The sequence below is a fragment of the Quercus suber genome, unplaced genomic scaffold (assembly GCF_002906115.3).
Source record: "Quercus suber isolate HL8 unplaced genomic scaffold, Cork oak 2.0 scaffold_503, whole genome shotgun sequence".
Taxonomy (NCBI): domain Eukaryota; kingdom Viridiplantae; phylum Streptophyta; class Magnoliopsida; order Fagales; family Fagaceae; genus Quercus; species Quercus suber.
This window is the reverse complement of record NW_027069952.1, coordinates 153,353-287,040: the sequence shown is the minus strand read 5'-3', so window position 1 is coordinate 287,040 and position 133,688 is coordinate 153,353. Positions and strand designations below refer to the sequence as shown.

The following is a 133,688-nucleotide window of genomic DNA, read 5'->3' as shown; positions in this document are numbered from 1 at the left end:
GATAAGGCCCAAAGTCTCAAAATCATGACAATGGTTGAAATATATAAATAATATGTTTAGCATAATAGTTTTGATTAAATGGTGAGTTGATACGTTATTATTATGTTTATTAAGTGATGTCCAATATTAGAAAGTGGTTAGTTAAGTGTCATATATTTGATAATGGGATGAGTCCAATAGTCCAAATCTAGTTGTGGTTCATGGTTCATGTTCAACATAATAAGGTATGTCCAGCAATGGTCCATGTCCAAATAATATATGTCCAATGGTAGTTCATTTCCAAAAAATATGTGTTCAGTGGTGGTTCATGTCCAAATAATATATGTGCAACGGTGGTAGATCGATCTATTAATATGTATGTTTATAAATGAATTATTAGTGAGATCATGTTTATTAAATAGTGAGATAATATTAAAGTAACTTGCATCCAATGGTACAATAACAATGAATTAACATGTACTTAATAATGTAATCTTGAAGATAGAGAGATTTTGACTTATATTGTATGTTTCTAACTCTAGCCGTACAGCATCACTTTGTTCTTTATATGATTTGTGGCTCCAGCTATATAGCGTTAGTGAATTGATAACATTCCAGCAGCAGAATAATATAAGTACAACAGTACAATGATAATAAATTAAAATATACCTAATAGTATAATTTTGGAGATAAAAATATAATGACTTATCTTCAATGTTTGTAGCTCCAGCCGTATAATAGCAGTGAACATAATATTTCAACATCATGATGAAGTGAGTCTAGCGGTGCGGTATGATATTATGAGTCCTTTCATGGTGACTTTCATGATTGAAAGGGAAAAATTGGTGCAACTGGAGGGAGAGAGAACATGTCAAGCCGTGTGCATCAGTTGGTTAAATTTGTCCCCTTAATCATGCACTTAAATAATTTTCCCCGTGTAATGCTCTTTTAGTTTTTAGTCAAGTGTCTTCCATAAGAAGCACTTTTAATTTTTTAAGTTTGTGCCTTTCATAAGAATAGCTTTAAGTATTAGAAATGTATGTCTTCAATGAGAATGACTTTAATATGAAGTCTTTGTGCCTTTTAAGAGAAAGGCCTTAATATTGATGTTCATATGTCTTTTATGAGAAGGGCTTTTGTAATATGTTCTTGGAAGAGTGTTTGACATCTTTTAAGATGTATGGAGATAGTAAGAAATATATATTTATATATATATATATATGTTTTGTGAGATATGGTGTTTGTAAGATAGATTAGAAATATATGTGAGAAATATGTATAGATAGTTTGTGAGGAATGTATTAGTGAAATATATGGAAGTATGAGATAGATAATATAAAGGTTAAATAAAGTAAATACATGAACTTATAGTTACTGCTGGAGTGGTTTTTGTGTTATGTCACGAGTTATGTTGCTTTTTAAGAAGAGAGATATTGTAAGAGAAATAGAGAAAGAGATGGAGATGTGTTTTTATTCAGCAAAATGATGAAGTTTCAGAATATTAAAGTGTGAGAGAGATGGGTAGTAGTGTGTGTAATAGGTGTTATCTAAGAAGATGGGTTTTGTAAGAGAGATGAAAAAAGATATTGAAATGTTTAGAGATATGATAGCAAAGTGAATGAAGTTTTAGAATAAGGGGATGAGAAAGGGATGGATAGTGGTTGAATTAGCGTGTAGCTTGGTCCTCTTTATATAAAGCCAAGTATGTAACTAGATTAGAATTAGTTGAAGGGAATTTTAGTAAATAAGGAAAAGTCTTTGACAAAGTAAGTGGTTTTATTAGTGGGTTTTTTGTTTTTTAGCCAGAAGAAGAAAGTTTGAGACTTTATTTCTGCTGGGGCTGCTGTTACAGTTGTTAGTCATAGTTGTCAGCTCTACAGTAGTAACTGCTGGATGATGTCATCTGAATGACATCTTCTGCTGAAGGAAAATATTTGGCATTAAATTTATGGTTTGGCTGAAAATGGTGAGATAACCTTTATGGGACCTTCCTATTTCTGGTATTGTAGCTGTAGGTTAAGGATCTTAGCTTAAAATGGTATGATTTCTTTTATAAGTCTCTTACTTCTTTGGGTACGACAACAAGCTGCTGGGATTGGGCATTAATAGGCAAGTGATGTTATTTTAGGACATGTGTCAACTACCTAAGTTGCTGCTGGAGCTATTGCAGTTGCTGCTGCAGCTGCTGTAGCTTTTGCAGCTTCTGCTGGAGTTGTTGCTAGTATTTTTGGCTAAGTTTCCTCTTTTGGAAAATTATATGTTTAATCCATATATAATTTTGGTAAGTAATAAACTAGTTGGTTGATATTTGATGAAGTTTTAGAGATGTAATTATGGTCTCTTTATATTTTAACCAAATCTTGAAGAGTAAGGAGAGCATTTAATGCTAGATATGAGATATTAATATATATTTAGCCATGTGCTTGGGATTGATTTAAATGAAAATAATAATTATGAAATGATATAATTACACTTTTAAACTTATATTATATGATGAACGTTAATTTTATGTAAAGAGCATGGGGAGTTTTATTATTTTAAGTGTTATATGATATAAGATACTTACCAAATGTTACCTATTGCACACTGACCCGTCAGAGTTCAGGGAATTAAGGAAAACATGTCAAGCAACATGTTTTTCTTTATCAACCTTGAACCACTGGAGCTTTACTGAACATACTTCTTGGCCCTCCAAATCACGACTCCCAAAATTCTTCCAATGAGACTTATAAGCTTGGATCATGAGCAAAAAAAGAGATGATGTGCTATGAGCTTGAACCATGGGCTTTGATGCATTTTTGTGTAAATATGGGCCCTTTTGGGCTTTAAAAGAGGTTTTCCCAAAATCCAAGATAATATTGATGTGGTACGGGTTGCCAATGAAATGAAGTCATGTGGTGTGAAAAATTTGTCCTCAACAGTTTGTATGCAGTACACCATTGTTATAGTATGATAACATCATCACATGCCTTGTCAAGGCTACTAATTTTCCTTTCTCGGCTACACACATGACAACATTTTTTTTTTTTTTTCTGGGCAAGTTTGATTCTATACTTCAAGTGGTTTTTAATTTGATCAGCTGATTCAATTTCTATAGCCGAACTAAAAAAATGAAATAAAAGCGATGAAAAAAAAGAGAGAACTATATTGAGTAATTAACAATAATTATTTCCAATAAATACAAGATTCAAGGTAGAAAAGATTTTATATTATTGATTAACTTTATTTTAATGGCATTTTCTATGTGAAAATTAAGAATCTCATGGACCAAAGCCTTTGATATGTATTAAAGTATAGACAAACTGGCATGAAGCTGAAAACCCCTTTTGAACCAATAAAGGCCAACTATTTTTTTCCTAGCCTTATGAGTTAGATGACTCATCATCCAAAAATTTATATAGGAAAAATGTCATTCAGTAAACTTAGGGATGGCAATTTAAATCCGACCTGCGGATACTTGGCCCGGCCCGACCTTAATGGGTCGGATTTTACCCGGCTCGATAAAGAATAGGTCATAGGTTTTAAAAAAAAAACCCGAAGCGGGTTTGAGTCGGGTTCGGATTTTATCGAAACTCGACCCGGTTAAGACCCAATTGCCCTGAAATTACAAAAAACACCCCCCATATATATATATATATATAGTTGTAAACCCTAATTTCCTAACCTATCCACCTCTCATAATCTGATCTCATTTCAATCTCTTTGTCACTCATGCCTCAGCCCCTCACCCTAACCCTCAATCTCTCTATCACTTATGCAGCCACGCATAAGAGCATGCAACCACTTACTCAGCCATGCACAAGAGCATGTTTAGGTAAGGATCGATGGGTTTCGTCTCTCACCGTTTGGTCATTGGATTAGTTTCTCATTTTTTGAGGTATGTTAATTTCTTCTTTGGCTGTTCTTCACTTATATGCTTGCTATCTAGGTCCCAAAATTTAGTTCTGTTTTTCTTTGTTTTTATTTCATTGTTTGGAATGATGAGTTCATTCAGTTAAGTGGATCGGTTTCTCAGTCTGCACTTTGCATCCGCTCACTTCAAACTTCATAAGAACAATCAAGTTGAAATATTTAGAAATATTTGGAGTAATTCGGTTGGTTCAAGTTGATGTGAATAGTTTATGGTCAAATTGATTGACTTTTTTTTTTTTTTTTTTTTTTCTAGCTTCATTTCCCATGAAATTAGCCCAATGTGTTATTTCTTAGGGCCTTGGGCTGTGATTAATTTTGAACCTCAACACACTTCTACTGATCCAAACAAGGGAAGAATTTCCCTTTCCAGTTTTCTCTCACCTTCTTTCCCTTCCACTTCTTTTCCCTTTAACCAAGCATATAGTGTATTTAATTTGTGGATGGTGAAAATGTCTTTGTCACACTTTGATCATGCAAATTTTCTCCATACGAAATAGAGAATAAGCTAGAAATGGATTTTATTTGCCCCATCTCATCTTGAGTATATACATATATAATGTATCTTTAAGTTATTTATACATAATTTAAATTTTGTTTACACATCCTTTTTATAATCTATCTTTTTGATATACATATTGTATTACCATTGCAAAACACTTGTCTATCCATCACTCAACACTCACAATTGCCCCTCCCAATTCTCTCTCATAATTATCTCGTTAATATTGGAGCCACCTTATTAAAGATGATTCCAAAGTCCAACCTCCTCCACCTTTGACCTAGTCCATTCTCACATGCAAATTTTTCTTATCTTAAATAAAAGATAGAACACCAATCATCCAACCTTGTCTCACCTGTTGTTATTAGGGATGGCAATTTAGATCCAACCCGCAGATACTTGGCCCGGCTTGACCCTAATGGGCCGGATTTTACCCGGCCTGATAAAAAATAGGGTCGGGTATGGGTTTTTAAAAAAATCCAAAGCGGGTTCGGGTTTTATAAAAAAAACTCGAAACCCGGCCCGGATAAAACCCGATTATGTTAGATTACTAAAACACCCCCCCTTATATATATATATATATCAATGTAATTTGTAAACCCTAAGTCACTACTCACTAACCCAGCTGCCTCTCATTCCCATTTCAATCTACGTCTCACCTTAGTCAGTGCCTCAGCACGCAGCCACGCCTTGGCCACGCCTCAGTGCCCCTCACGCCTTGGTCAGTTTTCTCTCTCAAAATTTCTCTTTTTTTTTTTTTTTGGTAATAGGAAATTTCTCTTTCTCAGTCTAATCTTGGCATTATTATGAAACATTTGAAACTTACTGTCCACTTGAAGTGTAGTAGCAAATCGTTAGTAATCTAACATAACCTTTTCTTTTGCGCAACAAGTTGAGCCAACTAGTTAGCTGATTGAGTAGAATGTCAAGTTCGAAGCTTAGATGAAGTTAAATAGAGCTATTCCTGTTTTAATTCTCTTTATGGCACAACATTTTCATGAGCCTAATGGAAGTCTAATTCAGCATTTAGTTTCCATATAAGAAACATTTTTACTAACAAAAGTAGTGACTAAAACATGATTTGCTTCATTGAGTAATCTAGAAAATACTGAAATTATCAAGTGCACTCTTACTACACCAAAGATCTCACATGAAGTTTATGTGACAAACACAGTATTTGGTGTCACTAATAATATGTTTTTTTAATAAAAGTTTTTGTTTAGGAAAAAAAAAAAAAAAAAAAAACTAATGATATCTTCCAAAGAATATGTTACTATAACAACTATGTGGTGCTAGAATAAAAACTGGTTTAAAGTAGTTTTGTGATTTGAACTTTGAACTTAGGCCTGTTTTTTACTTTTAACTCTAGGAGTGGTTGATGATCCAATTAGGCCAAAAAGAAAACACGTTTGACTGTTGAGTCTAAAATTTTGTAGAACATAGAAGTAGAAGTAGAACAGTAAATTTTAGTGGAGGATGAGCTTTATCGAAACTTCTTTACAATTGGTTTTTGTTACGTACTTGAATTTGTTGAGTGTTTGGTTGGATTTTGTTCTTATGTGAATTTGAGTTTTTGTGTGTGTGTGTGAGGACTATTTTGGTACTGTCTTTATGTTTTGTTAAATAATGGTTCCATTAGAGAAACCATATGCAGAGTATTGTTTATTGAAAAACTAAAAATTCAACCATTTTGTGCTAATGGAAGAAATTGTCTATTGTTTTTTGTGTTTGTTGGGAATGCAGAGCATAAAACGGAGATGGAAAACACAAACAAATCTGGTTCTTCCTCCCCAAGTGGCTCTCCCTTGAGAAATAAATCTAGTTCTTCCTCGCCAAGTGGCTCTCCCTTGAGAATCGGACGTTGTCCCTTGCCAGCTATTTGGTCTCCTTCGCCATTTTCACGATCACCCTCGCCATTGTCGCTTGGTAGCTCACCCTCAAGATCACCATCAACATTAAATAACGAGTAAGTGTTTGAATTTGTAGTTAATCATGTTTAATTATGATTTGGTTGATAAAATTTGTGAATCTGTGTAATTATGAATTTGTGCCTATTAATCAATGAGTATGTGTAATAATAAATTTGTGAATATTTGTTTTGATTCTATCTCTCAAACTTCTGAACCAGTTAGGAGTCCAAACTTCTGAACCAATTGTGAGTTATGTTATTGATGTGCATGAAATATATACAATAAAGTACTCACATATCTACATATTTAACTTTACTTTTATGTTATTTTGTTACTGATTATATAATATCTTTGTGTTGTAGGTAACAAGGGCTTTACATGCAAAGTTGGGTTAGGCCAATTAAATTCAAGTCCAATTGGAGCAAGAAATCAAAGGAAATTTGCACCAAATTCAAGTCCAATTCGGATTAGAATTCCAGCCTGCACACCAGTTAGTATTTTTGGCATAACTTTCGGCTCCAATACCCAATTGAGATGATTCAAGTTGGACTAGAAAATTAACTTAAAAGGCTACAACTTTTTAGTTTACCAAAAGTCCAAATTCTGAATTTAAATGGGCCAAAATCGTTGGTTAAATGAAATCTAAAAATCTGAGATTTTCTCCAAACGGGAATTCAACCTGTAATAGGATTCCTTGACCTATTTAAAGGCTCTTTAGAGTAAAAAGAAGAAGAGAGAAACCTGAGAGGAAAAGGAGGCGCTGCATAGAAGAATTTGCTTTTGGGAGTCTTTCCAAAGAGGAGTATCTGAGGAAAAAGGCGAGAGCTTTATGTTGATCCACCAATTCGGATAAAAAACATAAGTTTTATTTTTTTTCTTTTCAATTTTATTATGAACTAAATTTTATTTTCTAGAGCATTAATGTAGTATAGCAATGAACACACAATTTATTTTATGAGTTATTTTATTTTTAATATTTCCATGATTGAGTGTTTTATTCTTATTCTTAATGCTTACTATTTTTTACAAATTATAATATGATCAATTGAATTACAATGAGACCAAGAGGTGATTTGTTATTTTAGTTCTAGAATTAAACACCATTAGTTGAGCGAAAGTAGAGACGCTTTACCGCGACTAGTGTGATTTTTTAGAAAATTCAAAGTACGTAATGAGTTTCCAATTAATTAAATTCACATAGAGATATGGAATTGTTAGTTGAAGATATTTTTTATATTATTCGAGAGAAGATATTGAATACTTAAGGAATTTTTAATCATCAACGGGATATTATTAGAATTTAATAATTAGGAAGGATAAATTGTGTGAGATTTGTTAGGTGAAATCAATCGCTCTAGATCCATTCTTATCATATTTTTACACTGTTAGATTTTTACGCTTTGTTAATTCTTTTTATTCGTAGATTTATTTTTATTAAATAGTTTAATTTCATTCAGATAGTAGAACATTCCATTTATTTTCGATTTTTCCAAATAGTAATTAGTTTAGTGAATTTCGGTATTCAATAACAGTTATAATTATTCTTATTATTTTTCTAGGTTTGTTTATGTTCCTTCTCCACACACGAAAGATGTCATTGCTAAAGTTCTTGTTGATTGTTTTTTAGAGTGGAACATTGATAGGAAGTTGTCCACAATAACTGTTAATAATTGTAGTACTAATGATGTCATGATAAGACTTTTCTTGAATAAGCTTGATATTAGTTCTCTTATTTTGGGTGGGTCTATTTTGCATATGAGGTGTGCTGCACATATTTTGAATTTGATTGTTCAAGATAAATTGTCTCTTATTGGTGATGGTATTGAAATAATTCGAGATAGTGTGATTTATTGGACTGAATCACCAAAAATGAGGCAAAAATTTAAAGAAAATGCACGTCAATTGCGTGTTCAATGCACCGAAGAGTTAGTCTTAGATTGTAAAACTCGTTGGAATTTAACTTACTTAATGCTTTCTACTACATTGATTTATAAAGATGTTTTCCCGCGTTTGGCTAAACGTGAAACATCTTATACTTGTTTGCCATATGATTATGATTGGGAGTTAGCCAAAGATATTTGTGGGAGGTTAGAGTTGTTTTATAGTGTGACTGAGTTTTTCTCTGGTTGTAAGTACCCCACAACTAATATGTATTTTACTTTGGTGTGTGAGTTGAAAATTGCATTGAATGAATGAAATTTGTCTTTAAATGAGATGATAAGTACGATGGCAGAAAGTATGCTTGCTAAATTTAATTCTTATTGGGCTAATGTTAGTGTTGTTATGGTTGTTACTGCTATCTTAGATTCAAGATATAAGATGAAGTTGTTAGAGTTTTATTATCATAACATTTATGGTGATAATTCTGATTTAGAGATTGAAAAAATTAAGAATCTTTGTTATGATTTGCTTGATGAGTATGGAGATATAGATGAGTCCCCTATAGATAATGAAGGAAGTTCTCACATTCTTGCAAGTACTTCAAGCCTTATGGCACAAATGAAGTTTAGGTTGAGTGGGGCAATGTCATCTTTTGATTTGTCTGTGAACAATAATTGAAGTAGTTCAAAGAAATATGGGAGTGCTAGAATGGAATTTGATCATTTTATTGATGAGGGAGTTTTGAAGAGGAGTGAAGATTTTGATATTTTGGCATGGTGGAAAAGTAACGGTCTCAAGTATCCTACTTTACAAAGGATTGCAAGAGATATTTTAGTCATTCCTGTCACAACTGTTACTTCAGAATTTGCTTTTAGCACTAGTGGGAGACTTTTAAGTCCACACCGTAGTAGGCTACATCCCAAGACTATAGAGGCGATGATGTGTGCTCAAAATTGGTTATGGAGTGAAATCAACAATTAGCAATTGTCTAATTTCTATTTATAAAATCAAAATTATATTTTTATATTTGTTAGTTACAATTTGATGAAGTTTATTCCATTTTTTAATTCATTGTTGTTGTAGGTTCTTCAACTTTGTCTGGAGATTGTACACTTCAATCAATTCTTGATGATGGGGAGCCTAATGAAAAGGGTGGGAGTTGTGTCACAATTGTGGAAGATTAGATATTTTTTGTATTAATTTAGTAGCATTTTTAATTTCTTAGACTTGTTAGATTAATTTGTTGGTTTGTAATTATTCTAAGCCTTTTTAGCCTTTTGTAATTTCTTAGCCTTTTTAATTTCTTAGACTTGTGGGATTTATTTTGTAGCTTTCAAATTTCTTGAACTTGTTGGACTTGTGATACTTATTTCTTAGACTTGATGGATATATTTTATTTTTATGTTTAGCTAGTGATTTTAGTTATGATTTATTGATTTATAGATGTATAATTAACAGGTGATTTATTGATTTATCATTAATCTATGATTTGGATTGATTTATGATTAATCTATAATTTGGATTGATTTGGCTACCATATAATTAATGGGCTTCAAAAAATCTAGATTTGGGCTTGAATGGGCTTCAAAAAATCTAGGCAAAAAATCTTAATGGGCTGGAATCTAGGCAAAAAATTTTAATGGGCTTTTATAAAAAAATGGTTGGGCCAAATTTGGGCCCAAGCTGCTAAACAGGGCCCCTGGGCCCGGTGGGGCGAGTCTGGGCCCCATAAAAAAACCCAATTACTAATTGGGCCGGGTTCGGGTTGCGGGTCCTAGCCCACAGGTTGGATCCGAATATGCAAAAACCTGGCCCGAACCCAGCACGTTGCCATTCCTAATTGTTATCCCTAATCTAACTAATATGTAAATTCTCCATTTACTTAAAAATGCAAATGATATAATTTGTAGTAAATATCATAAATCATTAAAAATTGATGGCTAATCTTTTTGAAACGACATTTCATAAGAATCTTTTTATGGCAACAGTGTGAAGCTCATGACTCATAAGAATCTTTGGCTCTTCTTGCTAACGACTACTCATGCGGGCGGTCAAATTTGGATGAGTGGCGTGCCTTGTAGACTGTAGTTGTGGGATTCAAATTTCAAAATGTATTGTTGTCAAACTTTTCACAAATAAATAAATAATATGAGTTTTTTTTTTTTTTTGGGTTACCCATGATGACTCTGGCATCCCAAAATCTCGTGACATTTTATAACTTTTCAATCAATTTAAACATTAATATAAAATAAAAACATTGTTGTGACCCCTTAATCAAAAAGTAAAATATATCAACATTTTTTCTTTTATGTCATGTCACTTTTGTAAGTTGTGATTAGTAATGAAGGTTCATCACATATCTTTCATATCACGGTAACTACCACTCTTTAATATTAGGTTAAAACAAGATGCAACAGCGAAGACACTACTACAAACAAAAATTCCACATAAGACATTGTGCCTTGCCTAAGTTCATATGAAATAAAATTATTATCAACAATATCAATTACAATAAGCCTCAATTAACCAAAACTGATAACAAAATTAACGCACTCTCACAACAATACATGCCTGCGTTTTTCACAAATACTAACTAATTCAAATTACAATACCTTTTTTTTTTTTTTTTTTTTTGTGGATAAGTAATACCAATTTATGTTACTAGCAATAAATAAACTTTCACTCCTTTATAATAATATCCAAACCAAGTTAAATTAGGAAATTGAGGTAGTTTCTAATAAATCTCCACATTAATTCAAATTTTAAAGCCAGTTTTCATTGAACAAGTTGGTTATTATTTCTGCATCTAAAGCAGAGAATGCTAATATGAAACCAAATGCAAAAAGGTATCCAAAAAATAAAAATAAAAATAAAAAACTTTTCTCAAACCACAACAAGATGAACCTTGAACTTTCAAATTAGTTGTTGTGACCACGAAAACCTCAATGGCAGTGTATTGTATTTTGACTAGCAAATGCACATCAACACAAACACAATAATATACTCTTGTTTTTATTCATAAAAGACAAAAAATTACTGTAATTTGGCCTACCCTACATCCACAAGTTATGTCAATTTACTATTAATGAGGTGGAGTGACTGTTGTTCCCACTTTTGGGAGGAATGCTTAGGTGGAAATGGAATGGAATAAGCATTCCCCTGACCGGTTTAATTTGTTCTTATTGAACTCCCAAACAAGAAAATATATGAAATGTCTTTAAAAAATCAATTTCAATTTTATTTTCGCACTCCTATATGGATAGGCATAATCAAGTTAAGAATTATTAATACATTCATTAAAGTAAAAGTTGTTTAGAATTTAGAAAGTGATACACTTTTTTATTCTTACTAAAACTTTAATTCCCAAAGAGCGTTTGAAAAATCTTTAAACATGAATACTTTTGCATATAATTGGATTTTTTATTGTAAGAGCATTGGGCCTAGGAGCTTATTATTTATGTATATATTGGGCTTAAGGCCCAAGCCGAGGACTAGAGGTCGACCGAGGATGAGTAAACATTGTCAAGGGAGTCTATGTTAGTAGATATAGAAGTTAGTTTTGGTCATAATGGTCCAGGAGGGTGGGCCGAGGATGAATGCCTTCTCGACTAACCAAAGCCAAGGTTCGAATAGATGGTCTACCGTCTAGGGGGACGTTCTAGGAAGTTCTATTTGTACAGGTAAGCATTGCAGAAACATATGACAAGGGGGAGTCCCAAAATATCTAAGGAGAAATCTGCTACCATCGCATTAAATACTCTGCAGCTAACTCTCTAACTGCATTAATGTGGAGGTGATACCTGAACAATGGTTTTCAACTTTACAGCTATTATACAAAGATTTTAGGAATGTGCTGATGGAATAAATATCAATACTAACCATCTGGCTTACACGTGGAGGATAAAGAGGAAAGGGGGAAGAGAGTATAAGAGGGGGAGGAAGTAATGAGAGAAGGGGATTGAGAAAATAAGATAGAAATAATGTTGCATCAAGAACTGACTTTGTAATCCAACTTGAGAGAAATATATAAGAATTGATCTCCTTGGATTGTGCCGAGGACGATTTTCTTCAGCTTAAATTAGTTTATTCTCCTTTTCTTGTCACCTGAATTCACTATTCTTGTTGTTCAAATCGTTAAAATCCAGTTTTCCAACACACTCTCTACAAATTCATTGTTTTGGGTTTTTTGGACCTAAGTCTATCCATCTTTTAGGCTAGGGACTCAAATCGGGTCCTTACATCTATAATGAAAGGAAAATTGTTAAGAACTTTAGTCAAATTTGGTCTTTGATGATTCTTGTTTCTTGAAAAAGTGTAACCTACAATTTTTTACAACACTGCAAAAACCCTCAATTTTTTTCAAGTAATTACTTAGTACCACCATGCATGATAACTAATAAGAGATAGGTAAAAGGTATATCCAATTCTTCAATAATTTTGTTTGTATTAGCACATATTTATTAAGTTTAGTGGATATTTTTTTGTTATAGATCTTTTGGTTATGAAAAATCTTCATTTACATATTGAATTATCTTTATAAATTTATACTACCATGCATAACATAATATATAATTTGTTTATGATTTTCGTTGTTTTTTTTTTTTTTTAATCCGTAGTTCCGTTACTAATGATGAAATGCAAACTTAATTTTTTAGAACCTACAGATTTTTGGCTTGTAAGTCATGCCCTTAAATTAGTTAAGCTAGCTCATAATCTGATGGAATTTTTCGTATCTCCAGTAAATATGAGAGAGGCCGGGTTTTATTAACGCAAACTTGTAACATATGAATGGGGGCATTAAAGTGGTGGAACGTTGGATGGTTAGTTACTTTGTTTATTTTTAGTTGTAAAATGGTCAGCTTATTGTTAGTTGATAGTTGTTGTTAGCAGTAAATACGAGAGAGAGAGAGAGAGAGAGAGAGAGAGAGAGATTTCTGTAAGTTATAAATACATTTCACTAGAATAAAGTGATAAAAGCTATTAACTTCTAAATGGGATGGATATATAGAGTTACATGCATAGTGCGATATATATGTTTTATAACTCTTCTACTAGGGACAATCCTAGGAGAGGCTTTCTAGCTTTGAAATGTTTAATAACATTCCAAAAACATGATGGTCTTGCTTTCTAGCTTTCTTAAAGCTGCAAGTTTCTCGAAAAATCCACTTGCATGACAACTATAATTCCCCCATATATGTCGGAATTCTTCTATCTTCTTATAGTTAAAATTATGAAAGAAAATTGCCTAATTGAACTATCATCACACTTATATCATCTGTAGAGCCTCGTGTTACTGCTAAGTCGACAAGCTTTTTGCAAGCAAAAAATGGTTTTGGTTTCTCTATTCCGGTGCACAAAGGACGAACCATATCTGCTGCTTCTTGATTATTAACCTAAAAGAAGGAAGGGAAAAAAATATTTAATTATCAGCAAAATTCAGTGAGTGAAACGATTTTAATTTCATTATATGTATACTATGTTCCAAGTTAAGGGGTCACAGCAATGACTTTTGTTTTGAAGTTACCTTGTCCCAAAGACCATCAGAGGCTAGAATTACGAACTCGCAGTCATGCTCAATCTTTAAGACTTTGGTCTCCGGTTCTGCTATAATCCATTGTTTAAGATGTCGATCTCCGATTCCTCTTGATACAGCTAGGGACCCTTGTACTCTCCATACATTGTGATGAGAATCCACATAACCACCCTACAAAATAATGATTATTGCAAAATTGGTTAGAAAAATACTAACAACAAATTTGATAGTGTCACTTCAACTACATAAAAATATAAACTTATGAATTAATTTTTTTTTTTTTAAATAATTGGTGACACATCGATTCACAAGACTAATGTAATAAAATTTGTAGTATTCTTAATATCAGAGAGTTACATAGCTAACTTACCAGGGTTTCAATTCGTTGTTTTTCGTCTTCCCTGCAAGGCCGGTGATCAGATGTGAGGGCCTCAGCTATTCCTCCTCGGCTCATCACAGCACGACAATCACCAGCATTTGAGACCACAAGATTACCTTCTTGTATCAGTGCAGTCACACAGCAAGTACCACCTTCGACACCCTCCTTCAAAAATTCGGCATCTGTGGTCAAGTAACCATCTCTAACTGCTTCCACAATTTCATCTGCACATCTCTTCCTGGATTGGTCCATTATATGCCTATCCAAATGGTTGGCTGCAAATTCAGCAGCTTTTGCACCCCCATGCCCATCAAAAACACCAAAGAAAGCCTGCAATCATAGAATGATATCGTCAGGTTCTAAAAGGCAAAGACAAAAGCTGAGCACGTTAATTTTAAGCAAACTTTTATTTTTCCTTTTTCCCATCAAAACACAATGTTGTTGCTTGAGCCCCAAAAAAAAAAAAAATTGTATATTAATTGTCCTTTGAAGTTTCCAAATAAAAAGAGAGGTATTTTAGAATACCTCAATTAAGTTTCTATATCTCTATCTCACCAGTTCTCGAACCCATGGACCTGATACTTGGTATAAGTATCAAACCCAATGAGCTACTAAGAGAACCGGTGCCATGTTTTGCTTACTCAATTTTATTAGCTTTGGCCAACTCACCTTAAAGTGTGTCAAAGAGGATAATTTTAAGCACAACAATATAGTAATTAATTGTACATATCCATCATTATATTATGAAGCTACTAGCCAAATTCTCAAACTATCAATTTTTGCTGCCAATATCCTAATTCCAAAATAATTAACTGGCAGTGAGCAAATTACTGACTAAAATATTAATGTCTATGGATTTTGATATGATTCAAATTGCAAATTATAACATAATTATTACATTGGATGCAAGTGGATTTGTAAGCTCAAGTAGGGTGAATTGTCAAAGGGTCTTTCATTGTGAAGAGTGCATATATAATGCAGCAAGTGGAGGCTAGCAGTTTCAGTGCAAAAAAAAACTGATAAATATTAATGTTCTCATTTCTTCCTAAATAATTTAATTTTTAATTTTATGAAAGTGCAAACACATTCACTCAATTTTCTATATCACCAATTCAAATAGCATGCCATATTTTGAACTATCACACTAATATTTAATCTTTAGTTAATAGGAAATTAAAGGCTAATATTTATAACCACATTTCCCCCAACTGATCTGGCAATTCAAATTCTCCAATGTTAGGCTTTCTGCAAAAATTTCAATGCCTTACAAGATCTTAAAACCTCTATATTTATTAAGATTAAATAATTTGATCAATTTGCTAAAATTAAATGATTAAAAAAAAAAAAAAACCCGAGATTAAAAAAAAAAAAAGAGTCATCTAACACCATAATACTTAAATAAAAAAATCAATCTCTTCCAATACTTCTATCAAAACACTTAAGAAATATTTTCTTTTCCTCTATTTTCTTCACTGTATAACCGAAACACAAAACCTTAATTAACATAACATGTACATACCTGTGTAGAATCTCCATGAACATCAACGACAGCTGAGTACCGGTCCTCCATTGGGCCTCTCCTTCCTCTCTTACAATAAAGCGCATATCCATCCCCTTCAACCTCCACCACGTCCACTACTCTCTCCACAGCTTTAGGCGTATCAACCCCGAAACTCAGTGACATCACCGGAATATCAATCCTCGCCGGCCTCTTCCTCTTCAAAACCGTGCCATTAAGCGAACGCGAAACCTCCTCGATAGTACTTATCTGTTTGTTAAGTTTGTTAAACCTAACCGTTGATGGTGTCGATGGAGAAGGCGGCAGTGGCGATGATGACGAAGATGATGGTCGTGATGGGGTTGGTGGTAAGCCATGGAGAACTCTAGGAGAATTAGAAATAGAAGCTGAGGATTTACACAAGTTTGACGAAATTCTAGGAGAAAATATTGGAGAGTTTAAGATTGCCACAGACATGTTGTTTAACTTTGTTTGTTCTTGGTTGTGTGTCTGTTAATGTTTTTCTTTCTTTTCTTCTCTTTTGGAATGCAAAGCAATGGATGAGTTGTGAGAGGATACGAATGAATTAATATATATTGTCATGGAAGAATTGGTAAACGATGTCGTATAATTAAATTGACTGGTTATTGACTAAGTCTGAGTTTTGGAAATTTTCCGTTTCATTGATTCAAATTCAAAATTTTTTTTTTCTTTCTTTCTTTTTTGTGGTTCTAAATTCAGAAAATTTGAACGCTCTTTTTTAGGAGCGTGGAAGGTCAGCCCAGTTTACTTGGGTGCGTTGACTGGGCTAAAAGCTAAAATTGCCCTGACGGCCTTTACTTGTACTAGTAGTATATCAAACGCGCTCTAAATGTGAGTGTGTAATTAAAATTCAACGTACCAAAAAAGAGAGAGAAGAAAATAACAGTAGTGGCCCAGTGGGTGGTGTGTTTTTTATGACTAAAATGTTTCAACGGTCAAACACGTTATTCATCTTCCGGATTTTAGTTGTGAGACTGAGTCTATCTTCGTCCTTACCTAGCTTGGCTTTTTTATCTTGTTCTTATACATTATCTCTCTTTCTCTCTCTAATTGGATATTCTTCCCCTACTTTGGATACTATATTTTGTTTCTTTCATTGTACCCGGTTCAAATTGTTGCCCTGGACGGCTGGACATGAAGCAAATTGGGGTTGATCTAGCTAGGGTCGGTGGTTAGAGTTTATAAATTTGGATATAGTTTATCAAAAAAAAAAAAAAATTGGATATTCTACCCCTACTTTGGATACTATATTTTGTTTCTTTCATTGTACCCGGTTCAAATTGTTGCCCTGGACGGCTGGACATGAAGCAAATTGGGGTTGATCTAGCTAGGGTCGGTGGTTAGAGTTTATAAATTTGGATATAGTTTATCAAAAAAAAAAAAGGACATTCTGCCCCTACTTTGGATACTATATTTTGTTTCTTTCATTGTACCTGGTTCAAATTGTTGCCCTGGATGGCTGGACATGAAGCAAATTGGGGTTGATCTAGCTAGGGTCGGTGGTTAGAGTTTATAAATTTGGATATAGTTTATCAAAACAAAAAAAAAATGGATATTCTGCCCCTACTTTGGATACTATATTTTGTTTCATTCATTGTACCCGGTTCAAATTGTTGCCCTAGACGGCTGGACATGAAGCAAATTGGGGTTGATCTAGCTAGGGTTGGTGGTTAGAGTTTATAAATTTGGATAAAGTTTATCAAAAAAAAAAAAAAATTGAATATTCTGCCCCTACTTTGGATACTATATTTTGTTTCTTTCATTGTACCCGGTTCAAATTGTTGCCCTGGATGGCTGGACATGAAGCAAATTGGGGTTGATCTAGCTAGGGTCGGTGGTTAGAGTTTATAAATTTGGATATAGTTTATCAAAAAAAAAAAAAAATTGGATATTCTGCCCCTACTTTGGATACTATATTTTGTTTTTTTCATTATACCTGGTTCAAATTGTTGCCTTGGACATGAAGCAAATTGGGGTTGGTCTAGCTAGAGTCGGCGGTCAGAGTTTGTAAATTTGATTTGCCGGTTTCCAGTTACATGAATATTAGCCATTTGTTTGATAAGACTAGGTTAGGTGGCATGTGATATTGGGTGAGAAAAATTCATATACTCTCTCTCTTTTCTTATCTCATTAAACATAAAAGTCACTCCTTTTGTGTTATTTTAATGTGTATTTGGTAACCGAATTGCATGGAACAGGCCACTTGAAAAAAAAAAATTACAATAACATCACATGCAGATAATTCAACATTTCAATGCAGACTGTAATGACCGACCAAATTTGAGAAGTAAAGTTAGTAAACTACCTGAAAGAAGAGAAGTAATAGTTTGAATTGAAATCTTTTGATTTTTAACGATTAGAATTTAGAAGAAGAAGATATGATAAAGAGGAGAATAATATATAAATATGTTGTGTTAATGGGCACTGTAAATTGCTTGTTAACGACAACTTTTTTGACTTATTTTTTACAGCTTTTTGTTATTTTTTTTCAACTTTATAAGTACTTTTATGTATTTTCTTTTATTTGTTTTATTTTTTATTACGTAGGATTCAATCTTAACTAGCACTACACGATGCTTGTTAACATTTTTCTATATAAATTGTGCATTTCTTTATCCTTCGGAGCTAAAGTATAACTTTACAAATTGATTTAAGTGAAAGGTAAGAGCAAGCTGCACGCAATTGGTGTCGGTCACTGTCACATTTAACTTTTGCATGGCAGCTTCGAGAACAATTTGAAACAATCAGGCTTTGTATGAGTAAATGCTTCAATACCGATTCTTTGACTTAACCATAAATATGTATTCCACTGTTCCACACTTATTATTAATTAGCATCATGAAATGTCCACTACTACTCCATTTACAATTTCCTAGCTGTAGGCTGTTGCTTGTAGACCCCGCTACCTCCATGTCCCCACAAATATACAAATAAGGGAGAGGATTTGCTAAAAACGAGTATTATTGCGTATAAAATAAGGTGCATGGGTCAAACTTGTCATGAATATTGCACGTGATTCTTGGACACTTATTATTTCTTTTTGATTGTCAACTATATATGCAACAATTGCTGCAAACAAGAGTGCAACAAATTCTGTCCCTACAAATAATGCAATCACACGGAAGCATACAGAGATGGGTCTTTATTGTTGAATCAAGTTCCATAATATAAAATCTGTTTATATAGATGATTAGCAAAAAAATAAAATCTGTTAGAAAAATGGATTTATCATATTATAATAAATTCATTAATTTGTTTTCTTGGAAAAATGTTATCGTGAAGTTTTGATTACTTGCTTAACAATTTTTTTTGGCTCGGATATCCAATCAGAACATTTCAGACAGTGAAATTAAGCATCGACTAATGATTTTTGAGATAGCTAGCTAAAAGTGACTCTCCTATCTCCAACCGAAGAAAGACAAATGCATACGTGTCACAGAAACGGGGTTCTCCCCTACACGGTGTTGTCACAAAGGCATGACTCGTGCCATTTTATTTATTCCGTGTCCTGTGGTTTTTTTCCTCAATTTGCTGAATCACTACCCCACGTGTCTTACACTTGAACATGCTTTTCCCTCACAACTTGTCGAATAAATTCACTTATCCTAATCCCAAGCGTCGCATTGAAACCAGTACTATCAGTCTATCACAAAGATTTCATTGAATTTTATACTTTTATTGCACGTAATCAGCTTCACTTAGCAAAAAAGCAAAATAGAGATCGAGCAATATGTCTTCTCAGCAGAAAAGACAGGAACTTTACGCCAGGGCTAGGCATGGAGAGACTGTAGTCCCTGGTGGAACCGGCCGGTGGCAAAAGCCTTGAAGCCCAGGAACACCTCGCTGAAGGTTAATTAACTGGCAATTTAGCTCTTTATACGTGCATGTAGGCAATGTATGTGCCTATTTCATTGCTGGTTTGATATATAAGGAATTGGTGTTTCAAATTTTTAGTCAACTATTTAAGAGCATTCATATCCGGATCTTATATTTTATCTTATTTTATTGTCTTAAAAATCTACTTTATCAATTATACCATACCATTTACAATATACTCAACATCTTGAAATTTTATTTTTATTTTCTATTCATTAAAATAATATATTTACGTAATAAAATATATTTTTTGTTTTTTCTCAATTTTCTCCTCCACGGGCGTCCCTTCCAGAATCCTCAATTCCTTTACTTTTCACCTTCTTCCAGCCTCCTTCTCCAAATCCATCATCCATATCAACCCAACTCCTCCATCATCCATATCAACAACCCAGATCGGCGAAACAGAAAAGAAAAAAAAAAAAAAACCACCATTAACCAGCAAACCCAGAAATTTATATACCAGAAACAAGCCACGCCACAAACCCACAAACCGTTAACCACGCCACAAACCATTAACCACGCTACGCCACGCCACAAACCCACAAACCTAGAAATTTCTAAAACCCAGAAACCCAAAAAAATCATCCACTGATCTCCGCCACACCACAGCCACCACAACGCCGATCACATATACCAACAAACCCAAAAAAAAAAAAAAAAAACAAAAAAAAAAAAAAAAAACAAAAAAAACAAAAAAAAACGTTAACACCCACACCAGATCACAACGCCACAACCACCACAGCTCCACCGATCTCTGCCACGCCACAGCCACCACAACGCCGATCACATATACCAGCAAACCCAAAAAAAAAAAAAAAAAAAAAAAAAAAAAAAAACCATTAACACCCACACCAGATCACAACGCCACAGCCGCCACAGCTCCACCGATCTCGTCACCCACCGATCTCTGCCGTGCCAATCTTGCCAACCATCGATCTCCACCACGGGGTGTTGGGTCTGAAGAGAGAGATGAGAAAGAAAGAAGGAAGAGAGAGAAAGAAAGAGAAAAAATGAGAGAGGAGAGAGAAATTGGCAGGTTAAAAGGAGAGAGGATAGAGAAATGAGATTTTTTTTTTTTTTTTGTAATTCAGCTACAGTACCATCTTACATTTGAGATAGTACTGTAGCTATATCTCAAATTTTTTTAGCATTTTAGCATATGGTCTTCCAATTGCTGGCCTTTTTTTGGACTTGTATGCCAAATATGCCTTGCATTTGGCATATAGCAAGCCCAATGTGGATGCTCTAACTCTCTATTCATAAAATCCCCCAGAAATTCTATAATTCATAGTCTGGTTTATTGAACCCTAAAACTTCTTGGATGGTATTGTTTAGATAATTAATTTGGTAGGCTTGGTCAATATAATATTAATTTTGCTAATTTTGTTGGTTTTGCGTAACAGAAGGGAGGAGCCGAGGAGGGCAGACTAGGAGGAAGCAGCTGGGAACAGAAGGGCACCAGGAGATGGGTCGCAAGGGTGGTCTAAGGTCCGGAGAAGAACGTGCAAAGGAAGAGGGTATCCCCATTGACGAGTCCAAGTTCATCAGGACCAAGAGCTAGTGTGTCGTTTCCAAGCTTTTGTTATGTTGATGAAGTTAGATCTGATATGACTGTAGCCTTGTGGGATTAGACTTTTAGTTGAATGCTATAGTATTAGACCAGTAGTATTACTTATTACTTGTTAGTTTTGTCTCTGGTGTTTGTGGCGGACCGATGGGGCTTTGGTGCTTCTTGTGACTTTGTCTTATGTAGCTGGCATTTCGTTTTGCGTATGCGTAGAAGTTGGTGCTAGCTTCTCATGTATGGAGGTGGCATAATGTTTATGTAGTTGAAGGTATTGTGTTAATTTGCTAACACAATGGCATATGGAAGACTCAGCTTAAAAACTTTTTGTTCTTCCCTTTCTTTTTTCAGTGAACAATATTTTATAATTTTGAAAATGTTATATGGATGCCTTGGCTTAACTACTTCTTCTTCTCCCCCTCGTTTTTTTCGGTAGACAACAAGGACAGAGTCAGGACTTAAAGAGTTAAGAGGGTGGTTTTGTTGTTGGCTATGTACGGCAATTTTGGGCTCCAGCTCTGCTGCTTAACTAATTGCTAAGGGATTTTCTATTTTTTATTTTTATTTTTTGTGTTTTTGATGTGTGTTGTTGCTGGGTAAGGACAAAATTATTTTATTTAAAATTTTTTTAAAGGATTGGGTTGTTTGTTTTGAGCAAAATTTGTTGATTGAATTTAATTGTTTTTAGCTTTTACTATTGGTAATTTTTGTTGTTGGGCTAATTTATTTTGTGATTGTGCCTATAAAATTTTTTATGGCCTTTAGAAAGAGGAAAATACTAGAGTTACAATTTTTTTTACAAATTGTTGATGTGATGAGTGGTTATTATTAAATAAAAAAATGATGTAAGTGGTAGATCTAAATGTAAACCAATAAGAATTAACTAACTCAACAGCTTGTAAAAATGTTGTAGAAAAGTTTGTAACTATAGTATTACTTTTAAAAGAATCAATGATATTATTAAAGGAAATAAAGTGTAATTTTACAGGACAAAATTGCTAAAATGAGTAGCTATATATATACTTGATGAAGTGTGAATTCGTCAGCCAATGCGTGTAGACAGAAATGATCTTCGGCCTCCTGCAAGTATGTACCCTCGAATGTGGTCACCGGTGCGGTGCCTGCCATAACGTCTTCGATGCCAAAGTTAGTATTGGAAATTATTTAAGAAAGAGCAATGTAGTGTATCAGAAAATTTTTACAGTAACTATCTTAATGTGCACATACCTCTTTCTTAGCCATGTGGGGGGCTTTATATATGTTGTTGGAGTCTCTAGTCGTTGGGCAATTAAGGTGGTTCTTAACACCCCTCTGAGTAACGTTTTCTGGCCTCATCATGTTGCTTTTAATTTTATCCCAACGGTTTGTACAACTGGTTTTGTAACCGTCCAGGGCGTTTATTGGCGGCATTAAATGAGGTGCTTAATCCTCGTCAATGAACTGGTAACTCGTCAGTGTAAATCCGTCTCGTCGGACCAGTTTTCCTCGTCTATGCATGATTTCGTCAGTCCCATCAATACTAATATTTTTTATCAAAAAAAATGAAGGGGCCCAAGTCTACCTCCGTCCATGGTAGACAATATTTTATAAGTACAAATATAATAATCATGCTGCAGTCGGAAGAGTTGATGACAACACCAGCTGCGGATAATCCAATCTCCAAAGAACTCGAGCAAACTCCATCAACGAAATTACTGCTGTGGTATATGTGAGAAACAACAATAATTGGTATGGAGTTGTGCGAGTTATGGGGGGAATAGGGTTGTGGTTAAGGAGATAGTGTTAGAATCTGGATTTAATGTTGTGTAGGTGTAGCTAGGTTGGGTTTGATGGAGATCGGGTTGGGTTTGATTTCATTTCATTTTAAGTCTTGTTTGATTGCTTTCATGCGAGCTCCTATGTATCCTTTATGTTCATGCTTTATGCAATTAACGAAATGCTATGTTACTGTTTGTTTTAATTTCATCTTCCTTTTTATTTTTGCTATATGTTTGGATCATATATATATATCAACTGAGTTGGCTCGGTGAAAATGGTGACCGACTTGATAAGCATAGTATAATTTTGTTCCACTTTTTATTATTATTTCTTTTGTAATTTGTTCCACTTGTGTAATAAAGTTCTTTTTATCTTATTTAGTCAATATGGCATTTGGTCAAGTTGTTGGATCAATAGTATTGCAGGGGCGGTTGCACTTGTAATTCAGGGGTTCATTTGAACCCCTAACTTGGAAAAAAAATATATTTATATATATAAAATTGTGTGTGCCCAGAACGGCCTTAAATGGCCAACTCAGTCTTGGGCTCACAATATATTTGTAACGTGGGTTTTGAATTTCCTACTTTGGGTGATCCTAGCCAAGAGACCCAATGATGACTCTCGAGCTTTTGTATATCCCCTCCCCTTCTTGGTCACTCTCTTGCTCTTAATTATAAGCTGTTTACAGAACCTCTTCACCAACCCCTTTCCTTCCTTTGCTCCTCCTATTTATGGCCAAGCATGAGTGGAGGGATGGTGATTGCTTTCAAAATTAGTGCAACAAGAGGTCTAATGTCATTTTTACTGCTGTGGTATATGTGAGAAACAACAATAATTGGTATGGAGTTGTGCGAGTTATGGGGGGAATAGGGTTGTGGTTAAGGAGATAGTGTTAGAATCTGGATTTAATGTTGTGTAGGTGTAGCTAGGTTGGGTTTGATGGAGATCGGGTTGGGTTTGATTTCATTTCATTTTAAGTCTTGTTTGATTGCTTTCATGCGAGCTCCTATGTATCCTTTATGTTCATGCTTTATGCAATTAACGAAATGCTATGTTACTGTTTGTTTTAATTTCATCTTCCTTTTTATTTTTGCTATATGTTTGGATCATATATATATCAACTGAGTTGGCTCGGTGAAAATGGTGACCGACTTGATAAGCATAGTATAATTTTGTTCCACTTTTTATTATTATTTCTTTTGTAATTTGTTCCACTTGTGTAATAAAGTTCTTTTTATCTTATTTAGTCAATATGGCATTTGGTCAAGTTGTTGGATCAATAGTATTGCAGGGGCGGTTGCACTTGTAATTCAGGGGTTCATTTGAACCCCTAACTTGGAAAAAAAATATATTTATATATATATAATTGTGTGTGCCCAGAACGGCCTTAAAGGGCCAACTCAGTCTTGGGCTCACAATATATTTGTAACGTGGGTTTTGAATTTCCTACTTTGGGTGATCCTAGCCAAGAGACCCAATGATGACTCTCGAGCTTTTGTATATCCCCTCCCCTTCTTGGTCACTCTCTTGCTCTTAATTATAAGCTGTTTACAGAACCTCTTCACCAACCCCTTTCCTTCCTTTGCTCCTCCTATTTATGGCCAAGCATGAGTGGAGGGATGGTGATTGCTTTCAAAATTAGTGCAACAAGAGGTCTAATGTCATTAATCATAGGTGGGTGTTTAGGTGAGAGTGGCTTTGGAACTGGTTCCCACTTCAGTAGAATTACTCGACAATAGTACACTCTTAAACATTATTGGGTGGCCGGGAGACGACACCCGGGCAGTTGCCTCATTGCTCGGGGAGTGGTTCGCTGAGTGCGGTCCAGGTGACGTGGTGTAGCATGTGCTGATGAAAACTGCCTGCCCAATGGGCTTTAGAGTGGTTTAAAGCTCGGGCCAAGGGGTAAAATGGACAAAATGTTGGGTTGGCGCATAAGGCCCAAATGGGCCTAGACATTACGGAGGCTCAAGGCCCAAATAGGCCTCGGTATACTAGTGTCATACAAAAATATTTATTATTAATTTAATTACCCTTAAAAATATTTTTGCACAACTTAGTTTAAATCTTGCACACCCTGATCACAAATCAATTTAGCCCAAAATCAAACAATATAGATCAATTCATCTCAAAACTAATTAACAACACAAATCACTCTCCCTTACTCTCATAAATCTCACCTCATCTTTATTCTCTATCTGACTTTCTACGTATCTTCGACTTTAAGAGTAAAATGTGAGTGTTTATGAGTTCTGAATGTCCCTCTTTATTGTAAATTTATATTTGTGCGCGCCCGATACCAAAACCCGTAGGACTGGGCCTCAATTGGGCTCACAACTTACTTGTATAGTGGGTTTGGATTTCCCACACTGGGTCGTTCTTCTCGCTGAGACCTAAGGCCCTTTCTTTTCTTTCCTTGTGGGTCTAAGTCACCTTCTCTTTTTACTCACTCTATTCATACACTCTCCTTACTGCGCGCCAATTTTTTCCAACCCCCTTCTTCTCCAAACTTCCTGCATTTATAGGCCATAGTTTAGTGGAGAGGTCATAATTACTTGCCAACGAGTGCAACCGGCGGTTCACTATTATCGATCGTAAGTGGGTGGTCAGGTAGGAGTGGGAAATTGTGAGGGTGGCGTTGGAACTTGGTTCCTGCCTCCACGATAGTCTCGGGAGGGGTGGCTCTCCGGGGAGCGGCCGGGTAGGTACAGCGCAGGTCTTCCCGTGAGTCAAATATCTACTCCATGGAAAGGTGTTGCCGAGAAACGATGAAGAAGCAAGGCTCAAGATTGCAGTACGCGTGGCCCGGGGGTGGGCTGCCGGGTATAAAGGGATTGGCCTCATGGGCCATATACCCAGGCCAGGACCCAAGGCCCAATGTAGGATATGACGCGGGGGCCGTACAATAGCCCCCCCTTGATTCGCTCCCCATTCTCGGGGGTAAATCAAGGGTCGTAGGGGGTAGATACACGTCTGGGAAGTCGAAGGGTCTTTGCTCGGTCGTTGATGGGGACATTAATGCGTCTCAAAAGACGCGATTGGAGTCGACTGACGACCTGTCCGTCATTATTACCTGACGGTTCGTGTACCGAGGCGTTACGCGTGTGGCAGTTGAGGCGGCGGTCCGCGTGTTTTCCCGCCAAGGGATCATTTAATGCTTCCCATTTCACGCCCCATGCTTATAAATAGTCCCTCTAGTCTCTGGTTCTCACTTTTGCATTCCTCATTTTAGAATATTTCACTCTGCCGAGCATCCCTCCTTCGTGGTTCTTTCCCTGGCCCAGAACACACTTCCTCCTTAGAGCCCTCAGTAAGTTCCTCTCCTTCATCTCATTTTTCTGTTTAGCCTAGTTCAATCAATTCTTTGGTATTTATAGAATTTCTTTTCTCAATTTTCTTTGAAAAACACTTGTCTTGAAAAATGAGTTACTCTCACCTTCTTTTAACCGAGCATGCTTTGGCTAGATTTAGGGAGGCCTATAACGTTCCTAACGATGTAGACATTGCCTATTGCAATATGGGTGATATTGACATCCAGAGGTGCCGTGGTGAGAACACGGTGTTCTTTCCCTTGATGGCCATCTTAGAGGGTGGGGTTAGGTTCCCGGTCAACCCTCTGATTCTTAGTACCCTTAGATTTTACGGCCTTTGTCCCAACCAACTCCCTCCCAACTTTTACCGGGTGGTGAGTTGTGTAAGTAGGTTGAACCAGTTGTACGGGTTGCAACTAAACCACCACGACATTAATCAGATGTATAGCCTGTGCGGCAATGTCGAGTCTGACTATTACTTAAAGACTAGGGATGCGCGGGTACGGCTTATTTCATGCCTACCAGATTCGAACCGTAACTCGGCAAAAGATTTCGTTCGGGTGAGCAGCAATTGGTTTGTCGAGGAGATACCCTGCGCGTTTTCGCCGCGCAACGTTGGTCGGTGACTAACCTTTATTTTCTTTGATTTCTTCACTTCGGTCCGGTTATGTGAATGTTAACCCTTATTTTCTGTGCAGAGACCAAAAGATTCAAGCCGGACATCAGAGTAGTACATGTTCGGGATCTGAACTTCTTGCTCAGGTCAGAAATCTTCGTACATACAGACGGGCAACTCCGAGCGTCCCATCTCATCCTCGAAGTCAACCCCGTCTACTCAACTTGGCAGCCGTTCAACCAAGCCCTGCTAGTTGATAGTCCTCTCATCTCGTATATAGACGTCCGGCACGCAAACTTCCTCCCCCCAAGGCTAACTGTAGGCGAGGCGCGTGATCTCGGTCCCCGGTACATCTGCTCAGACGAGCGACAGCCAATTCGCGATGATTCAGCCGAGCGCGTATCCGCCGAGCGTAGGAGACGTGCCCACGAGCAGATCCAGCAAGAAACTCCTGCGCAGCCCGAGAGACCCGTAGAGCCCCAGGCATCTGTTCGGGAAGGGGAGCGTGCAGCCGCGGAACCGACTGACTCATCTGAAACAGGATCCGATCAAGGCTACGCCATGGTGGCCAGGAGGAAGATGACGCTAGACCGCTTTGTCCCCAGTGCCCGCCCAACCGTGCAGCAACAACAGACACCCGGCCATGATGCTTCGCCTCCCGCTGCCCTGCCGACCCGAGTTCGAAAAAGGCCGCGCACAACAGACCAAACTCAGACGGGCTCGGGCAACGTGCCCCCGCGACCTGCGGCCGGTATTGTCATCCGGGAACCGGTGGCGCAAACCGGGATCGACCTGGCGTCTACTTCCCGTGCTCCGGCGGCATGGCGGCCCACCTTCCAACTCGGCGGCGAGCCTCTTCCGTCTACAGCCAGCGCCCGAGTATGGGACAGAGGTAACGGTGGCCGCGTGGCGCAGAGCCTGGCGTGCGGCATCCTCTTGCCCGAGGACCTGCATGCTTTCACGGAATCGACGGACGAGTCCTTGTTGCATTTATAGGCCATAGTTTAGTGGAGAGGTCATAATTACTTGCCAACGAGTGCAACCGGCGGTCCACTATTATCGATCGTAAGTGGGTGGTCAGGTAGGAGTGGGAAATTGTGAGGGTGGCGTTGGAACTTGGTTCCTGCCTCCACGATAGTCTCGGGAGGGGTGGCTCTCCGGGGAGCGGCCGGGTAGGTACAGCGCAGGTCTTCCCTTGAGTCAAATATCTACTCCATGGAAAGGTGTTGCCGAGAAACGATGAAGAAGCAAGGCTCGAGATTGCAGTACGCGTGGCCCGGGGGTGGGCTGCCGGGTATAAGGGGATTGGCCTCATGGGCCATATACCCAGGCCAGGACCCAAGGCCCAATGTAGGATATGACGCGAGGGCCGTACAATATTATATATGATGAAGCATAAGTTCTTCAGTCAAAATGGGCAGATGGAACCAATCGCCAACCTGTATGAACGTATCTTCAAAATGGTCACCGGTGTGGTGCCTGCCACAACGTCTTCGATGCCAAAGTCAGTACAAGGTAACTCTTTGCAAAAAGAAAATAGAACTGTAGAAATAGCAATGAAATTATCTTAGTATTTTTTTTATACCTTGTGCTGTCACTGTGAGGGCCTTTTATATGTCTTCCCAGCTTCTTCTAGTCGTTGGGGCAGTTATGGTGGCCTTAATGTCCCTCTTGGTAATGTTTTGTGTCTTATAATAGGACTTCAATGCTCCAATGGCTCATACAGCTGGTTCTGTAACCGCTCCATGTTTAATTGGCTGCATTGAATAGCTTGATTGTCTTCGTGGGTATCTACTTGTCTTGCCTGAGGGTATCCTCGTCTACATTGATGGGATCGTCCATGTGAGATGGATTCATCGGTCCCGTCAGCTGGTTTACCAAAAGACAAAGGAAAAGAAGCTACTGTACAACTTAATTAACAATAGCCTGATGATCCTAGAAGTCATAAATTAACAACAATAACGTAAAAGATAAACCGTGACACATAATATGAATGATCAGATTTAAGAGTCTTATTGCATAACACTGAAAAAACGTGAGAAAAGAAACAGTATAGAGATACCAAAAACTAAACTGAACTGAAGAGATTGAGAGAGATTTTGGTAATAACCTTTGCCACCTCACTAATCACTATCTCCTAATTCAATTGGCGATGACTATCTATTTCTTGAACCTCACGTCATCAAAATTGTGAAGTAGGATACATGTTGATTTAGGAGACTTTCACAAGTTCATGTGGTTTAACGTTTAAACTTTAAAATACCACAATCCTTAGTATATGTGTTATAATTTTTTTTTTTTGGCATGTTTTAAAATAGAAAAATAATCTTAAATTTATTAAGAAACTACATCATTGCATAATTTGCTATTGAAAATTTGGACTTGGCTTTGAATTTAAGTTGGACTTGTTAGAGAGATAGAGTTTTACTACTTATTAATTTTGGATTAAACAAAAATAATTTTGTTTAAAAGTAATGTTCAGTTTGAGTTTAAGTTGGACTTGTTAGAGAGATAGAGTTTCACTCCTTGTTAGGTTTAGACTAAACAATAATATTTTTATTTAAATAAAATAATAATTTTATTTAAATATTGTGCTGATATGGAAAATCGTGAGAGTTTTAGAAGTTTCTGTTTTATATATATGTAGATAAATGTATCCTGCCGCACTTGTATCTTACTTTTTCAAAATTTTCCATGTCCCCGCACTCGAACCTAAATTCGCCCCCGTGCTTCCTAGCCATGGCTAGGAATAGGGCCGCTCAAATTCTTTTGCATGAGCAGGTTGTCATCGTCAAAGCCATTAACGAAATTGCTTCTGTGGTATACATGAGAAACAACAATAATTGGTATGGGGCTATACGAGTTATGGGGGGAATAGGATTGTGGTTAGGGAGATGGTGTTGGAAATTGGATTTAATGTTGTGTAGGTGTAGTTGGGTTGACTTTGATGAAGTTTAGGTTAGGTTTGATTTCATTTCATTTTAAGACTTGTTTGATGGTTTTCATGTGAGCTCCTATATATCCTTTATGTTCATGTTTTATGCAATTAATGAAATGCTTTGTTACTGTTTGTTTTAATTTCCTCTTTTTTTTTTTTTTTTTTTTCCAGCTGCGGATAATCCAATCTCCAAAGAACTCGAGCAAACTCCATCAACGAAATTACTGCTGTGGTATATGTGAGAAACAACAATAATTGGTATGGAGTTGTGCGAGTTATGGGGGGAATAGGGTTGTGGTTAAGGAGATAGTGTTAGAATCTGGATTTAATGTTGTGTAGGTGTAGCTAGGTTGGGTTTGATGGAGATCGGGTTGGGTTTGATTTCATTTCATTTTAAGTCTTGTTTGATTGCTTTCATGCGAGCTCCTATGTATCCTTTATGTTCATGCTTTATGCAATTAACGAAATGCTATGTTACTGTTTGTTTTAATTTCATCTTCCTTTTTATTTTTGCTATATGTTTGGATCATATATATATATCAACTGAGTTGGCTCGGTGAAAATGGTGACCGAGTTGATAAGCATAGTATAATTTTGTTCCACTTTTTATTATTATTTCTTTTGTAATTTGTTCCACTTGTGTAATAAAGTTCTTTTTATCTTATTTAGTCAATATGGCATTTGGTCAAGTTGTTGGATCAATAGTATTGCAGGGGCGGTTGCACTTGTAATTCAGGGGTTCATTTGAACCCCTAACTTGGAAAAAAAATATATTTATATATATAAAATTGTGTGTGCCCAGAACGGCCTTAAATGGCCAACTCAGTCTTGGGCTCACAATATATTTGTAACGTGGGTTTTGAATTTCCTACTTTGGGTGATCCTAGCCAAGAGACCCAATGATGACTCTCGAGCTTTTGTATATCCCCTCCCCTTCTTGGTCACTCTCTTGCTCTTAATTATAAGCTGTTTACAGAACCTCTTCACCAACCCCTTTCCTTCCTTTGCTCCTCCTATTTATGGCCAAGCATGAGTGGAGGGATGGTGATTGCTTTCAAAATTAGTGCAACAAGAGGTCTAATGTCATTGATCATAGGTGGGTGTTTAGGTGAGAGTGGCTTTGGAACTGGTTCCCACTTCAGTAGAATTACTCGACAATAGTACGCTCTTAAACATTATTGGGTGGCCGGGAGACGACACCCGGGCAGTTGCCTCATTGCTCGGGGAGTGGTTTGCTGAGTGCGGTCCAGGTGACGTGGTGTAGCATGTGCTGATGAAAACTGCTTGCCCAATGGGCTTTAGAGTGGTTTAAAGCTCGGGCCAAGGGGTAAAATGGACAAAATGTTGGGTTGGCGCATAAGGCCCAAATGGGCCTAGACATTACGGAGGCTCAAGGCCCAAATAGGCCTCGGTATACTAGTGTCATACAAAAATATTTATTATTAATTTAATTACCCTGAAAAATATTTTTGCACAACTTAGTTTAAATCTTGCACACCCTGATCACAAATCAATTTAGCCCAAAATCAAACAATATAGATCAATTCATCTCAAAACTAATTAACAACACAAATCACTCTCCCTTACTCTCATAAATCTCACCTCATCTTTATTCTCTATCTGACTTTCTATGTATCTTCGACTCTAAGAGTAAAATGTGAGTGTTTATGAGTTCTGAATGTCCCTCTTTATTGTAAATTTATATTATATATGATGAAGCATAATTTCTTCAATCAAAATGGGCAGATGGAACCAATCGCCAACCTGTATGAACGTATCTTCAAAATGGTCACCGGTGTGGTGCCTGCCACAACGTCTTCGATGCCAAAGTCAGTACAAGGTAACTCTTTGCAAAAAGAAAATAGAACTGTAGAAATAGCAATGAAATTATCTTAGTATTTTTTTTATACCTTGTGCTGTCACTGTGAGGGCCTTTTATATGTCTTCCCAGCTTCTTCTAGCCGTTGGGGCAGTTATGGTGGCCTTAATGTCCCTCTTGGTAATGTTTTGTGTCTTATAATAGGACTTCAATGCTCCAATGGTTCATACAGCTGGTTCTGTAACCGCTCCATGTTTAATTGGCTGCATTGAATAGCTTGATTGTCTTCGTGGGTATCTACTTGTCTTGCCTGAGGGTATCCTCGTCTACATTGATGGGATCGTCCATGTGAGATGGATTCATCGGTCCCGTCAGCTGGTTTACCAAAAGACAAAGGAAAAGAAGCTACTGTACAACTTAATTAACAATAGCCTGATGATCCTAGAAGTCATAAATTAACAACAATAACGTAAAAGATAAACCGTGACACATAATATGAATGATCAGATTTAAGAGTCTTATTGCATAACACTGAAAAAACGTGAGAAAAGAAACAGTATAGAGATACCAAAAACTAAACTGGACTGAAGAGATTGAGAGAGATTTTGGTAATAACCTTTGCCACCTCACTAATCACTATCTCCTAATTCAATTGGCGATGACTATCTATTTCTTGAACCTCACGTCATCAAAATTGTGAAGTAGGATACATGTTGATTTAGGAGACTTTCACAAGTTCATGTGGTTTAACGTTTAAACTTTAAAATACCACAATCCTTAGTATATGTGTTATAATTTTTTTTTTTGGGCATGTTTTAAAATAGAAAAATAATCTTAAATTTATTAAGAAACTACATCATTGCATAATTTGCTATTGAAAATTTGGACTTGGCTTTGAATTTAAGTTGGACTTGTTAGAGAGATAGAGTTTTACTACTTATTAATTTTGGATTAAACAAAAATAATTTTGTTTAAAAGTAATGTTCAGTTTGAGTTTAAGTTGGACTTGTTAGAGAGATAGAGTTTCACTCCTTGTTAGGTTTAGACTAAACAATAATATTTTTATTTAAATAAAATAATAATTTTATTTAAATATTGTGCTGATATGGAAAATCGTGAGAGTTTTAGAAGTTTCGGTTTTATATATATGTAGATAAATGTATCCTGCCGCACTTGTATCTTACTTTTTCAAAATTTTCCATGTCCCCGCACTCGAACCTGAATTCGCCCCCGTGCTTCCTAGCCACGGCTAGGAATAGGGCCGCTCAAATTCTTTTGCATGAGCAAGTTGTCATCGTCAAAGCCATTAACGAAATTGCTTCTGTGGTATACATGAGAAACAACAATAATTGGTATGGGGCTATACGAGTTATGGGGGGAATAGGATTGTGGTTAGGGAGATGGTGTTGGAAATTGGATTTAATGTTGTGTAGGTGTAGTTGGGTTGACTTTGATGAAGTTTAGGTTAGGTTTGATTTCATTTCATTTTAAGACTTGTTTGATGGTTTTCATGTGAGCTCCTATATATCCTTTATGTTCATGTTTTATGCAATTAATGAAATGCTTTGTTACTGTTTGTTTTAATTTCCTCTTTTTTTTTTTTTTTTTTGCTAGATATTTGGATCATATATGTGGGGCACAAGACTTCAAATAAGGTAATAGTGACATGTGTCATACTCATGGCTAAGGGGGCCATTATCGTGTCAAGGAGGCCACCCCCTCAGATAGTAAGGCCATGTCAATGACACGTTATCAGATGAGGTCATACTGTAGAGAATGAGTTTTGGAAAAGGGGTTAGCCCTGACATGACTGAAGGGATGGTGGCTGTCATCACATTTAGTGCATCCCACCAAATCTCCTGACTGCATTTATGTGGAGAAGACCCATGAACAATGCTGTCTTGGCTATCACAACTTACAAGGGGTTTGGGAAGGTGTCTGATGGAACAAACACTCAAGTGGTGGCCTGAATGATCAACAAATGGAGGGCCAAGATCATCTAAAGAGGGCTATATAATGTAAGAGACCATCCAAGGAGAGGGGATCAGAAATTCAATAGAGAAAACACTATAGTAACAAGAACTGAAATTGTATCCAATACTAAAAGAACTATATTCAAGAACCATTTTCCTTAGACTTTGCCGAGGAAGGATTTCCTTTTTTAGAACTTGTCTTTCTTTGCTTTCTTATTATCTTTAATCCAATGTGGGTGTCACTTGATCTATTGAAACCTAACTTTTAAGCCCATTATCTACAAATTCATTGTATTGTGCTCTTTGGACTTGAATCCTTCTACCCTTTGGGCTCAGGAACCAAAACACTGCCCTTACAATATATATATCAACCGAGTTGGCTCGATGAAAATGGTGACTGAGTTAACTCGGTGAATGGGTCTCTTTGTCTCTCTCTATATCTCTCTCTGTTTCTCTCTTGACTTTTAATTTGACATAAATGAAGTTTTCAGAGGCCATATTTGAATGAACTAAAAGATAAATTGATATAAAAAAAATGTCAATACTTAGGAAGCTTGGTGTGAAGTTGGATTTGGATTCGGGTGCGGGTGCAGGGCAGCGACATGACAATTTTTGAAAAAGTAGGATACAGGTGTGGCAGGATACGCTTATTAATTAATTATCAAATATATTTTTATTTATATATTCTATATATTACTAATCATTTTTTTCTTCTTCGTATAATAGTAAACATATTTCAATTTAAGAAAAGTAGTAAATAATAAAGTGAATACATGGATTACATGATGTTTAGAAATTAAAATACAAAAGAAAACCGTAGGAGTAAAAAAAAAAAAAAAAGAGACCATTTTAAATGTATAAAGAGATTTAACGTAATAAAAAAATATAAAATATAAAATTTATGGTTGTGGCTGGCAACTGTTGCAAACTTGCAGTGTCTCAAACCTTTGGGCATATATTGTTTGTTTATTTATTTTCCAAAGTCTGATATTCCTTTTTGTTTGTTTGTTTGTTTTTTATTTTTTATTTTTACATAATTTTAGTGGGTGCAAACTCATACCCCATTATCTCACTCGAAGACAAAATTGAGATATAAACCATAGCCATATCTCACATTATTTTTAACAATACCATCACTTTGTTATCATCGGAACCAAGTATTAACAAAAAAAGAAAAGAAAAAAGAAAAAAAAAGAGAGAGACAGCAGTGTATCAGGCAGTATTAGACCACATTAAAAATGGAGAGAGAACGGGAGATGGGATTGAATAATCTTATCATTGAGCTTGATGCGTTGAGTATTGTTATTCTTATGAATAATGAGGCTGAAAATGTCATGATGGAACCATTACTATCTGATTGCAGGAACCTCTTGAATCAAATTCCAAACAAGTGCATGATTCATTCCTACTGTGAAGCCAATCAATGTACAAATGCATTGGCCAAGCTAGGAGCGCAATCATTCACTCATTTTGTTGTCTTTTGTAAACCACCGCATGTGGTGGAGACTTTATTAGCTTTTGATAAAGCTAGTATGCATTGTAATAGACTTGTGAATTCGTGGTTTAATGTTATATCATGGTTTACCGAAAAAAAAAAAAAAAGGATGGAGAGAGAATAGTGTATCAGATTGCATCATAAAAATAAAAATAAAAATAAAACAAAATTTGTTTGGGATGCACATGCAGCCGCGTCTCATGTTCGACATGGGTACGACTACCAAAAATGGCGCACTTATGCTTCCTTCGTCAATACCACTGAAGTTGCATGCACAACCTTCTACATGCTAAACTCGATTTACAACTCTATCCTAATTCAGAATCCATTAATGTGAACAAATTACAATCTCCTCCGATGTTAACCCATTCCAAAATATAATTTGTTCAAGTGCCACAACATTCTTAATGAAGTACTTGGCAAGCTCATAATAAGTAATGTGGGCATTTGATAGGCTTCCTCCATTTTCTCTTACATGATCAGGAGTCTATTCATACTGAGTACTGACAAAAATGGTAGTTATTAACTTACTGGTAAGAATGAGATCCAATGCAAATAAAATTGACACATCATAGAGACACGTCAACAATCCGCGTAAGGCCACTTTCTCCAAATTTTTTTACTCTTTTCTCTTCACCAGTTCACCTTTCAGCTTCCCCAAATTAAAAAGAAAAAAGAAAAAAAAAGAGAAAATAATTAAATAATAGTAGCAACTACTACATACCACTATAGCATGTTTAAATTTTTATGATATAGCATGTATCTTGGTTGTTTGTTTTGCCTTTTTTTTTTTTTTTTTTTTTTTTGAGATAGATAGAATTTTACTATAATTTAATCTAAGTGCATATGTGTGTAAAACTCTTTCTAAAAACTTGAACCCCGATTTTTATCCTTCATATCTCATAAACACTTATATTTATGAGTGACTATCGTATCAAAGATATGCGATGACCTTGTATCTTGGCTATAGAGTTGGAAAAATAAAAATAGCTTTTCGTAGGTTTTACAACATTTATTAACGAATGCATGCAGCCAAATGGTGCACAACTTTAGGGTTTAATAGTTAAAAACTTTAAACCCATTATCCCAAACCCTCTACCCGGCTAATTCCACAAACACAAAAAAGAAAAAAGAAAAAAAAAAAAAGAAAAAAAAAAAAAAAAGAGCGGGAGAAAACTGTCCTCACTCTCACACAAACTTCCACTCCACTTTGCTCCATTTCTCTCACTCACTCTTTCTAGCTCCCACAATGTCCGTCGGGGTTCGCCGCCTCACAGTGCTCGGCGAGTTCAAGCCCTTCGGCTTGATCGCCGAAGCCCTGGACGGAAAGCCCGCCGATAATGTCACCGACAAGTACGATTACTTTCTCTTCGACCCCGAAGTCGCTCGGGAAAGAGACGAATCCGGCGAACAACACGCTTCGGGCTCCGCGTTTAGCGATCGGAGCGATCACGAGCTTTTCATCAGAGGAAGCCGGTAAATTCTGTGTAGTTTCACTGAGAAAACGAAGTTTAGATAATGATTTCTAGGGTTTTGAGTTTAAAACATTACTCAGAAATTTGAATTTTGTCTTTGCATTTTCTCGGTAACCAAATATTTTTTCAAATTGATTACTAGCTTTAGTTAATTTGTAATAATCACATTGTGCCACGAACAACTTAACAACTTAACAACTTGCTTATTTGATTTTTATTATTATTATTTTTAGAATTAAGTTTTGGATGTGGTATTTTATCTTAACGATTGAATTGTAATGTGTTCCACTTTTTTTGTAACAGGATAATATGGACAATAGGTTCAAGAGTATTTAAGAGATTCACCTTACCCTCCCCAATTATCAAGGTACTTATTTTCTACGGTGCACAGTATATAGATCCATGATATATATATATATATATATATAATACAGGGAAAAATTTAGGTACAGTCATTGCTGCATTGAATATAATTGTCTTAGGAATAGATAACGCTGTTTGTGATTCATTAGTTAATGCAACCATGTGTTCGTACTTAATCGGGGAACATTATGTATTGCATCTAACGGATTGTGCATAAGTTTTTCCCACATGTATACACACGAGTATATATCTTTTGTCGTAATGGTAAAGTTTTGTGGCAAGTCCTTCTCTAAAATGATATTCTTTACTTCGTTTTCTTGTAAACCATAGTATTAAGCTAAGTTAGATGCCTTGGAGTAGATGCCATGTGCATCGTTTTTCTTTAGACTCTGCAGAGATATTTTGTTGCTGTTATTTCAACATGGGTTTTCTTATGGTTGCTTATAGAATTATATTTTTTTTGGGCACATTTCTTCATGCACATTGTAAACCTGAGTCAATTTGTTTGTTTGTTTTTTCGTTAGTATCTATTTTGATTTGATCTTTCATCTATCTGTCCAGAATTGAGGTATATGTCATAGTGCAGGCTATTTAGACCTGCCTTCCCTTTTCGAATTCATTTTATGCTTTGCTTTCTTTATATTACTTTGCTTCTCTACTCCATAAATGGAAAACACTGCTTCAAAAATTCGGTACAGGGCATAAAATAATATGTACATTCTCATAGATTGGCTAGTGGCATTCAATATTCCCCTAGTGGCTTAAATATGATTGCTAGCATGTCTCCACGTGGATGCTAAATGTTATATTATAAGAAAATGAATGGAAATCCTTTGCCGTAAATAAATTGCTTGAGTTGTTTTGAGGCAGATGCCATTAGAGCTAATATATTCAGGCATTTATTTTTGTTTTTTATCCTATGATTTTTATATTTGCCTTTTACGTCGTTAAAGCAGTAATGCTATAGTTCTTTTGCCTATTTGTTCATTAGAGCTTCTTCTTAGTACTGGATAAAAACTAGACATACTTTGTTATATCTGTCATTTTGTTTATCTTTTAGATAGCATGGTATTCGTTTAATTTTGATTCACTTCACTGATTTTTAGTCTTGGCTATAATTTCATCAAAATTGTAGGTGTGCTGGTGTCGTCTGGGTAATATGGCTGAAGCTCTTCTCTGTGTCTTACAAATTGAGTCTTTAACAATCTACAACACATCAGGTGAGCAGGCAGGAACTGTTCAGTGGTAATTCAATTACTTGATAATATTCTCAGGACATTGCTCTTCTGCAGTAAAAAGAAAAAACTTTCTTATAAATATATTTTTTTGATAAGTAAAATAATTTATTAATGAAAAAGGTCATGACCAGGTCACAATGAGCAGCTCTCTGTAGCCTAAAAGAATTACAAAGTTTCTTATAAATATTACTAGCACTCTTTCTTAAAAAGAAAAAGAAAAAGAAAAATTACTAGCACTCTTGCCACTTCAGCATCAACAAGAAGATAGGAACTCAGTGATGTTCTACCAGATAGGCAAGAAAAAAATAGAGATGCATGGATGGACTATTTCATGAATCCTGTTTAATTGTCCCAGTGTGCTAAAAAAATCCACTATTTGTTGCTCTTTGAAATTCAAATCAGAATTTGAAATGATGAATGATGATTTTTGAGAAGAATAAATTAGACTGGATTTGTGAAATTTATTTAATCAGGCTCATGACTGGCTGGTTGGTGCTTTAGTTAAAACCCATCACATGGTGGGTCGCAGTTCATTCTTTTTCTTGATGATGTATCAGGACTAGAGTCAGTATGTGAAAGTTCTGAACTCCTTGCCAGGATCATTCTATCATACTAACAATTTGCCACAACAATGGGGAATGTTACTGATTTGTTTTATTTGTAAATCATAATGCGTGATTATTTAAAGCCTTTTTTTTTTTTTGGTATTTAATAATAAGAATAATTGTTAATAATATTAGTAAGCACCTTATTCATTTCATAGTATGTTGAAACTGAGTTCTTTTTTTGTTGGATAGGTGAGGTAGTATCTATTATGCTTCCTCGTACCATTGCATCGATATGGCCTCTTCCATTTGGTTTATTACTTCAGCAGGCAGCTGAAGTGCATTCACCAACACATATTCCTTTTTCATGTCCAAGTCCTTTATTAGGTGTACATGATGTACACCGTCGTCGGAGAGAGACCAGTCATAGCCCACAACCTAATCTCAATTTTCTGAGTGGATCTGATTATAATTGTAAGGGAGACACTGGTTCAATATCTTCACATCTAATTTTGAAAGATCCACTGGAGGAACCACAGGTATGCGATTTCTGTTTTACTCTTGTTACTCAGATATTCGCTTTGATAAGTCATATATATATATATATTATGTGCTAAGTCCCATGTTCATAACTTGTGCCCATGGTCCCTTGTTTTTGCTAATGTACACTTGGCTTTTCCAGTTCTATGTTTCTTATTGATTAATAAATTTTGTTATTGAAAATGTCAGTTGACTTTTATTGAAGAGAGAGGAAAGTTGAACATAATGAAGGAATTTGATGAAAGAACAATATGGACTAGTGATCAGATTCCTCTTATGGCATCATACAACAAAGGTTTCTTATGCCTCTCTTGTAGTCAAATTTTAAATTGGGAACTCCCTTTGTACAAAGAAAAACTTTTCATGGCGTCCCACATGCATCATTTCTGATATAGTCATGTTTATGCAGGAAAGATGCAACACTCGGTCTGGGTTGCAGAAGCAGTTAATTCGAACCTTGAATTGGCAAATAGTAGTTCAGCTGATGTAGTTCCTGCTGGTGTATTACCAAAACAATTCTCTTTCCGTAGAATATGGCAGGGGAAGGGTGCCCAGACAGCTGCTAGTAAGGTGTCAATGTACTTACTGATCTTTGTGTCTTTTGAATGAATATTTTATCAGGCAATCTCTTATTTATATTTAATTATTGTTTAGCTTCATCTTGTTTTCTAAGTTAATTATATACCTATAGAGCAGTGTAAAACTGGATGAAGGCTTAAAGAGAATTTTTCTCATTAAGCGATTGCACTAAATACTAAAAGGGAGAAGCTGAATTGGCATCTTTGACCTTGCAGTGGATTAGAGGCCAAACATGAAACTTGCTTCCAAATGGTTCAAGGTCCAATGAGGCAATGACTGTTTGGGTCTGTTGGATTAGATCAACATAAGTGTCGTTGCTGACATGGGTTTGGTGCTTAGCTTCTTCTTAAATAGAGTTAAGAATAGAGCCACTGCCACTAGTATCTTGACCTTTTTGATATTCATTATGGCTTTCATTTCATTGTAACATTAATTTACACGATTTATGGTAAGAGTAGTACGCAAAGTGGATTTCAAATTTGAAGAAATTTTTAAAGATTTCCATCGATTTGGATCAACTTAGCTGATAGGCTCTTGACATTTTTGGTGCATGCTGTTTCAATAACAATTACAAAATTTGCAGATTTTTGTGGCAGTACCTCACCTCAAACATCTTTTTACTATTGTTTTGATGTTTTCCTGTGTCCTAAGATCATAATTGCCCTTGCCAATCTGTTGCTTTATTTGTTGTTTTTCTCTTCCTTTCTTCAATTTTAATTTCTTTCATGATTCGTTGCTCATCAGGGGTTGGGAACACTCCTGTTTTGATAGATGGTAAATTATCTTATTAAAGAAGGCAAATGCAGATGAAGTTTACATGAAGCTTACAGTGTCAAATATAAGATGCTTGGGAATTCTAAGAAAGTACAAGAAGGAATATCTAAAACAGTAATCTGATCATACAAAAATCTTGGCATTCTTTGCTTGCCGATGAGGATTGTATTTTCAACACCATCAAAAGTTTTGACTTTTATGTCACCCCAAATTGTCCACAAAACATAGGGGTGCCACATTCCAAGCTTAGAACTTCAATGATGATGAAATCTCCCTTTCCAACAGCTTAGCGGCTGAGACATTGTCTTTGGCATTACTTAGGCAACTCCAAATAAAGTAAAGACAAATCACCAAATATCCAGTGGTACCATACAATGAAGTAAAGCTGATCAATTGATTTCTCACTACTCTTGAACTTACAACACCAATCAATGAGTATTAATTTATGATTCCCAAGATTATCTACTTTTCGATACCCACTTGGTGCATGTGTAAATGCAGCAATAGAAAAAAGGGATACTGGTTGAATTTAGTATTCCAACTGTGTTTTTCATTCAAAGAGAATGCAATTGATGCATTTTTATCAACTGCAATTCAATTTAGTTCCGGAAACGTTAATGTTTGTTGCACACAGCTGTACGCATAGTCTTGGAAAACACGATTTCAGTTATAATTTTGAAATTGTGTTTTGAAAACATGATTTCAATTGACATGGCTCACACACTCTGCACTCACCGGTGTGTAAGAATCAACGCTCTTCCAGAAATACATCATTTAAACAAGAGTCCCCATGCCACCAATTGTTCCATAAATAGATTAGAGTACCAGCCCCCCTTGAAAATTTTACATATTGCACAAACTAATCCCAACCTCTAAAAAGGGCCCCTTAGTTGTATGATTTGGCAACATGTTTTTGTGTTATGGTGAAAAAGAATACATTTGGTCAATTCTTATTGGTTTGTTGAGGGTTCATAGTTGACCTCAAAATTTTGGGACTAAGGCTTGGTTGTTGTTGTTGTTGTTTGGTTGCTTGTGATCTGTATTTAATTCATCTTGATATGCTGCCTTTCCTTTGAGCAATTGATGCTAATATTTTCATATTTATAAATTGTTCTTCCTTTTCTTTTGATTTTTACTGTTCTGTAATGTTTTCCAGGTTTTTCTGGCAACTGATAATGACGCAGCTCCTGTAATTTGTTTTCTTCACCAAGAGCAAAAGAAGTTGTTGTCTGTACGGCTACAGAGTGTTGAAATTAATAATGAGATTCTCTTTGATATAAAACCTGACATGAGCTGGAGCATACCTGCGGTTGCAGCTGAACCTGTGATTGTCACGCGCCCTAGGTAGAGTTGCATTTCTCTCTCTTTTTGGTTTTCATCTTGACCAATTGTTTTATAATCTTAGGGAAAATCTCCCCCCCCTCCCTCCTCTTTTTCCAGGGTTAAAGTGGGACAGCTACCGTATGCAGACATCTTTGTCTTGAATCCAGACAATGCCCTTCTTCTTTATGTAAGCTATATGCATATGATGATAACATGGCTTACATTGATTCTGTTAACCTTTTTTCTGTCTAATTGATTTTCTATTTGTGCATTTTGCATGCTATCTTTTTCGCTATCATTACTGAGAATACCATGTCTTTGACAGGAGCTGATTATGTCATTTTTAGAGTAAGTTTGTCTCTCAGTACTAATATTGTTCTTACATCTGCTTACACATGCTGAGTGTCAAGTATAAGCTCAGTTCTTCTACTGGTACATGGTGCTATTTGACTGTTTGCAAAGTCAGTTTGCCTTTCAGACTGATGGTATTCTAATTTACTTTACTGGAATTGTTTCTGTCTTAAACAGTAATTGTTTTGATATCATAGTTGCACTCAATGAGGTCTGACCTGCAGTAGGAAGTTTGACTACTTGCTTCCCTTGACTTTTCTAGATTTGTAATGCATATGCATGAATGCAATTGGATGTCCTAGATAAGAACTTGTAGCTGAAATGGGATTCACATGGCCAATCCCAAGTGATCGGCGTTAGCTTTTTTTTGAGTTGATTTGGTTTGCCATATGCAGTTTGTCTTATGTTTTGTCCAACCATAAAGAAAAGAGATTATTGTTCACAAAAATTGAAGGCCTATTCTGTAGAACATCTTTTATAATTTTATTATGCAAGAATTTTTTTATGAGACAGAAAGGGTTCCTTGCTTAATTTTTTATTTGTCTTTTTCTCAGTATGACTTTGTGATGTGTATAATTGATATATATGTTTCAATTGCAGTCAGGAAAGCAATGCCTGTGTAGGTATATGTTACCTTCATGTTTGAGTAAAAATCAAGCTTCGCTTAATTTGGATTTTCCGGACACATCATCTGTGTCCCATGACTTAAAGATTATCGGATTGGCTGATGCTGTTGAGGGACGTATCAATGTAATAGTAAATAATGGGCAGGTATGCTTGTTTACCAGACTATCATTGCATTTCCCTTTATACGTATATATAAATAATACATGTACACACACACACACACACATATCGCACTGTCATTTTGTATATTACTCTGCCTTTTCTTGATAAACAAATTACCTGAGTTTGTTCTTGTACTTTTATTCAACCATGGATGTTTCAATGCATTTAAGTGACTTCCTTTGATAGTCCTTGCCATGGCCTTGACATTTTTCTCTTTCTATTTTGATTCTGTTTTCCAGATGTTTCGATGTGTATTTCGAAGAAGCCCGTCATCTTTGTTGGCAGATGACTGCATCACAGCAATGGCTGAAGGGCTCAGTTCCAGTTTCTACGGTCATTTTCTGGGTCTTCTTTGGAAAGATGGTGACTCTGCCTATTTATCAAATGCTGATTCTAGTGTTAATTTAGAATGGGACTCATTCTGTACTATTCTTACTCAAATGTGTAAAAGCTCTGTTGGCACTCAAGATTCTGTAAATTCGGTGCCACAGTCATCTTGGGAGTTTCTTACTAGCAGCAAATTTCACAAGAACTACGAACTTAACTTGATTACTGGAACTTCTTGTGAGATGTCCCTTGATGTGCTGGGATTTTTACCTAGGTCACATTCGGATGCTACACAAAGTTTGCAAAAATCATTTTACTCTGAAGTATTGATGGAGTGTTTGGATTCTCTGCATGCAGTTTATGAGAGTCTAAAACTGGATATTCTTCGCAAAAGGTAGTCTTTGTTTCTTGTGTAGATTCATGTTGGTTCTTATCATTAGGATTTGGAATGGACCTAAGTTATATACTTCTGGCAAGCTGAATGACTTGCAATAACCATTGAACTAAGTTGCATGATAATTGAAAGCATATACAGTCTGCACCTATAATGTTTGAAATTGAATGGTTCTTTGTTTAATTTACAGGCCTAATCAAGATTAAATAAAATGATAAGGGATTCACATAAGTGCTTGCTTTACTTTCTGCTGAAAAATTTACTGGTGGATTGCATTGGCTGAAGTGACTCCTTTTTACTTCTATTATTAATCATTGCAGTTTTACTGCCTGGTCTATGTAATTGGGTTGAGCTGTACTACATATGATTTTTTGTCTTCATTGGATTGCAACAATGATTTGTGATACATTCTTTTTTGAGTTTTTTTGATTTTGTATTTGAATAATGCAATTTAATACTTAGTTGTTGGTTATAGGGACTTGGAGCTTCTGGCGGTTCTATTGTGTAATATTGCCAATTTCCTGGGTGAGGAAAGCTATTTAGATCATTATGTTCGTGATTTTCCTAGTCTTTCTAAGAAATTTGGGATGGACATGACTTCCTGCTCTCGGAAAATTCCTCCCAGTTTATTCCGATGGCTTGAAAACTGTTTGCAACATGGAAGTAGTGTTGCTAATATTGATGATCTACCATATTTAATTTGTAAAGATGGGAGTCCTGTTGTAAGTTGGGCCCGGAAGATAGTTTCCTTTTATAGCTTATTATCTGGTGCTAAACGGATTGGGAAAAAGCTTTCAACTGGTGTTTACTGTAACATTGCCATGGGATCGCATTGCACACATGTTATTCAACCATGGATGTTTCAATGCATTTAAGTGACTTCCTTTGATAGTCCTTGCCATGGCCTTGACATTTTTCTCTTTCTATTTTGATTCTGTTTTCCAGATGTTTCGATGTGTATTTCGAAGAAGCCCGTCATCTTTGTTGGCAGATGACTGCATCACAGCAATGGCTGAAGGGCTCAGTTCCAGTTTCTACGGTCATTTTCTGGGTCTTCTTTGGAAAGATGGTGACTCTGCCTATTTATCAAATGCTGATTCTAGTGTTAATTTAGAATGGGACTCATTCTGTACTATTATTACTCAAATGTGTAAAAGCTCTGTTGGCACTCAAGATTCTGTAAATTCGGTGCCACAGTCATCTTGGGAGTTTCTTACCAGCAGCAAATTTCACAAGAACTATGAACTTAACTTGATTACTGGAACTTCTTGTGAGATGTCACTTGATGTGCTGGGATTTTTACCTAGGTCACATTCGGATGCTACACAAAGTTTGCAAAAATCATTTTACTCTGAAGTATTGATGGAGTGTTTGGATTCTCTGCATGCAGTTTATGAGAGTCTAAAACTGGATATTCTTCGCAAAAGGTAGTCTTTGTTTCTTGTGTAGATTCATGTTGGTTCTTATCATTAGGATTTGGAATGGACCTAAGTTATATACTTCTGGCAAGCTGAATGACTTGCAATAACCATTGAACTAAGTTGCATGATAATTGAAAGCATATACAGTCTGCACCTATAATGTTTGAAATTGAATGGTTCTTTGTTTAATTTACAGGCCTAATCAAGATTAAATAAAATGATAAGGGATTCACATAAGTGCTTGCTTTACTTTCTGCTGAAAAATTTACTGGTGGATTGCATTGGCTGAAGTGACTCCTTTGTACTTCTATTATTAATCATTGCAGTTTTACTGCCTGGTCTATGTAATTGGGTTGAGCTGTACTACATATGATTTTTTGTCTTCATTGGATTGCAACAATGATTTGTGATACATTCTTTTTTGAGTTTTTTTGATTTTGTATTTAAATAATGCAATTTAATACTTAGTTGTTGGTTATAGGGACTTGGAGCTTCTGGCGGTTCTATTGTGTAATATTGCCAATTTCCTGGGTGAGGAAAACTATTTAGATCATTATGTTCGTGATTTTCCTAGTCTTTCTAAGAAATTTGGGATGGACATGACTTCCTGCTCTCGGAAAATTCCTCCCAGTTTATTCCGATGGCTTGAAAACTGTTTGCAACATGGAAGTAGTGTTGCTAATATTGATGATCTACCATATTTAATTTGTAAAGATGGGAGTCCTGTTGTAAGTTGGGCCCGGAAGATAGTTTCCTTTTATAGCTTATTATCTGGTGCTAAACGGATTGGGAAAAAGCTTTCAACTGGTGTTTACTGTAACATTGCCATGGGATCGCATTGCACACATGAGGAACTCACAGTTTTGGCAATGGTTGGGGAAAATTTTGGACTGCAACAGCTAGACTCACTGCCATCTGGTGTATCTCTTCCTCTGCGACATGTAAGTTGTGTAACAATAGTGTGTCAAATATATATGAACTTCGGGTGCGAATTATCTAAAAAAACTGAAACAGTAGCATGAAGGTGATTGGTATTATAAAGTTGAAGGTGCCCATAGGTTTATTTTTATGATTATGACAGCATACTGCCAGATGTGATGCTGAACTCAGCCAGATGTGATGCTGATCTTGAGTTGTTGATAATTGCCTATTCTATCCCACTATCAACAATGTGTTGGAAAAACATATCCGATGATGTTGCTGTCATATTCTTTTCTCTGGAAATATGCAGTTTATATTGCTGCACCTTTAAAGTAGTTTTGTTGACCTTTCTGATGGGTTTTTACGGTTTAGCCGTCATCTATTTCCTCACATTAAGCAATATTTGTTTGTTTCTGCACAAATTAGGCATTGGATAAGTGTCGGGAATCTCCTCCCTCTGACTGGCCTGCAGCTGCATATGTTCTTCTTGGTCGAGAAGATTTGGCTTTGTCTTGCTTGGCATGCTCATGCAAATCAAGGGAACTTGAGACGCAAACCAATGTGAATTTGATCTCTATGTCTACACCTTACATGCTACATTTGCATCCAGTTACAATTCCTTCTGCAGTTTCTGATACAATTGGGTTGGAAAGTACCAAATTTGAAGATACCGATTCTGTTGATGGGTCTATGACAGATGGTATGGAGCATATCTTCAACTCTAGCACACAGTTGAGATATGGTCGTGATCTGCGATTGAATGAGGTCAGTCTAGGGCCTTTACTTTGAACTGATATATTCAAATGGATCCAATTAATGCCTCAGGTACCTATATTAAAAAATAGAGTTAGTGAGCAGACTAAAACTAAAATGGTGCAAATGGATCACTTTCCTAATGACACTCTTGATAAGACATGCAGTAGTCCTTTACTCCACCTACTTGACTCTTTGGCACTCTTACACTCAGATTTGTGCTGTGTAATCTAGTTTTACTTGTGGTTTAACATTGTCAAGGTGTTGTAACCATGCGTTCCCAACAATGCAAAAAATAATCCATATTCTTGTTCCTAGATTCAGTCACCTTCTTCATGTATATTGGTCCACAAGCTTGTGAATTGTGATGGGTAGGGGTCAAATGAAATAGATTGTGGTTATTGGGCCCTTGATTTTACCTTTTCTAAATAGACTTGTTTTATTTTAATTTTACCATATATGGTGAGAGTAAAGCTCTGTTTATGTTATTAGGCCCGTGACTCCTTGGGCTGTTTGTATGTGTTATTAAGCCTGTTCTATTGTCCCTCAAACTCCAGGATCTTATTTAATTTTTCTTACACTTATTGTGATTCCCTTTAGGTGATGATTGTTAATCAACATCTCACCTCGTTATTATTTTATTTTCAGTTCCATTATTGTTTGACAGTATCTTTTTCAAATTGTGTTTCCTTAAATTGTACCTTTTGTGGTGATGGCTGTTAAATTTTAAGCTCAATTGTATTCTTTGTGTTTGATAGCTACTATATTTTCACTAGGTTCGACGCCTTTTGTGCTCTACAAGACCTGTGGCAATTCAAACAGCTGTTAACCCTAGTGCCTCTGATCAGGACCTCCAACAGGTATGCTTTAACAAGTTATTCATTCTTCTCAATGATATATCATAGCTCTCTCTCCCACCATAGTAAATTGAATTCTTGGTTGAAATTGCATGATCTTCAGCGAAGAAGAATAAGTACAATGATAGGAATTTGCCACATCCTGATATGGTTCAAGGACTCTGTTATCTTTAGGGGGGAAAAATGGAAAAAATATCCTTTTTGTGTTTGTTACCCAGGCACCAATATAAAATTTCTTATTGCTTAGTTTACTTCAGGCTTCAGCATTGGTTAACATAATCGCATCTGGTTCTTGAATTCAAGTGTCTGATACTGTGACGATGAAGAATTATAGAACACAAAATGATCTTGTACTTTTTAATGAATACGAGCCTTTTACAACCCAATATGAAGGTTCTTGACATGTATGCTGTAAAAAAGGTGATGCTATGACAAATCCGTCTAGGCATCACTTATACTTAATGACACACCATATCAAAATTCCTTGCCCTGGGCAACTCAGTAGTTAGAATAAATGCTTAATTAATGCAATTTTTAACAGTTTAAGTAAAAAAAAAAAAAAATGGTTGGTGCTTTTAGTACTCTGCATGTGTCATACCTACTTAAGTATTATCTTGATGTGGGTAACAGAACATTCAATGTTTGCTTTACTTGGAATCTCAGACTTATGATAATCAATCATGGGAATCATAACTATTTTGTTATTGATCAGTTTTGTAATTCTCAAAAATTATGAGAGCTTCATGAACTTATTTATGGAACAGTTGACAACTCAATGTATACATGTCCACAGTTGATATTCTACACAATAGGTAAGTCTTTAGAAAATCGGGATAATACAATATGTAATGTTGCAGTAGTGATCACAAAGTTTTTCCCAATAAGAAACTGCTAACTGAATTGGTAAAGTTTGTGACTTGAGAATGTGAGACAGGGCCCTAGACTCTAGAACTATTATGCTTCCTCCTGATTACAATTCCAGCACGGGCTAATTCTTGAAAGCAAGACAATGCTATATAGTTTCATTAATGAAGTTACAGTGTTTGTACTAACTTGTAATAACAAGAGGCCCACAGAAAAAATTCTCTTTGGTATTGTGTTCCATGTTTAAAAAATATTTGGTCTTGAATGGAATCAAAACCAAAACTAATTGCAGATTGGAGCTAATTGAATTGGGAAACCCTCCCAGAATGTTGTATAACATTTAAGAAGAGCAGACATTTTACATTATAATAATTGAATGTTCTTCATTGTGGACATACATGACTTATGTAGCAGCTTAATGGACTGGACAATAATTCTGCTGTTTTTCTGTATTTTGTGATTGATGTATTGATTCCCTTCTTGTTTCTCCTGCTTAATGGACATAATAGTTCTCAATGCACATTGCCTCCTTTTGTTTTTATAGGCTCAGCTATGGAACCTTGCTCAGAGGACCACTGCTCTTCCTTTTGGTCGGGGGGCATTTACTCTTGCAACCATATATACTCTGTTAACAGAGGTACTCCCTTATTAGCAAATCTCTCTCTCACACCTTAATGGGAAAGCTCTTTTGTAAAATGTGTTTCTTGTCAATACTCTTTCATTTCCTGATAGGTTGTCTTTCAATGTTTTGTAGGCCTTTACAGTTCCGAAGCTTGTTTTAGCAGGTCGGTTGCCTGCCCAACAAAATGCAACTGTATGTTCATATTATGTTCTGCTATTAATAAACTGGTGTTGTTCTCTTGTCTGTCCATGCATGGTTATCTGATGTGCCATGTTCTTTAGAATTCTTTGTTGCGTTGACTGATTTTTTACTACATCTATTATCATGAACTGACTCTGGAAAGTGTTTGTTGGCATGTTAGTGTGTTGTTTTGCTGTTTTGACATATAAATTTTTTTCCCATATTTATCCTTTATCATCATTTTCAAAAGCATTTACCTTCAAAAGCTCTTACCTTTTTTTTTTTTTTTTTGGTTGCTTGATAGGTTAATCTAGACCCGAACTTACGAAATATTCAAGAAATTAAATCTTGGCCTGAGTTTCACAATGCTGTTGCTGCTGGACTAAGGCTGGCCCCCCTTCAGGTTTATTTTTATCTGTTAACATCATATAGTGCATGGATTCTTATGATACGTTAATTTATGCGGGTGATATTTGTTTGTTATTTTGTGGAGGATGTTGTTGTAGTTGGTTGTTTCATCCTTACCTTGCAAAATAGTATAATAGATTTTTTTTCTGTGGCACATTGAGTTTTTGAAATATTCTAGTGCAGTCTATTTTAAGTACAGTGAAAGGCTGAAAGCAAGTTTATGTTTCTGTTCATTTTGGCTCCCCACTCAACTTGGTTTTCTTATGTTACATGTATTATCTTATAACTTGTATGAATTTTATTTGAAATGTGTATGCCTTTGATTTGCAGGGGAAAATGTCAAGAACTTGGATAATATATAACAAACCTGAGGAACCAAATGCTGTTCATGCTGGGCTTCTTCTTGCATTAGGATTACATGGATATTTGCGTGTTTTGAATCTTACTGACATATACCAGTATTATCAGCAGGTGTAGTTTCTATGATCTTTGTTATTTATCATCATTGGCTTCAGTTCCTTGGGTATCATTTTTGAGAGGTTAAATTCTGAAATATTTTATTTTGCTGATATTGATGTTATACATTGTTCCGTTCCAAGGAATTCATATTTGCTTAAATTGGTCTCCATAAATCTGAGGTTTTTCAGTAATATTTGCATGGCTTCTGCAAGGATCTTTTGGGTTGTTAAAGTCCATTTTTCACTCCTGTTTGATGCTTTTAACCAGATGTGGCCTATGGTGCAATTCGATATACTGCATCGCTATTTTAGTGGAGCTATTTAAAGTTCCATTTTAATGCTAATTTACAGTTGCTGCTAGCTAGATGAAATCTAAGTTAGTTGTTTTTTTTTTTTTTTTTTTGGGTCAAGTATATTTGAAGCCTGTATTTCAACCTAACCTTGGTTGAGACACCCAAAAAGTTAACACTCCCCTTTTTGTGTAGACCTGCTCACAACCTTAAACATGTGGGTTCTACGTATGTAGAATTGAAGAAGTTATTAAAAAACCTAGAGATAAAATAGGCTCTAATACCTTCTTGGTTGACCGACCGTCCAGAAGCTTAGGTTGATGGGATTGGGTCAACAATGCATATCAACACCTACTTGATAAGACAGTGTTGTGAAAGTGAAACCAAAGAGTTGGTGTCCATGTGCACTTATACTTCTAAGAACCTACAAAAACGCACTTAAAATACAGCCAAGTTGTTACAACAACCTTGGCACTGTGTTCTTCCCTAATCCCTGCCCCAAATAATTGCTACCACTCCATAGAGAGATGTTGTCATCATTACCAGTTTATTGCTATCAGTACCACTCTCCATTCAATTTCACTTGGTTGTTCCCACAAGCACCATGGTGCAATAGATTGGACATTACTTGTAGAGAGACATTCTCCAAAGATGTTTGATCGCTGATTTTTCTTTGGAATAATGGTTTGATTGGCATAAATGGATTTTTTCTATAGTTGTTTTGTGATTTTTGTTAAATTGTGTACTGTTTACATAAAAGGCATGCCATATGTTTTTTATTATTGTGTTATATACTTATATGTGTTTGATGTCTGGGCCTTTTTGTTTTCTTCTTCTGCTCCTTATTTACCATCAGCATCTTTTTATATTCTCTTCTATTCTTTCTACAATTAGCGTCTCATTTTGCTTTGTAACACTTTCCTCTTGTAGGAACATGAGAGCACAACTGCAGGAATAATGCTTGGCCTGGCAGCTTCTTATAGGGGAACAATGCAACCGGGGATATCAAAAGTAAAAGCAGATACTCTTTTGAAATTATATATATATATAGAGTGCACTGAACTTATTGCATCGTCCTGTTGCAGTCTCTTTATCTTCATATACCTTCTCGTCATCCATCTTCCTTTCCGGAGTTGGAGTTACCAACCCTTCTGCAGGTATGCAGTATAAGCTGTTGTCTTTGTATTACCAACTAAATTTTTCTATAAGTTATCTTTGCAGATATTGTTTTCTCCTAATTTTGATTTGTGTTCATTTCCAGCATAACAAAACCAAAATTTACATTTATGCTAAAACTTACTTTCTATACAGACACATGAATGAATCGGATGTGTCTATATTATAACTTTCTTCGTCCAATATGTTTCCTCATTTGCTAATATTTTTACCTACAACTTCCAATCTAGTTTTACATGATGCACTTGATGCTTTGTTTTAGTCAGTCTTATTTGAAGGGTTATTTGGTTACTCTCCAAATGTTGATTTTTTTCTATGCACTCTTTCTTGTTGATGGTCCAGTCAGCAGCATTAATGTCAGTTGGACTTCTTTATGAAGGGTCAGCACATCCACAAACAATGCAGATTTTATTGGTATGTAATTTTCTCTCATTGCTTTGTTAGTAGAAATCTTATAATTGTTGGTAACTTTTTCTATATATTTGGTTAAAAAGCATGTTAATTATTCTTTTTTTTCATGAGAATAAGTATGACCGCTATTTGATGCATATGCATATCTGTTAAAGAAGTGTAAATGAACCTATTCTTTGGTTGAAGCTGGATTTTCTCTTTCAATTCTGCTGGGACTATCTTAAGTTGATATTTTTTGTCCCCCTTTTGTCCTTCCTCCTTGTGCATGTATATGATCTATTCTTATTGGATGTAAACTTATCTTTTTGAAAACTGTCCAGTAAGGTATATCAACTTCTAGGGACACACTTTACCACACACTTTGCCACAACTCACACATTTGCCAATTTGTGATTGGATTGCATCACTTACACATGGGACCACTACTGGTATTTGGTAAAAAATAATCCAATCGCCATTTGACATGTGCAAGTTGTGGCAAAATTTGTGGCCCTAGACTTTTTGATTAAAACCACAAGGTTTTGTATCAAACAATGTGATTGCCTCCCTCTTTTTTAAATGGTGATTGATACGGACAGTGTATGATCAAGATAATTTCAAAAGATTTTTGGCTTGAATATTTAGTTAATAGTACATCAAATACCAAATATGCTTACACATCATTCCTTTGTATACTATTACATGTATGACTGTGTCATGCTCTAGCCAAGTAGACATTGGCAACAAGTGACTATTGATTATAAAATTGTCCTCTCGAGATTTATTTATTTTCTGTCATCAGTTGCTCTCTAGTTGACCTTATATTATTTCTTTTTTTACAGGGTGAAATTGGTCGTAGAAGTGGAGGTGATAACGTACTTGAAAGGGAGGGTTATGCAGTTTCGGCAGGATTTTCATTGGGTCTTGTTGCATTGGGTATGAATAATAACTAACAAGACACCACTATTAATCAAATCTTGTGAATTTTGGTCTTAGCTAACCATGCTATGTTAACTGAAGGTCGGGGTGGAGACACACTTGGTTGCATAGACTCAATGGTTGATCGATTGTTCCACTATATTGGTGGCAAAGAAGCTCGTAATGTATGCTGTTGAATTAAATATAATAAAGAAAAAATACAGGGTGAAATTGGTCGTAGAAGTGGAGGTGATAACGTACTTGAAAGGGAGGGTTATGCAGTTTCGGCAGGATTTTCATTGGGTCTTGTTGCATTGGGTATGAATAATAACTAACAAGACACCACTATTAATCAAATCTTGTGAATTTTGGTCTTAGCTAACCATGCTATGTTAACTGAAGGTCGGGGTGGAGACACACTTGGTTGCATAGACTCAATGGTTGATCGATTGTTCCACTATATTGGTGGCAAAGAAGCTCGTAATGTATGCTGTTGAATTAATATATTATTTCTTTTTTGGGCTGAAATCTGGATTAGTAATCTTGAATCTTGAGCTTTAATTGGTTGCTTTTAGTGTATCTGAAATATTGTACTCATAACTTAGATTATTAATTTTTTTTTTTCTCTTTTTTGGTTTTATTCTTCATCAGGAACGATCTCTTTTCTTGACCCTATTAGCAGAGGAACAAAATCGTGGAACTGCTCAGGTTGTGTGATTTACATAGCTTCGACTGTTCACTGTCCATAATTTAAAACTTGTGTCCAAAACATATTGTGGATTTTTCCTCCTTTTTCCTGAGTAACTGATGTTGACATTTCTTTTATGATGAGGTTGTCTTGTAGATGATGGATGGAACATCAGTAAATGTTGATGTAACAGCACCAGGAGCTACAATTGCTCTTGCTTTAATGTTTTTAAAGGTAACTTCCGGTAAAGGACCTTCTGAGTTGATTTGAGTGAACTCTCATTAACAAGTGCATCAGTCTCTGACCATTCCAATCACCAAACGCCTTATTACCAAGATTTTCTCACTTTGCCCCTTGTTCCTAACAGACTGAATCAGAGGCAATTATGTCAAAGCTTTCTATACCTAATACGCGTTTTGACTTGCAATATGTGAGGCCTGACTTCATAATGCTTCGTGTCATTGCTCGGAATTTGATAATGTGGAGCAGGTAGTGCTGATCTTATGAACTATTCCAACTTAATTTGTTACTATTAGTTACTCTTCAGATCTAAGATGATTAGCTATTTGTTGTAGGATTCATCCTTCTAAAGATTGGATTCAGTCCCAGATTCCTGAAATTATCCAAAATGGTGTCAAAGGCATCAGGGATGATTCCGGTGATATTGATGATATGGATGCAGAAGCATTTGTCCAGGCTTATGTTAATATAGTTGCTGGAGTCTTGCAATATGTGAGGCCTGACTTCATAATGCTTCGTGTCATTGCTCGGAATTTGATAATGTGGAGCAGGTAGTGCTGATCTTATGAACTATTCCAACTTAATTTGTTACTATTAGTTACTCTTCAGATCTAAGATGATTAGCTATTTGTTGTAGGATTCATCCTTCTAAAGATTGGATTCAGTCCCAGATTCCTGAAATTATCCAAAATGGTGTCAAAGGCATCAGGGATGATTCCGGTGATATTGATGATATGGATGCAGAAGCATTTGTCCAGGCTTATGTTAATATAGTTGCTGGAGCATGTATTTCTCTTGGTAAGTTGTTATGTTTCATTATAACATGAAATGTACTCTTTTCATCACCATGTTGGTACCTGGTTTAGCTTTTGACTTTTTATGGGATTCTCATTCATTGCATTGGCTTTCAAATAAAAAGGTAGGAGTTTTCTATACTAACTTTAATACAAACTCAAATAAAGCAAATGAAAAAGGGCAACTGACTTTTCAAATAAATTAAAGGGTAAGTTTGGAAAGTTGTTAAAATCATGTTGATTAACTTTTCAAATAAGGAATATTTTAGGGCATCCCAAAATGGAATTGAAGACCAACAATACAGTGGGGGGTACATTTTTTGGCAATCTAAGTAACAATTCCTTCTTAACCACATTGACTTCTGGTTTAAATTGTTTGATCATTATGATGTTGGTAGATAGTATTATTTAATTTATTTTAACTGTTGTCTTTGGCAAATTTTTTACACTTTATTGCTGCTTTACTTGTGTATTTATTAATTGCAGCAATTAGTAGAAGTTAAAGTTGATGCTTGTTATCTTTAATTGTGGGCAGGGTTAAGGTTTGCTGGTACAAAGAATGGAAATGCACAGGAATTACTCTATGAATATGCTGTCTACTTCCTTAATGAGGTCTGACATCAGGCATGATGCTCCTCAATTTCAGCTTAAATTTATGTGTCTATTTAGAAGTAAATATTAATTTTGTGTATAGATCAAGCCTGTTTCTGCGACAAGTGGAAGCACCTTCCCAAAGGGATTGTCTCACTACATTGATCGGGGCACATTAGAGATATGCCTTCACCTGATTGTTCTCTCCCTCTCTGTGGTAAATTTGATTACTTTGTTTGGTTTTAAATTTTTACCATCCATCATCATCATCATCGTTGTTATTATTATTATTTGCTTTTTTCTGTCCTGAAAATAATTGTCGTGGCTATATCCTGGTATGAATGTTTTGAGGGAGCAGATTATGGCTGGTTCTGGACATCTACAAACCTTTCGATTGTTGAGATTTCTCCGCAGCAGAAATTCTGCTGATGGGCATGCCAATTATGGTATTCAGATGGCAGTAAGTTTTTTATTTATTTATTTTATTGCATCAGACCTCATATTGCCTCTAGAACTGCTCATAATTCATATTCATTGTTTTTATCGTATTCTGAGACCTGAAACCCAGTAATGGATTTATTATGGGCTTTTCATGGTTGTTCTGGAGCATTTAGAAAAACCTGCATACCTTTTGGGTTCAAAAATTTGTATTTGATTTGTTTCATGAACTCAAACTCTAAAGTCATATACTCATAAATGTCTATTACAAGAAAATAGTAAGGATATAATTTTTTCTTTTATGTTTTTCTCTGTTTTCCTATTCTTGTATTTCCTAGGTTTGCTCTTTGTTCTTCATGCATAGAGTAGCCTTTCATATATAAATCATTCTTACTTATCAAAAAAAAAAAAAAACATCAGATAGATATAATTTTTTTAATTAAAAAAAAGACCTAGAAAACATCTTCACATCCCTATTGTATAACAACATATATATATATATATAGAGAGAGAGAGAGAGAGAGAGAGAGATTATTTTTTGATGATTTTTTTATTTTTATAATTGTTATATGCATATAGAAATTTTGTATTTTCAGAAATATATTAATTTCAAAAAGTCGTTATATGCACTAAAGATAGCTATTATATCAGAGAGGAATAGCTATTCCTCAATTTAAGGAATAGTTAATCCTAAGAAATAACTATCCTTGTACTAAAGATGCAACTGAATAACCGAATAACTATTACATTTGAATAACTATTCTAGTGAATTGACTTTTCAAATAAAATAGATGATAAGTTAGGAAGGTTATTAATAGTGTGTTCATTGACATTTAAAAGATGGACCATATTTTGTGTCATTCTAAAATGAAATAGAGGACCTATAATTTAAGATGGAGGGAATATTACCTTTAGAGCCTAATGTAATATGAAAATCTTGTCAAATCTTTTATCATCTCATGCATGGCTCAGCATTTCTATATGCAACCTTCAGTATGCATTAGACACATGTTTGGGTTGTTGTTGACGTAAAGATATATCTAATTACATTACTTTGGTATTTCATATTGAATTATGCATTCAGCAAGTTCAAATGTTTTCGTTTAAGTTGAGAGAGAAACTATGCTGATTGGCGCCAATGAGCTCTAGTTTAACTAGCACATCCTCCCCTTATATGTTCTAGGAGAAGGGTGAGGCTGTGGGTTCAAGACCCATTGGGTGGCTGTGTAATTTATCAATAATAATAAAACAAAAAGAAGAAGAAAAACTATGTTGATTGCTATTCTTCTTCTAAATATACTAGGTAAGCTTAGCAATCGGCTTCCTGTTTCTTGGGGGAGGAATGCGGACATTTTCAACAAGCAACAGTTCTGTTGCTGCTTTACTGATCACTCTTTATCCACGCTTGCCTACTGGACCAAATGACAATCGATGCCACCTTCAGGTATAACTAAGCATGGAACCATTGAGTTATAAATAAGGAATGCATAACTTTCAATTGGTTTTGAATGGTGCATTAAATAGCTCTCATTTTGTATTAATATGCTCATGACCAAGAATCATGAGTTATCATGTGAAACATGTCCTACTGATTTTGTAGAAGGAAATGACTACTAGCCTTTAAGATTATAGAACAAGAGCTATTCTTTGAAATTAATCTGACGCTGAGGTCCAAAGTCTTTGCAATTATTATTTATGATGGAAGGCTAGGCACATGCTTTTCCCCTTCCTCCTGTGTTCAATTGTCACTGTTTGTTGTTTTTCTGAAGGAAGTTTGTTTTCAGGCATTCCGGCATTTGTATGTCCTTGCAACGGAGGCTCGCTGGATCCAGACAGTTGATGTTGATACTGGTCTACCAGTGTATGCTCCTCTTGAAGTTACAACTAGGGAAACTGAACTTTATGCAGAAACAAGTTTTTGTGAGGTTACCCCTTGCCTTCTGCCAGAACGTGCTGTTGTAAGTTTCCTATCCTCATAATGAAATCCGTGGGATATACATAATTCCTCATCTTCCTCCATTGCACTCTCTCTCAAAATAAAATTGAAATCTTATGTGGCAAGTCTGTGGGCTTGCATGACTGAGCCACTGTATGGAGCACAGTTTCCGTCACAAGGCATATTTACATTTACCAGAGCTATTATTATGAGCTTTCAATATGATAATCTCTTCTTATCTGGAAGCCATAAACTTGCTGGTTTCCAAGCACTTCTTGTTGCTACTTTAATGCAAGTGCAGGTGTTTGTCTACTAATTTTTTGCATTACCCATGGTTAATTGACCTTGGATTTGGATGGTATCTGTCTGCTCAGCTTAGATTCATTGTACTTGAGACATTTAGTTTGTGGATAATAAATTATTTGATACATTGCTTGCAGCTGAAGACAATACGCGTTTGTGGCCCTCGGTACTGGTCTCAAGTAATAGATCTTTGCCCTGAAGGTACAGATAAAGCACTATTATGCTTCCATTTTTTGTTTTAATCCAAGAAGCTTGAGATAAAATTAAAATTTTATTCTTTCAACAGATAAACCTTGGTGGACTTTCAGGGACAAGAATAACCCATTCAATTCTGGTGTTCTGTATATCAAACGAAAGGTTGGAGCTTGTTCATATGTTGATGATCCTGTAGGCTGTCAGTCTCTTCTGTCACGAGCAATGCACAAGGTTAATATTTTATCATATATTGAGACTGTGTTGCTTTATCTAAGATCACTAATTCAATATCAATTTTTCTTTGATCCAGGTATTTGGCTTGACAAGTTCAACAGCATTTGATCCAAGTATTAGCAGTGGCAGTGGACCTGGTTCCATTACAGTTGATCAGTTGGTCAGTACCTTCTCATCTGATCCTAGCTTAATTGCTTTTGCACAGCTCTGCTGTGACCCTTCCTGGAATAGCAGGCAAGTATCTATGTATTCTTTTTCTTGACTTGCCTTGTTGCTTTTGATTTCTCAGATTTAAGAACCATGTAGTTTTGGTGTTGTGTGTAATTCACTCTTGTTCCTGATTTTTAAATTTGTGATCCTGTCATACTTTAGCTGCTTTTAGGGTTAAGGTTACTTGTATATTTTCCTTTTTCCTTATGCGATGATCAACTATATAAATATAAAGCTGTATGGATTTCTAGGCAATGGATTTTGTTTGGGTACTGTGTTTGAGCATAGCCTTATTTTAAAGAATATTTAATGCTATACAGTGGTTTAGAATTCCAATAAATTTCTTGTGGGGGATGTTAGATGGGTGGTTTAAATACCCTTTGGTGGCATGGAATAAAGTTTGTTCACCTATTGAGGTGGGTGGACTGGGGATCGGGAGGATTGTGCATTTCAATCAAGCTTTGTTGGGGAAATGGCTTTGGAGGTTTGGTGACGAAGTCTCTCTCCTTTGGATTTGGAGAGAGGTTATTGCCACCAAATATGGGGAGGACGGGGGGATGGAGTACTAAAGTTAGTAGGGGAGCTCATGGTCGTGGGTGTGATCTATGGCATAGTATTCGAGATGGCTGGGATACTTTTTCTCCTCATGTAGCTTTTGAATTTTTAGGCAATCATATTCTTTTTTGGCATGATCAGTGGGCAGAGGACACTCCTCTTAGGCTCCTTTACCCTGATCTTTGCGCTTGCTCAGCTGATAAGGAGGCTTTTATCTCCGGCGTCTTAGGCCTTTAGGTGGTTGGGGAGGGTAGAAGTTAGAATTTGAGGTTTCACTGAACCTTTCATGATTGGGAAATAGAGGCGGCAGGCTCTTTTCTTGATTATATTTATACTCAAGACTCCAGCGGGTGAAGGGAATGACAAGCTGCGCCGTTGTCTTAAAGGAAGCAGTAAAATTGATACTCGATCTTTCTATCATGCAATTAGGGGTGTTAACAGCTTCCCATTTCCTTGGAAGGGTATTTGGAGTCCTAAGATTCCTAGGGGGGTTGTGTTCTTTTTGTGGACAGCAGCTTGGAATCGGATTTGGGATTGCTATTAGCAAAGCAGTGCTGTATGCGCTGAAGGGAGGGAGAATCAGTAGATCATCTCTTTCTGCAGTGTTGTTGCCTATGTGTTGTTGTTGGGGGGGGGTGGGGGGGGGGGCAGGGGATGTGCTTCAGTTATTTGGGATTCATTGGGTCATGCGAAAGTTGGTTATGAATTCATTATTTTGCTAGTGAAATTGTCTTGGGAAGCATGGTTCGGATACTTGGAACTTAATTCCGGGATGCTTGATGTGGATTGTTTGGAAGAAACGGAATCACCGCTCGTTCGATAACTCTAAGAGCTCCTTGGATCAATTAAAATCTGTGTTTCACTGCACTCTCTTTGATTGGTCTAGGTTGGGGTTTCACTGATTGTTCTTCCACTTTTGATTTTCTAATTTCCCTAAGACCTCCCTTTTGATTTCTTTGTATCTTTTGTATTTTTTGATCCTTTTGTGTTCATTATCATGAACTCATTGCCTCTTTTTTCGTTTGTCTAATAAAATTGCATCACTTATATAAAAAAAAATGCTATACAGTGGTTTAAAACTGCATTTTATTGGTAATTGTTTATTCCTAGTGAAAACATTTGGGGCTGCATTTTAATTGGCTTAGAATGAGAGGATCATTCGAGATAATAACTTATTTGATTCAAATGTAAGCCCCCAAAATAATCAATTCAGCCTGTTTTTCAACTGGAAACCTATAAAGCAGATGGATATTGGTGTCCAACAATGCATAAAAAGAAACAGAGATTGCTGTAAGTTGTAGTCCTTTGGTGGTTATATGAAACATGTCCAGATGTACATAAATACCTACATGAAATTTAAAGCAATTGCACGGCAGATGGCTAAATAAATACTTACTATGAACAATTCAGCATCAATGTCTAAGGACTCAGTGGAGTATATTTGCTCATGATAGAGTGGATTGGTGCAAAAGGGTTCATGTTTGCAACACTACAGTTAAGTTTTTTTTTTGATAGATACACTACACTTCAGTTTTCTTAAATATGGTCAATTTGTTACCAAAGGTATTGCTAAAAGTTGTGCTTGCGTTAGTATGTACTGACCTAATTGAACACATGAAGAATCATAAGAATAGTGTTAGATCAATTACCTTAGATGCGGCTACTTTTGCTTTTTGTTACCCTTAGCAGGGGATTCAATTCTTTTATTCTTTATGATGCTCTACTCATTAAACATCTCTGCAGATCTGATGTTGATTTCCAGGAATTTTGCTTGCAAGTATTATTTGAGTGTGTGAGTAAGGACAGACCAGCTCTTCTACAGGTAACTATAAATTTGGCAAGGACTGGCTTTTCTGTGCTTTTTAATGCAGTGTAACATGAACAACCTAAGTTAGTTTTCCTGATAATGGTAGCATCAATACTTTTGTTATCATACAATCATGTGTGTTGAAGTGTGTGAATTTACATGTCTTATACAAGTTTTCCCTGATGGAACACTTGCAGCTGTTTTATGATTGCTTCAGTTTACTGAATGCTTATCTGATGTTGCATTCCTTACTTTTTGGAATCTTCTCATGATAAACTTCAAATATTCAATGCTCCAATGTTGCATTCTTATTTAGTGGGAACTTCTCAGTTTTTTATTTTTTGATATTGTGCAGGTGTATTTGTCACTTTATACAACAATTGCGTCTATGGCTGATCAGGTTATGAGTGGTACTGTTGTTTTAAGTGACTCAATCTTTATCTCTAGTCTAAAGGTAAGTTACTGAAATTCTGGCTCTTTGATCTATTAATTGTACCAAGTCATTTCTACTGGAATCATGATTTTGTAGATCATTCCACTGATTATGTGCTGAAACAACTGGATTTCTGCTTTAAGTTGATGTGCAACTAATTTTGGACAGTGGTTGGGAGGGTCCAACTAAATTGGATCATCTAAGATTCTATTTATCACATGGAACCAGTTTAGAAGATTCAAATTTTAATCAAATTCTTAAGATTTGGTCATAATCAGACTGGATTCGGATTTAGCATTTAGGTGATTAATCCCAATTTATATCCTAATCCAATTGAAAATAATAGATATAGAAAACTTCTGCTATATGTAAGATCTTATATTAATTATCCTTTTAAACTGTAAATTTTTAAGTAACTCTTGCACATACAATTAATACTTGGATTCATATTGAACCTAAATGTTTGGATCAGTACAGATAATAATACTGTTTATGATTACAATTTGGACTCTACCATATCTGCACACACACACACACACACACACACACACACAATTACTTTGTCATGACATCTCTCCCCCATAATAATAAGGTGGAGGGTTAGGTTGTGGGTTCATAACCCAGTGGGTGCTTTGTTTAACTTAACAGTCACAACAAAAAGGGTCTCCCTTTCCTCTATTACAGAAGTCACTCACAATTACCCAATAATTAGAAATCAGTCATGACCAGATCCAAAACCTCAATTACCATCCACAGTTTGCCCAGTCCTTATTATGTTTAGTTTTATTCGCAATGATTTTGGGAGAATAATTTTTGTACTACCCATTTTTGCTTGTAGCTTGCACTAACCTACACTGAGGCTCTGTTGAGTGGAAGATTGACCACTTCTAGAGGTGGCATTGTTCAATCTAAATTTATAGGGTCTCTTAGGAAGAGGGTGGATGAGCTCCTAAATTTTTCGCCAGGATTGAAGGATGATTTTTGTAATTATTTGAACTCTGGGAAATGGCCTATCATGGAATCTGAGAGAGAGAAAAGTGCAATACTTCTTTCATGGTACCTTCAGTGGTTTGGAGTACCGGCTCCATTTGTGATTAAGACAGCAGCGGAGAGAATCAAACCTAAGCTCATGTCATCATCTTTAACTCCCTTCTTGCGCTTGTTATTTCCAAGCACTCACATCAATGCTATTGGTGAGATAGATAAGTTCTTGTCTTGTTATTGGTTGCATGAGTCTTACATTATGTTTCATTGAAGAAAGGGCATTGCTGTATTTGGACTCATTGATATCTTGGTGAGTTATAATTGTTCTTTTAAGAATTTTGGAAGTTGGGTTTTACAAAAAGGAAGAAAGGGGAAAAACAGGCAGTGTATCGGTATGTTACCAGCAAATTGTGTCTGCATGGGATGGAACTTTGTACATTTTGATTTTCCCTGGATGAAGTGAAGGATTGGTGAACAAACTACAACCCACAGGCTGCAGACGATTTATTTAAAAGCTATGGCAATGGCACCCAAGTGTAGATGTATAGTGTAAAAGGTCTATATGTGTTGAGGCCCGGTTAAATTTTGTATTACCATGAAAATGAGTACTTAATTTATCTCAGTTTTATAGATCTGTGTGTGTGAGAGATGGAATGGAATTCTTCACATTGAGGAACTAGGAAAATTATTATTATTATTATTTTATAAAAAAGCAGAAAGGAACTGTTGAAGAGCTCAAGCAAGCTTTGCAGTGTTCGTGAATCATCTTTCTAATTTGATTACATCATGACTCTTAGGTCTAAAGTCTTGCTGTGTAATATCTTTCTTAGAATTCGATTTCCCAAGTCTTGCTGTGCCGTGCACGTGAATCAGTGCCGTAATCTGATTACATCACGGCTCTCAAAGTCGTGCTGTAAAATACTAAAGTCTTTTCTAGAATTCAACTACCCTAGTTAAAGAGAAATGTGGTAGCCAAAATTGGGTGGTTGAAAGCACGATCATGCTACAAGATAGGGGGTGGCAAATTTCATGTGGTTCTGGATGGAATTCCTCGAGTTAGTTTGTAACAATATCATGCTAGTGTGAGTTAATTTGGTTCGGCACTTTCAGCTTTACATTGATATAATTGAATTCTATTCCCTAATATTATATTATATAAAAAAGTATCATATATGGGACATAATATTATTTCTTACCATATGTTTCAAAACGCTGTGTGTATCATATGGGATCGATTTGTAAATATAAAATTGATATTGTAATGACAAAATTGATAATTAATTTTTTTTTATCTCCCTCCAAATTATCCCAAACTCTACTCCCTTCCCACTAAAAAAAAATTCAAACAAATTCAAACTAGACTCATTAAATCCTCTCAATTCCTAGTGCCCTTTATTCTCCTCTCCTCTCCTTGCAGCTCAACACACTCTTAGGAGTTTGGTTTGCTGTGATGTGCCCTTAATGTGATGTATATTATGATGATGTGACATTAAGATTTTTGGTTTATTTTTTATTTTTTTTAACATTATCAAAATTTAAAATTACAAAAAATATCATATCACCTTAATCGTATTACCTTCCTAAACATTGTAATGTTCTATTCTTGTATTAAGATTATATTAATATAAGATTATAATAATGTAATATTACGGTGTAATATAACATTATAGTGAACCAAACGCCCTCTTAATAATTCAATAAATATTTTTACTAGTTTCATGCTTACTTATAGAGGAGAAGGAAGGCTATAATCTTGGAGAAAAATTAAAAACAACTGATAAGCACTTAAAAAGCACAAGGTCATTTGCCAATGAAAAGCAATTGTGTTTTACATACAATTTATAGTTATTTTATTCTCTTTTCAAAGTATCCATTGACAATTCCGATAAATGTATCTCTGCCTCCTTTTTTTTTTTTTTTTTTTGGCTTAGGCAAGTTTTGCCTACTTGACAGAAATTTGGCATGCTTAAGTCTCACCTCCCTCAAATAGGCAGAACCCAAAAAATTTCAACGGTTCAACCTAGAATCGAAGCTATAAGGAAAAGCTAAAGGAGGAAATTAAAGCAAAATTACATGAAGTTATTTTTTTTTTTTTTTTTTTTTTTTGGCTTAGGCAAGTTTTGCCTACTTGACAGAAATTTGGCATGCTTAAGTCTCACCTCCCTCAAATAGGCAGAACCCAAAAAATTTCAACGGTTCAACCTAGAATCGAAGCTATAAGGAAAAGCTAAAGGAGGAAATTAAAGCAAAATTACATGAAGTTAAAAGAGAAACAAATAACTGAGGTGGTAAAGCATACCACCCCCCCTCCAAGAAAGAAAGAAAAAAGTGACACTAACAAATCACGAATGAAATTGGTAACAATTGTGAACTTCCACTTGTCAAGATTTTGCTATGATACGCGTGTAGAGGAACTCATTCCACGTGTCGGGCAACCCGGGAAGACACCAATGGATACAATCGGCATAGGTGGCCGGATCAGCCTTTTGTTCCGGTGTCAGCATTTTGCCTTGACGGATGGTGTAGACTGAGGTATGTGCATCTTTCCGTAACTCAGAGAGAGTAGTGATGTCTATGAAGTGAACAGGAACTTTCATTGATTTTGTCACATTGCTTGCAATAACAAAAAGCCTTCGGTCTGTGCCTACTTCCAATGGGGTGGAAATGTTTAGAATTGGGGCGGTTTCCTTAGCACACTTAATACCATCTGGGTTGTTCCAGTCCTCACTCCTATAACAATTGCATACACATTGTTAAGGAATATAATGGAGGTCCCAAAGACACAATTTCAAACATAATGTGATTGTTTTTTTTTCTTTGAAAACAAACATAATGTGGTTGTTAAGGAATATAGTGGTTAGCCAACCAAAAATTAAATGAACACCTATGTCACATCATGCCTAGAGGTCAAGGGTCCACAGTATCAACCACAGAGGCTCACCTAATGGTATGGTATAATTAATGACAAACACCTAATTGTATAAATAGAAAAGACAAAGCAACTGAGCTTTACTTCGATTCTATCTCAAAAAAAAAAATCAATTTCTCTACGTCTACTAGCCCTAGAATTAATCCATATGGGTTCTAATTAGTTTTATACATCTACAAGGTATTCATGATTTCTTAATGTATAATTGTAAAGGCTAAAGGGTAGAGAACACCTAGGTCAAAATCATGACTAGAGGTCAAGGGCCCACAGTATAAAACTACCAAAGATCACCTAATAAGAAAATTAGAAAAGGTAAAACAAGCTTAGCTTTGCTTCAAATTCTTCACAAATCTTCCAGGCCCAGAATTATTACATATGGGTTATATGTGTGCTTTGAATTTGAAAATTCTAAATGGAAAAGTATCATCTACATGAATTTGAAAATTCTGAATGGAAAAGTATCATCTACATGGTATGATAGTAGCAAATTTGAAAATTCTAATAAACAATTAATTTTTATATCTACATGGTATGACCATAACAAATTATTTAATTTAATTGTAAACATTATGCAAGTTCTATAAAAACAAGTTCATTAGGAAATATTAAAAGACTAGAATATTACTTGATATGTAGAGGAGACATGCTGCTAAAGAAGACAGTGGTTCGTTTAGGATTTATATTACGATTCACCCACTTAGACCATGTCTTTAAAACTCTCGCGTATGCTATTGGCCGTGAGATCTCCTCGTACTCAGTATCCCCTTTATCGAACGATCCTCGTCTATTACATCAAGTCACAAATAAAAGAAATCAACCTCATGATTTTATTTAAAATACATCAGGTAGAAGAAGAGAAAGCAACTAGTAAATTAAGTACTTACAGAACTTTCATGCTGAAAGTGTTCATCCACCAAATGTAGGTGTTAAAGATGAGGTAGTCTACACTCTTCCAATTTTTTCCATGCTTCTTGATTGATTCAGGCATGATAATACGATTCAATATGCTGTGCATATTTGGATCATCTGAATTTGACTCAACTATAAACGGGGCCCAATAAAACTCCACCGTAGCATTATAATCCTACAAAATGCACATAAAATTGAGTTGGTACTAATTATTCATAGCGAAATTCTAAAGCAAAGTCCCAACTCATTTTCATATTTTCTCCCACTTGAATAATGAGAATGAGACCCCCCTCCTAACCTCATAATGATTTGAAAATGCCATAGCGTATTTTTCCTAACCTCATAATAATTTGAAAATGCCATAGTGTACTGTTGACATGGCTAAACCAACAAGGTGGCCCATGCATAAAGTAAGTCTTACGTCAATTAGGAAACAAAAAATAATATTTATCAACTATATAGTATAGACAAAAGGAATAAAAGGGTTTTCTCTAAGGACGAAGGTGCATCTATGCTCCATTATATATCAGAAGTAATAATAATCAAGTTGTAGCTCTAAAATTTTGGCTGAATTAGGATCCTCTAATATTCATTAGAATAATTTTACAACAAAATTTCTAAAATTTTATCAATTTATTTTGAAATAAATAGATAGGAACTCTAAAGATAGAGTAAAAGTCAGTCAATAAATTTTGTTTGATAAAGATTAGAGAAGGTAAAGAAGAAAATGACTAAACATGTTCCCTATCTTGAGAGAGAGAGAGAGAGAGAGAGAGAGAGAAGGTACCTCAATTCTGAAAACAGAAAGAGAGCCAGTTTTGTTCAAGCTCTTCCTGCCTGGAGGAACAACAGATTGAACCAAACAAACCATGGACTCCCACTGATTCCTATTCAATGAGTCTCCAACAAACATAAGCCTCTTATTTCTAAGCTTCTCAAGCAACAACCTTGCTTTGAATCTTTGAACAAACATACATACAAAAACCATATAAGTACTAACATATAAATGAATATATGAATTTATATGCCAAAACAAGAAAGAACATCAAACAACTAAAATGGAAAAAAAAAAAAAAAATCAAATTCTTACTTTGGCAAAGAACAATCTCTGGGCTGCCACTTCCAATTCTGGTACAAAGAATCCTTTCTCCCATTCCTCAAGCAAGTCACTTGCGCTGTCAAAAACTCACACTCATCTTCTTTATACAAAGGGTGTGTCTCGTTATCAAAAACCCAGTTCCCTGTGAACAAATCACAGTCTTCTGGTGGCAATTCAACGTCTTCATCATCTTCTTCCTCAACCGGCAATTCGACCTTTGGTTCCTCTTCCTTTTCTTGTTTTTCCTCGGAATTTTCTACATGGGATTCTGCTTCCAATTGAGTTCTTGATTTAACCGTAACCGAAACTACATTATTCTTATTCTCAACGTCCTTTTCGCTAGTTTCTTGAAGAGGGTTGGTCTTGGTAATAATTGGTGTGGATAATGATTCTTCTTGGATTTCTTGTGCTTTGGACCTTGAGAATGGAAACTCGGCGATAGACTTCACATCTTCATTGTACATGAAGACCCCAAAAAGGAATACCGAAAAAACCACCACGAATATTGAAAGGTTGTTGTTTTTTCGGCCTTTCATTGCTCCCATTTCCGATGAGAATCCTTTCCTTCTTGATGGCTGCATGAGTGAAAGAAAGAAAGAAAGAATTTAAGAAAGAGAAAAGAGGGAGAGAGAGAGAGATTGGTGAGAGACTGAGAGATGAATAGAGAGAGAGAGAGAGAGAGATAGATGGAAATATAGAGAAAGAAAGAAATAAAAATAATCAAACGTAGGAGACAAAGAGAAAACTTACAGTAGTTGTACTAAGCTTGCTTTCTTTAATTGGGGTTTGGACCGTTTGGTGAGATGGTTTTGTCTTGAAGAAACTGGTTTGGCTTTAGGTGGATGGCGAGTTGTCTTTCTCTGTTATTTTTCTTATAATCCTTTACTAACTACTTTCATCAACTTGGAGAGAGAGAGAGAGAGAGAGAGAAGAGTGAGTTCCAAGCTTTTGGAAGTTGGTCCCAATCTCAGTCAGATGAAGGGCATGTCGGTGTTATGGCTCCAATGGTAGACAGTGTGTAACTATCTATGAAACTGGAAGTGGAAGATCAAACAGTGATGGATTTTGAGATTTCTGCAGAGCAGATGTCTATGGAGAGAAACAGTCAAACTCATTTGAGAGTTTCCCTTTAATACCTTATGGTATGTGAATGAATCATCATCATCATATATGGGATCCAGATGTGTTAGCAGATACCTTTCTTTCGTTTACCAAAAGGGAAAAACCAAATAAAAAACACAGATACCTTTCTTGTTTTCTCTTTTTATGAATTTATGTATCAAGTTTTTTTTTTTTCTTTTATATGGAGTGATCGAAACACGAAATACTTTTTTTTCTTTGGAGAAAAAAATTATATTTTATTTAAAATTTAAAATGAATCAATTTTATGCTTCCACGTCATTAAAAATTTTAAATAAAATAAATTTGTGAAATGATTTTCTTTTATAATCTTCTGACTGGTACTTATACCTAATTTCATTTCATTGAGACTTTATTGTTCAAATTGACGCATATCTGCAAAACAAACCTTATGACATAAGTTTGCAGATACATTTCATACTAATTAGTTATCGTGTGGGGTAGCTCAATAGATTCCTAGGAAAGAAAAACCTAAAAAATATTTAGAATCCCATGAGACAGAACCACCACCAGGTTAACATGTAGATAAGATATAGAAAACAATTGTAAGTGTCAACCAAACCAAAATCTATCATTAAGCATCGTTTGGGATGAGCTGAAAAATTCAACTATCTATACTTTTAGTTTATTTTTGTTACTATTAATAGCTATCTCTGCATTTTTTGATACTATTCATGAGTTACTATTCAGCTTATTTTTTTTTAACTTATTTTCTACACTTTTAGCAAAAGCTTTTCAGTTTCAGATAAATAAGCTGTCCCAAATGAATGTTAAGTAAAAATTAAATGCAAAGAAATATCAGGTAACTGTGACCATATAATCGAATTAGTTAAATCTTTTTTTTTCCCCAAAATAAGCATTTATTTATGGGTTCCACTGCACTTTTTGATATTATTTATGAGTTTCACTGTACTATTTAGTTTATTTTTTAACTTATTTTCTATACTTTCGGCAAAAATTTTTCAGTTTCAGCTAAATAAACTGTTCTCAAAGGGATGCTAAGTAAAGATTAAATGCAGAGAAATATCAAGTAATGTAGAGAAATATCGAATAAGTTAAATCTTTTTTTTCCTCCCCAAAATAAGCATCTATTTTATCTTTTTTTTTTTTTTGAGAAAAAGGTAAGCAAGCATCTATTTTAGCTTCAAAAAAGAAATATAATTTTTACTCAATACCTTTCATTAAATTTCATTAATTTTTACTTACCATTAAGGATTCTGACTTTATATTCCCCTCTCTCTACATTGGACAACAAGAGTTTAGCAGATTAAAAGCAGAGGAATATCAAGTAATGTAGAGAAATATCGAATTAGTTAAATCTTTTTTTTCCTCCCCAAAATAAGCATCTATTTTATCTTGTTTGAGTTCAAACAAGAGATGTATATATTTCCACTATCTTATAATTGAAATTGGAACATAAAACTTTGCTAATATATTATAATATATGTTGGCACTTAAAAGTGACAGAAAGGGAAATCATAAGTACATAAAATTAATAATGATTCGATCTTCTTCTCTTTTTCTTTTTCCTTTTCTTTTTTTTAGAATCATTATGATCTTATAGTTTACGTTTATAGCCAAAGCCCAAAAAGTCCAACAAGTAGATTAGGCTATGCTAACCATAAATTTACCCTATTATTAATTTATTTGCACTATAATTAAATTGATTATAACTAGGAATTATTGGATTATGATTACTTTATTTGCAATAAAAATAGATTCTATGAAATTGAATGTATACAACTGGTTACAGTGAGAATGGGATTTGGACCTTAAAATCTTGACTAACACACTTTTTTTTTTCTTTGATTTCTTTATTAGTCTATGTTTCGTTTGTTTCAATAAAAAAACTTTATACGAAGATAATTTTTTGCGTCTTCCTAAAAGAAAAAAATTGATCAAAGAAAAAAAAAAAACTTTATCTCACGGCTCACACTAAGCTAAATAAAAAGAGTCAATATATATATATATATTTTTTAATCATTTTAAGGTTACTATCAAACATTTAAAAAAAAAATTTTAATTATTTTTTTAGAATAATTTATTTTCATAAAATATTACCGTTGAAACAAAATGAATAAAATTCGTATCACGTGTGCATAGAAAATTAATTTTTTCTGATATCACACCATCTGCCTAGCAAAAAACTTAACCGAAGCAAACTTGAGATCGTAAGCCTTACTCTCTTCGCCTTTATTAATTTATTTTATTCCTGAGTTGAAAAGATTAATATATTGTGGGCGATCAAAATGTAAGTTTTTCTTCTTGTTTTTATCACTAGGTAGGCCCCATCCAGAAGGTTGATTATAGTACAAGTCTTATCTTTTTGTTTTTGAGAAGAAGTACAAATCAGTTTTGTCAAACCCACCTATTATTTTTTTGTATGTCAATGTTCTATATGGTGCTAAGTTAATTGTTTTATTTTCTACCCAAAAAAACAAAAAAGTTAATTGTTTTATCATAAATATTAAATGGCCAAACCATCTTTTTACTCTTTAATCAGACCCATGTGACATATCTCTGTCCCAACAACTACCCCAACCGCTGTTTATGCATCATTGAGGCTCCTAATTAGCAAAAATGATTTGTTTGAGACCCAAAACAAACCTGAAATAAGTTATAACTTATAACCAGTAACTTTACGTCGGAGAAAAGTAAAGACTGTGGAAAACCTTTCTCTTTCTGTAGTGAGTACACCAACATCTTTGTTTGCGTACTTGCTGGCTTCGCCTTCTTTTGTTGTGAGTTAGATTATTGGTTGGAACGTCGCTTTTTTTCCAAGTTAAGGCAACAACGGAAAAAGCCTGGAGAGAGAGAGAGAGAGAGAGCTTCAAAAAAGAAATATAATTTTTACTCAATACCTTTCATTAAATTTCATTAATTTTTACTTATCATTAAGGATTCTGGCTTTATATTCCCCTCTCTCTGCATTGGACAACAAGAGTTTAGCCCTCATTGCATTCCACTTTTGTGAAACAACCCCAAATTGAACAATTTTATGTGCAAGAGTTAGTTCTTCGATTTCTTTATTAGCCTAGAGTGAACACTTTGATCAGGCCCGATGGAACTAAGAAGGCGTATGTTAGGTTGACACCAGACTATGATGCCTTGGACGTGGCAAACAAGATTGGCATCATCTAAGATATAACTTTGTATACAGTGTCTTGAGCAAAGTGACACTGTCCTTCCTTGCTATGACAGTTTTGATAGTAATGAGGCATTCTGTTAGGACTACAAATATCAGTTGGTTATTTAAATTTGTATTGGGATCTATATATATATATATATATATATATTTTACAACTTTTGCAATTGGATTCTGATTAGGATGATGTGAGTTATTTGTGGTGGTGATTTGCCATTAGTTACCCTATCTTTTCTATTTGCAATGCAATTACTTCTGTTTCATAGAAAAAAAAAAGTTTGGATAGAGGGAAAGGATGAGGGTAGAGGAAAGAGAGGGGAATGAATTAATAAAACTTATTTGATGTTTTTTTAAAAGGGGAATTGGAGAAAAATGGAAGGGGAGGGGTTCCACTTATCTTTAAAAAGAAAAAAAAAATTGTTAATTTTGCTGTAGAGACCGAATTTGAGTACTTCTACTGTTGAGAGAGTGGACTCAAGTCCGGTTGGCCCATTACAATGAATTTGTAGATAGCAGGTTCAAGAACTAGGCCCTAGCGAGGGATGCAACGGCCAAGCCTGGTTGCGTGTGGATTGAATGACATGAACGTGGGTTAAAATACGCAATGATGCTCCTCGACTCTTCTCTTAGGAGCTTGCGGTTCTTGTTACTTCCTTCGTGATTGGTTACAATGATTTCTGGGAGAATCCCGGTTGCTACCGTATTCTTTTTCCTTTTTCTTCCTCCTCCCATCTAGAGGGATTCTTTACATTATATATCCCCCCTTAACTAATCCTAGCCCTACATTTGTTGATCAACCAGGCCGCTATTCTAGTGCTTGTCCCATCAGCCGCCTTTCCATCCTTCCTGTGGGTTGCGGCAACCAAGACAGCGCTGTTCAGGGGTCATCTCCCCATTAATGTGGCCAGAATGTTAGTTGTAGGCATTTAATATAAATGTGACAGTTCGTCCTAGACTTACTCCTCCACTATGCTTCCTTGGCTGACATGTTGCACTTGCCCTTTTTCTTTGGGTGCTTAGGAAGGCTGTTCCTGGTGGCTGATTACTTCCTCTCCCAACGGTCTCGTCTGGCCGAGGACGACATCGTCCTCGGCGATGTTTCCTGGCAGCTTGGGCTACCTGTGTTCCTTCTCGGACATTCCTTGATCCTCGGCATGGGCCTTGGGCCGGATATAAGATGGGCCGAGGTTGTCAGATTATCAGGCCCCACATTTGCTTTTATGATGTCAATTTATATCTATTTCTTTAAAATTAACAAATGAGGTTCATAATTATCGATTTATATGATCAATCCTCTCTCATTTCTTTCCCCCACTTAATTTATTAAATAAAAGGTAGAAGGATATCTATTTCCTTCCCTCACTAATTTTTTAAAACATTCAAACAATGCGAAGCCATTAGTCTCCTATCTGCTCTACTTCCACCTCATACTTTCTACTCAATCCAAGTCAAATAGGAGTAACAAAGAAATAAAATAATATCAATCAATAGATGTAATCTTTTAGATATGTTGGTATCTTGAAGACAGTCAAACTCCTGGAAGCTCATGTCCAACATGTCAAGGATCATTCCAAGGTTCTAATTTGAGCATAGTCCTTGAAGTCTTGAATCGAACACAAGCCCAAACACTTTCCCACTATAAGAGCAACCACATTAGTCATTCCAAAATAGAAAAAGATGTTAGTTTTACACATTTTACCCCCAAAAAACACCCATATTAGTGCTTTCATAACTTTGTATATATTCATAAATGCTACAGTAACCATGCATATCTGTATGGTTACTGTAGCTTTTTATATATTATTTTAATATTTTTTCTCTCCCCTCACATTCTTTCTCTTCCCTTGACTCTCTCTCTTCAACCCATAATCTCTACAACTGATCAATGCAACCCAGCACTGCCAACCACCACCACCACAACATTACAATACATAACAATCTGACCATAAAATCAATCAAAAATCAAACACACTCACACACAGACACAAGAACAGAGACAGAGAGAGCATTATTGCGAACTTGTGGTTGTGGGTTAGTGCTTGGAAGTCAATTGGAACAAGTCTCGGTGCTTGTAGAGGAGATCGGAGTTTTTGAGTCAATTAGGACGAATCTCTGTGCTTGTGGCAGAGAAGGATGCTTGTGGTGGCTTAAGGGTTTAAGTAGAGGGAAAGACGTCTGACCATGAGGGAGAGAGTGAGAGGTGATTTCAACAAAGAAGGGAGAGGGAGAGGCGAGTTTTCATCCATGGAGGCAGCGGTGTCTTCAAGAATGGAGAGAGCGAGTTTTCAGATTGGTTAAAAGGGAGCTAAGATAAATAATTAAAAAAAAAAAAAGTGAGGAAAATGATTATTTAAATAAAATAGATGGTAGAATAGACAAACTAATGTATGCGTTTTGGATAAGTAGCTATGTAAAATAGAAAAAGTGGGTTCTTATGCTAAAATAGACAAAAAATTTTGCACAGACTAATACAATTGCTCTAATACTCCAACCCATTTTTCCATTATACAACACACCCCCCCTCCCCATCCACAGAGCCCATTTCAAGAGCTGTCTCCCAATCCGCCTCCTCCAAACTAAGATCTGCATACTAAGAATCCAACGCGTCCACTCCATCCATGGCTGAAGAGATTGCAACCAAGCCCGTGACTAAGCTCAAGGAGCTCCTAAATACTCTAGTCATAATCTAGAAACGAATGCCTTATGCCAACACATTTACAAGGCAAAGACTTTGAACAAGCATGAGGGTCCCTGATGGAAGGCCCAAAAGACTAGGGGGCGAGGAACAAAGCCGATATTGTCAGATACTGGGAAGAAACTAAAGGACGGGCTTGACAAAATGGAACAATTGGAAAGGAGAGACAGTTACTTCCTAAGGCCCAAGTGCCACCCAAATTTTGAAGATGCCACTTAAAAAAATATGATGGCATGAGCTGCCTTATGGCCCATCTAAAAATGTATGTGAGAGCCCTTCAACCTTTTTGGGTTGACGAAGGTTTCAATTTTCATGGCTCAAATGTTTCTTACTTTTTTTTTTTTTTTTGAGAGTTTTAAAGTGTCCGATGATAGTTTGTTGTCATCAGACTAAGATACTAGTATAAGTGAGAATTGAACCCTAAATTTCTTATTCAACCATCAGAAATTTTACTAGTTAAGTTAATTAGAAGTTACAAATGTTTCTTACTTTTAATTAAAGATTCAAAAACTGTACATGGATGGGAGGACATCTGCATTAAATTCACTAAGCAGTATGGAACAACCAAGACTGAATGTTAAAACAAATTCAAAATCTGGAAGAAAAAAAAAAAAAGAATGATCAACTTTCATTGTATTTTCTCATCAATCAAATTGATTTTTTTTTTTTTGGGGGTGGGGGAGAGAGAGAGAGAGAAAAGGTAGTTGAAATTGAATTCATAACATGATGACTTTCATTGTATGACATCTCTTTAATAAACATAATAGAAAACTGAAAGCATAATGTGTAGTACTAGCACTCTAACATCATTAGAAAACAGCTGACAGGGAATGCTAAAACACAAAAGGTGACAACTAGTTCAGACTTCTAAATACGATATCTATCAAGTGGGTCTTTGAAGAGGATGCGTTCATGATAAACTCTCCATGCATAGTCCTCGAAAGAAAAGGAGTTAAACAATCTCTCTTCCCGCTCGCCCGAGCTACCATCACTTTGTTCTTCGTCTTTTTCGATTTCATCATCATTGCTACCAACTAGCTTGTGTAGGAGAGGAGAAATTGTACTGTCTGCAGGAAGAGTGACCAACAAAGACATGGATATGCAGCGAGTGTTGTTGGTATCTCCCAAATGTGCCACTGGTCTCCCTCTCACTTTCTTTAACTTGCCATTGCTCCACACCTATGATGCATTCATTCCAATTGGGAGAAAATCCAACAAATTTGACTTGGTTAGAAAGCTTAAGATGGTTCAAAGTTCTAACTTCTAAGGTGCAATGCAACACAATCTATTTACAAAGTTACAAACAACTACTTTTGAAGACTTTCTGAAATATTTGAACTTGCTAACTAGAATTTCATTAGAGGAGAAAACAATATGATCCACAAATAAAAAAAAACACGTAATTATCCAATACCTAAATAAATATCTTTGGAATATTGTAGGCACAACTATATCCCAGGTTCTAATCAAATTCAACGAGTGTTATAATTTTTCAAGGAAAATTAATTCAATAATATGATTAATTGGATGTGATTCATTGGTTTGCATTATTGAACTTAATTGAAAAATCTAAGGTGTAATACTTAATAAAATGTACTTAAGTTTGCTATTTCGTGCTAACACATGAGCATGCTAAATTATTCCAAACATGACATAATGATAATAGGAAAACAAGATTCAGCATATTAAAGGTTCGTAAAAACATTATTTCAGGTTCATCATTCAAATCATCCTTAAAGTATGTTGGGAACGCTAATCTATGCATGCATATTCATTATGTTTATTATCCCAAATCATCCAATAGAATCATGGTTGCAAATAACATAAATTGAGTTAAGGTTTATACCTGAATGTTGTATGTATGTTATTTCTTAATCGGACACTACTTTTGAGAAAAACCATCATTAAAAAATACAATATATTCACTTATTTATTTATTATTTATCACATCTAAATCGAATCATTTATTGTAAAAATTTACAATTTATATAGTAATTGTCATTACTCAATACAATTTTTTTCCATGAAAGATAAGCTTAACTCGCAAAAATTGTGTTATGGACTTCTTGTAGTTTAATAGGGTAAATGTGCAAAGCTATTTCCAAGTAAAACAAAAATTAAAAAAAAAAACTCACATGAGCAATGTCACCAAGCGTTACCATAACCGAGTCCACTTGGGGCGATACAGAAACCCAACCCGAGTCCGCCAACAGTGAATACTTCTGGCACCTGATTTGATACTGTAGACCCACAATATACGGGTAAAACCCACCCGATAACGCCGGTTTATTACCGGGTACACCTTCAGTAATCCACATAAGTGAACAAAACCGAGTCGGATCCTCCTTTATAGGATTCTCAAACCCAACTGCACTACAAAGCAGTTCAACGATCCTCACCCCGAGCTTCTCCATAGCAATAGTGAACTCGCGCAACGAGTCCAATGAAGATAACTCGGCTGACTCAGTCGAACACGACGAGTCCAACCTGAACGACTCGCCGCGTTCTTCGTCGTCGTCCTCGTCGTCAGCTTCGTAGCCGAAAGGCCAGTTCTTGGGAAACGACGATTCTTTCTTGTCCCTAGGAAGGTCAAAGAGCGCGAGCGAGTCAGACTCGGCCGAGCGAGCGAGTTGGGAAGGGAGGGAATGATCGGTGAGTTGGAAGAAACCGAGTTGGGACGAGGCGGAGAGCAGGTCATCGAGTAGAGTAGCAGGAGCCGTAGTACTGTTGTTATTCAGAGATAAAGTGAGAGGACACGTGGCGGGTGGTGAGCGGCGCGTGGGGAGAGTGAGAGTGGGGGAGGGGAGGCGGTGGAGGAGAATGGAGAGTGCGTCGGCGGCGTCTGACGTGGACACGGGAATGTTAGGCTGCGCCGATGGCGTAGGCGGCGGGGCTGCGGTGGCGCCGTACATGTTTGGTAATTGATGGGGTTGATGCTTGTGAGTTGAGGAGGTCATGATGGATTGGTAATTTGAAAGAGAAAGAAAGAAAGAAAGATGATATGTGATTTTGTAGTGTATATAAATATACACACACCACAAAATGAGACCTGTTGTACAGACAGGACAGCAAGAAAGATTATAAGAACTCTTCTTTCCATGATGTTTATGTCGGGCATTGTGAGTTAAGCTAGGCAGGTGTATGTTGTGTCATTTGTGGGCCATCATGAGTTACCAAAAACTACAAAATTGCTACATTTGCATTATTGGAGACTGCACCATTACCAAGAAAAGAAAAGTTACTGCTTTAACATTCCTTTCCTTCTTTTAAAGAGTTATCTGTAATTCTAGAATTACATTTGAAAAAAAAAATCACAATTTTTTCCGGGTAATGGATTGTAGTGGGTTGTTTGTCATTTTTACATGAATCTATTATTAATAGTCGGTCACATACATAATTAGCAAAAGTTGCTCAATTTTTTTGTGTTACTAGGTTTTGTGTATTTTTAAGTCCAAAAAAATAACAAGAAAAAAGTAGGTAAAAACACAATTTTTGTCATAATTATGATGAGTTGATTTATGTATGATGGGAAAAAAATAGTGAATCTATGTATAAGTGATAAAAAAACTATTCACAATCAAAAGTTGTAATAGTAGTTAGTAGATGAAGGAATCTGATCCGTTTGAATCCACTCTTTTTTTCTTTTTCAAGATTTTCAACTTTTTTAAAGTTCAACTCGTTTTTTTTTTTTTTTTTCAAATAATCTATTTTCAAAAAAATTTGAAATGTAAGTTGTACATGTCAAATTATCTATTTTCAAAAAGAGTTGGAAGCTCCTATGAAAGCTCTATAAGAAAAAGGTTCTCTTTTTCTTTATTTTTCAAAATCTCAAGTGATCCATGATGTTTAAATCTTCTAATCTATATCTTGGTGTCACTCTAACTGATTTTTTTTTCTCTATAAATATCCAATTATATATATAGAATTACATTTATTTATGAATTAATCGGTATTCAAAGAGGCTTGTAAACACACACTTACAGTGGAAAAGAAGAAGGATAATTTAATAGTTTGTGGTAAATCCAGCTTTGATCCAAGATGAGGTTGTGCATGGGAATGCAAGTAAACTGTAACTGTTAATTATGACTGGGTAAAATGAAATGCGGCTTTCTTTTTGATTAAGTGTGCGTTTGACTCCAGTTTAAAAGGTCAACTTATTTTACTATTTAGTTTATTTTTGTTACTATTCATGGTCCAATTGCACTTTTTAGTACTATTTATGGGTCTCATTATATTATTTCAGCTAAGTTTTACTTTTATTTACAATACTTTTAGCAAAAAATTTTAATTCAGCAAAATAAGTGGATTCACATCGTCTTTTACCATAAAAAATAACAATACAAATGTAAGGTTGAATTTAATCAACCATTGTATTGGCTTTATTCCGTGCTAAATTTACTTGTAATTTAGCAATCAGTAACCCTGTATTTAGGTGGGATTCATGTAAGGGTAGTGTGTGAGAGAGTGTGAAGAAATGTTCAAGATTGTGTAGTGATGTAGGGACTCGTGGCTGAATCTCGCGAGTAGCTCGCAGCTTGCAAGTCGCTAGAAGATGTTCACGTGCCAAGCATGCGAAGAAGCTGAAGCGTCATGCCAGCTGTTGCACTACAGGACAAAAGTTCCGGGCTGGCCAGGTCGTTAGCTCGCGACTTGAACTCGTGACTCAATTAAGTCGCAAGGCTAAGTCGCCGGCCAGGCCTGTTTTGAAAAACTTGACTCTTCGCATTCCACTCTCACCCTAGTCTAAATACCCTTTATACTCACGAAATGTAGAGAGTTTTCAGAAAGAATTTTGAGAGAAAAATCCTAGAGAAAAACAAGATTGATTCATCCATAATCTTTATATAGAGACTCTTCAAATTTCTCCACTCTCATTCTCTCCATTGTTACATCATTGAGAAATTCTTACCCAAATCATTTTCTCACCATACCCACATTTGTGAGAAGGCTATTTGGTGCTTTTGGGAAGCAGTTAGGAAGGGACCAATGGTTATTAGTTGATGCTATGGATTATAGCGGAATCCGGTAAGCTATAAAAGACAAAGATTCGGCGCAACTTCGTTGGAGCAAGAAGCTTAGAGAGCTTAGGTACACTGGATAGATTAGGCTTGGAGGGTCTTCTGCTGTTCATGTATCCCAACTTTATTCTTTAGTGGATTGTTGACTGCTTGGAGGGCGGCGAAGAGGTTTTACGCTGAAAGTTTCGGTTTCCTCTTTAATAACACATCGTTGTGTTGTCCTTGTATTTATATCTCTTTTCTTTTAATCTTTGCATTTAATTTCTGCTGTGGATGTGTTTTTTTTTTTTTTTGTTTAGATTATTTATCAATTCTGGTATAATCTTATAACCATTTTTCGCATATACATTGTTTGATATAAAACTTGAATTGATAATTTATAATTTAGAGGTTTAAACGTTCATAATAATTTATACGTTATTTAAACCTTCAATAAAAATAAGTGGATTCTAAACCAGCCTAAGATAGAAGAATAATCTAAAATTTTTTCCGGATCAAAACAACTGTGGTGGAAACGTGGAATGCAATGCAGTATGTGATTTATTCAAATTTTGTTGGTCCAAAAAATTCGTAACTTTTTGCAGGTGTAGTGGGCCTAGTGGCAGTCTGCTCCCTTGTTGTGAGGGAAAGTTGTGCCTCTGCTGATTGCAGATTTTAGTTGCACGGATGGGCTCTATTATTTATTTATTTTATTTTATTTGTGGACGAAGGCATGTGCTAGGTCATAGGAGCATTCAGCATTATCTATAGAAAATGTAGAATATATCCTTTGAATTTTTCAAATATATTTTTATATTTGGCGTGGCAAACAACTAGTAATGATTCAATTCAGAGACTACTCTTAATTTAGAAATAAAAAATGAGGGACCAGCATTTTTTTTATTTATATTTTGTCCAATTAATCAACGAGAAACATAAAATTGTAGCATACTAGTCTAAAATATCATTGAGAGGCCAATTAAAAAATATATTAAGTTGATGGTATCTCATATCTTGCTTAGAACATTCCCACATTGATTATATTCTCGGAAGGAATGGTGAAATTGACAATGGTAGAATTGATTGATCAACAATCTGACAATCAAAATAATTAGATTCAAAGTGTCATTACTAGTTGATATGGAATTCCTGATCAAATAAATTCAACTTCAACATCCAATTCAATATCTAAATTGTAATCCCGTAGTTAAAGCTAGCTATAATCTATCTTTGAATGCTCACAACTCAACAACTGCTCTAGTTGCAATGTCCATCAATCCAACATGTTCAGCGCAAGACAATATATACATTTGAGAGAAACTATATATATACACACACTAACGTTGCAAAGTCTTTTATATGGATTGTGATGTCTAGTTCCACTTATATATGGGACGGGTCAACCAGCATTTTTCTTTAATGGCTTGTTTAGAAGTTTAGAGAGGGAGGAGAGTAGAGGGGAAGGGAGCAAGGGAGTCAATACCGTACCAGAGGCTGTACCGGTTTGCCCAGCGGTACGGTATATTTCGGATACCGGTCAATACCGGTGTACTGTTTCGGTTTTACCACTATTTTTTATATTTTTAAATAAAAATATATATGTATGTGTGTGTATATATATTATAATAAATATAAAAATTTACCATAAAACATTTCCACAATTCAAAACTAATTATTCATAATTTTAGACTTTAGTATCAATTAAAAGAAAAAAAAAATCACACAATATAAAAAATAGAAAGCTTAAAAGTTACCATTGCATACTAAGAAAACAAATAATACTAATAAGTTAATGCAAATAAGTTATCATTCTACTTACTAGTTGATATGGAATTCCTGATCAAATAAATTCAACTTCAACATCCAATTCAATATCTAAATTGTAATCCCGTAGTTAAAGCTAGCTATAATCTATCTTTGAATGCTCACAACTCAACAACTGCTCTAGTTGCAATGTCCATCAATCCAACATGTTCAGCGCAAGACAATATATACATTTGAGAGAAACTATATATATACACACACTAACGTTGCAAAGTCTTTTATATGGATTGTGATGTCTAGTTCCACTTATATATGGGACGGGTCAACCAGCATTTTTCTTTAATGGCTTGTTTAGAAGTTTAGAGAGGGAGGAGAGTAGAGGGGAAGGGAGCAAGGGAGTCAATACCGTACCAGAGGCTGTACCGGTTTGCCCAGCGGTACGGTATATTTCGGATACCGGTCAATACCGGTGTACTGTTTCGGTTTTACCACTATTTTTTATATTTTTAAATAAAAATATATATGTATGTGTGTGTATATATATTATAATAAATATAAAAATTTACCATAAAACATTTCCACAATTCAAAACTAATTATTCATAATTTTAGACTTTAGTATCAATTAAAAGAAAAAAAAAATCACACAATATAAAAAATAGAAAGCTTAAAAGTTACCATTGCATACTAAGAAAACAAATAATACTAATAAGTTAATGCAAATAAGTTATCATTCTACTCTAACAAAAATTCAAAAATTACAAAACTTAAAAAAAAAAAAAAAAAAATTTCTGTACCAGCCGGTACTGGGCGTACCGGCCGGTATTGCCCGAAATTGGCCGGTATGGCCGGTACGGCCGGTATTTAAACCGGTACGAAACGTTAATGTTTCGATACCGGTATGCAACCGGTACGGTACATACCGGCCGGTACCGGTACGGTATCGACTTCCTTGGAAGGGAGTAGTGGGGAGGAGAGTAGAGGAAAATGATTCCCCTCCATTTTGTTTGGATGTTTTTAAAATTAGTAAGGGGGAAGAGAGTAATTAGTTATTCCCCTTGTGTAATTTTGTTAATATAATAAGGGTAAATTAGGTAATTTACTTGGTTAATAGTTTATGTACTCTACTCTCCCTCCAAATCTCTCCAATTTTGGGGAATTAAAAATGGGGGGCTAGAGGGAGTTGAAACCCCTCCAAACCCCTCCCCCTCCTTCCTTAAAAAACTTCCAAACAAGGTAATTAGATTACTCTCCCTCCCTTTACTCTACTCCCCCTCCTTTTTTAAACATCCAAACAGGCCATAAATAATGGTATTAATAAATCAACGTTATATATAAATGTCTCTCTCCCTCTCAAAGATGGGGTCGTGGCCCCTCTTGGTCTCAACCTAAAAATTGACAAGAGGGAAGAAAAATGGAAAAAGAGATTTACTTTCTTTAAGTTAAGTAAGGTTATGTGGAAAAAATGTTAAGAACTTCTATACTTGAGTCTTATACTCTATTGCCAAAGTTTCAAAACTTTCAAAGTACTTTTTTGGTTTACATTTTATTACCGAAAGTTTTTTTTTTTTTTTTTTAGTTTATTAATTATTTTGCCATAATTTTTGTTTTCATAATGATTTTTTCATGGATAATACTAATATAATCATAAATATTGGTTTTTATCTTGTTTTTTGAACAATCAAGATATTTTCAATTAGAGAAAGATACTAGTAAATCAAACTATGTTTTTCTGTTTTTTTAGAACATAACACAAATAACTAACTTAATCTACATGATCATAATTGTAGTGGGTAATTTTTGTTGACATAAGGAACCATGCGAAGGACTGTGACAGAATATAACTAAAAAGTAAGATTCTAGCTATTTAGGTTCAAACTTGGTTGATTGAAACAACCTACTTTCTAACATGGATATATATAATAGGCTAAATCTTAAACTAATAGACTTTTAGTACAAGTAAGATACTTAGCTTGCACATATAGAAGGATTGAGCTTGAGCCTATGTTATTAGGCTAATATATCTCCAGGAGCGGAGCTAGGAATTTTTGTTTAGAGGGGCCAAGTTGCGGCACACGTTTTTTTATTATATATACACACATATATATGCACACTTTTTTATTTGATAAGTTATATATATATATAAACACACTTAGCAAAAAAATAAAAATAAAAATAGAGCTTAGTATTTTCAATCAAAATTATGTTTAATGGTGATCTTTCATAAAATAAAATTCATTTTTTCCATTTTCATAGTGAAATTCTTAGAAAATTTCATTTTAAATACAAATTATCAAATTTTATACTAAAGTAAGTAAAAAATCTTTTAATTAAATTAATGAAATTTTCAAAAATATGAATAATCCAAAACTTGGAGGAATAAATTAGTCTCCAAACATATTTGAAACTAGGAATAAATTAGTCTCCAAACTGGCAACTAAAGACACATTTTATGTATAGTTTTAATGACAAGATTTTTTTAATGAGTCAATGACTTGTTAATTACCACATGACGGGTTAAAAAGATAGATTCAAACATGTTTGATGCCAAACTTTATCAAATATTTAACAGATATAAGAGCACATTTTACAATAAAAAATAAAATTGTGAAAAATAAAGTTATATCTTTATTACTATTAGACCAATTATTTTTTTTAAGAGCATCATTGGACTAATTCAAATATTTGGGAGGGCCAACTCTTATTTTTATAGACTAAATTTTGAAAACATTAAAATAATTATATATATTTAAAAAAATTTCAAAATTTAACATGATTTATCACGAGAGCCATTTTGAAAATCAACTTAGTTCTTAGGATTTGTAATGCTTTCACTAAGAACATATCTAACAGTTATGATGAACACATATTCTCTCTTCGAGTAATGGGGGTATATCATATATTTAGATTTATTTTAAAGATTGACAATTTTCCATGAATAGGAAAAATTTGACAACAAATCATCCTCTCAAGTCAACTGAGGGAACGAGTTAGTAAAATGCATGTACCACAAATGTGTAATGAGGATGCTGTCACTTCGCATTCATATAAAATGAGTTCCGGCGCTTAAAATGAGTTTAAAGAGAATTTGATAATCGAGCTCGTAGAGTTCTTTGGTCTTAGATTGGGTGTGCTTGCTTGGGTGTTTGGACATTCCTCTTTATCCTCGAACTCTTTGCCAGGAGGTGACCGGTGGTTACTTTTTATGTCAAGGTGAGATGAAACCTTGTTTGGATTATGTATCATTGTATATGGTCTCGAGAGTCAAGCAATCCAAGGACCCGTTGGGCCTGGGCTAGAAAAACCTCTTAGCCCATCTCAGGATTGGGCTTACCCTCTCCAATAATCAAGTATAATCTCTTATTTTGTCACATTCTTGTATTTTATTGTTTAAAAATATCTCTGTTTATTTTATTTTTTTTATAGGAAAAAATATCTTTGTTTAGTTTCTTTGTTAACAAGACACATGATGCGTAGAGAAAACTAAAATGGGATCCAAAAAATGGATAAGAAATATTCTCACATAGAAAGGATTGAGCATATGATACAGAGTCATACATACTTGCAAATTAGCAAATGTTAGACCAAGTCATTCGCAAAAATCAACTAGTTTCAATAAAACAAAAAGCAAAAACCAACACTTTCCTTTGTGTGTGGGTCCCCTATTTTTCTCTTTGAGGTTGCCAAAGCCAAACATTTGATTTGAGCCCATTTTTTTTTTTTTTTTTTTGGAACCACCACCCAACCCCCACCAAACGGTCACTCCAGACACCACAACCTCGCATCACCGTCCGATTACGATAAACACAATTCCCGATAATGATCCATCACGCATCATCGTTATCCGTGCCATACCTGAATATCTAAAAATCAAAAAACAAAAACAAAAAAAAAAAAGGCAAGTAGGAGTTGTATTTATTTGTAGCAGAAGAAGAAAGAAACAGCTCGTGTTTCCATTTCCGTCCACCATGTTTGCTAAATTGTTTACAAAGAGCCCCTCTCAAAAAAAACAACAGCAACAACAGCAATCACAATCGCAATCACAATCACAATCTCCACAGGTTATATATACATATAATCTGTTATTAATGTTTTTCAATTTCGATATTGCGATTTAGCTGATCGATAAAATTTATCTATATATGAAACGCTCAAATCTGCATTGGTATAACGTTTGTAATGAACTTGAACAGCAGCAGCAAAATGCGGTACAGGGGAGTGTGACTCGGGCAGACTTGGATCCACGCGTAACTCTTCACTATGGGATTCCATCTACCTCTTCTATTCTTGCTTTTGACTCAGTTCAAAGCCTATTGGCAATCGGAACGCTGTGAGTTTGTTAATCTAATTTGCATAATCTTAATTTGTTGCCTAATTGAATTGAATTAGAAAGTTTTTGAATAAGAATTGTACGAAAATATGACTGTTGTATATCATGTCTGATCATCCCTAGGCGCATTTTGCTAGTTTAATTTGTACAAAATGACATGTCGATTAAGGAAGTAATAAAAAGTATGATTTCAAATAGAATAGAATGACAGAAATGAATACGTGCGGCGGAACTTGACTAGTCTGCTGAAACCAATAGCCTATTCCAAAATTAAGCAAGAAGAGTTGGTTGCGTGATCTTGCTTAGCACGCGTAGTCAAAAAGAACATATGAATTTAAGGAAGTAACAAAGAGAATGAATACATGTGGTAAAACTTGATTAGTCTGTTGAGGATCTATAATCGACAAAAGGAAGAATCAAATTTTGTGATGGATGAGGAATATATCTTGGAATGCATAGAAAATTCTATATATTAGGATTGTTTTGGTAATTAGACCTGTTAGTGAATTATGAAATCATCGACCAGATGGTGAATCCGATAAGTGGCTAGTGTAGACAATTATTGAATTCAAAGTTTGATTTTTTTTTTTTTTTCTTCTTTGCTTAATGCAGGGATGGCAGGATAAAAGTGATTGGTGGTGATAATATTGAAGCACTTCTTATATCACCTAAGCAGTTGCCGTATAAATACTTAGAGGTTTGTGAGTTTTAAATGCAAAGATGCAAAGAGCTTGTATCTAATTTGTCCACCAATCTCATGTTTATATATCTGGTTCTGAAAGTTGGTTGTATTATTATACTTTGAGAGATTGGTGAATCGTTTGTAGTAATCTGTTGTGGCATGAATTTCTAGCTGGAAAAAATAAATTTATTGATTTGTTTCACAATACTACTTGCCGTCTTTTACATCTTAATTCAGCAAATGTTGGTCTGACAATGTTGTCTTTTTTTTTTCTTTTTGGTTCCTTTTAATATGTTTCCACAGTTCTTACAAAATCAAGGTTTTATAGTCAGTATCTCAACTGAAAACGAAATTCAGGTATCGATTCTTGTTAGACTATCCAAATTTCTACTGAACAATACTAGAAATTGTCTGCGTCTTTACCATTTTTCCTAGTTCTTATCTTGATCCTTGTCTCTTTCTTTTCTTTTATTCTTCCACTTTTCCCCACTGACATATATTATCGGTTTAATAGGTTATTGATGTTTGCAGGTTTGGGATTTGGAACAAAGGCAAATAGCTTCTACTTTACAGTGGGAGTCCAATATAACTGCTTTCTCTGTTATTTATGGCACCACTTACATGTATGATGCTTTCTAAAATGATTGTTCGAGTGCATTACACTTATATTGGTTTGCAAATGCAACTGAAATCATGACCTGTGGAACGTTGTTACCTTGTCATTTTGTACAGGTATATAGGGTGTGAGTATGGGATGGTGGCCGTGCTAAAGTATGATGCTGAAAGCAAACAAATTATACATTTACCTTATTGTGTTCCCAAAAATGTCATCGCTGGTAATTGCTCCATTCTTATAATTGGTTGATGCCATAGCTGTGTTGGATTGCGACAATTATATTTTTGTCTACAGATTTTTGGGAAGAGATGGAGAGATAACTTAGTTGAGTATATAATATACAGCACTGCCTTCACTGCATGATGAACACTTTGTGTGAACAACTCCTATTAGCAGGTTGTAATATAATCTTCTATTTTCTTGAAAGACTTACTGTCATATATAACTCTAAGAGGTAGCACTATCAGATGGGGACTACATCTCATTAGTTTGAATCTCCCCTTCCCCTCTCCTTGGGATAAAAACTTACACACAAAATAATAATAATAATAATAATAATAACAATAAATATTGTGTCATGTATAAGGACACATTTAGAGTGATAAGATATTATGGTTGTCTATAGATGCAAGTGTTGCACACACACAAACACAGAAGAAAGAGAGAGGAATTTGGATGTCATTCTTCTCTGACTTGCCAACCGCCAAATCATTTTCTATTGATAAACTCCTCTTTGAGTCTAGTTGGAGAAAGTATTCTATGGTGGTAAAGCTATGTCACATAATTTCATTTACATGTGAAGTTTAGGGGTATTTTCTACTGATGGATTCACTAATATACTTATGTATGACAGTATGAGTATGCACTTAGAACCTAGAAGGTTAACTTTGGTCATCCTACTGCTTGAATTGGATTTTAACCAAATTAGCCTCGGGCATTGGCTACTTTCTACTAGTGTAAACATTGAATAAAAATATGGATAATAACAAGTAGGTCACCAATATGCATCCACAGTTTTTTATGATCCCTAATAAACTTTTTTCAGTAGCAGCAATTTTTCATTCTGAAAGTATTTCTGATAATGTACCATGAACTTCACACTTTCAAAAATTATTTTGTTTTTATTGGTATGTGTATTGTTGTTAGCACGATTTGTTAGCTTCACACACAAGTACTTCAAGTATTCAACATAAACTTGAAAATTTAGAGATAAAACATTAAATAAATACAACAAAAACTTCAGACATGAAGCCATGACACTAATTTTTACTTCTCACCTGCATGTATGTGTGTCACCATTCGTGCTGTGTTTATTTTAAGGAAAAATTGTGTAGACCTGTAACGTCTAACATATAAATAAGTCTAAAAAGTTGATCAATTTTTGCAGAGGCATCTGGGATTTCATTGCCTGATCATCTTTCTGTTGTTGGAGTTCTCCATCAACCTTTATCTCAGGGAAATAGGCAAGACAAGATTTACTTGAAATTTCCTGGTTTTTGGGTTTTATGATTCTCTACTTGTATTCAACTTCATTGATTTATTAAGGTTATAAATTTTTTGCATCTAGAGGCATATGGATTGGTATGCCCATGCGTGTCTAAGGCATATGGGTTGGTATATATATCATTCTTTTAGGACACTAAGGATGGGCATGAACTGAGCTGTGATTGAGATTTTGTCAGTTGTTGAATAGGCTTGACTAGAGGCTAGATTTGGCACTTAACCCTTCGCCTAGGTGTCCAAACTGAACTGAGATGTGTGTGTGTGTGTGTGTGTGTGTGTGTGTGTGTGTATACGTGGTGTAGTTTTATCTCTCTCTCTCTCTCCCTCTCCCTCTCTCTCCCATGTGTTGTGCACATGCCCCTAATAAATAAAAGTGTTGAATGGATGAAGCCAGAAGAGGAATTAGCCTTGAATATCGCACCTTGAACATTTACTTTGATTTACTTGTTCTATTTAATGAATGTTGAGAGAATGCATCTTTCACAGATTGCTGATTGCATATGATAATGGGTTGATCGTACTCTGGGATGCGTCTGAAGATCGCATTGTTCTTGTTAGAGGCTATAAGGACCTTCTATTGAAGGATAAAACAGTGGTTGATTGTCTAACAGACACAAGACATGAGCTGTCTGATGATGTATCAGATGATACAGAACTGGACAAAGAGATAAGCTCTATCTGTTGGGCATCTAATAGTGGATTAGTTCTTGCTGTTGGCTACGTTGATGGAGATATAATGTTTTGGAACTTAACAAATGCTTCCTCTATCCAAGATCAGAAAGCTGCGAAATCATCTAATGATGTTGTTAAGCTACAATTATCATCAGGCAGCAGAAGACTCCCTGTCATCGTTTTGCATTGGGCTACAAATAGATCACATAATGATTGTGGAGGCCAACTCTTTGTCTATGGCGGTGATGAAATTGGATCTGTAGAAGTTTTGACGGTGTGCTTTTAACTCAAACTATTTTTTCATTTGTTTGTCTTATTTAAGTATATATATCTAGTGATGGAAAGTCCCTTTTTTTGTGCTGATAAAATTTAAACATAAGACCTATAACGATCCCACCCATCCCTTTACCGCCCAAGCCAAGAGCCAACAGATAATAGTGATCAAAGCACCTTATTTTAACATGGGGTCATAAACATGTTAACTTCAACATTAATATTTGAGCTGTGATAGAAGAAAAGGAAGAAAACGACATGGTTGGTGACTTGGTGATAATAAATTCCTTTAGTAGCTAATAAATTAGCTTTCTTGGACTATGATATCATATAATTATGTTATGACATGATCACATTTTCATCTGACACATTTAATATGTCTAGTCTATGTTGTTTGTGACCCTTGTTGGCTCTATTTCCCAGTTTTTATTTAAGCACAATGTTAATTTATTTTTTTGGGAGGGAGCCAATTTTGCTTCCAAATTTGGATGTTAATTCTGTCATTGATTATACAGCATAGTTCATTTAAATTTTAGATAACTATTTCTTTTCCATCTTACAGATTTTGAGCCTAGATTGGTCTGCTGGGATAGAAAGTCTGAAGTGCATTGGACGTGTAGACCTTACACTTAATGGCTTTGCAGATATGGTTCTATTACCAAGTTCTGGTACAACTGAGAGTGGTGGCACTGGCATGTCTCTAGTTGTACTAACAAATCTTGGTAAATTGAATGTCTACAATGATATTTACTTGTCTGCCTTAATTTCTCAGAAGGAGAAAAAACCTTCTGTGACTGCTGTGGAGTATCCTATGTTCATACCCACTCTTGACCCATACATGACTGTGGCAAAGCTTGGTCTGGTTTATAGAGATGGGAAGTTCTCAAAAGTTTTGTCTGAGGTATTGCATATTTGTTAGCATAAGCAATGTAGATAGTTTCAGTTGAATATTTCAATAGATTACTTTTTAAAAATTTTGTTTTATGACCACCTGATATTTATACAAGTTTCCAGTTTTCAATTAAATATTCTAAGCTGCAAAACCTCAATCAGCACATAGTCCAGGGATAGTTTATATCATCCACCATTATTTATTTGGTTTTCCTTTTTCAATTTAGATTTTCTCAGCTACAAAACTTCATGCTCCACAAACTCCAGATGTAGGGGCTACAAAGTGGCCTCTGACCGGTGGTGTTCCCTGTCAGCTTATTGACACTGAAGTTTATCATGTTGAGAGAATATACATAGCAGGTTACCAAGATGGATCTGTTCGAGTATGGGATGCCACATATCCAGCCCTGTCACTTATTTATGTTTTAGGAGAGGTTAGCAGGGTTGTTTAACCGTTAATTTCGAATGTCATACAAAACTTAGCCCCCGGTATTTAGTCTTTGAATTTTAACAAGAGCTCTCTCTACAGTTTAGTTGAGAAAAGTTATTCTTAATGGAACACGTATCATCTATGACAGGTGAATGGTATCAACATTGCTAATACAAGCGCAGCAGTAACAGCATTAGATTTCTGCTCTTACACTTTAACATTAGCCATTGGCAATCAATGTGGTCTGGTAATATTCTATTTTTCCTGCCTTTAGCTTATGCAATCAAGACTTAATGTTTTAGTGATTGTTTTCACTTTTGAGATTATGTAGGTTTGCGTATACAAGCTAGTAAGGAGTACGGATGAGACAAGTTTGCACTTTGTGACAGAAACCGTGAATGAAGGTTTGGTTCTACTGTATACAAATTTCTGTGTATTCCTTTCTAATGTTAGACAAGTTCTTCATTAAATAGTTTTGCTTGAGAATTAGCTCTACAAACAAGGAACAAAAGGTGTCAACTAGGGGCTAGGTTGACAAATAAAAAATTAATAGGTGAATGACTGGTGGGTTTTTGAGGCCTTAAAGGCTTAGAGTCTAGAGAGAGAGCTCAATGGTAAAAAAAGATTGATGTAGACAACCCCAAGTATTGAGATTTCTAGGATTTGTTGTGTGAGTCTCAGAGGACCTACTATTGTTTTTCAAATTTTGGTTTTAGGTAAAATTGGGGGCAGAATAACAATGGAAACAAACGTGTATAAAGGACAGAGCACAGAAGTTTTTTTTGTGTTCAAGACACTTCAAGTCTTTTATTTTTCCAATTTTCATTATATGCTAATTTTTGTGCAAGCTGCTTGCAGTTCACAATATTCACCAAGAAAATGGGCCTCACTGCACAGCTGTATTTTCCCTCCTCAACTCCCCTGTATGCACCCTACAATTTGCAGATTTTGGATCAAGACTCGCCGTAGGATTTGAATGTGGCCAGGTGAGAGTCATCTGTATAGTTTTTTTTTTTAATGATAATACTTTTCATTTATGCTGGTTGTTGATTGGAAATTTCAGATTAATAAGTTTTACAGATTCACATTTTTCATTTATATTACAGGTTGCAGTGCTTGATACTAGTACATTGTCAGTTTTGTTTTTTACAGACAGTGTATCCGACTCAAATACCCCCGTCATATCTCTTGCTGTTAAAACATTTTCAGATACTAACAGCTTAGTAAACAGTCCAGAGGACTCTGAATCCAAATCTTCGAACAATCTTGGGAAGGGGCTAGTGTTCACAATGACCAGGAATGCACATATTGTTGTCATGGATGGTGCAACTGGCAATATAGTCACCAGTCAGTCATTACACCTCAAAACAGATTCAATTGCAATTTCTATGTACATTCTAGGCAAGTACAGTCAATTGGGAAAAAAGTAGATTTTTTTACTCTACCTATGAGTTGTAGTTGAGAACTCCCCTTTTGCAGATGGGAGCAATTTTATCCCTGAAATGTCCAGCAAAAAGCAGTCATTGAACTCACCTCAGAAAAGTGAAGCTAGAAGTGATTTTGTACAAACTAATTTGCAGTCTGGAAGTACTCATGAAGTTGAACTTGACTCCCACGAAACTGTGTACTATGTGCAGCAATCAATGAACTTATTCATTTTACTTTGTTGTGAAGATGCATTGTTCTTTTACTCTTTCGAGTCTGTGATTAAGGTGCCTCTTGTTACAGCCCTTCTTTTTCAACATTTCCACATCTTCATCTGCCAATAAACAGAACTGTGTTATTTCTAGGGTGAAAGCAACTCAATTTGGAAGGTGAATCTTGTAAAACCATGTTGTTGGACTGCAACCCTCAAGAAAAATGAGAAAGAGTTGGGGCTGGTTGTACTCTACCAGAGTGGAGCCATTGAGATAAGGTAAAGTGCTCATTAATTTCCTTTCTTGCTTACTTATATGCTGAAATGTCTGATATGATTTTGGTGGCCCTATTTTTTAATGCCTTTTTGTAAAAATTAATGGTTTTTGTACCAATCATATTCTTCTTCTTTTGAGATCTTAAAAGTATGCTCAGCAGTAATTCTGTTAAAAGGAAACTGATATCATCTTCGGACAGGTCTTTGCCTACTCTTGAAGTATTGGAAGAAATCTCTTTAATGTCAATTCTAAGGTGGAACTTCAAGACTAACATGGACAAGACAATGTGTTCTTCCGATAATGGGCAAATTTTTCTGGTTGGTTTTGAATATTGATATATGAAATGGTCCAGTTATTCATTTTTATCATTTTATGCATCACGAGCAAATATCTGATCTATTGTCACTTGAAATTTCATCACAAATTCTATTGGGAAGGACAGTTCCTTCCACTTCTGTCTTCTATAGTAATGATAAATACACTTTTCTCCCCTCTTGTTAAAATGTGATAGATGGAGGTACACATGAATTTCTTTATGACATTGATATGGTTGGCATTCTCAAGTTATGGCTTTGCGTTGTTATATTTAACTTGAACTTGTGACATTCTGATTTTATAGGTAAATGGGTGTGAATTTGCTACAGTATCTCTATTGGGCAATGAAAATGACTTCAGGTCTGTCTCTCTCTCTCTCTCTCGTTTGTGTACTAATAATTCAGCCATCAAGCTCTAAACCAATATGCTTAATGCAAATCTTAATGGCTTGTCCTGTGACTACTTTCTAAATGAGACTTTGGCATATTTAGGATTCCGGAGTCTTTGCCCAGTCTTCATGATAAAATCCTCGAAGCTGCTGTACCTGCCTCTGTCAACTTATCTCCAAATCAGAAGAATAGACAGGTTGCGGTTTATTTTTTCTGGTCCCCCCCCCCCCACCCCTTCTCTCTCTCTCTTTCTCTAAATGAAAGTATCAAGATTTTGTGGCTATTTTCTGTTGACACAGGATGTCGCCCATGGGGTTTTAGGTGGAATTATTAAGAACATTAAAGTGGGTAAGGAGGAGCACAATGTAGATGTAGATCTAGCTGAAGTTCATAAGAATAATGTTGAACATTTAGAGAGCTTATATTCAAGTCCCCCATTCTTAAAGCCTTCTGCTGCAGTAATGGATGACCAAGACATTATGGAGCTTAACTTAGGTTCTATATCTTTACTCCAATAATCTCCTTTCTTTTTTTGATGAGTCTCCAATAATCTCCTTTGTGCCTCATCCCGTCCTCTTTCTGAATGTGTACTATGTTTCGGCACAGATGATATTAAAATTGATGAACCAATAGCACTCTCATCTCCATCTCCGAAGAGTGATAATGAAAGTAGAGGTATGTCTATTTCTTCATTTTCTGGTAATTTTATTTTAACTTGAATCAACTTACATTTTCATTATTGCTTCACAGATAAGGGCACAGAAAGAGAGAGATTATTTGAAGGTGCATCAACTGACACAAATCCAAGACTCAGGACAGCAGAAGAAATTAGAGCTAAATACAGAAAGGCTGGGGTAATTTTATGCAAAATCATATTTTTCTGTAATTATTTAATGAGGAAATTATTTACACACTTTAATGTGTAAAGTTATATTTTCTGACATGGTCATTGGTTTCAGGATGCCTCAGCAGCAGCTTCACAAGCAAGGGATAAGCTAGCGGAACGCAAAGAAAAACTTGAGGTAGATTTTTTGTTGATAGTTCCCATATTCTATCTTATCCAACTGGAAAATTTTAATTTTCTTGAGGAATGGATGTTTGAATAATTTGAATGATGGAGTAGGTTGGAAATTTGGTGTATACACCATTAGACCCCAATCTTTGAGAATTCACAAATATAGATTCCCATCTTTTAGTAACCTCTATTAGTAGTTGCAGCCCAATCAGGCGATTCTTTACACAAGCAACCTGATGCTTTGGATGTTGAAACAAGCTATGTTGCTCATATTATCATACATAAAATATCCTTAGAGAACAGTTATCTAATTAAAATTTGTAGAGAATGACACTATTAAAATGCACGGTTGACCTCCCTTTATCTTATATTTGTTTACTGGAAGTCCAGTCCTGCCACTTTAGAGTATGTACTGAACTCCAGTTTGTGTCATAAAGATAAATAAATGTTGGTAGAGAATGTGAATTGTTTTGGATATGGTAGTTGAGTAATTGCAGTGGCTAACATAAAAATAGAGGGAACTTATTTATTAGGTGGTTTAGAAACTGCTGACACAGTTAGGGATTAGACAAGAAAAATAGATCAGGGCTCCGGGGAATAATTTTCTCATCACAGCAACTGTTTTCACATTCTTTTGCCCTATATGGTTATGCTTGCATGAAATTTCCTTCAAAAGTGATGCATGCTTTTCTGTTTATATCAGAGGATCAGTCAGCGTACTGAAGAACTACAAAGTGGAGCTGAGAACTTTGCATCGATGGCAAGTGAACTCGCCAAGACAATGGAACGTCGTAAATGGTGGAACATATGACAAGGTTGGCATCAATGAATTATATAGGCCAATTGACAGGGTTTGGAGCAAGCTAGCGCTTAGCCCCTTAGCCCCTTACTGTGCATATTTCAGAGGTAGCCGGAACATTTTTATGAAGGATTCTACAATAAATTTGGATCCAGTATTTACATAAAGTTCTCCTCTTAGTATATATTATTATCTCAAATGGGTTCAGCCTGTGTTGTAAAAGTAACTTCTTTGCTAAATTTTTAGGGAAAGAAACTTTCTTACACTTCTGTGTATGTGTATTTAGTAGTTTTAGTACATCCTTCTCATTGTACATGATAAGATTATTTCTATAGCAAGTTTGTTTTTTTGCCGAACATGGCAATAAGTTTGTTTTTCTCTTGTATTTGTTTACTCTCTCATCTCTGTCCAATTATTTCTTATAATAGAATCGCTTTCTGATATTAGGAAATTTTCGACGCTTGTATGATCTATCCTATTCCTAACTAACAGCTCCAAGTGAACTTTTTGAGTTCCTTGTGCAGTTGCTCCACTCACAGCTATTATTTGTCTTTTGCATTCACATTTTTCTTGCTTATTTACCCTGATAATATAGTTGGAATAAGACTAGTGCTGGCTTTGGATGATTTTGTGTTAGCGTGAAAACAAAAGATTTCTGTTTATTGATTTAGGTCCTTGTGAATTGAGACTAGTTTCATTAGATAAAATGATTCTGAATCAATAAAGTTGCCCAAAACTTTAGACTTGTAAAGCAGAAAATATTTGGCAGCACTCGCTACCTAATATGCTTAGTTGTTGTAACTTCTGTTAAAGTATAATGTAAAATTCGTAGCTTAAATATCACGTGTTATTTAAAAGTGTTTTCCATTTTATAAGTTTTATGTAATGAAACATATAATTTATTTTGCATATATATATATATGTAATTTAATAAAAAGATTTAAATTACATAATTATAATATTTTTTATATAAATGGAAAAGATGTTTTTAAAAAAAAAATCATAATTGGTTCACTAATTTGAGCCTATCCAAGAATTTTTTTTTTTTTTTTAAGTATACAACCCCCATTCTATGGAACACATTTAACATGTTATATTAAGTTTAAATTATTATATAAGTTTAGAATTGTATTTTTTTTTTAATATAAATATAATGCTTATATTATTGACACTTTAATTTTAAGGTAATTTTTTGAATATTTATCATTTTTATTGTTTTCTTAGGCCCAATATTTCTAATTTTTAATACTTATTTTATTTGTAATTTTTAGCCCAAAAATAAAGATTTTGGCCTAAATAAAATTAAATATCATACTTTTCAACCCAAAAATAAAGAGAAAAATGAATTTTTGAGCCCAAAATTGAAAAGACAACTTACAAAAAAAGAATTAATTTAAGGCCCAATCAATTCAAAATGGATTGAATTGCACCATATTGGATCGAAGTAGACCGAAGGAACGAGAATAGAGAATATTGGACCGAATGGACCAAGTTTGATTGAAGTGGATCGAATAGACAAAAATATTATGCTAATATGGCTCAAAATGAGTATAGCAACAATAAATGATTCGCTTATAATTTTAGATATTATATAAATGATTTGGGAAAACTTTTTTTTATTTATTTATAACTTGTTACTGTAGCAAGTTATGACTGGATCAACATAAATTTATCATATATTTTATTTTTATTATACACCATTCACAGACGTCAACACTTACGTTTTTTTTTTTTTTTTAAATTACCAAAACCAATTTTTGGTCAAAATCAGGCACTTGACCAAGCTCTTAGTTGTTCAATTGACACGTTCGATTTGAGAATGTGAAACCCCTCATCCCCCTCTCAAGAATCAACATATCAGATTAAAATAAAACAATCAACATGATCAAAGTCAAATAATTTGAAAGTTTTCAGAAAATTGGGCTGACCAAGATGGATGAACTGAACTACTAAGACCACAAAATTTTGACTCTAAAACCGTGTGAATTCTTCATAAACTAACAATTACAATGGGAAATGACACAAAATATAATACAAAGAAACCTGTACCGACCAAGTTTGCTCATTTTGAAAGAGTAACGCAAAGAAAAGCCATTCAAACACTTCGAAAAGATGAGTCGGCTCATTATGGTACTGACTATGACCCCAACCCAAACAAATCAAAGAATTCCACTGATTGACTCAACGAACCAGACTTGACCACGTCAGCTCTCTTTTGTCCTTTCACACACTGCGTGGACCCACTTTGTACATACAAGTTACAACAACCAATCCTCGTGTTTCCGTTTTAAACACAAGGATAACTATTCAAACCAAGTTGGCAGTCATACCCAAATATTCAAACTTTCTTTAATTAAAAGCTCTTACCGTTTGAGCAGCAGAGGGCAGGTTCACACCTACGTAAGATACATGCATGTGTATATTAACAATAAGTTTAAAATCACTCTTTTCTGTAATAAAAAAGGGTTTAGACTTTAGAGTCATAACTTTTTTCATAAATTCAGTAAAGTGATATCTGTGATGGGCATATATTAGAATCAATGACAACTTATCTACCTTATAATAATTCTACCTAATAGCTCTGAAAAATATGGTGAAAAAAAAATGTTATTTATAGTATTATTTTGTATATAAGAATGCATGTACATACATAACAAGAAGCCAAAGTTGAGGTTTGTTGATGGGATGAGCGAGGTCCTTGTGTTATCTATCTACTTAATTCACATCTCATATTTTGTTCATTCTAAGCTCTCAAACTCCCTCTGTGTCTGTCTCTCTCTTTAGCCAAAAAGACTCAGAGCTGAAATTCTTGAATTTTCTTCATCTGGGTCTCCAATGGCGAGCTGGGTCTTAACAGAATGTGGCCTAAAGCCTCTCCCTAGAGTCTACACTCGCTGCAGAGACAGACTAGAGTCAAAGACAGCCTTTTCTTCCAAGATGAGGCTATTACAAAACAGTAAAAGCCGCTGTCTTGGTTCTTCTTTGAGACTGTTTAGAGGGAACAATTGGGCTCTAAATGTGAGTGTTCCATTGAATACTGTCACATCCGTGGGTGAGGAATATGAAGAAACAGAGAGTGTTAATGGGGTTGAAGATGATGGCGAATTATTTGACGCCAGTTCACCACCTCCTTTTAATTTGGCTGATATCAGAGCAGCCATTCCAAAGCATTGTTTGGTTAAAGACCCTTGGAGATCTATGAGCTATGTTGTGAGAGATGTTGCGGTGGTTTTTGGATTGGCAGCTGTTGCAGCTTACTTCAACAATTGGATTGTTTGGCCTTTGTACTGGATTGCACAGGGGACCATGTTCTGGGCTCTCTTTGTTATTGGCCATGATTGGTAATCATATCAAACACCTTAACCTTTTGTTGAATTTACAATATTGTTTTCTTGGTTTACATTTCTTTTCCAAGAAAGCAAGGATTTATAGTAGTTTTCCTTGTGTTAATTTCAAAAGTAATTTGAATACCAATTTATATATATATATTTTAGTGTGAATTGTGTTACATTTTAATTTTGCAGTGGTCATGGGAGCTTCTCTAATAACTTTAATCTCAATAGCGTGGTGGGACATATCCTTCATTCTTCAATCCTTGTACCTTATCATGGATGGTTAGTTCTTGAAACCTTGCTGAATCTAGAATTGATTCTATTGTCCTTTTATGTTTTTGGGATGAATTTGAAAAACTACTATGTTTTAATAGGTTTATGCACTATATGAAATGTGTCAATCATAAGTTGAAGGCATCATAATATGTCTAGTAATCATAATGATTTCACTTGTCATGGATACTACAGGAGAATCAGCCACCGGACTCATCATCAAAACCATGGACATGTCGAAAATGATGAATCTTGGCATCCAGTAAGTTTATGTGGCCATGGCCTCTCTCTCTCTCTCTCTCTCATTTGTTTTCCTTATAAAGTAATCAAAATTTAAAGGGAAAAAAAAAAGAGTAAAGACGAGATATTGCAACTAGAACTAGTAGAGGATAGGATTTTATTCAATATGGTAGTTTTATTATACACCTATATTATTATTATTATTATTATTATTATTATTTATTTTTGTAATAAGTTGTCAGAGAAATCTGAATTTTATGTTTTTGGTAATTTTGATTTTGGATTTGGGTTTTCTTTAGTGGTTTTGAGCATTGGAGGAAACATGATACAGACATGTGTCTTAAAATAGACACATGTCAGTCCTGTGTCCCATCATGTGTTTCCTATCCACAAGAGGGGAGCGGGAAGCCTTACCCCTAGTTTTAATTATAGACTCACCATATGCATTGTTTCTGCAATCAGTTGTCCGAGAAAATCTACAGGAGTTTGGATGATGTCACCCGAAAATTGAGGTTTACCTTGCCATTTCCAATGCTTGCTTATCCTGTCTATTTGGTGAGCCTTCTACATTTTGTAAATTGATTTATAAGTAGTGGTTTTTTGTCCAAAATAAATTTCCCTTTTTCGCTGATATGCCTTTGGTATCTTATTATAGTGGAGTCGAACTCCTGGAAAGAAGGGCTCTCATTACCACCCAAACAGTGATTTGTTTGTCCCAAATGAAAGAAAAGATGTTATCACCTCAACTGTTTGTTGGACTGCAATGGTTGGACTACTTGTGTATTTAAATTTTGCAATGGGTCCTGTCCAAATGCTGAAACTCTACGGCATTCCCTACTGGGTAGGTTCAGCTTTTCATGCTTGATATATATATTGCTGAAAATAATGCTTGAATCATTTGTGTCATAGGAAAGAATGTATCTGATTAAAATGTATATTGAAATGCAGATATTTGTAATGTGGTTGGATGCAGTGACTTACTTGCATCACCATGGCCATGAAGAGAAACTTCCTTGGTATCGTGGAAAGGTATGGGATTGGGATTGAATTTGTAAGTTTTTCCTTTTTAACTACACATCAACCATCTTGATCATGTTTAGTTTTGTTGAGAATTTATANCACCTTAGTCTGAGCAACAAAGATATTGTGACCTGTTTTGGAGCTTGCCACCATCACCAGCTCGTGGGCTTCATGTGTCGCTAGTGAGTCCTCGGCGTGAAACCCATCGGAAAAAGGACCATGGTTCACCACTGGGCTTGTCGCCGACATCGAAGCAAGTTGTCTCGCTTTGCTGACCATTACCAGTGATGCCAGTGACTCCTCAGCGAGAAAAACATTAGCGTCTTTGACGACCTAAGCTTCCGAAGCTGTGTGAAGGGTTTTGGACATCACCGATGCATGGGCTTCCTTATTTAAAAGTCTCAGGTCACCCATAGATGGGCTTACACCCTCTTCCATCCTAGATGGGCCAGTGGGCTCTGGAAAAGAGATCAATGGAAGGCCCACTTGATTACCATCATGGTCAAAGCCCACCACAGGTTTGTGAACCCGTGAAACATTAGAAGAATCCACCATGTGATCCCTCTAATCCCTTGAAACCCAAATAGAATTCCTCAGGCCACCTTTTTTCCATGCCACACTCCTTTTTCCTTCCCCATTCACTTCTACAATCAAGCTTTTTCCAGTCCAGTTTGACTTCTTCAATTCACACTTATTTCCATAAACATGTTCAGTCCAATTTGATTTGAAATTCAACGGAGATCTCCTTTTATTTCGTACCGGATATATCTTTCCAAAATCAAAGTCCTCTGTACTACGCCGAGAACCCACTTCTGTGCCTCTGAGAGTCGTCGGACCTGGTAAGTTCACTGCCGTTTTGCTCAGCAGGTTTTGCCTCTCCCCCTTACTATCCCCTAACAGCCATTTCCCTTTATCATGGGTGCTCAACCGATGAGGCTGATTTCTACCCCTTACCTGCACCTGATGCCCACGCACCGTGTCGGAAAAAGATTTAAAAGGTTGAACCCCTGAGCTATCCTTATGAAGCTGAGCCAAAAATTGCCCAGTCCCTACATTCACATAGTTTTCAGGTTCCAATATCTTCCTTAACTCTAACCCAAAAACCCTCCATCCATTCTTTGCTCTGCCTACTGGAATAATAATGGACCTCCTAGACCCGCCAACTTTAAATTCAGTCAATAGTAGGAACAAGCCAAAAGAATTAGAGATCCATTGGAGGGTGTAAGCTAAATCACCTTCCCTAAACGAATAAAAAAACTTTGGACTGACCCCAACGACAATCTGTTCTATACTCTTCATCAACCATTGTGCCACATTCTTACACATGAAGACCGACTTCATGAAGTACCTACTCCGCTCAAAACTCCTTAAAGAAAAATACCGTCTCCCTTCTTCTACCCCCAGTTGAAAAAGTTTGGATTCAATAAAAAAAGCTATGAACCCCACCCATAATGAATGACAAATCACTAAGACAACAATCTGTGAAAATTTAAGAAAAACTCTAAAACTTAGGCATCAGCATTCAGAAATCCATCCCTAAAAGATTTGAACATCTATCATTTTGAAATTGAAGTCGACAACTTAAATTACATTTGCTTGGAAATCTAAAGAGCTAAAATAATAAAGTTGTCCTTACACACTTATATTTTCTAACTTGAAATCTATCAACAAAAGGCTTATATTTTACGTTCTTAATGTCTAGGAACGCCAGTCCTTGTAACTTCATTCCATCGTGGTCTGGTACAAGTATCGATCCTTTGCTTGGAGCATGAGGTGGATTATTATCTATTAATTACATTTCATATATTCCCCTTGCCAATGCCTTCCTGACTCATATACAAGTATATAGTTGTGTAGAGGATGTATCATTTTCAGCCTTGGTGGCAATGACTAACTCAACCTTTTATAGCGTAAAATTGTAAATGAATACATGAAGTTTGAAAACCACCGTTATAATTTTCAACTTCACCTGTTCATTCCTTTTTCTAGTTGGTTGGAATGAGTCCTTTAGAAAAGTCATTGGAGAAGCTCAATGATCTTTGGAGAAAGAAGCTCTTTGAAATGATTGTGGGTTTCGAAGTTGGTGTGTTTATTGGTACAAGCTTAGTTTTGTAAATTTTTTGTACTTCAAAGTGGATACTAATTTAATCTGATGTTAATCTTTAGAGGTTTCTCTTTTATTTATTTATTTATTTATTATACCTTATCATTCAGTCTACAATTCCAGTAGAAAATGTCCCCTCTTCAGAGTTGAATTGGTACTTGCTTTTCAATTTAAGGGTTTTTTTTTTTGCTTTGCATATTTAATGATGTTTACATATGGTACATTCACTTAGTTTGATTGTTATATTAGGCTAATGGTGTATTTTGGTTAAGATGTTTGTCACATTTGGGATATGCATTAATTGCATTTGCACCAAAAGCTAAGTGAGAAGATAAACAGAGGAACTGAAATGGAATGGCCTTGAAAATTTGTTAATTAGTTTGTTTAGAGGCTACTGTAAAGTAGAGACGAGATTAACAGTTCATTGCGGATGCTTTATAAGTATATGCTTGAAAAGATGCTAAGAGCTTTTGTACTAGTTGCAAATTGCACATATATTATTGTTTTTTTTATCAGAACAGGGAGGAGAGTGTAGCTCAATTTTTCTTTAAAAGCCCAAAACACTATGAGCTAAGGTTCGTCTTTTTGAAAATTGTCCCCCCCTTTTAATAATTATGATGTGTTGAGCTTGTTGGAACTTGGAAGACATCAATTAATCTAGGCGGTGGGTGCATTGTTTCTGCCATGTATCACGTGGAGATTATTGCATTGTTTTTTGCACGTTTTGATGATCGAGTCTTCTAATCAAATGATTTTTTGTATCATATAATATTTGTTGTCACTTAGTAATGGGGTAATCCATATGATGCAGAAAAATTTATCTGGGGTACCACATTACCAACTTGTACTATTTGTATTGTTTTTAGACACAGCGACAGCCACAATCACAGCCACAAGTCCATAACTGTATTATCGTGTATGTATGTCTGTGTATATATATATATATATGCACTTTCCCCATGTCATGTCAAACACCCACGAGGATGTACCAACGTAAGCAAAAACTGTCCAAGCTTTTAACGTCTGTTTGTTATTGGTAGTTTTTAGATAGTTTATTTGTTAAATATGAGATCAAATATATAATTTTTGGTAGCTTATTTACCTGATTGTGTGACAAAAAATATAAATTTTATTTATTACATGTGTGACCAAAAAAAGTAAAAGTTAACTTATATTTTAGTTGCCAACGGGAGGCTTGGCTAAGTGGGTAAGACTCGAACGTTTCGTGCAACACACCTAGGTTCGAGTCTCGCTCTCGCAGGAGTCTGTTGGTGAGCATCCTAAGTGGGGTTAAAATCTCACACAGGTTGAAAAAAAAACTTCCGTGGTCCGCCTGACGCCTTACCTGGGGTGTAATATAACCATAAATCCCCCTATCTTTGTTTACCAAAAAAAAAAAACTTATATTTTAGTTTGTTAATTTTATTTTAAAAAACTACAAAAAAAAAATGCTTTTTACAAAATGCACTCTGGTGTAGTACATAATCTGACAATATTCTGTGCATTTTCTTAATTATAAAAATAAATATGAAATTTGGTTTTTTAGCTGAGTAGATATGAAACTCGTGACGACAAATGCAAATATGCGATAGTTTTTCATTTATCTGTTGGAAACATTAAAACGTGCTTAATCAAAAATTTCATCTATCCCATTTTTTGAGTTTCATTATCTACTCCATTGAGTTTTATTCCAAGCCTGTACATTTCCCAAGCCTCTATTATATTGATCAATAAAAATACTAAATATTATAATTTTTTTTCAAGAATTATTAAATTTAATGGAAAAAAAGTGGAACAAATGAGAAAATGGAACATATGAGTTTTGTCTCAACTATAATTACCGAAACCTCTATTATATTGATTAATAAAAAAAATTACTATATATTAGTATATTTTTTTTCAAGAATTATTAAATTTATTACAAGTATGAAATATACCTAAGTTTTACCATTTATGCATTTTAGCTGGAGAATATAGTTTGTCTACGCACACACTTAAAACTTATTTTCAATTTCACAACATGTTTAAGTGTTAACTTGTGATTTGATTTGAATGTGTTTATAGACTCTCTCCCACTCATATTTGTTCGTTTAAAAACAACTTATTTAATTTTTTACTAAAAATATACTTATAAATAAATAAAATTAAAAAAAAAAAAAAAAAGTTGTATATAGAAGTAAAAAGTGTAGCCTATAGCATTGTATGGTAAGCTCTTGTGGATTGTGGGTCTTACTTTCCCCTTCCTGTGTGCGTGAGTTTAACTTAACTAATTTTATCGAAAAAAAAAAAAAAAAAGGTACAAAAGTTTGGCCCCTCATGAGACAGGAGTCAGGAGTCAGGAGTCAGGAGGAATAGGAATCCTTGGCAATACGAACAGAAACAACATCGAGTGGCCATGCAGATTGCACGTGATGCTGGACACGTGTTATTCATGCAATTCTGACCTCTATTTATTGTTTATTCATTCTATCCTATTCCTACCTGCTGCAGTGACCAGTGTGTAGTGTATTGATGAGGGAGAGGGAGGGAGTGGTCAGTGTCGCAGACACAGCGCGTGTGTACGTGTAATAAAGCTAGGTGCAATTGTGGGACCAGATTAATGAAGTGGCACAATGAGAACCACTAGGTGAGTGTAATAAAGCTCTTGCCCATGAAGGGCCACGTGATGTGACTCTGTCTCTGTTCACCTCTTACTTTTTGCGTGCGTTTCACTTTATGTTCACCGTACGTGGACCGCTATTTGCCTTTTCTTTCTTCCCTCCAATATTATTGTATTGTATTCATTGCCACTACTATTCTCTTCTCTCTCTCTCTCTCTCTCTCTCTCTCTTAAAAAAAAAAAAAAAAACATAATTAATCTTCATTGTTGGCTAATTCCGTAATTATGATCTTTGCAACTTAACGTCATAATATAAGACTGATAAATCATTTTTTCCATGAGAATTGAACTCACCATTCTATTCTATAAAATTTGGGTAAAAACTTTTGCATACATCTTGCTGTGCATAAATTTTTGAATTGTTTTATTTCAAAAAAGAGATTAAATTATGTAAAGATGTAGTGTAAAATTCTTATTTTACCTATCTAATTTTAATATGTCACATCATTTTATCACATATTTAAGAATAAACAGAACTACATCAAATTAATTCTAATACTTATATATAAATCTAACCAAATTATGACTTTATTGAGATGTTATTAGATGTCGTAGGATATATTAAATTTTAAGTAAAATGATTATATGACAATATTTTATTAGATGGTGTAAAAAATGGATTTTACACTCCATTCTTACCAAATTGGGTCTCTTCAAAAAATAGGTGTTTAACAAGATGTGTGTAATAGACACTGTCTCTAAAATTATATTAGAATAGAAGAACTCAAATACTTAGAATGCCATTCTTTCAAATGGTTAAAATTATCCTATTAGTCTATCTCTAATAAGAAAAACAAATTATCCAATTAATTATTTTTCTCTTTATTTATCTAATTAATCTTAGAACATTATTTCCAAAGTTTATAATTACTCATCATTATTTTTTCTTCTTAGTTACAGAATTACATGTTGTCTTTTTAATGAATGAGTAGCGCTACAAAGAATGAAAAGATTGTTGTTTAAAATGATACCAAAAAAATAGCAATTTTATTTGCAACATTTTTTTTTTTTTTAATTTTTATAATAGTTAAGTTGGTAAGTTTTCCCTAGTTCTCATTTTTTTTTTTTAGAAATAAATACATACAAATGTAAGGGATAGATAAATGGGTTCTAATACAAAAACATATTACAAACTCTACTAAAAAACCATGATTATTAGTTCCTACTAGCTTGTAACCCCATGCATATGCATGGATACACTTAAAAATATACAATAAGGTACATAATATAATTCATATATATATAATTTAAATACTATTGATAGTCATTTTTATATTTCGTTAACTCTTTAAAAAATTTTGTAAGAATATTATTAGGTATAAAATATAAATTGTCCTTGCTTTTTAAAAAAAAAAAATTATTGTGAAACACTTTTTTTTACAATTCATTTATTCTAAACTCTTTGGTTTTTGTACTTAATAACTCATTTGGATTAATATTTATGATGTGGTCCCACATTTGATTCTTAAATTAAGAAATAAAACTTTTTAAGAATAAATAATTTAGGATACATGGCACAAAATTGGAACTCTAATTTGGAATTCTAATTTGAGTTTCTCTCAGTTTCACCTATTATTTCCACATAAATTTAGACACATGACGCAAAATTAGATTATAATTTCAAATTCTATTTCAATTTTCTTTAAGCGTTCCCTATTAATATATGTGGGGGGTAGAAACTCAAGCTTATGTATTGAGCCCAAAACCCTATGTGAAGGTTGTTGTGTGTTCGAATAGGCGAAAATTGTTGATGAGTATTCCGCATAAAAGAAAGATACCTGGGAGTGAAGAAGATCCGTCCGAAGTAAGCACCAACGTTCCGAATAGATCATTCTCCTCAGATGTAAAGATTCTTGGTCAAACAAATATTTGGGGGATTCGAATGAGCTTACTAATGACTTCAGCAATCTAGATAAACTTTGGATGTGCCTAGAGATAAGAAGAATGGAGAAATATCTAAAAGGAAAAGCTGCTACCACCACATTAAATGCACTGCATTTGCTTTTCTGGCCGCATTAATGTGAAGAAGACCCCTGAATAGTGTCAATCCAGCTACCACCACTCACAGAAAGCTAAGGAATAAATCTGACGTGACACATACTCAAGTGAATACTTAGATGAAGAACAAGTGAACGATGAAAATAATGAGTGAGGATGCTACATAAAGAAAGAGCTTCTAGAGAAGAGGGGGACTTTTAGAGAGTTGTATTGATTTTTCATTGAATAATATTCTTCTTCGGACATCAAATTGAAAGACTATGAAGTGTGTTTTTTATCAGTTCCTTCTTAGTATCATAGTTAACTATTGCTTAGTCCACAATCAGCCTAGTTCTTTCACCCATTCTCTACAAATTCATTGTCCTGGGTTCATTGGGCCACAAAAATATACCCTGCAATATATATATATATATATAGATGACTTATAAATTTGAATTTTTTTAGTTATATGATTATATTTTTTATGGTTTATTATACTGAACTTCTCGTTTTCTACACTAAATTAACTAATTTGGCACAAAAATTTAAAAATTTAGATTAAATGGGACACGTGGTGTAAAATTAAACTCTAATTAAAATTCAATTTTTACACTAAATTAACTCACTTGGCACAAAATTCTAAAATTTAAATTAAATGAAACACATGGTACAAAATTAGACTCTAATTAAATTCCAATTTAAAATTTAATTAAATTTTCTTTTTAATTTATCTATTATTATATATATAGATTACTCATATTATTTTTTTTACCTATAATTAATAACATTAACATGTCAAATCAACTGTTATGAAGTTTTTAATTAATAAATTTTCTCTTCAAACAATTTGGTTGAGATAAACTCACACGTACTAAATCGGATTAATGTTGCAATCTCCACGTATTATTTGGCCAGTAAAAACTTACTTGAGTTGTGTACTAGAACGTGCCACTAGAATTTTTCTAAATAATAAATACACACATTGGTCCAAAAGTACATCAACAGCATTTAAAGACAATAGTTTGAGAAACTGTTCTTTTCTGCAACCACACATTTTTATCACCAAAACCTACCATTTTTTGCCGTGACCAAATGTGGATGGAATTTCAAATTTTTTTTTTTTTTTTGGATGGCGATGGAATTTCACTTTTATTTAAGGTACAATGTTCTGTGCATTTAAATTTCACGATTCTTACCAGAAACATTATTAAGCATTGTACTTGTTATTCTTGTTTGTCTCCCCCCTTTCTAACCAATCACAGCCTCAAATTTCTTAATGCATGCAGTCAACAAAGGAAAGATAAGAGTTTCATTTCATTAAATACACCCTCAATAATGAGAAATTATATGGTACTTATAGTAGAGCACGTTATTTATCTACCATTTCACTAAAACGCTCTTATCTATTTAAAATTGTTGAGTGAATAATTAGTTTCTATTTTAAAAAAAAATTATGACTAAGCAATTTTAAATAGATGAAAGTTTTTTAATGAAATAGTGGACCACGTCACTTGTCTACTATAAAGACCTTATAATTTCTTATAATAATATTGAAACCACAACAAAATTCACAACATTATTACGATTTGTTCACATAACAAGTTGTGTTATTACGATTTGTCCACATAACAAGTTGTAACTTGTGAATGGTAAAAAGTTGTAGACCTATATGAACCTAACACCCACAACTTGCCATGATTATAGCAAAAATTATGAATTTTTTTATTTTGAACTAGTATTTTTGATACACTATAAATATAAATTAAAAAAAAAAGGAAAAAAATCTTATCAAAAGTGACTTGTTTTAGTGGCCACTCTTATGCCGCGTTTGGGAGATTCGTAGATCTAATGAGAAACACACTAAAAAAGAAACGTATATAAATTTGTCACCCCCCATAAAAAACACCAAGATATTTAAGAAATTTATTTAGTCGAGAAAAAAAAAAAAGTACTCAAAATTCAAAATTGTGAAGTGAGAGTGAGTTTTAGAGAGAGAGAGAGAGAAGAAAGATATTTATTACTAGTATTTTCCATTATCATCTTCACCAAGCTAGGGCTTTTGGCCTCGAGTGAATTTCCGATTTTGCCCCTACACGACCTTCATACTTAAACCCGGATTGAAAAAGCTAGGCGGTGAAGCGCTTTTGTTTCGTTTCGTTTCGGTTCAAATTCGAATAGCTGGTAAGCTTTGCTTTCTTTGGAGTATTTTATTTATTTATGACTATATATTAATATAAAATAGTTTATAGTTTCTGTTTGGCTCCTGAGAAATTGAAAGAAAGTTTGGTTTCTGAGGTGAAAACAAATGGGGTGTTAAAAATGACGTTAATTCCGAAATTTTAGAATGCCCATTTGCTTAATTTTCTTAGCAAACAATTATAAAAATGAGAATTTTTTAAAATTGTATTGGTTATTTCTTTTCTTATCTAATAATATCAAAATTATGATTCCAGGGAAAAAAATAATATAAAAATTATGTCCAATTTTCTCACCCAATCTGTTATTTGATTGGCTAGCTAAATTGGTTTGGTACTTTCATGTTTCATCCTGATTTTTTATTATTTATTTATTTATTTTTTTGTGTGGATAATTTGAGTTATGTGAAACTGTGAATGAGTTGGTAGTTTATAGTTTTTTTATATGTTGTTTTTAGCATATGGCATTGTTTTAATTTGTTAAATTTTGTTTTATTATGGTGTTGAACTTCTTTTTCTTTTTAATTTTGGTAGCTTGATAATACTAGCAGTTGCTCTCAGGAGAAAATGAAAAGAAAAAAACTGAATAGTTTATCTGGGGTTTGACTGAACAAATCCCATTTTATAGGGCAAGCCAAAATTTGACTGGATGAGGTCAGTTTGGATGCCATGGACCAAGGATTGGGTGACGAAGTGACTCCTTTAGGTGCGGAAGAGGGTGTTCGCTTCCAACGCAAGGAGAGCGAGTATTCTCTGAAACCTGAAAGCCGTGACATGTTGGGACCCCGGGAAATGTTTATACCTGTAGAGGGTGACTATTCCCAGGACCCAGCTGAGGAATTTGCAGTTCAAGAGGGTAAGGTTCTATATAGGAGCGTGGACAATGTGAATGGATCTGAACAACCCCATGCTAGTTCTGGTGGTTTGGATGATGCTGGTGTCATGGTTGAAGAGTTGAGAGTGACCAATTACAATGGCTCGAACTTAGCTATTGTTGGTACATCAAACTATCGAGAAAGAATGCAGGGTAAGCAGAGCCAATGGCAGCATCTTTATAAGCTTGCGGATGGATTGGGAGGTGGGAGTTCATGTGGTGACACTATGTACAGGGATAATAGTCAGACACTGTCGAGTTTCTGGGAGGATATGGATTGCACGCCACTTGCAGAGTTATCGGCTCAAAAACCTTGTGCTGATGATCATAATGATATGATGGAACAGTTGACAAGTGCTGAAAAAAAAGGGGCTTCGGGGAATAATCATGGGGGCATTCGGACAAAGATTTTATCTAAATCAGGGTTCTCTGAGTTTTTTGTTAAACAGACGTTGAAGGGTAAAGGGATCATATGTAAAGGCCCACCTCGTGATGGCTTTCCTGCTGAGTCCAAAGACCAGAATAATTTGAAGGTTGCCAGTAGTACTGTGGCAGCTTCTGATATATCACCATCTCTGGCTCCCAAAACTGTGATGCCTTCTACTGATGTTATTGCTGCATTGCCTTCTCCTGATGGTATTTCTGGGCCCCGAACTGGTGGTTCTGATCATGACGGAGTTAGTTTGAGACAATGGCTCAAAGTTGGGCGCCAAAAAGCAAGTAAATTTGAGTGTTTGTATATATTTAGACAGATTGTGAATGTGGTCGATTATTATCACTCTCAAGGAACTGCCTTGAAGGACTTACGGCCCTCTTGTTTTAGGTTATTGCCATCAAATAAGGTTAAGTTTGTTGGTTCACCTGTTCGTAGAGAAATGTTAGAGAGTGCTATGGATCAAAATACTCTTCAGTCAGATAGTTTCCTTGTAAGAAAAAGGCCTATGAAGCAGATAATGCTCCCGCCTGCTGCTTTATATGCAAAGAAACTGAAGTTCAGCGAGAATAAAAACTTTATTGGGCAGTGGCATCAATACCCTTCAATACCTGGCTACAAATGTGAAACTGCATATGATAGCAATGCCAATATCACTCGTCCTCAGGATTCTTGTACTGAATATAATGAAGATAACCTAACTACACAATGTGAAACTCAGAGCAAGTCTAGCAGTAGCAGCCCTTTTACGTCTAGTATGGCTCAGCAGCAGTTGTCTTCTCTTGGTGACCAGTTGGAAGAGAAATGGTATACAAGTCCGGAGGAGCCCAGTGAGGGTGGCTGCACAATCTCTTCAAATATCTACTGTCTGGGTGTTGTTCTTTTTGAGGTGAGTTGCTGCTTCTTCATTTACTAGTTGACATTTCCATCTCAGCTTTTATATTATTGCTACTCATAAACTACAGCTATGCATGTTTGTATTATTGGTGTTGGAACACAGTGACCACAAGAGAAATATAAAGAGTGCAAACATTTGTCCATTTATACAGTGTCATTTCTGGAATGCATAATTAGAGAAATTTATAACTAGCTGTTACTCTGAACTTATTAGTATGGACAGGAGATGGCTTCTGTTGTGTTTGCATGTTTGTTCAATCTATCTAAGTCAACTATGTTCGTTAGTTGTCTTGATTCTAAACTATGAATGAATGGATGTATAATGTCAAGTTCCTTCGGCTGTACTTCGGTTTGTGTGTTGCAAACATGTTGACCCATGATTTGAGGTGCTGCTGAGTTTGAAAATATTTTTTGATTTATTAGTATTTATTTGGATATAAGAAGGAAAACTGAAACTTCCCAGTTCTTAGGTGCTTGTGATTCTGCTGTCGGTATTTCATTTCAAAGGAAATTTGCATATTACCAACATAGCACTTTCTTAGCCAATTTTTTTCTTGAGTGTACAACTGAAAAATGTTGAATACCTTTATTATAAGGACTTATGTTTGATCTGGTCTCTGATTTTGCCAAGGATTTAAGCCATGAAATAAGAGGTCCTTATCCCAGAGGAGAAGCTACTCTGGGAATTCAAAGTTTCACTGCACCTCTTGACCTGATGGCATAAAGGTTTAAATCACACTTTTGTATGGTTGTATAAATCAGTCCTATTTTTTTGTCATCTGCTCTCTGGGGGCTTGCTGACCCACATTATATTTGGCCTTAAACTGTCCTTTGTCACCCTCCAGTTGACCCTCGTTGGTTTGTTTATTCATCCCTGTTTCATGTGACTCAGGCATCAGACGATGATTTTACTAAAAAAATTTCTCCTTTGGTTCTATAGGCTCCATTTGTTTCATTGTAAAATGTTTACCAAGCAAAAATATTTTTAGCTGAAAACATTTTTAGGGAAAATATTTTCTTTTCCGGTGTTTGATTGCGTTTCTAAAAATGCGCTAGAAATCATTTTCTATGTTTCAATGGGTTCATGAATTTTGGGTCTATTTGAAGTATTGTTGCTGGTCATCACTGTTCACAAGCTCAAAAGTAGAGAGCCACCTTCTTCTTCCTCAGTCATCACTGTTCACAAGCTTCATTACCAACCAAAAAAAAAGCCCACCACACCCCAAGCAGCCACCTCAACACGCGGCTGGCATCAAGGGTGGGCGGAGCATTGAAGAGAAAACCTAAAATGTGAAGGAAGAAGATAGCCACCAAGGGATGGTGGTGATGATGGATCGCAATGAATGAAGCTCTAGGTAGAGGTCTGCTAAGGAGTTATTGGAGAGAGAGAGAGAGAGAGAGAGAGAGAGGAGTGTGATCCCAATGAGAACAAAGGAAAGGGCCATCGGCAAGGATCACTGGTGGTGTGAGAGGCTGAGCCATGGTGGAGAGAGAGGGTTGGGGGGGGGGGGTGGTGTCTGTGTGTGAGACAATTTTGAAAACGTTTTACAATATTTTTGGGTGTAAAATGTTTTACAAAAGTTATAACTATGCATTTCAGTCAACATAAAATATTTTCAGGGTTGACCAAGGCTTTTGAATTCTGTTCCGGAGACCGTTTCGGATTTGACCACTAGAATGGAATATTTTGGTGCTAATATGTACTGGTGTACCGTTTCAAGATTACCTCTCTCTCTCTCTCTCTCTCTCTCTCTCTCTCTATCTTCTATATATATATATATAATTTAAAGTTTATTAAATATAAAACACTTAAAAAAACATACAAAACGAGAGTGGGCAGAAGTTTAATATGAGTTGCTTTAATTTTTATATTCATTTGAAACAGAAAAAGGAAAAGCCTTACTAGTAGATTCATTTACAGTCTATGTAAACAGCAAACAAAAAAGACAATTTACAAATAATTTCAAATTTCAATCTCAACCTATCAAAACAGGCGTGTTTATGAAACCTGACATTTAAAAATGAATAAACTTCTTCGTAGATAACAACAATACACACGGACACAATAAAGTTTTTTTTTAAAAAGTGCTTAATCACCAAACCCACGACCAAATTTATATAATTAACACACATGGATACAGATCTATCTGAGATAAATAAAATAAATAACAAAGAATGAAGGAACTGAAAATAAGATTGAGCTTTGAGGTGGAGTTGGTGTTTCTGTCCCTTCTTCAATTCTTCGACAGACTCCAGCCAACTTCAAGCCTTTGACATAGAGACCGTGAGAGAGAGAGAGACAGTGAGAAGTGATAAAGAAATTGAGAGTGTGGAGAGATAGCAAGAGAGAAGCTGGAGTTTGAGTGCTGAGAGCCACCAAAGAGGGTGAAATTGAGGATCTTGTAAGTGAAAGGGAAGGTAGGAAAAAATACTAAAGTGTGCATGTTTTTAAAGCCAAAAAAAAAGAAAAAAAAAGCCAACATCTTTGAATCTTGGTCCAACTCATTTCAGCTGGAATGCTGAAAGTTTTGCCTGGAATGCCACTTCAGTCCGGAATTTGGGATGATATGGAGGAAGGGGGTCACCTGTATGAAGAATTCCAGAAATTTCTGGCCGGAACGGAATGACATTTAAAACATTGCCCGAAAATGCTGAAAATGTTTTCAAACATTTTACAACAAAACAAATGGAGCCTAAACTACAAATGCATTTATCATGTATAGCCACTCATTTATGTCAACTGTGAAATTTATGCCCACACAAAACCAGCATTCTTAGAAGAGAAAATTACCCAGACATAAAGGTTATGATTTTTTTTATATATCAGACTTGCCAACAAATGAAATAGCTGGTGGCATTTCTCTTAAGAATATTGACTGAGTTTAGAATCTGGAAGCATTATTTAGTCGATTCCGGTCAGTTAGACCTATGAGTAATGTTTATGATTATCATTGACTGTTTACTTGCTAGTCGTTGGCTCATATTGAAGTCATTGAATGACCAATTTGTATTTTAATGGATTAATTTGGGTTGTCTTTCAGTTACTTGGTCGTTTTGACTCAGAAAAAACGCATGCTGCATCCATGTCAGATCTGCGTTATAGAATTCTTCCGCCAGAGTTTTTATCAGAGAATACCAAGGAAGCTGGATTCTGTCTTTGGCTACTTCATCCTAAACCTTCTTCCCGCCCAACAACCAGGTAAGACTGAACTCTTTGTTGCTAGAGTCTAGTAAATTTTGTTAGCATGAGATATTGAGCATTTGACATCATGTCATGTCAAAGTGACTTTCTTCTTTTTCTTAATGATGAACAGTGCACTGGCTATTTATCTGATTGAGATACAATCAAATACTGGTGACATAGTTTCTCAAAAAAAAAAAAAAAACACTGGTGACATAAGTGGGTTGTAGTCTTGTGGGATTGAGTGCCCAATATATTAAAAAATTGTTTCAAGCCAATGAGTTCTAGCATAACAGTACCTCCTCTCCCCCCCCCCCACAAAAGAAAGGGGTGGAGGGTAAGGTCATGGGTTCAAAACCCACCAGGTGCTCATGTGAATTTACCAATAAAAATTTGTTTCAAATCCTTTAAATTTTGAACCTCAGCTTGGTTCTATATCTATACTCTGATGTAATGTTCTGGATTAATAATTTGTCTAATTTGTCTAACAGGGAAATTCTACAATCTGAAATGACTAATGGAGCAAAGGAGGTGTCTGCAGAAGAATTATCATCATCCATGGATCAAGATGATGCTGAATCGGATTTACTATTGCATTTCCTGGTTTTGTTGGACGAGCACAAGCAGAAGGATGCTTCCAAGTTAGTAAAAGAAATTAGGTGCTTAGAAAAAGATATCGAAGAGGTTGAGAGGAGGCACAACATAAAAAACCCATTGTCTCATGTGTGCTTGCACAATGACTCTCTCGGTAGAAAGGAGAATAAGTTCCTTCACAAAGAACCATCAAGTTTGGAGGTGCTTTCTCAATCATCCCCTGTATCCAATACAAATGACTTGGGGTTGATGAGGAATATCAGTCATCTTGAAAGTGTTTATTTCTCCATGAGATCCAAAGTTCAGCTTTCTGAAAGTGATGCCACAGCACGTGCAGATAAGGATTTATTGAGAAAGCGTGAGAACTGGTATTTGGCCCAAAAGGATGAAGAAAAACAGATTTCTATTGATCCCTTAGGAGACTTCTTTGATGGTTTGTGCAAATATGCTCGTTATAGTAAGTTTGAAGTGCGTGGGATACTAAGAAACGGGGATTTCAATAGTTCTGCAAATGTAATTTGCTCTCTCAGTTTTGACCGGGATGAAGACTACTTTGCTGCTGCTGGAGTGTCCAAGAAAATAAAGATATTTGAATTTAATGCACTCTTTAATGAGTCTGTCGATATTCATTATCCAGTAATTGAGATATCAAATAAATCAAGGCTCAGTTGCGTTTGCTGGAACAACTATATCAGGAACTATCTGGCTTCAACTGATTATGATGGTGTAGTGAAGGTGAGTATATTTTGCACGTAAGAGAGTGTGAACTGATAAAGAATACTTGGGCCATAATGTTAATGGGCCAATTCATGTGGAGCATGTTCTTTTATCTTGGTTTTTTGCTGGATAATCAATGATTTATCTCACAGATGCCCCCTCCCCTCCCTCCTCCTCCTCCTCCTCCTCCTCTATAGGTTATAGTAGATTCTGAGTTAATAGGATAGGTAGATGTTAACTGGTTTTATTATATTGTGAATGTGATCATCCATATCCTTTTGTTAGAGCAAAATATCATTTTCATTGTCAGTATTTGTGCTAGATCTACATGTCCCTCCATAAATTGAACTAAGCTAGTTCCTTTTCTTAATGTCCATGTTCTGGTTTCCTCCGTTAATTCAGACATGAGCAATTGTTATTTTAGGCTTGAATGAAATTTCTAAGACTGCAATAATGAAACTGATTTTAGACTTCAAGATTTCAGCAAAGTAGAAGCAGTTCCAATTTAATTATCATACTCCCAATGTATAATATGAAACATGTGCACACTGCCATTGTATTATTTCTTTTTAACCTCCACACATAATTTAGAGACATTATCTTTAAGGAAGAACAGACTATATTTAAAGTTGTAGGTGATGATGTCTATGATCATATATATTTAAAGTTTTGGCCTCAAAGGAAGGGGGAATGGGAAATTCAAACTAGGGACCTCTGCTTCATGAGGCATGGTTTCAAGCTGATTGTGCTACCCCTTGGGGTCTTAAAATGCATATGTTAGTTGGGTTATGCTAGCAAATGGAAGTGTTTTTTGATGTATAATCTTGATTAATGACTAAGTCTTTTAGTTTCCTAATAATATTAACTTTATGATTACTTGATCCATGGTATCACAAGACAATTTCGAACACTGGAGGTTCTAATTTGATTCTCTATTACATTGCATCTTAACCTGTGCGTATGCCTTGCTTTTTATAATTACTAATTTTTTCTTCATTGCTCTCAACTTGATTTGCTTGGATGGATTTCCAGTTATGGGATGCAAGTACTGGTCAAGTGTTTTCTCAATTCACGGAGCATTCAAAGAGGGCTTGGTCTGTTGACTTTTCTCAAGCATGTCCGACAAAGTTGGCTAGTGGAAGTGATGATTACTCGGTGAAACTGTGGAGCATTACTGAGGCATGCATACTCTCTCTCCTTTTTCTCACTTCATCCAACACAAACTAGTACTTCAAGAAAATTGGTACTTAGTAAAATTAGTGTTACAATTGAAACGGATTGCTTTTTGGTCTTTATTTATTTTTTAATCTCTACGATCTTAAGTCAATAAGCTCTAGCTCAACTGGCACCTCCTCCCCTTATAAGTTCTAAGGGGAGGGTGAGTTCATGGGTTTAAGACCCATTGGTTGGGTAGCATACCTATATATATTTTTTTATTTAAAAAAAAAAAAATCCAATGATTTTAAAGAAGGTATAAGAAGAAATGGGATAATATTTAATTTTTAAGCTTAAATACATTATTGGTCCCTAAAGTTTAGCCCATGAGGTATTTTAGCCCTTGAAATTTAAAGTGACTGCTTTTAGTCCCTTAGATGATGTGGCCAAACTAAAAATGACACGTCATCACTCCATTAGACATATCAAGGACTAAAAGTGATTACTTAAGTTTGTTAGGGACTGATTGTTTTCAACTTTTAAGGACTAAAATTTAGGGACCTTCAGTGTAATTTGACCTAATTTTTATATTTTCTTTTGGGTACAAGAACTGTCAGATTGATTCATCGTATATGCCAAATCATTGATGATTTTTAAGAGTATATTTTCCCTTAGAGAGATTTGTCCTATTCGCAAAAAGTTCCTTTATGGTACTCCTTGAAAATGGTGAACAACAAATGCAATATTGTTATTTGAACTCTTTTATAGAAATGATCAAGTAGGATGCCAGAACTTTCCTGGCAAGATGTGCAGGTAGACATATTGATTGTGACAATCTTGCTTTAGTCTTGTAGCTCAATTGGTTGGCATTTCTTGTGTGTTCATGACATCTAAGATTCAAATCCCTCCTCCTCTGTTGTAACTAACAAATTAAAAAAAGAAAAAAAAGAAAAGATAATGTTGCATTTTGGCACATGTTCGTTCTAGCTTTGGCTACCACTTAAAATTTTTGAAAGTCTTATGCAATAGAACTTCTTGTGCAGAGAAACTGCTTAGATACGATCAGGACTATTGCAAATGTCTGCTGTGTTCAGTTTTCTCCTCATTCCTCACATTTGCTGGCCTTAGGGTGTTCTGATTATAGAACTTATTGCTATGATCTTCGGAATACTAGAACCCCCTGGTGTGTATTGGCTGGCCATGACAAAGCTGTTAGCTATGCAAAATTCTTGGACTCTGAAACACTTGTTTCTGCATCCACCGACAATACATTAAAGCTTTGGGATCTCAAAAAAAGCAGTCCTAGTGGCCCGTCCACTCATGCTTGCAACATCTTAACCCTTAGTGGGCATACTAACGAGAAGGTTGGTTTACTTATGCTAGAACCTATTTCCTTTTTTTTTTTTTTTTATTCTAACATTTGGCATAGATCTTGCTTCATTTAAGAATCTGACTTCTTGCCCCCTTTTCTGGTTGGTTCAACTCTGCACCTCTTGCGTCCTCAGAATTTTGTGGGTTTATCCACTGCCAATGGTTACATAGCATGTGGTTCAGAAACAAATGAGGTATGCATTAATTGCCTATGTCACACTGAGTTCATGGATAAATAAATTAAGAACGGTTTTCCTTCTTTGTTTCCTTCTTTTAAATTCAAGTAAGTTCAGTGCTTAATATTAAAGTGGTCTCATTCTTCTCAGGTTTATGCTTATCATAGATCTCTATATATGCCTATTACTTCCCATAAGTTTGGCTCCATTGATCCTATCTCTGGGAAAGAGACTGATGATGATAACGGGCAGTTTGTTTCAAGTGTTTGCTGGAGAGGGAAATCAGACATGGTGGTTGCTGCCAGTTCAAGTGGGTGTATAAAAGTCTTGCAGTTGGTTTGAGGAAAATTGAACTGTTTGAGACCAAGGATTTGTAGTCTTCTATGGCTTTTTTGCAGCTCATGTGACCCCAAGGTTTTCTGGGGAATTGTTCATAGCAGAAACCATAATTTTGCACAGAGAAATGCTGAGAATCCGAAGAATTCTTCAGCTCAAGTTGATCATGTGATGGGCACAACTGGTTGGAAATACTGGTTGTGCAACATTTCAGCCCTAGAACATCTTTGAAGAGAAGCCAGACAGATTGTGACAACTGATTCCAGGTCTCCAAAGTGGAAGATTGAGATGCAAGAATGATAAATTAAAACGCTTAAAACCATCATTTTGCCATTGATAGAAGAGGCCTGAGCTACTGCTTTAAGATTTAAAATGATTGATTGAGATAGACATGAATTCCGAACAATTGGATTCAAGATAAAAGTAGGATTTTGGGAACAGCTGTGTCAGTTGAAACAAATATGATCTATTTTTGCACTTGCTCCTCAGAACAATGCAGATTTGTTTTGCAGTCCTGAACTCCTTGTATAAGTTTTCGGTGAAGGACTAGCATTTGTTAACTGACTAGTTTGTTCAAAGACAGCGCAAAAGCATTGTTCATACTGACAAGAAATTCGTTATTGAGTTGTAATTAAGAAATTATTGTCCAAAATAGGAAGCTGCTATTGTATATTTTCTAAAATTTGATGTATATGGTTATTTTTTTTATAAAAGATCTGACAAGATATCCTGTCTCATGAGTTTTTCTTTTTTCCCAATCTTTGTGGAATATCACAATTGTATAGACTTAAAAGTGCTTCATTTTGTTTTAAAAGAAGGGTGTCAAAGTGCTTCTTGATTTTTTATTTTTAAGATGATTAATTTTAAATAAAGCCATTGATAATTTTCAATCTTTAAAAATAGTTCAACTAGTAAAGTCTCTTGTCGTTGAATAAAATATTTGGAGTTCAAATTTTGTTTACACAAAAAATTGATTGATGTTTTGGTTTGATGATAAAAAAATAATATCATGAAGTGATGAAGTGGACGCTTTAGGCTGATAATCTATTGCATCTTTTTATTTTTATATAAGAATTAGGCTTTAAAGATCTTGGATTGCAGTTAGCTTAAAATCTGTCCAATATTGATTAAAGAAAAAAGAAAAAAGAAAAGAAGAATAAAGCCCTCCAACAAGGCCGAATATACAGAGCACAATCACATGGTAACTGTGTAATGACAAAATATATATCTACTTCAAAATTGTAGTCCTATAACATGGATACACTTGTTTGCAGCCAGTCATGGAGGTTCACTATCTCTAACCTCATACAAAACTACATTTTTTTTTTCCTTTTTTTTTTTCATTTTCAGAAGTAGACAAAAAAAAGTGATGTATGTGACAAGCTACTGTGGGAATCCCACATTTTGGGAAAAACTTCTATGGAACACCACCAACTCTGTTTCAGTTAGGTGAAGTCCCCACAAACCTAAGAATTAGGGACAGGCCTGCCTCTTATTCTTGGGTGTATAGGGCTCATAGTCAATGGCGACATACTCCCCTTGGTTGACCTCAAATTGTGGCTAAATGTTCTCAATGGTGATTGTGCTGGTGAATGTCTTGGTGTTTGTGTTTTTGTTGTTCCTGTGTAAGCAACTCAAAAAATTTAGTGACATTGCAATAGAGGATGGATTGTAATACCAATAATTCAAAGGAAAATAAGCTGAGTTTAGAAGTAGCCTACCTGGGCCTTTTCTCATCTTAGGTTCTGCAGATTTATTTCTTTGTGAAATTTTCTTTACTGGGGTCTCAGAAGAAACTGATATTAAATCAAAACTAACTGAAGCTGTATCACTAGCTGGTACCAATTGATCATCCACTACAGACCCGCCATCATCTCTGCCAGTTGAGGTCGCATCATTTGTTGGATCCTGACTCTCATCATCTTTAATGCTCATAGAAGTCTTGTCCTTCTCAGCAAGTTTATAAGCAAACATTTGAAATGGAATTCGCGATGCTGGAGCTGGATCACCACCCTCTTCTGCAGGAAATTTCTTTACAAACAAAGCCTCTATTTCACAAAAGTCTACAGAAGGTGAGAGCAGTTGAGGTTGACCATTGTCGGGGTTCATTGCAAGAAATTTCTTGATGTAACGTAAAATCCTACAGATGGATGAGAAACTTGGGCGCTGAACTGGGTCATTTTGCCAGCATTTTTTGGTTAAGTTCACAAGGAATTTAGGTGAAGGGAATGGGAAGAGAGGCCTTTCCCCAGTCCTTATATTTCGACTCATTTTCTCTCCTTGTAGATGATCATCTTCAAAAGGAACTTTCCCTGTCAAGAGCTCAAAGCAAAGCATACCAAAGCTATAGACATCTGCTTTCTCTGAGTACTTACAAGTAAAAGCACTTCCTGGCTGTTCTTGCTCAGCCAGAACTTCAGGCGCATACCAAATACAAGTGTCTGTTGTACCTTGGTCTGTATTTTGGTTTGTTGAGTTTCGAGTAGTAGTTTTTACTGATGATAAGCCATAACCTGAGACCTTCACTTGTAAATAGCCTTCTGTGGAATTCCTCACTTTGACAAGGATATTAGCAGGGTTCAGATCTCCATGATAGATCTTCTGAGAGTGGAGATATTCCATGCCTCTCGCAATCTGAAGCATGATTTCAACAGCAACCGGGAAAGAAAGCAGAATCCGCCTCCTTGCGCTACAATTCTCCTTCATGAAGGAGACGAGATCCTTGTTTATCAACTCCATAACAAGCAAGCACTCTTTCTTATCGTCGTCATAAAAGCCGCAAAGGTATTGCAATACATTGGGATGGGAAAGTGATAGGAGGGTAGAAATCTCAGAATTCAAAGACTCAACCTCCCCATAGAAGTGCCTCAAAACAAAACTTTCCCCCAACCAATGAATTTCCTTATACTGGCCTCCCCCTTCTAACCGGCGCCTCACTTGGTAATCCTTTGCTCCTAATAAAATTGAACTTGGAAAAAGTTTTCCCTTAAATTGCTCTGACCCATTTAGTTTCTTGATCAGTAAGTCTGCAAGCCTGTGCTCATTTTTTGTCAAAGCATCAGAGAGCAAAATTCTCTTATCCTCTAGTGCTTCAATAAGCCTCCATTTATCTTGCTTCCAAGCACTCTCCAACCGGTTACATATTTCTCGAGGGATCAAGTACTGCTTCCCAAATCTCCAATGGAAAAGTTTTGGGTCATTCCACTCCTTACTGTACTTCCTCGTGAGCACGACTTTCCTCTTTTTCATGTCATCCTCATTGAGTCCCGCTATCTCTCCAGCATTCTCTATGGCCTCAATTACAGCAGGGAATAAGCAGAACAAGTTGTGTATGTGATATTCAACACAATCTTTGTTCTGATGGATACTGATTGCTTTTCCCCACCAATCCTTGAAATCCAAGCAATACTTAATGTAAAGCTCACCTTCTTTAAAAACCCTGTAGAGCTCTCCCAAAGGCGGCTCAAGAGCTTTCCATTTCTTGTTCTTCTCTTCAAACTTCAGGTTGTGTCTTATCTCCTCTGCAATTGTGTCGAATGCCAAGCAAAAAATATCAAACAGCAAACAGCACTGACATTGATTGAATTGAATATCGTCTTGCAACACCATGAGGGCCTTCATACTTCCAAGCACCTCTCCAATATGCCGGAATTGTTCCATTCCGGGCATAGAGAGGCGAATTCGTGATTCGGGTATTCAAGAATAATGAAAATGCAACTCAAATCTTCAAGATGCAACACAAAATCTAACTATGCAGCAACCTTCAGATAATGGTTTCAAAAAGAAAGAAAAAAAGAGAAAATAAAGTCAGCTATGAAAGACAGGAAATTATGGAAATTAACAGAAGAACAAAGCTGTTCTAAATCAGAACAAACTAAAACAAGTTCAAGAATCAATAACAGGCACCATGTATTTCTCCAATACCAATGATGCTTCCTATGACAAACAACAACAAAAAATAGAAAAAAGCTATAATAGTTGAAAACCAAAAGGACTTTAGCATCTATGTACCTGTAGTAAAAAGTTCATTCTTTCACCGATCATATTCATGAACACCCAAAAAAATCACCTCATATTCTCACCCGATCAACTTAATGAACATCCAAAAAACCACCAATTGCTATCAAATTCTCAAGAACCCAAGTCGCCGGAACAATTCTATTCGATCTGATAAAGCAGCAAACCATAGTCAATGGATAACCAAATAAACAATAAATGATAATAATATTTGCTGACAAAACCAAATAGAAACTGACCAAAATCGGTTACGACCAGAGCTTGTGAAAAATAAAAACAGAAAAACCTCCTCCTCAGGCCCAAAAAAGAAATTGAAGTTTCCCACAATAAGATCAATTGTTTTTTTGATTCGGAAACTTCGAGGTGGCAATTTTGTCGGGTTTTTTTGGTTTCCGTGTAAATTTTGACGAATATCTATACCACCCAACAACAAAAGCAAGAACAAGAAGAACAAGAGGCGAGCAGTTTTGTCAGCTTGTCTGGGAAAATTCCACAAATCTTGGCCGTTGAAAAGGTCCGGATTCTTTGCTAATTCTATGTATTTATATTCTTTTCCCGCGAGTTTCGTTTTCGTTTATGTTTTTTTTTTTTTTTTTTTTTTTTTTTTAATTATTTTTTAATTTCTTAAAATGTCGTTACTTGTATTTAACGTTTTCAACTGCCGTATTGACCGTTACCGCCCGTTGACACATTCAGCGACGTCGTTGACAAATAAAACGGTGACGTTTTGTGAGAACCGTTAGTTTTTTTTTTTTGAGCAAGAGAACCGTTAGTTGTGTTGGTAACGGATTGGCGTTTGATAGTCCAACACCGCAACACGTAACCTTCGACGGTTTACTGTAATTAATTAATTAATTAATTCAACCAGTAGAAAAGTCGGCTCTGGACTACCAAGTAAAGTTGATGCCCTGAATAAATTACCAAAATTAAAATAAAAATTTGAGTTGTAATTGGCCTAAATGTGTTGCTAAAAGAATGTTAAGATGAGACCGCAAGCAAATTAAGGCCTATATTCATTTTGTAATTAAGTATAAGAAATGTGTCATATTTACAACATTTTCATAACAAATTTAAAATGGTAAGTTATTATTGGTTCTAATATGAATTTACTACAAAAATTACTTTTTTCCCCACCAGTAACACGAAAAGATATTTGGTATCAAATGATATCATGTCAGCGGTATCAAAATCCAATAAGTGTGAAACATGACAGCAAAAAATAACTAACCCACTAACAATTAAAAGACATGTGTTAGTGGGTAGTTATTTTTATACACACGTCCTCATTTTTTGGATTTTAATACGGATGACGTGGTATCATTTGATACAAAATACTTTTACCTCTTAGTTAGGATTTATTGTGAAAATGCTGTAGACATAACATTTCTCTTAAATACATGCCTATGAATCGTTTTTATTGTTTTTGACTCCTACAATCCACACAATGTTTCTATTACAGAAAAATTTATTTTATGGATTGGTGTATTTGGATGGCAGGATTTGAGCATGTGGATTTGGATTTGGATGATAGGATTTGAGAATGTGAATTTGATTTGAATAATTAAAATTCAAATATCTTGTTTGGATAATTTAAAAAAAGTCAAGGATTTGAATTTGACAAATCCTCTAAAGATTTTAAACCTTAAAATCCTTGAATTTGAAATAATTTATAAATCCATGAAATTTTAGAAATTCTTAAGACATACTTCAATAGATTTTAAATTTTATAATTTCAAATCATCATAGATATAAAATGCTTCCTAATAAGAAATTTTAAAATTTATAGATTTGGAATCAAGGCATTTCAAATTCATTACTTTAAAATCCAATTTCAAATTCAAGTATCCAAATGCAACTAATGTGAATTTCACAAATCATAATGTTCACATACTATGAAAAGCATGTTTACATTTGTTGAATATATTAAACAATTATGAGTAACATTATTGACAACTTGACACAATATTTTTCACTAATAATTGAATTGATAAGTTTTTATTGATTTTTATTTAAAAATTCTAACCCACTATTGATTATAATACGTGTGGGTTTTCAATAAAAATATTTTACAACTTTTTTTGTCCGATAAAAAAATGACAAAATAATTGCCATCATAATTATTAAGAACATGGGATTGCACTTTCATACGACAGAAAAAGTAGTGCCCCATGTTTTAATTGCTTAATTCTAATTAAGTCAAAGTGTCAGACGACAAAGAAATAAGTTATGATGTTTGAAATGGTATATCATTGTATTTGGTCCTATCTTTATTCATTCAGTCATTCTTCTGCCCATGTTTTCTTTTCTTTTTCTTTTCTTAAAGGGGTTTTTGACATTTTCAAATGAACAAAAAGTGAACCCAATACATTCATTACCCCCACATTAGACCTTTTCTGATTTCTTCTTCCTTTTTTGTTTTAGATTCAAAATGAAGATTGATGAAGACATTGACCATAGTCATTAATCAAGGAACACTACGTGTAACACGCAAGATGCGATTCTTATAAAAGAAAAATGGAGTAAAACGTAAGATCCATGAATTGGTTTATGTATATATATTACAGATACAAATTTTCTGTTCCAGTGTTTGTTTTTCACTAATTATAATTTGTTATGTATTTAATTTTTTAAAATTAAAACTTTGTCTATTCTATAAGAAAAGTTAAACAAATATATGTCAAATTGTGATTGGTAAAACAAAAAGTGAAACACAAAAACTAATATATAAGATTTTTATGATTTTTATTCGTTTGTTACCAACATATCCAACTATTTGCCACACTACTAAAACTCTAAAAGTTGGTTTAATTGGGTTTTAGGTTAACTCAACTACTAAAGCTTCTTGTTGTTGAACAACAAATTTAATTAAATCCAAATAATATCCATATCAAAAGAAATCCTTTGGAAAACAAATAAAAGATAAAATGTATATAGTTTGTTGTTGTAGCTGGCCTATTTCTATCTTCTATTCCATTAATTATAAATTCTGCCAAATAAATATAGTGACTAGTTTCCCGCTATTTTGGAAGTTAATTTTGCTTAGAGTTGTGGTTGTAGCTGTAGGTGACTAATAAATGTTAGATGTGTTTGAGACGTGGAATGTAGTTGGCGCATGTTATGGGTGCAGGGTTGCTGGCACGTTTAACGTGTGCGACGGGGCGTTTTGAATCGTGAATTCCACTTTGTCTTCAGTCTTTTCCCCAAAGATTACGCGGAAAATCATAATAGCAGTTGATTTTGCCTCAAATCTCCATTGCTAATGAAACAGATCACACTCACACCCATGTTAGAGTCTAGAAAGGGTTTTTATTTTATTTTTATTTTTGAGAATCAGAGGAGTCTAGCGAGTTGGCACCATGCACGCTAATACTATCATTTTATTTATATATACTCTGTGTGTGTATATATATATATATATATATATATAGAGAGAGAGAGAGAGAGAGAGAGAGAGAGAGTTGGGTTTAAGTTACACGTTTTTTAAACGGTAGATTTATAAGAGATCCAATGACTAAAAAAAGTCAACTATCATATCATTTAATTTAATTTAAGGTAATTTTTTTTTCTCTCCTCATTTAATACTACATCTTCAAATGTTTAATAAAGAGAAAGGTATTTAAGATTGTAAGAACTTATAGGGCTTTAGCCATACTATTGTCACATGATGAGGGTAAACATTAGGATGAATTTGAATTACAAACAAATTCTAATTTGATCAAATTTGGATAGTTTCTATCTTATCGTAATCTATACAATCTAATAAAATTTGGTTTATTGTCTTCATCCAATTTTCTCTACTGATGTTTTTTATTTCTCCTTATTTCTACTCTTTCTGGCATCCTTGAACATAATTGATTGTTTTTTTTTTTTGAAAATTTGTTAGGAATTTAGATACAATAGTACTTACTCCTTGAAAATTTTATTTCCTTGTTTTCATTAATTTGCTAAACATACTATCAAGGAGAGAGAAAAAGAGACATAAATCTACAATGAAGTGATATTTAGGGATGATTTGTTGGAGTACTTATAATACCATTTTTTCTCCTCATTTAGTTGTCTGATACCATTTGCAGCTCTTTTCATGAATATTTTTGCTTGAACATTTTGTAAAACAGGTATAAGGAAAATGATATTCAAGGAGAAAAAAACTAAGAAAGTAGAAACATATGAGAAATTGCAAAGAAAATGGAAAGAAAAACTTAATAAGGAGAGAGAAAAAGAGACATAAGAAATATTTAATGAAGAGAGAGATAATGAGGAGACTATTAATTAGGTAAGTATTTAATGTTGTAATGGATATGGTATTTTGGGTTCGTTTGGATTGAGCTTATTGTTGCTGAAACTGAAAACTGAAAACACTATAGCAAAATAATTTTTAAATGTGTGAATAGTATTGTGGGACCCATTTTTAATATTTTTTATTGCGTGAACAGTGCGTGAACAGTATTTTTTGTCCCTTGCACAGTGAATTCATGTGCCTTTACTATTCACTCGCTGACCCAAAAAAAAAAAAAAAAGGGGAGAAAACGCAGGAACAAAACGTGCCGCAGGAAAATGTTGAATCCAAACGGGGTCTTTGTTTTTATCTGTTGGATCTCTCATAAATCTATGGCTTAAAAATGTGTAACTCTTGTGGAGTTACACCAGGTATAACTTGAACCCATCTCATATATATATATAGGGTTGTGTTTAAGTTACACTTATGTTGCATTTGGTACGGAGGAATCCATATTACTCCTAATAATATTTGGTTTATTTCCAGGAATTTTAAATAAATTATTTATTTTTCCTACTCTATCCTTAAATTTGAATGTAAATTACCAAGTACTTAAAAAAAAAAAAACTTCTTCTAAATAAATAATGAAAAAAAAAATATAAACTATTAATAATTTGTTGAGTAACACACATAACAGCAAAAGTGAATACCTGGGAATAATGGAGGGTCCTTTTCAAACTTTTTTTTTTTCCACACGTGAAACCTAAATAAAACTTTGTTAAAGAATATATCAAGAGAGTTGTCTATCTTGTTTATGTTATTTTGGCGGAAAAAGATAAAGACAAGGGAAAATATATTGATGATTTATTTTATATTTTATCTTAATTGCTTAAATGATAAGGAAAAATAGTTAAAATTGTCAATTTATAAAAAATACAATTTCTTTTAAATTTGGGAATCTGGATACCCATATATTTTAAAGAGAATCCACATTCCTACTGAGAGGGGTTTAAAGGAGGAATCTAAATTTCTCTGGCATCTGATTCCCTAGCGTGATTTGCAACCAAACATGAGAATCTATAAACAATCCTGAGAATTCTAAAACATTACCCTATACCAAACGCCACATTAATATAACTTGAAGTAATGTTACACCACCCAATATTTTTTAATTAGATGTGGATTTTGATATATCCACCGTTGGACTACATTATCTTTGTATATTCTCCATACTTACAAAATTTAAAGATGATCAAGATCAATAGTCATGTTATCAATCAATTGTTTTAAATTTAAGTTTTTATAGTTTAAAATAATGTATAAAAGATAAGTTTATGGATCGAATGGTAAATTACATCCGGTTGACATGGAAATTGGCATGCATGTTAAGAACATATAGAACATGTAATTTAATAGTTGGATTTTCAAAATATGAATTCAATAACAAGTTATTGAGTGCTGTAACATTGCTTATATATATATATATATGGGTTGGGTTAAAGTTACACTACTCAATATTTTTTAATTGGATGCGAATATTGACAAATCCACTGTTAGATTACATTATCTTTGTATATTCTTTGTACTTGCAAAATTTCAAGATGATAAAAAATTAATATCTATGTCATCAATCAATTGTTAAAATTCAAATTTTTGTAGTTTAATATAATGCATAAAATATGAGTTTATGGATCAAATGGTAAATAGCATCCGATTGATATGAAAATTGGCATACATATTAAGAACATATAGAACATGTAATTCAACGGTTGAATTTTCAAAATATTAATTCAATAACAAGTTATTGGGTGGTGTAACATTGCTTAGAGTTACATCAAGTGTAACTTGAACCCAACTATATATATATATATATATAAAGAAGTAGTATCCTAACTTTTAGACAAATTAATATAGTAAATGAAACTTGAAATATTTAGATTTGCGCTCGCAACCTCCTTGGCATAAGACTTACCTTGGGTGATCCTTGTGGAAGACTTGTGTAAACCTACCGAAAAAAGGAGAGAGATGATCCATATTCATCAAATTAGGGTAGGACCTAGCTAGATGAAATTTATTGTACTATTTCTTAAGGAGGATATCTTGCTCGAAGGGAAGTTCGAGGCCGACAAAGTACGGAGAAAGGCTCCTTGATTTTGGCTGTCTAAAGACCAAAAGTTGTACAAGCGCTCCTTTTTTGGACCATATTTGCTGTGCATACACCCTGAGGCAGTGAGCTACTTCTAGAAGAGTTACATGAAGGGATTTGTAGAAGCCACACAGGAGGCAGATCTTTATCTCATAGGGCCCTCACCCAGGAATATTGGTGGTCAAATATGCAAAGGGAAGCACCACATTTTTCAAGTGTATTAAGCTTAAGAATACCAAAACAGCACCAAATCACCGATGATAAATATCTATCTTTGATATCAACTTTTGGTTTTAGTTAATTTATTTATTTATAAATATTTTTTTCTTCAAAATTCTAAGTAAGACTGTTTCCAAACATACACTTAAGCTATCTATGCTTGTTGTCATAACAATTAAAGTTTAAGAATGATGTTAGGAGCACTAAAATTTTTATTTTATAGACCTTATAAACTAATATATCAACTTTTACTTACAAGATAAAAGGCAAAATATTAAAGGTACTGCCTATTTTACCATAAATAAAAGGATCACAACTAACATGCCAACTTAGGTTATTGATGTAATATCAATAATATAATAACTAAAATTTTTAATTCTTTTTATATATAAAAATTTTGTGTATAAAAGTCGACACATCGGTTTAAAACTTATGTAGTAAAGTTTGTAATACCTGTATCATCATCAAAAAAATAATTAAAACAAGGGGAAATTGCATTTTACCCACATGTGGTTTGACCCGTTTTAACAGTGTTCACCCGTGGTTTAAAAGTTATCACTTAACCCACCTGAGGTGGCCTCCATTAGACCCCCGTTACCCACTTCTGCCATTTCCATTAGAAATCTCATTTACTATATAAGCCAAAATTAGAACCCAATTAGAACCTAAAAGAAAAAAAAAAAAAAAAAAAAAAAAGGAATGAGCTCTCTCCCTCTCTCTACCTTAGAACCCTTAAAAATCCCCAAACCCATAATCCCTTTCTCTCTTCACTTAGATTGCCAAAGTGAAATCTGAACACTTGTAAGCAAGGAGGTGTATTGAAGCTTGGGTTTTCCTCTCCAATAAATTTTCTCACCAACCAAACAAGAGTAAATCCCTAATTTTATCAACATGTGTTCACCATGCCCAAAAAAAAAAAAAATGATTGCTAGCAAAGAGAGAATTGCAAGCAAGCAAGTCTCAGGTCATGGCGTCAAAGCATGCAAATATCAGGGCCATGGAGCAAAGGTGCTTGATACTCGACCAAAAGATCGCGTCTTAGAATTTCAAGATATCGGCCCTTAAGTCCCAAATTGAAGGCCTTGGTGAACTGCTCCATCTCACAGCCCAGTGCCTGCTCTGTCTCCGGTAGAGGTGAACTCTCCACCATCTCCTCCTCCAGCTTCTTCTAAGGCTCCGGTGAGTCCTCCATCTTCGATTAGTACACCTGCTGAACCTCCTGGACCAACTTAGAGTGGCGCCGTTTTGGACAGAGTTGGGTTCGTTGTTGGATCTGCTAGATCTAGGTTTGTTGCCGTTTTGGATCTGGGTTTTATGTTTTTTTGGGTTTAGGTGTTTTATTGTATTTATTCATTATTCATTTATTCACAGCATGTGATGTTTTATCATGGTATTAAACCCAAAAATTTGAACCTAGCAATTTGAACAGATTGCTGGGTTTTTTTTTTTACTTGCAAATTTGGATTTTTTTTTTAGAGAACCCAGCAAAAGAAAGAGGGTTAGAGTTTTATTTTGTGATTGTTCTATGAAAAATTAAGTAATCAATTTGAACAGATTGCTGGGTTTTTTTTTTTTTTTTTTTTTTTTAAACTTGCAAATCTGGGTTTTTTTTAGAGAATCCAGTAAAAGAAAGAGGATTAGAGTTTGATTTTGTGATTGTTCTATGAAGAATTAAGTAGTTAATTTTTGGATTTAGCCGTGGAAGGCTAGCGAATGTGTGAGTGTATGTTCACATGGATTTGTGGCTTTGTTTGTGATTGTAGGTGTATTGGTTTTCTTTTATGTTTTATGTGAAGAAGAAGGAGAGAAAAGAGGAGAGAGTCATAAAATATAATGAAAAAGACACATTTACCCCTATTTTTAATGGTGAAATGGTAGAGGTGGGTAACAGGGATCTAACGAAGGCCACCTTAGGTGGGCTAAGTGATAACTTTTAAACCACAGGTGGGCACTGTTAAAACGAGCCAAACCACAGGTGGTTAAAGTGCAATTTCCCCTTAAAATAATTTATTTCTTATGTTATTAATATGGAACTAATTGCAAGAGTTTATGTTTCCAATGAGAACATATAGGATTCAAATTCTCCACCCCTAACCACTGATTTTTTTTTTTTTTTTTTAATTTTAAAAAATGAAGCACCAATTGATTTCAAAATTTTTGGGGCTAGGGTTGGGTTACTAATTAAGGTTGGGATATTGTCGTTATTATATTGTATTATTGATATGACACCAATCATATTAATTAATTTTCATATTAGTTTGGAAGTTGTTAATAAAAGTGATAATACTTTTAATATATATTTTTAGGACAAGTATAAGTTTTTGTTTTTCTTTTAATGGTAGGTAGCAGAACGCCTTAACGTGAAAACTACTCCCACCTTTGCATGTGTTATGCTTGAGACAGATCATAGCTATCTTATTTTTTAATCAAAGTTTGAGAGTTATTTTTTAGCATACAAAAAACACTTGCTTTTTTGGTCAACAACATTAACAAATGAAAACAATAACATATAGAAGACCATCTATGGCCGGCAACTTTTTTTAATGTTATTTTGAAATAATATCTTGAAATTGACCCATATCAAAACTCAAAAGTAATTTCGAATTAAACAAAAGAAACCGACTTGAAAGTATAACATTTAATTTAAGAATGAATTCTTGATTTATTTTTTAAAACGATTAGTCATGATATGTGCCGTTTTGTTTTCGCTACTAAATGGGCCCTTGCCCCCCTTTGGTTGTGTTATGGGTGTTGTTACTTCTTAGCTAACATGCAATCAATAAAAATATACACCCTACCTTTCTGATCCTTAATTAATTTCTTTACCTACCATGAATAGGAAATATTAATTAATTTCCAAATGAGGCTATATTATTTAATAACCTCTTACAACCTAGTGAGACAGGTTCCTCTTTGTTGATGTTATGGGCTTTTGATCTTTGCAAAGAATATTGGAATCAGAAAGCTAGAATTACAGGGAGACTGTGTTAACATATCATATATAGGTGCTTTGAAAAGAAAAGAACCAAAAAAGACAATAAACGTGTTTGGTTGATAAGAGTTGGAGGGCAACATTTTTGGTTCGTAAGAGTCGGAGGGCAACAAGGTGGTTCACTACTTAATTAGACATGAAACTTTTGTGTTTGGTTGAAGGACTCTCTGGATTTCGTTCATAGATTTATTGATGAGTATATATGTAAGATTTCAACACGAATTAAATAGTTTTATCGTTTTTTTTTTATAAAAAGTTTCAACCTATGATGTTTGTTCTTAATGAAAGCTTTATAGCATTCTTATTTAAAAAAAAAAAAAAAAAGTTGACCATTTAAGGTTTTAATCTAAGGTAAGACTTATTGATTAGTATAATCTAAACCATTGAGTGATGAGCTCATCCAGCACCAAAGAAAAAAAACACCTATTATAAATGGAAAGCTCATGGTATCTTGCCAAGTCACAGAGTGCTCATATTATTTTCAATGGCCCAATATGAACACTTCAAGAACATAGATCCACCTTTCTTTAGTTCAAGAATCCTTAAGTCTAAAGCCATGCAGGGCCGGCTGAACCTATAGGCGACTTAGGCCGCCGCCTAAGGCCCCCAAGTAGTAATAATATAGTATATAATATTGTTTTCTCGTCTAAAAAAAAAAAAAATGTTTCTCTCACTGAAGTGACATGAAGGCTAATGCCATCATCATATCTTTAGTTTGCCGAAAAAAAGATTACAAAAGGCCCGTTTCTCATTTGGAAAAAAAAAAAAAAAAAGGCCCGTTTCTCACATTGAAGTGACATGAAGGCTAATGCAATCACCATATCTTTAGCTTGTAGAAGAAAAGATTACAAAAAGCCCATTTCTAATCTTGGAAGGAAAAAAAAAAAAAAAAAAGGATAGATAAGGCCCGTTTCCCCAGAACTTGCGGCTTGACAAAGGAGGGCATTTAGACCTTCGGCACAAAATAGGAATAGGAATGGTGACAGAGGATCACCCTGTCTTAGACCTCTTGAAGGATAGATAAGACCCGTAGGCTGACCATTCACCAAGATCGAATAAGATACCGTTGTGATACATTGCATAATCATGGCCACCCAAGTATCCTGAAAACCCATCTTCAACATGATTTTCTCTAGGAAAACCCACTCCACTCTATCATAAGCATTGCTCATATCAAGCTTCAAAGCCATAAAGCCTGTCTTTCCTGAACATTGAGTTTTCATATGATGCAGAGACTCAAAAGCAATAAGAATGTTATTTGTGATAAGCCTATTAGCAACAAAGGCATTCTGGGTCTCAGAAATAATGGAATTTAAAATAGGTTTTAAACTATTGGCTAGGACTTTACTCAGAATTTTATAGATAACATTGCAGAGACTGATAGGTCTAAATTGAGCAACAGTTTCAGGATTATTAACCTTTGGGATCAAAGTGATAAAAGTATGATTGATAGACTTCAAGAGATTACCTGAATTGAGACAAGATAGGACTGCATCTGAGACTTCCATACCAATATCTGGCCAGAAGGTTTGATAAAATAAAGGGGCATCTCATTTGGGCCTGGGGCTTTTAAAGGAGCCATATGTTTTATAGCTACCTCCACCTCCTCCCTACTATATGGGCTAGTTAAGGCTTCATTCATGGAGGTACTAACCACAGGCTGGACTCCTGCCAAAACACGCTCCAAATTTGATGGGTTAGAAGATGAAAAC

The 133,688-nt window shown here is 35.0% G+C and overlaps 9 protein-coding genes across 15 annotated transcripts; 5 read left to right on the top strand and 4 right to left on the bottom strand.

The window, feature by feature from the left end:
- Window positions 1-13,112: 13,112 nt before the first annotated feature.
- On the bottom strand, window positions 13,113-16,161 carry LOC112015522 (probable protein phosphatase 2C 25). The gene is made up of 4 exons (XM_024047928.2): window positions 15,613-16,161; window positions 14,085-14,423; window positions 13,706-13,885; window positions 13,113-13,574 (listed from the first exon to the last, which is right to left on the bottom strand). Exons 1-4 carry the CDS (start codon window positions 16,066-16,068, stop codon window positions 13,410-13,412), a joined length of 1,140 nt encoding a protein of 379 aa, XP_023903696.1. The 5' UTR covers window positions 16,069-16,161; the 3' UTR covers window positions 13,113-13,409.
- A 3,095-nt stretch (window positions 16,162-19,256) lies between these two features.
- Window positions 19,257-21,608, top strand: LOC112015523 (protein SLE2). Its single transcript, XM_024047930.2, is given in 3 exon segments — window positions 19,257-19,441; window positions 19,443-19,482; window positions 20,916-21,608. Coding segments are annotated over 3 exon segments (273 nt in total). The 5' UTR covers window positions 19,257-19,363; the 3' UTR covers window positions 21,071-21,608.
- Window positions 21,609-36,101: 14,493 nt separating this feature from the next.
- On the top strand, window positions 36,102-63,086 carry LOC112015540 (anaphase-promoting complex subunit 1). The gene is made up of 37 exons (XM_065763360.1): window positions 36,102-36,459; window positions 36,762-36,825; window positions 37,957-38,041; window positions 38,857-39,143; window positions 39,334-39,439; window positions 39,554-39,714; window positions 41,654-41,841; window positions 41,938-42,007; window positions 42,772-42,942; window positions 43,200-43,681; window positions 45,584-46,043; window positions 46,450-46,788; window positions 47,553-47,636; window positions 49,042-49,134; window positions 49,252-49,311; window positions 49,604-49,702; window positions 50,038-50,178; window positions 51,386-51,466; window positions 51,541-51,612; window positions 51,974-52,045; window positions 52,864-52,957; window positions 53,042-53,115; window positions 53,591-53,647; window positions 53,784-53,861; window positions 53,995-54,116; window positions 54,505-54,665; window positions 55,197-55,273; window positions 55,356-55,469; window positions 55,611-55,712; window positions 56,994-57,134; window positions 57,475-57,648; window positions 58,067-58,130; window positions 58,216-58,355; window positions 58,435-58,592; window positions 60,867-60,945; window positions 61,286-61,384; window positions 62,202-63,086. The coding sequence occupies exons 1-37, from the start codon at window positions 36,233-36,235 to the stop codon at window positions 62,616-62,618; spliced, it is 5,493 nt and encodes a 1,830-aa protein (XP_065619432.1). The 5' UTR covers window positions 36,102-36,232; the 3' UTR covers window positions 62,619-63,086.
- Window positions 63,087-64,562: 1,476 nt separating this feature from the next.
- LOC112015558 (xylan O-acetyltransferase 1) lies at window positions 64,563-68,516 on the bottom strand. Of its 2 annotated transcripts, XM_024047969.2 has the most exons (6): window positions 68,035-68,516; window positions 67,276-67,859; window positions 66,973-67,144; window positions 66,161-66,360; window positions 65,902-66,060; window positions 64,563-65,077 (listed from the first exon to the last, which is right to left on the bottom strand). In XM_024047969.2, exons 2-6 carry the CDS (start codon window positions 67,827-67,829, stop codon window positions 64,729-64,731), a joined length of 1,434 nt encoding a protein of 477 aa, XP_023903737.2. In that variant the 5' UTR covers window positions 67,830-67,859; window positions 68,035-68,516; the 3' UTR covers window positions 64,563-64,728. The 2 variants fall into 2 exon arrangements, with proteins under 2 accessions (XP_023903737.2, XP_023903736.2); XM_024047968.2 differs by lacking the exon at window positions 68,035-68,516 and having other exon boundaries at window positions 67,276-68,009.
- Window positions 68,517-74,965: 6,449 nt separating this feature from the next.
- LOC112015551 (probable 1-aminocyclopropane-1-carboxylate oxidase) lies at window positions 74,966-77,372 on the bottom strand. The gene is made up of 2 exons (XM_024047956.2): window positions 76,400-77,372; window positions 74,966-75,443 (listed from the first exon to the last, which is right to left on the bottom strand). The coding sequence occupies exons 1-2, from the start codon at window positions 77,219-77,221 to the stop codon at window positions 75,132-75,134; spliced, it is 1,134 nt and encodes a 377-aa protein (XP_023903724.1). The 5' UTR covers window positions 77,222-77,372; the 3' UTR covers window positions 74,966-75,131.
- A 7,389-nt stretch (window positions 77,373-84,761) lies between these two features.
- LOC112015552 (uncharacterized) lies at window positions 84,762-95,219 on the top strand. Of its 4 annotated transcripts, none has more exons than XM_024047958.2 (24): window positions 84,762-85,085; window positions 85,221-85,354; window positions 85,967-86,051; window positions 86,340-86,393; window positions 86,568-86,659; window positions 86,769-86,872; window positions 88,040-88,115; window positions 88,642-89,101; window positions 89,663-90,001; window positions 90,219-90,425; window positions 90,570-90,668; window positions 90,753-90,825; window positions 91,280-91,407; window positions 91,528-91,822; window positions 91,901-92,133; window positions 92,212-92,336; window positions 92,534-92,651; window positions 92,954-93,009; window positions 93,141-93,234; window positions 93,338-93,533; window positions 93,645-93,713; window positions 93,789-93,892; window positions 93,998-94,060; window positions 94,757-95,219. In XM_024047958.2, the coding sequence occupies exons 1-24, from the start codon at window positions 84,993-84,995 to the stop codon at window positions 94,862-94,864; spliced, it is 3,405 nt and encodes a 1,134-aa protein (XP_023903726.1). In that variant the 5' UTR covers window positions 84,762-84,992; the 3' UTR covers window positions 94,865-95,219. The 4 variants fall into 4 exon arrangements, with proteins under 4 accessions (XP_023903726.1, XP_023903725.1, XP_023903730.1 ...); XM_024047957.2 differs by having other exon boundaries at window positions 85,218-85,354; XM_024047962.2 differs by lacking the exons at window positions 84,762-85,085; window positions 85,221-85,354; window positions 85,967-86,051 and having other exon boundaries at window positions 86,551-86,659.
- A 2,140-nt stretch (window positions 95,220-97,359) lies between these two features.
- On the top strand, window positions 97,360-99,810 carry LOC112011944 (omega-3 fatty acid desaturase, chloroplastic). The gene is made up of 6 exons (XM_065763356.1): window positions 97,360-98,193; window positions 98,377-98,466; window positions 98,653-98,719; window positions 99,160-99,252; window positions 99,353-99,538; window positions 99,646-99,810. Exons 1-6 carry the CDS (start codon window positions 97,688-97,690, stop codon window positions 99,742-99,744), a joined length of 1,041 nt encoding a protein of 346 aa, XP_065619428.1. The 5' UTR covers window positions 97,360-97,687; the 3' UTR covers window positions 99,745-99,810.
- Window positions 99,811-108,361: 8,551 nt separating this feature from the next.
- On the top strand, window positions 108,362-119,123 carry LOC111984494 (protein SPA1-RELATED 2). 3 transcript variants are annotated; one of them, XM_024016131.2, is made up of 8 exons: window positions 108,368-108,638; window positions 109,281-110,848; window positions 113,898-114,055; window positions 114,529-115,366; window positions 116,381-116,527; window positions 117,547-117,867; window positions 118,009-118,068; window positions 118,201-119,123. In XM_024016131.2, the coding sequence occupies exons 2-8, from the start codon at window positions 109,322-109,324 to the stop codon at window positions 118,390-118,392; spliced, it is 3,243 nt and encodes a 1,080-aa protein (XP_023871899.1). In that variant the 5' UTR covers window positions 108,368-108,638; window positions 109,281-109,321; the 3' UTR covers window positions 118,393-119,123. The 3 variants fall into 3 exon arrangements, with proteins under 3 accessions (XP_065619433.1, XP_023871899.1, XP_023871892.1); XM_024016124.2 differs by having other exon boundaries at window positions 109,187-110,848; XM_065763361.1 differs by lacking the exons at window positions 118,009-118,068; window positions 118,201-119,123 and having other exon boundaries at window positions 108,362-108,638; window positions 109,187-110,848; window positions 116,381-116,591; window positions 117,547-117,657.
- Window positions 119,124-119,588: 465 nt separating this feature from the next.
- LOC111984666 (uncharacterized) lies at window positions 119,589-122,915 on the bottom strand. The gene is made up of 4 exons (XM_024016289.2): window positions 122,643-122,915; window positions 122,398-122,553; window positions 120,108-122,147; window positions 119,589-120,007 (listed from the first exon to the last, which is right to left on the bottom strand). The coding sequence occupies exons 3-4, from the start codon at window positions 122,053-122,055 to the stop codon at window positions 119,853-119,855; spliced, it is 2,103 nt and encodes a 700-aa protein (XP_023872057.1). The 5' UTR covers window positions 122,056-122,147; window positions 122,398-122,553; window positions 122,643-122,915; the 3' UTR covers window positions 119,589-119,852.
- Window positions 122,916-133,688: the final 10,773 nt, after the last annotated feature.

Bases quoted from the DNA above. Each gene is read 5' to 3' on its own strand.
- LOC112015552 (XM_024047957.2), top strand. From the start codon at position 84,993: ATGTTTGCTAAATTGTTTACAAAGAGCCCCTCTCAAAAAAAACAACAG. The intron at 88,116-88,641 runs GCAAGACAAGAT...CATCTTTCACAG, and splicing joins CCTTTATCTCAGGGAAATAG to ATTGCTGATTGCATATGATA. The intron at 92,134-92,211 runs GTGCCTCTTGTT...TGTTATTTCTAG, and splicing joins CTTTCGAGTCTGTGATTAAG to GGTGAAAGCAACTCAATTTG.
- LOC112011944 (XM_065763356.1), top strand. From the start codon at position 97,688: ATGGCGAGCTGGGTCTTAACAGAATGTGGCCTAAAGCCTCTCCCTAGA. The intron at 98,467-98,652 runs GTTAGTTCTTGA...TGGATACTACAG, and splicing joins CTTGTACCTTATCATGGATG to GAGAATCAGCCACCGGACTC. The intron at 99,539-99,645 runs GTAGGTTCAGCT...ATTGAAATGCAG, and splicing joins TCTACGGCATTCCCTACTGG to ATATTTGTAATGTGGTTGGA.
- LOC112015522 (XM_024047928.2), bottom strand. From the start codon at position 16,068: ATGTCTGTGGCAATCTTAAACTCTCCAATATTTTCTCCTAGAATTTCG. The intron at 14,424-15,612 runs GTATGTACATGT...CTATGATTGCAG, and splicing joins TTCATGGAGATTCTACACAG to GCTTTCTTTGGTGTTTTTGA. The intron at 13,575-13,705 runs GTAACTTCAAAA...TCCTTCTTTTAG, and splicing joins CTGATGGTCTTTGGGACAAG to GTTAATAATCAAGAAGCAGC.
- LOC111984666 (XM_024016289.2), bottom strand. From the start codon at position 122,055: ATGCCCGGAATGGAACAATTCCGGCATATTGGAGAGGTGCTTGGAAGT. The intron at 120,008-120,107 runs GTAGGCTACTTC...TTGCTTACACAG, and splicing joins TAAGATGAGAAAAGGCCCAG to GAACAACAAAAACACAAACA.
- LOC112015558 (XM_024047968.2), bottom strand. From the start codon at position 67,865: ATGCAGCCATCAAGAAGGAAAGGATTCTCATCGGAAATGGGAGCAATG. The intron at 67,145-67,275 runs GTAAGAATTTGA...GTTTGTTCAAAG, and splicing joins AGAGATTGTTCTTTGCCAAA to ATTCAAAGCAAGGTTGTTGC. The intron at 66,061-66,160 runs GTAAGTACTTAA...TTGATGTAATAG, and splicing joins ACTTTCAGCATGAAAGTTCT to ACGAGGATCGTTCGATAAAG.
- LOC112015551 (XM_024047956.2), bottom strand. From the start codon at position 77,221: ATGACCTCCTCAACTCACAAGCATCAACCCCATCAATTACCAAACATG. The intron at 75,444-76,399 runs GTGAGTTTTTTT...AATGCATCATAG, and splicing joins CGCTTGGTGACATTGCTCAT to GTGTGGAGCAATGGCAAGTT.
- LOC111984494 (XM_024016131.2), top strand. From the start codon at position 109,322: ATGGACCAAGGATTGGGTGACGAAGTGACTCCTTTAGGTGCGGAAGAG. The intron at 115,367-116,380 runs GTGAGTATATTT...ATGGATTTCCAG, and splicing joins ATTATGATGGTGTAGTGAAG to TTATGGGATGCAAGTACTGG. The intron at 118,069-118,200 runs GTATGCATTAAT...CATTCTTCTCAG, and splicing joins GTGGTTCAGAAACAAATGAG to GTTTATGCTTATCATAGATC.
- LOC112015540 (XM_065763360.1), top strand. From the start codon at position 36,233: ATGTCCGTCGGGGTTCGCCGCCTCACAGTGCTCGGCGAGTTCAAGCCC. The intron at 39,715-41,653 runs GTGTCAATGTAC...AATGTTTTCCAG, and splicing joins CCCAGACAGCTGCTAGTAAG to GTTTTTCTGGCAACTGATAA. The intron at 47,637-49,041 runs GTATGCTTTAAC...TTGTTTTTATAG, and splicing joins CTGATCAGGACCTCCAACAG to GCTCAGCTATGGAACCTTGC.